A 103,752-nucleotide genomic window follows, 5' to 3' on the forward strand; every position below is an offset into this window, starting at 1 on the left:
TACATTAAGAAGAGAAGAGGGAGAAGGGAGATAGAGGTGACCAGGAGTAGGAGAGGGGGAATCAAAAGGGGCGAGAGAAAGCTAGCCAGTAATCAATTCCCTATGTGCTCTCCACACTCTGGACCCCTTGGAGAGGTACACGGAGTTACAAAGAGAAGAGAAGAGGGAGGAAGGAGACAGAGGTGACCAGGAGGAGAAAAGGGTGAATGAAAAGGAGAGAGACAGATCCAGGCACTAACCAAGTCCCTAAGTATTCTCCACAGTCCGGAACACATAAAGAGATTCACAGAGTTGGGTTGAGAAAAGAAGGGGGAGGGAGGAGATAGAGATGACCTGGTGGAGACAAAGCAGAGTCAAAAAGGGGAGAGAGCAATCAAGCCAGTAATCACACTCCCAAGTAAAAATGGGTACTGAAGATTGGGTTCTTAAAGGTCCAAAATTGATAACAAATACCAAAAAGCAAAGAAAAAATCTAGAGTAGAGGTTACAGTCTGAAAAATACAATATTAGAAAAACAAACCACAGTCACAAAAATTATGAAATATATGTATGAAGTTTGCTTTAAAATAGGGTGTGTTTTTTTTGGCAAAGTAATAGTAGCTTATAAAAATGAAAATTAAAGGAGTAATGTCAGGGGACATTTGGCTTTAAAGAATTCAATATGTTATTCTTTTCTTTTGTGTGCCATTTCTCAAGAATTCTCTATTCCTCATCAGTTGCTGCAGGAACGAGCAGAGCTGCACGCAGTTCCCAGGACTGAGATCCTGAGAAAGGGCACCAGCTTGGTCCCTTCAGTGACTCCCTCTAGTGACCTCACTGAAACGTGATCTGCTCAGTTATGCAGACATACAGTGCTTTCTAACCCTTTGAAGATTGTTGTTTGCTTGGCTTTGTTTTAGCTCAGTTTTGTTTGTTTTTTTTTTTTTTACTGCCTAAATCTGCCTTGTATGAAGATATATAAACATGATTTTCTGCAAGCAAAGCACCCTTGTTTCCCTCGAGACTTGGGTCCCCTGTGTCCCTCTTCTCGTTGACTCTAGTCTCTAAGTCCCAGTCTACAAAGACCATGACAGTAATAGAGAACTTAAAAATAAAAATAAAAAATTAAATAATGATAATTATTTATCTAGTAAAAATATATCTAGGAATTTCTCTGGAGCTTTTGTGAGCAGTGTGGGGTCAGTTCAGTTTCAGATAGTTCCTTAATCCAGCTTATACTTCTCAAGATCTATAGGCCCCTTCCAATGTAGTCGCTGCTAACTACAGGGTTTTAATCTGTTGCACCTGTCACTTGCAAAGCAGTTCCCTCTGTTTATTTTAGCTTCTTCCATTTCGCTGTTCTCTTCAGTGTCTAATTTCTGTCCTGACACAAGGGAGTGAAGGTGGTCACTTATTTAGGCTCACTTGTTCAGTACTGCTGTGGGGACAGAGGGACACTGCAAACAAATATCACTGGCATGTGTGGGGAATGCTTGCAGTGTCCCAGCCACACTGGGTTTGCCCCTGCTCATGGCACATGCACTTTCCCACTCTACACTTCTCAAGCTCTAGGTTGCTCTGCTGGGGAACCATCTGAGCTGGGCCCTGGGTTGCATGCACTTCTGAGGTCTAAGCCACTCAAGTTCAGGTTCTCAGGTAGTCCATAAAGGGGCAGACTCGATGGGCCTGCATTTTTTGCCCTTCCCAGGTCCGAGCAGCTCAGGCGACCAGGTGCTTGGCGAGAGCTGTCTCCCCAGATGGGGAGTGCGTCTTATCACCTCCCTGGTCCCAGCCACTCGGTTTCCTTAGTGGCAGCAGGTGCGCCCATCTCCAGTGTGCCGTATGTTTCTTCTGGGGAGCTGATCTCTGGCTGCGACCCTCCCAGCAGAAGTCAACCATACAGAATCCCAAGGGGTTTTGGTTAGCGACTGGGTGCCTGCTTGCAGCTTGGTAGAGGATGCCTCTCGGGGGCCGAGTTTGCCTCTTTCCAGCTCTGGCTGCCCCGCTCCTGCCTCCCTGTCTCCAGTGGGGGAATGGGCTGACGCGCAGCAATCTAGCTCTCCTCTGGTATTCGCTAAAGTCCTTTGTTTTTTGAGTGGGCCTGGAAGTGCCTTAGGTTAGGGCTTTTTGCAGGATAGTTCTCTCTCTCTCTCTCTCTCTCTCTGGCTATCCCACAGTTTGGGTTGCTATCTCATGTTAGTTCCCTCAGATTGCCCCCTCAGGGCATTCAGACCCAGTCCTTACTCTAAGCAGTGCTGCCCGCACCTCCCTGTTCAGCCCCCACTTGCTGGTGTTGGATGCAAGTGCAGGGAGTTCTGGTTAAGCACGTGATCTTTGGGTTTATTTATTTATTTTTCCTCCTGGTTATGTTGACCTCTGAGATTCCAAAACTCCCCACAGACCCCAGGTGAGAGTGTTTCCTGGTGTTTGGAAACTTCTCCCCTTTTAAGACTTCCTCCCTGGGATGGATCTCCATCCCTACCTCTTTTGTCTCTCTTTTTATCTTTTATATTTTGTCCTACCTCCTTTCGAAGACAATAGGCTGCCTTTCTCGGTGCCTAATGTCCTCTGCCAGCATTCAGAAGTTGTTCTTAGAATTTTCTCAGCATTCAAATGTTCTTTCAATGAACTCGTGGGGGAGAAATTGGTCTGCCTGTCCTATTCCTCTGCCATCTTAGGACCATGCCCCCCCCCATATTATTTTTAAGAAACTTTATTAATTTCAGTGTTTATAGATGTTAAATTACCATGTCAATTCTTTGTTATGTGAAACTAATGTTAAATTCTTCCATAAAGAAAAGTTAGTCATTGTGGTTACTTGATTTTTTTAGTTGTTTTTTTTCTTTCCTGATGTGACTATTGTGTCCTTGTTGATCATCATAAATGTATTTGAAGACTTTTAAACCTTCAACTTGGATAATCATAGTTTTACTCCTTTTTTTATATCTAGGTCATTCCTTTAATCTTTACCTGCCATTCCAGAAGACATAGATAAGAAGTTACAGTCGTTAGTGTGCTGTTTACAGGGAAAGAGGCAGTAAACCATCTGAATGTTCAAATAGGGTTGTAAAAAATTAATTTATTCTTAAATTAAGGATAATTGCTTTCCAGAATTTTGTTGTTTTCTGTCAGACATCAAGAAGAATCAGTCTTAGGTACACCCATGTCCCCTCCCTCCCAAACCCCCCTCCAATCTCTCTTTCCATCCCACCCTTCTAAATTGTTGAAAAGCCCCTCTTTGAGTTCCCTGAGTGATAGAGCAAATTCCCATTGGCTATCTATTTTGCATATGGAATTGTAAGTTTCCATGTTACTCTTATCATCCATCTCACCCTCTCCCCTCTTCCCCTTCACCCGTGTCTCTAAGTCTGTTCTCTCTCTCTGTTTCTCCATTGTTGCCCTGCAGATAATTTCATCAGTACCATCTTTCTAGACTCCATACATATGTGTTAGTATCAGATATTTATATTTCTCTTTCTGACTTACTTCACTATGTATAATAGGCTCTAGATTCATCCAACTCAATGAACTGACTCAAATGCATTCCTTTTTACAGCTGAGTAATGTTCTTTTGTATATACGTACCCCCACATCTTCATCCATTCATCTGTTGATGGCCATCTAAGTTACTTCCATGTTCTAGCTATCATAAACAGCACTGCAATGAACATCGGAGTGCATGTATCTCTTTCCATTTTGGTTTTCTCAGGGTATACTCCTAGGAGTGGGATTGCTGGGGCATAAGGTAGTTTTATTCCTAGTTTCTTAAGGAACCTGCATACCATCTGTAGTGGTTGTATCAATTTACATTGCCACCAGCAGTGCAAGAGGGTTCCCTTTACCCCCACACCTTCTCTGGAATTCATTGTTTGTAGACCTTTTATTGATGGCCATTCTGACTGGTGTGAAGTGGTATCTCATTGTGGCTGAGCTTAAGGAGCTAAATTATTAGTTCTTAGACTTACTTCACAGTCCAATGTTTAAGACTTTGTCCAGTTAAGACTCTCCAATGCAGGTGGTGCAGTTTCGATCCCTGCTCAGGGAATTAAGATTCCATGTGACACATGACCAAAAACAAATTATTAGTTGTTTCAAGATACTCTATGACCTAAGGAAAGTCAAGAAATAAGAGGCAAGAGGGAATGAAGGGTGAGAGAGGCAGAGTGTACAGGGAGGAAATGAAGAAAAGGAAGCACAGATCTGTGGGGGAAGGGGGCAATAAGTAATGAAGGTCTTTAGATAAAGGGAGAGTATTTGACATGGACGGTGAATTTGAAGTGAGCTTCTGGCACCAAAACTTGTCAGAGAAGAAGAGCAAAGTTCTTGCCTCTTCCTGTTTACTCGTTATTAGGAAGACGTTCAGAACTGCGGTCCCTGGGCGTGCAGAGTGGTGTGTCATCCTCTGGGGGAGCGTGGGCATAGGTGCTCAGCTCTAATGTGTGCAAATTGGTATCATACGAAATGTTTATGCTTTCCAGCATGGTGTCACATGGGACAAAACAAGAGAGCTGAAAAGTAGGAGAGAGCAGGGGGCATGATGGGGAGACCAAGGAACCCACAGTCCACTGGAAGGTTTCCAACTTCTAATGCCATTTCAGCTTGTGGGGACGTGTTTGCATGAAGAAACGGAGGCTGAGATTTCTGGAGAATGAATTAAGTTGAAGTCATGTAGAAGCAGACTCCGTGTAGACCAGAGTTTCTCAAATTTTAATTAGTCTCTTTGGGACCATGTGTGAAGTGCACATGCTGAGCAGGAGGTCTGAGATTCTGTGTTTCTAACAAGCTCTCAGAGTAGCAAGGGTGTAGCCTTGCATATAGAGAAATCTGAAAGAAGAGCATTGGATAGTGCAGGACGTAACAGGACCAAGGAAAAGCATTATTTTGTGTTTCTTTCTGAGCGTGTTTATAGCCAGAGGGAAGCAAAGAGTTGAAGTAGCAGTTATAGGTGTAAGATACCATTGCTAAGCAAAGAGGGAGAAAGAAATGGTAGGTGTCAAGGAATGTTCAACTTTAGGACTCCAGTATGTTGTTTTCTGTTTCTCATGAACCCTCTGTTCCTTATCAGTTCCTGGTATACAGGAACAAGTGGAGTGGCACGCTGTTCCCAGGACTGAAGTCATGGGATGGAACGCATACATGGATTTCCTTCAGTAACTTTTACCCTACAGTAAAACTGCTTAGTCACGACCCTCTTACTCAAGATATGGATTGTCTTCTGGCCTTGTGGCGATTGCTATTCCTTGCTATTTCCTTGGTGACCATTGTTATACATCTGGCTTTTTTCTTTTCTTAACTTTATTTTTTTGCCTAAAGCTTCCTTGTATAACGATATATAAACTCACACAAACATGAATAATGCACCCTTGTTCCACTAGAGACTTGGTTCTCCCATGTCTTTCTTTGTCTCTCTGGCTAGTTCTTTGTAACATGGAGGCCTGCCAAGCTCACTTTCCTGCCCGGGCTTCCAAGACCTCCTTGAGAGGACGCCCTCTGCCTTAGTGAGAGGTACAAGCCCTATTCAAGGGCTTTATTGGTTTTCCACGTAACCCAGGGAATATTAGTCTCTCTCTTTTGCTTTCTTTTCATCGACTCCAGTCCACCAGGCCCCAGTCTGTAAATAAGACCACAGGTAGGGATGATCCATAGAAAGGACGAGAAAGGATATCAAGGGGGAAGATTTAAGTCCACAGATCCAGAGATTACTACCCTTTGGATAGGAGAAAATCTAGTGAAAGGACAAAGGGAGGAAAGGAAAGCCTTAGGGAGGTGAGTTTGGAGTTGATGAGGACACTTGAGAGAACTTCTAGATGACTTCAGTGTATTTGCCCTGAAGAGAGATAAGATCACTTTTGCCCCAGATAATCCTGGAGGTGGGAGGGGTGCTAGAAGTAGGGAAAACCACAGCCCCTCCGAGTACTCTTAGGCATCAAAGATATATGTTGTGCTGGTATTTGTTATTCAAAATAGATTAATTTGAAAAAGGAGGCATTGACTTTTTTTAAAAATACAGCTGATTCTTTTAAAGTGGTTTCATAGAAATACTTTGAAGCATTAGCATGATGTACCAAACCAAACTAAATTTGAAGCCAAACAGATTAATAGGGTTCATTCCCTAAATGCTAGAAATACTTTTAATAAATACTACACTGATTTTGAAACATGCAAGATTTTTAGTTTCTAATAATTCTGTGGCAATTAAATGTAATATTTCCTTTTCACTATCTTTAGTGGATTCCTATGTCTGTCTTACCAGTGTCCTAAGATTCCCCTAAAAACAAGACACTAAAATTGAATGTATTCAATGCCAAGGCTGAGTGCGAGGATTCTGCTCAGTACTGACTCTGCATGAATGTACAGCTGGCTTTCATATTTACATGTAATTAACTTTGTGTCACTTTTTTCCTTTTAGATTCTCCTGGCAAATATCCTAACGTGAAGGTAAAAACGTTTATGATTTTATCTTTAATTCTGAACTGTGGATCGTCTCCTATGTACATTATTTAGTAATCAACTTGTTTCCAAACCCCATTCACCCAGCAGTCAGAATGAGAGACTGTTGCTAATAAAACAATCAGAATGAAGGATATACAAACATCCAGTTCAGGTAAATTTTGCAGTACACAGTTAATTCTGGAAAGAGGGACATTGAACTATTTGAAATGCTCAGTCTTCATACTTCTAATATTTTCTTTGCAAATTTAATTGAAGAATTGTACATACATAAAGCAAATGTTATTGTTGATACCTGTGTTTTGAAATAAAAGATATTTACAAGGATAAGAACAAAAAATTTTAAATTGTAAGCTTCATCTCAACATGTTTCTGTATATGCTTCGACACTCTGAAGTTCTCAGTTTGGAATCTCTATACTTCTCAGGAACTCTCCGAGATTAAATTTTAGACTCTAAGGTTTTTCCAATGTCCAAAAATGCTTGTTTGAATTCTAACCTCTCCCTAGAGTAAAACTTCACCTGTCAGTTGTATTTCAGCTTATAATTGTTTCATTACAGTGTCGTTACACAGATGAATGTAGGCCAGTCAGATGTTTTGATGAGCAGGCTGTGTGTGTTTGTATGTGCATGTGTTTGTGGGTGTGTGTGTGTGTGAGTTTGTGGTGTCTTTGATTATTAGAAGTAGGGGAAGTAATCATACTTTAATGACTATTGGATAGACATAATCTTTTGAAACAGTGATTCTGAAAGTTGTTTGCTTTAGGATCCTATTATACTTCTAAAAAGTATTGAGAATTCCAAGGAACTTTTGTTTATGTCTATTGATGTTTACTATATGGGAGTTCAGTTGAGTTCAGTCGCTCAGTCGTGTCCGACTCTTTGTGACCCCATGGACTGCAGCACACCAGGCTTCACTGTCCATCAGAACTCCTGGAGTTTACTCAGACTCAAGTCCATCGAGTTGGTGATGCCATCCAACCATATCATCCTCTGTCTTCCCCTTCTCCTCCCACCTTCAGTCTTTGCCAGCATCAGGGTCTTTTCCAGTGAGTCAGTTCTTCACATCAGGTGCCCAAAGGATTGAAGTTTCAGCTTCAGCATCAGTCCTTTCAATGAATATTCAGGACTGAATTCCCTTCGGATGGAGTGGTTGGATATCTTTGCAGTCCAAGGGACTCTCAAGAGTCTTCTCCACCACTACAATTCAAAACCATCAATTCTTTGGTTTGCAGCTTTCTGTACAGTCCAACTATCACATCCATACATGACTACTGGAAAAACCATAGCTTGGACGAGACAGACTGATGTTGGCAAAGTAATGTATCTGCTTTTTAATAGGCTGTCAAGGTCGGTCATAGCTTTTCTTCCAAGCAGCAAACGTCTTTTAATTTCATGGGTGCAGTCACCATCTGCAGTGATTTTGGAGCCCCCCCCCCCCCCCCCCCGCCACACACACACATAAAGTCTGTCACTGTTTCCATTCTTTCCCCATCTATTTGCATGAAGGGATGGGACCAGATGCCATGATCTGAATTTTTTGAATGTTGAGTTTTAAACCAACCTTTTCACTCTCCTCTTTCACGTTCATCCAAAGGCTCTTTAGTTCTTCTTCGATTTCTGCTATAAGGGTGGTGTCATCTGTATATCTGTGGTTATTGATATTTCTTCCAGCTTCTTGATTTCAGCTTGTGCTTCATACAGCCCAGAATTTTGCATGATGTACTCTGCGTATAAGTTAAATAAGCAGGGTGACAATATACAGCCTTGACATACTCCTTTCCCTATTTGGAATCAGTCTGTTGTTCCATGTCCATTTCTAAGTGTTGCTCCTTGACCTTTATACAGATTTCTCAGGAGGTAGGTCAGGTGGTCTGGTATTCCCATTTCTTTAAGTATTCTCCAGTTTGTTGTGATCCACACAGTTAAAAGCTTTGGGGTGGCCAATAAAGCAGAAGTAGATGTTTTTCTGGAACTCTCTTGCTTTTTCCATGATCCAGTGGATGTTGTCAGTTTGATCTCTGGTTCCTCTGCCTTTTCTAAATCCAACTTGAATGTCTGGAAGTTCACGTTTCATGTTCTTTTGAGGCCTGGCCTGGAGAATTTTGAGTATTACTTTGCTAGCGTATGAGATGAGTACAATTGTGTGGTAGTTTGAGCATTCTTCGGCATTGCCTTTCGTTGGGATTGGAATGAAAACTGACCATTTCCAGTCTTGTAGCCACTGCTGAGATTTCCAGATTTGCTGGCATATTGAGTGCAGCACTTTCATAGCATCATCTGTTAGGATCTGAAATAGCTCAACTGCAATTCCATCACCTCCACTAGCTTTGTTCGTAGTGATGCTTCCTAAGGCCCACTTGACTTCGCATTCCAGGATGTCTGGCTCTAAGTAAAGGATCACACCATCTGCTTATCTGGATCATGAAGATCTTTTCTTTTTTTTTTTTAATTTTATTTTATTTTTAAACTTTACAATATTGTATTGGTTTTGCCAAATATCGAAATGAATCCGCCACAGGTATACCCGCGTTCCCCATCCTGAACCCTCCTCCCTCCTCCCTCCCCTACCCTCCCTCTGGGTCGTCCCAGTGCACCAGCCCCAACCATCCAGTACCGTGCATCGAACCTGGAGGTTTTATGTGTGTGTTCTTACCACCTCTTCTTAATATATTCTGCATCTGTTGCTGCTGCTGTTGCCGCTAAGTCGCTTCAGTCGTGTCCAACTCTGTGCAACCCCACAGCCAGCAGCCCATCAGGATCCCCCGTCCCTGGGATTCTCCAGGCAAGAACACTGGAGTGGGTTGCCATTTCATTCTCGTCCATACTATTTCTCTCCTTTATTGTGCCCATTTTGGCATGAAATGGTCCCTTGGTATCTCTTACTCTCTTGAGGAGATCTCTAGTCTTTCCCATTCTGTTATTTTCCTCTATTTCTTTGCATTGACCACTGAGAAAGGCTTTCTTATCTCTCCTTGCTATTCTTTGGAACTCTTCATTCAAGTGGGTATATCTTTCCTGTTCTCCCTTGCCTTTAGCTTCTCTTCTTTTCTCAGCTATTTGTAAGGCCTCGTCAGACAATCATTTTGCCTCTTTGCACTTCTTTTTCTCTGGAATGTACTTGATCAATGCCTCCTGTACAATCTCATGAATCTCTGTCCATAGTTCTTCAGGCACTATGTCTATCAAAACTAATCCCTTGAATCTATTTGTCACGTCCACTGTATAACCCTAAGGGATTTGATTTAGGTCATACCTGGATGGTCTAGTGGTTTTCCCTACTTTCTTCAATTTAAGTCTGAATTTGACAATAAGGAGTTCATAATCTGAGCCACAGTCAGCTCCCAGTCTTATTTTTGCTGACTGTATAGAGTATCTCCATTTTTGACTGCAAAGAACAGAATCAGTCTGATTTCATCATTGACCATCTGGTGATGTCCATGTGTAGAGTCATCTCTTGTGTTGTTGGAAGAGGGTGTTTGCTATGACCAGTACGTTCTCTTGGCAAAGCTCTGTTCACCTTTGTCCTGCTTCATTTTGTACTCCAAGGCCAAATTTACCTGTTATTCCAGGTATCTTGTGAATTCCTTCTCGTACATTCCAGTCCCCTATATTGAAAAGAACATCTTTTTTTGGTGTTCTAGAAGGTCTTGTAGGTCATCATAGAACCGTTCAGCTTCAGCTTGTTCAGCATTACTGGTCAGAGCATAGACTTGCATTATTGTGATATTGAATGGTTTGCCTTGGAAACAAACAGAGATCATTCTGTCATTTATGAGATTGCATCCAAGTACTGCATTTGGGACTCTTATTGACTGTGATGGCTACACCATTTGCTCTAAGGGACTTTTGCCCACAGTAGTAGACATAATGGTCATCTGAGTTAAATTCACCCATTCCAGTCCATTTGGTGGCTTCCCTGGTAGCTCAGTCGGTAAAGAATCTACCTGCCATGCAGGAGACCCGAGTTCCATGCCTAGGTCAGGAAGATCTCCTGAAGAAGGAAATGGCAACCACTCCAGCATTCTTGCTTGGAAAATCCTATCACCAGAAGAGTCTGGCGAGCTACAAATAGCCCATGGGGTCAGAAGCATAGGACACGACTTATGGCCTAAACCACAAACCAGTCCATTTTAGTTCACTGATTCCTAAAATGTCGATGTTCACTCTCGCCATCTCCTGCTTGAACACTTCAAATTTGCCTTGATTCATGGACCTATGCTGTATTGCTCTTTACAGCCTTGGACTTGACTCCCATCACCAGTCACATCCACAGCTAGGTGTTGTTTTTGCTTTGGCTCCATCTCTTCATTCTTTCTGGATTTATTTTTCCACCGACCTCTAGTAGCATATTGGACACCTACTGACCTGCTGATGGGAAGTTCATCTTTCAGTGTCCTATCTTTTTGCCTTTTCATACTGTTCATGGGGTTCTCCAGGCAAGAATACTGAAGTGGTTTGCCATTCCCTTCTCTAGTGGACCATGTTTTGTCAGAACATTCCAGCATAACCCGTCTGTCTTGGATGGCCCTTCATGGCATGGTTCGCTCATAATTTCATTGAGTTAGACAACTCTGTGGTCCATGTGACCAGTTTGGTTTGTTTTCTGTGATTGAAGTTTTCAGTCTACTTTCCCCCTGATGGATAAGGATAAGAGGCTTATGGAAACTTCCTGATGGGAAAGACTGACTGAGGGGGAAACTGGATCCTGGTCTGATGGGCGGGGCCATGCTCAGTAAATCTTTAATCCAGTTTTCTTTTGATGGGTGGGGCTGTGTTCCCTCCCTGTTGTTTGACCTGAGGCCAGACCATGGTGGAGGTAATGGCACCTCCTTCAACAGGTCCCATGCATGCACTGCTCCACTTAGTGACCCTGACCAGGCAGCAGGCCACCTCCAACCCTCGCCTCAGCCAGAGACTCCTGGAAAATAAAACTAAAAAAGGTAAAAATACAGGCACACACAATCATAATGGCTAATTCCATTCGTCATTAGAGTTCTGATATCACATATCCTGTCTCTGGAGAACTCCTGTGTGCACTCAGAACATAATTGAGCATGGAAGTAACGTTTAGAGTTGTTGTGAAACGAGTTTTGACCTCTTGGATCCCCTGGCCCAGTGGGTCTCTGGACTTCAGGAATTCTCAGGGCACACTACAGAACCACCATTTTAAACCAATGGCATGGTTGGATGTGAAATGATAAAGGGACCCTTGTGTTGACACGGGGTTTAAAGTTTCACTTTTACATTTCTTGCTTGTTTCTTTGATTTCTCTTAAGAAATTTAGAGCTGAGAGTTCCTTTTTTTTTTTTTAAGCAAATATTTCTGTGTTGCGTTCATTCTTCCCTCATGGTGCTCTGTGCTCTTTGGATCCAGTGTGGTCCTAGACTTATCCTATTTTCACGTGGAAACAATTGGTCACCCACAAGACTATCATGTCTCATATAAGTTTATGATGTCTATCCAGGGCTTAGAAAATCAGTTCTGAAGATATTGATAATCTGAGGAAAGATCATCTCATTGTAATTAAAGAAGTTGTCATTGGTGGTGGTGTTCAGTTGCTGTGTCGGGTCCAACTCTTTGTGAGCCCATGGGCTATAGCACTCTAGGCCTCCCTGTGCCTCACCATCTCCTGGAGTTTGCCCGAGTTCATATCCATTGCATCAGTCATGCTATCCCACCATCTCATCCTCTGCTGTCTCCTTCTCCTCCTGCCCTCCATCTTTCCTAGCATCAGGGTCTTTTCCAGTGATTCAGCTATTCACATCAGGTGCCCAAAGTATTGGGGCTTTAGTTTCAGCATCAGTCCTTCCAGTGTATATTCATCATTGACTTCTCTTAGGATTGACTGGTTTGATCTCTTTGCTGTCCAAGGGACTCTCAGATGTCTTCTCTAGCACCACTCTTTGAAAGACTCAATTCTTCGGTGCTCAGCCTTCTTTATGGCCCAACTCTTACATCTGTACATGACTAATGAAGAAACCATGTCTTTTACTGTACGGACCTTTGTCAGCAAAGTGATGTCTTTGCTTTTTAATGTTGTCTAGGTTTGTAACATTAATTAAAGTAGTAGCATTCATTTAAAGTGTTTTTTAAACCATGGTCTCTATAGCACACAGTATTATAAGGCATGATTAAGTGTAAAATAAGGTAGATATACATTTTCTTAATAATATATTTGTATGTTGAAAAATAGTCATGTATGGATGTGAGAGTTGGACTATAAAGAAAGCTGAATGCAGAAGAATTGATGCTTTTGAACTGTAGTGTTGGAGAAGACTCTTGAGAGTCCCTTGGACTGCAATGAGATCCATCCAATCCATCCTAAGGGAAATCACTCCTGGGTGTTCATTGGAAGGACTGATGTTGAAGCTGAAACTCCAATATTTTGGCCACCTGATGCAAAGAGCTAACTCATTTGAAAAGACCCTGATATTGGGAAAGATTGAGGGCAGGAGGAGAAGGGGACGACAGAGGATGAGATGGTTGGATGGCATCACTGACACAATGGACATGAGTTTGGGTAGACTCCAGGAGTTGGTGATGTACGGGAAGGCCTGGCATGCTGCAGTTCATGAGGTCGCAATGAGTCAGACACAACTGAGCAACTGAACTGAACTGATGTTGAAAAAATAATTATTGGTAAAGTTCTTATGGAATACAGAATATGTAATAGAAGTTGAGTGAATCAAAATCAGTAATACTAGGCAATTAAACAGGAGAAGAAATGAGGCACACTAGTTTACATCTCTTCATGAATGACGGTGACGTGTGAGATACTGTAAGCTGTGAAGGACTAGTGAGTTTCAGGGGAAAGGAGGGCATGGAACTGATTCTCTGAAGAAAGGCTTTGTACAAGTTAGTCAGAGTTGTATTCTCACATTCTAATAAATGGAGACTTTGTTTTCACATTTTTCAAATTGGGCTTCTGCTGCTTTGAGCCTCAATAATGAGACTTGTCAAAGCGTTGGTATCCCACTCAATGACCAAAAATCAGTCAGCATCCACAGAATTTGGACAGAAGACCGTAATAGATAAAATAAAGATGAAGACTGTAGTGGTGTTCCCCGTAGGGAATTACTCGCTCTGTGAGCTATGCAAGTCGGAGCTGCCAGGAAACAGAGGAAGCAAAGAAGGTAATGCAGAAGCCCAGAGCACTCAGCTGTGGATCACCTGGGCATGGCCTTACCATCCTTCTGATGGTTCCAAATTAGATTCTATGGCAAAGTCTACCTTGTGCTGACACCTTTTATTATTTATCCTTTGGCCACTCCTTCGAATCCGGTGGCCAAAGTACTGGAGCTTCAGCGCCAGCATCAGTCTTTCCAATGAATGTTCAGAACTGATTTTGTTTAGGATTGACTGGTTGGATCTCCTTGCAGTCCAGGGGACTGTCATGAGTCTTTCCGAACACCACAGTTGAAAAGCATCAGTTCTTTGGTGCTCAATCTTCTTTTTGGTCCAACTCTCATATCTATAGATGACTACTGGAAAAGCCTTTGCTTTGACTAGACGGACCTTTGTCAGCAAAGTAACGTCTCTGCTTTTTAATATGCTAAGTTTGTCATATCTTTTCTTCCAAGGAGCAGGTGTCCTTTAATTTCATGACTGCAGTCACCATCTGCATTGCTTTTGGAGCCCAAGAAAATAAAGTCTGTTTCTGTTCTCTTTGTTTCCCCATATCTTTGCCACAAAGTGATGGGACTGGATGCCAAGACCTTTGTCAGTCCCATCCCTTCACTTTGGACATATATCTACCCTGTGGTGTGTGTGCTTCTCTCCCCATCTTGCTACAGCCTGAAATGCTCTCCCTCTCCTGCCCTCTGTTCTCTTGAACTGTGTAAGTCTGCACTCAGGTATTATCTCTAGAAAAGCCATGCCTGACACCTTTTTCTACATTTTTTTGTGAAACTCCCATGTCTAGTACTGAGCGGAAACCGGAGAAATAATTATTGAATAAAAGACACTGGGGCTCTGTATCAACCTAGAGGAGTGGGATGGGGAGGGAGATGAGAAGGAGGTTCAAAAGGGGCAAAATATGTGTACCTATGGCTGATTCATTTTGAGGTATGACAGAAAACAACAAAATTCTGTAAAGCAGTTATCTTCCAATAATAATAATAATAAACGCTATATATACTGAGGTGACTTTTAAGAGCTGTCCTCTGCAGTCTAGGAACCAAGGGGCTAGACATGTAAAGAAATAATTTACAGTTCAGATCTATATCTATCACTAGGAAAATCTAGAAAGATACACTAGAAAAATCTTTAAAGTACTAAGGGAGCTACAAGGAAAGGCGTAACTCTTTATCAGGGGAAAGATGGCAGTAATCAAAGACAACTTCACGAAGCAGGTTGAACTTTAAAAGATGAAAAGTAATTTGTCGTGGTGGACTCATTTTGATATTTGGCAAAACTAATACAATTATATAAAGTTTAAAAATAAAATTAATTAAATAAAAAAAGAAAAAAAAAAAAAAAGAAAAGTAATTTGTCAGAAGAGTAGAGGGAAGCATCTCAGATGAAGGAACTGATAAAAGCCAAAAAATAAGAAGAATTTTGTAAACCATGAATAATGTTGCAGTTGATGCTTGGCATGTTGTTAAAAAGGTCCTGTTATGAAGTAGAGAAGAGAATGTATGGTGACTTTATATGTCTGTCCTGTATTTTGCTTGGTTTCTGATTGTTTTGTTCACTGTTGTTTGGATCAATCTGACTGAATCTTTGAGCTGTTTGTGTGCCTGTAACCTGGTGACATCTGGTATTTCCCAAATGGTTTGTTGAAGTTTTCAGATCATTGGAAGTAGTTCTTAAAGAAGTAAATATTCAGCCGAGGATTAAGATTGATTTAATCTGTCAATTCATACAATGTTTTAGATCTCTGTTTTAAATTAGGATTATGTCTTTTATCTAAACTTTCTAAGTAATATTAACTAAACATGCAGATCTGTCAAAAGAACTAGACTTGGAAATGATAACAGAGGAAGAACAAGAAAAACTTGATGAAGATGAGAATAACCATGCACAGGTATGTAAAACTGTAAATTTCAATATCTGGTGTAGTACTGTATGAGAAAATGTGTATCAAACAAGGCAAATTAGAATGCAAAGATAAGTTAACACCCATCACAAATGAGTTAAAGCGGAAGTTCAGTGTAATTTTGTGAGGAATACCAAATTACCGTTTCTCCTGAGGAAGATCCACTATGTGATAACCCTAAAGAAGGAGCAAACCAAAAGGAAATATCTCCTAATCTCACAAATAATACACCTGATGTAAGGGAAAAGATGCATTTGGAGTATTTGTCTCTCTAGTATTCCAAGCATTTCCTGAACAAAAAGAACCCAGTCTCAAAAATGTTTTTCCGTGGTCTGTAAACTCTGGGTCCCTTGGATAGACTTGTCAGTCATCTTCAAAGCTTTATTTCCCTGAAAATAAAGTAGACTTTGAAAATGATCAACTAGACATTGAACATGTGTTTATGAAAATTGAGGACCGTTTTTACAATGATACAGAAAGTAAAAAAAGTAGGGGAGCCGGTAGCTATATTTGAAGTGAAAGACCAAGAGATTGATATGCAAATGTCACAAAATATGAGGCAAGATCAAACTAATTGGAAATTAGACATGGGACAAGCATGTCATTCTAGTCTGTGGCTTGTCTACTCTGGTAAGATGAAATATAGAATTCAAATAAAAATTCACTTTCCCCTTGCTGTTGTTAAAATACTGATCTGAAAAATAAAGCAATACAGGACTGGTTCCAGAAGCCACTGCATGCAGATAATTGCAGTGCTAGTGACATTAAAAGCATGGAACCTGAATTAGAAAATGGGAATTCTTCTCCACCTAATAGTCACAGCGCATCTGAAATGTATGTAAATGAAGAATTAGAGAAGGATATGCAGAGGTTTAAGAATGAAATAGACATGTTTCAAGTAGAGTTGCTGGCTCTGGAAAAAGAGAAAATTTAACTTCCAAAAGAGTTTCTCATTTTCTCTTGCTTTGGTTTTTCTCTTTCTTGATGATGTGGTCCATTTTGATTTTCCATTTATGAATAAAGCAGGGTCATCCAAAGAGGTAATTGTGTAGAAATCAATTATTATCTCAATAACAGGGATTCAGGAAACTATTTTCATGGCTTTTGTCCTTCAATCAATTCTCATATCTAATTCTTCTCCATCAGTCTTCATATGGACTGGGAAACTCATTTAGCTATTTACCATGTGAGCGTCTGAGCCAGAATAAGCACCAAGGAAATTGCTTAAGAAGAATAATCAGCTTGGGTTTTGCATCTTTTTTTTTTTCCCCTTTTAACTCTGTTGGGTTAAATATAAGTTATATTTCCATAGAATGGGAAGAAAGCACTGACTGAGAGATAGGATTTGAACATGTGTTCCCTCTAATCTCTTCATTGTGGCTGAATATGTGTCATCTTCCCTGCTTTCCGCAATCGCTGGGCACTTAGATTTCCAGCATGGCCACTTCAGGATCTTATTAATAACAAATACATGTGCTGCCATGTATGCTTTAATCAGCACTCTCAGATGTTTCTTTTGAGACAGACCTTTCCATTATGTTGTTTACTAAAATGTAGAAAGTTTTGACATGTGTGATTTTGTTACATAGATTGTGTGTGTGTGTGTGTGTGAAAGTTGCTCAGTCATGTCCAACTCTTTGTGAACCCTTGGACTGTAGCGTGCCAGGCTCCTCTGCCCATGGAATTCCCCAGGCCAGAAAGAATACCAGAGTGGCTAGCTGTTCCCTTCTCCAGAGGATCTTCCTAAACCAGGGATTGAACCCAGGTCTCCCGCATTGAAGGTGGATTCTTTAATATTTCAGCGACCAGGGAAGCCCATAGGTAGTATAAACCCTGAGCAAAAAAGAAAAAAAAAAAAAAAAAATAAGTGTTTATGTACAAAGGAGAAGACTGAGTTCTGAGATGCTGTGAGGTTGTTCTTTCTTCAGTAATAGGTTTTGAAAATTGTTTGTTTGCTCTTTTGTATAAGAGGTGCTTTGAGTTTGAACAACAGACAAAAAGACAAAAAAAAAAAAAAAAAAAACCTCTATGTATTCTCCTGTTAAAAAAAAAAAGGAGATGAGCCCTACCCCCAACTAAGGCATTGAGTTACTGTGCCAAACTCACGCTTTTAACTTACCTGATTAATCTGATGAATTCATTTGGTAATATATAACATTCAACGTTCCAGAATTGTATCGTCTCTTTTGGTGCCATAAAATGCTAGGCAGTGCCAGTCTACGGGCCTTAAACAAAACCTTGAACATATTTTTAATTTCATTGGTGTTTTTGGTAAATAGTGGGGCAATATTAGGTAACTATTTCTATATCCTCTAGCTATAAGGTTTGATGGTTATTGAATGTGGAATTGGGAAGCATTACTTATATTCCAGAATTCCACACTAACAACTCCTCAGTTTCATTCTGCTCCTTGTGTTTTGGTAAACTCTGGTTCATTTAATTTAGTGAACACCGTCACTTTTTTGCTATCTCCTGGATCCAAGTGAAAAAAGAATTGTAAAAGGCAGAGGGGAAAGAATAGCTTTAGTGCAGAGAGAAGAATGTTTTCTTTCTGAGGCGTGAAGGTGTCACATCCTCTACATCCGACTATTTAATGGAAAATCCAGGTAGTAAAGACCAAAGAGGACAGATTTTGTGTCTTTGTCTTTTTATTTCTCTGTCTCTGCCAGTCATATGGGGAAGACTGAATATGAATAATAAAATTAAAATAAACACAAACATATTTTTATCACTTAAATTCATGGTGAGCACTGAGTCAAATAATAAAATTGAAAACAAAGATATTTATCATCAATACATAGCAATTATTCTTAGTGTCAAACTTCCATCAAAGGTTGAAGAAGAAAAGAAGCACAAAAGTAGTGAAGTGGAAGTATTAGAGAACATATGTGATGCTGCTGATGAGAGTGGATTGTTTCAGCAGAAAAAGAGTGGAGGAAACAGCAACCAGGAGTTTCCTGCTATGCAGAATGAGGGTTCTGATAGGTAATCCTATATCAGTATTTAACTTGTTATGTTCCTATAAAATAATTTCTAACTTAAGCTAATGTTTGTGATGTACAGATTTTATATTTTACTAGAGATATAGTTATTTTTAATACTCTTGTCCTTTAGCCTTATTACTAGAGTTCCTTTGTTAACATACCAGCATGTTACATATTGAAGTATTCTGGATTTGATTGCATATTTGCCTTAATCAATGTGTTGTATATTTAAATTTGTTTTGTCACTGATGAACATCCTTTCATTTCAGTTTGAGGACTCCTTTCAGCATTTCCCATGAGGCAGAACTAGTGGTGATGAACTCATCAGGTTTGCTTTGTTTGGGACAGTTTTTATTTCTCTTTCATTTCTGAAAGACAACTTTTCTGGAAAGAGTACTCTTGGCTGGCAGGTTTTTCTCTCCTAGTACTTTGAGTATGTCCATGAAGGAAGGCCAAATTGCTGATGGTGGCAGGAGAACCTATGAGGCATCGGTCTTTGAGCTGTGATGCTGCTGTTGCCGCATCATGCAGGTGGTTTAAAAGTGAGCTCTCCTCCCCTGGCCAAATATTTCCTTGGTTTCTTCTTTCATGGTATATGTGCCTCATGTCATTTCAAATACCGCCTAAATTAAGTGTGGTTTTTATCTGTGAATTCTCTTTTTATTTTTGGCTGCGTTGGGTCTTTGCCGCCGCAGTGCTTGTGCTTCTCAGTGCGGTGGCTTCTCTTGATGCTGAGAGTAGGCTCTAGGGTGCTGGCTTCAGTAGCTGTGGAGCACGGTTTAGTTGCACCATGGCATGTGGGATCTTCCCTGACCGGGAATGGAATGCCTTCCCCTTTTATTGGTAGGTGGACTCCTAAGCACTGGACCACCAGGGAAGTCCCTAAATTCACCATTATTGTATTTAGAAGCAAAAAAATATATAGTGTAAATCTACTTATGACTCCCATGTCTAAGAGTCAAGACACTTAGCCAGTGGACTTCAGGTTTTCAGGGTAGCCCTTGAGTTTCTTCTCAGGGTCTTTCCAGATGCATCTCTGTATTTTCTTCCATGTATTTTGTGCTCTTCCTTCCAGGTTCCTTGGAAACAACCCAGATGCCCTGTGCCTGATGTTTGTGCTCACATTCGAATCTCCAAGTAGAATGATTTTCTCCCTTTTCTGTTTCTCATGACCTTCCCTCTTCACTTCTTCTGCAAATCCTTCCTTATTTCACTTATCACTTTCATTTGTCAAGTTGTATATATCATATTGTATCATAATCATATCTGTGTTTGAAGGGAGAATTTGTTTTCTTGCATATGGTTGGTACTCTATAACTGTCTTGTGAATTAATCAATGACTTAAGATGGGTAAGAGTGGGAATTTTATAAGAATTGGTTTTTATTCTTTATCAGCTGAATTATTGGAAAACATTGGCTTTTTTGTGGACTTTTTAAAGTAGCGATCCTGGTGTGCACAGGAAGGAAGTAAAGAAAAAGAACGATGACAAATGGACACCGGAAGAACGTGTGATTGCACCAATATTTGAAAAGACCGACTCATTGACTGGTGGTCTGCTGCACATGAATGATGACACCATTTTAAGGGAAGTGGATTAGGGTGACAACAGGTACATTCTCCAGATTCCTTGTTTGTAGGGGAAGAAATATTAGCACTGAATACTTCTTCTGGAAATAGAGAAGTATTATACAGTGCTCAGGCCAAGTCAAGAGGTTGGTCAACTCTAGTGGACGAACACTGCTGAAAGGTTTAGGTGAGGACCAGTGCCTTTGACCGGAAGTCATTTCAGTAAATAGTCCCCTTGGAAGCTGGACTGTAATGAATACACATAAACATTCAGTAGGGAATGGTACTGGGACAGGCAATGAAGAATTGGATGGTAACTGAAGAGGAGTGTGGAGTTCACAGGTGTTACTTGTTTTATGTTAAGGGAGCTTTTAGAGTATGTATGATATTGGAGGGAGAAGGCAATGGCACCCCACCCCAGTACTCTTGCCTGGAAAATCCCATGGGCAGAGCCCGGTAGGCTGCAGTCCATGGGGTCGCTAGGAGTCAGACACTACTGAGCAACTTCACTTTCACTTTTCACTTTCATGCATTGGAGAAGGAAATGGCAACCAACTCCAGTGTTCTTGCCTGGAGAATCCCAGGGACGGGGAACCTTCGTGGGCTGCCGTCTGTGGGGTCACACAAAGTCAGACATGACTGAAGTAACTTAGCAGTAGCAGCAGCATGCTATTGGAAATGAGCTAGCAGACAGCGTGTTCATTTAGTTTAGTCTTGTTTGCATTTCCAGTACTAGAAAGCTTATTGATTGTATGACATTATCTTTAAACTATTTCAGTGAACTAATTGTACATACTACTTCTGTTCATGTATAATTTTATGGTAAGGGCTTGTTCATTGGTTCTGAAGTGTAATATTTCTATGTAATGGAATATGCAGATGATTGCTTAAGTTAATTCTATCATATATAGATTTTCAAAAAATTACGTAATTGTGAATTTACAAACACTTAGGTTATACTGAATAGGATATGATGATGGCCATTCCTTGGTGATTCTAGTTGATAGTAACATGATGAGTAGCTATGATTTTGTAAGGTGCTCTGAAACATCACATCATATTAACTTCATAGTTGTTTATAGATTCCAGGGAAAAGGGGCAGATTGTGTTTATATTCAATAGAAAACCATTATTAGCAGTCTTTCACAAATTATTCCTTTTGCATGATAAAGATATAAATGACAAAACCCATGCTTCCTTTACTAAGCATGTCATTAACACATATTGTGTGCTCAATACATGTATGTCACATGCATGAAAAAACAGCAGAATGGGTTAATGAATGCCTATTGATGAATTTCTTTACAAAAAACAAAACTTTATTGACAGTAGATTTTCAGGCTTGCCTACCTCTGAAGTCTTTTTAATTTTTGAGAAATATGTTTTAAGACTCAGAAATCATTATTTATAGCCATAGCTAGACCTGAAATAATACTAAAGATTCATTTGCTGTCATATTACTTAAAAAGACTTTTCAATATTACTTTCTCAGCATATTTTGGAAGAGCAGTGTTGAAGCCAGACTTCCTGGGTTTGAATTCTGGGTCTGTTGGTGACATGCTGAATGGGCTTGGGCAAGTTCCTCAGCCTTTGTGTGCTCCATTTCTTCCTATACCTATCTCCCAGAATGACTGTGGGGATGAAAATGCCTTTAGGACATGTCAGGTGCTTCTAATAATGCATGGCTGATGCATAAGACATCCTCAAAAAGCTAATATCTTGGTTATTCAAATGGATTTCTTTCTCAGAAGGACTGAAGGAATACCTCCCAGATAGGTCGTACTGCCATAAAAGTTAGTTCTTATGGAAAAGAACAGGTGCAAAAAACACTGGTATACTGTTTCCTATCACACAACGCAATAACTTTATGTTTTTCCTTTTCCTTGGATCTAACTTTAATACTTTATTAATATTACTGATATATTTTCTGTCTTTTAATGCGGCTCTTATTTATTTCTACATGCTTTATAGATAATTACTTGCCAATGCAAAGAGTTTATATAAAAAAGAAAAGTTTAGGTACTGCTTGTATTTTTGAATATTTAATATTAGCCTGAAAAAATAATTTGTTCTTTTAAGCCTGCAAGGAAAACACCGTATGAAAAGAAGGTATAGTAAAAAAGAAAGAAAGAAAGAAAGAAAAAAACCTTTCAAAAATATATTTTTTTTTTCCTTTCAAAAATATTATCCTTGTCGAAAATACTTTGTCAAAGGAATAGTGGTAAAAAAGAAAATCTTCCTTTGTTGTAGAGAAGCTTACTTTGAACACATCATTTAGAAACACTGTTGATAAAGTTATCCTTTTGATAAAAATCTCTTAAGAAATGTCTGTTTTTGTTTTGATACAGAGACTTATCACCTCTGTACACTTGGTGTATTTATACATATTTTAAGGACATTGTGAAACAGTATTGTTTACATGTAGGTCAAAGAACAAATTAATTACGTGAACGAACTGGATGACTTAACTCAGTCGTCTGAGACTGTTTCTGATGATGGTGACGTGCTTTACTCTACGAATTCCACGTTGCATAGAACCTCTCAACGTGGGGTGTAAAGGTAGGACGGCAGTGTAAATGTTAACGGAAAGCCTGTCTGTGTATAGAGGAGTGATATATGCACACCTTGTCAGTACTGCTCTAGAGCCAGGGATATGCTACACTGCTGTGCATCTCAGAAGTTTGTTTTGCATTAAAAGGACATGAAAGTGAGTGTATACTCTGAGCCACAGGCCTATGATACTCTCACTCTCTGTACCTTCTGTTGACTCTTCTTCTTTCCTGTGCCTTCACCCACGATCAGGTCAGCATCATTTTCCTCCTAGAGTAACTGAAATAATCTCAGGACTTCTTTCCCTGCCACTCCACCTGGCAGCACCTCGGTCTGTGCAGCAACTGTAATTATTGCCTATTTTTAAACATTCAGGTCTCATCATGCTACCCCCTTGCTTCAAGCCTAACTGTTGCCTCTCTTTGCTGGGTGGTTAAAGGTCACAATTGTTTGGTTCCATCTGGTTTTAGTTTTCACCCTTCTTTCTACATGAATTCTAGAATCAGCTTGCTAGTTCCCTAAAATATCTGCTGGTCTTAACGTTTTCATTTTCCTTCAGTTCAAGATACTTTGTACTTTCTCTTTTCATTACCTCTTTGATCCAAGGGTTATTTAGACCCGTATGATTTAGTTTCCAAATATTGAGAGTTTTCCAGAGATCCTTCTGTGCTCTTGCTTCTCATGATTGTTAGGTGCATCCAGAGGGGCTCTGGGGATAGGGCTGATTATTTCCTGCCTTGGAGGCAAGACCTTGCTGACTACCCTGTTCATTCTGCTGGTACCTAGGAATTTTCCAGCCTGGCTCATGAGAATAAATAGAATTCCTGGGACTGAGTGAGCACCAGTCACAGGTCCCTATAGTCTTTTCAGATGGTTTCTCCCAGATGGGCTCTATTCATTCCTCTGCTGAATTCCCAAGGGGCTCCTCCTCAGATCTCCAGGGTCCTTTTTCTCTCTGTTCCACTCTCTCCTCTCCACGGTTCTGATCTGTGATCTCTGCCCACTTTGGTTCACCAGACTGCCAGCTTCATCATCTTCTGGGAGTCTGGCTAACTCAGCTTCCATTCCTTCTCCTCGTGTTTAGGCCTGGAAATTCTCTCAAGGCAGTGAGCTGGGGCATTCCTTAGGGTAACCTCATGTGTTTCCAGGATCATTGTCTTTAATTCCCTGAAATCCTTTGTCATGAAAATCATTGTTTAATGTATTGTGTTGGTGTTGTTTTTGCTCGCTGCACTCAGGAAGGTAGATCAGTAGCTGTTCACTCTCTTGGTTAAAAACACAATGGCAGCTGGAGACTGTCCACAGGGTTGTTCTTCCTACTTTACTTACTACTTCCTGCTCATCCTTCATTTCTCAGTGTGACATCTCTTCCCCAGGGAAATCTTTCCTGGACCCAGTCTATGTCAAGTTCTGTTATGTGATCATAGAACTCTCTTTTCTTAGAGTATCTATCTGAGTTCATAATTACTTTATTTGTCCTTGTCTCCTACTAGACTTCAAGCTAAACAAGACCCAGGGGCATCTGTTTTATTTGCAGAGCTTAGAATAATGTCTTCCACATTATAGACCCTTAATACTTGTTCAGTGCGTGGATGAGTGAATGTGAAAGGCACAGTCCTTTATACTCAAAAATTCCTCAAATTTTTTTTTTGTTTCTATCTTTGTTTTCTTCATCATGCAGATTCTGTTAGCTTGTTGAAAATTCAGGATACAGTTCTTTTGCATGAAAGATTAGTAGATTTTCAATGAAGCCAAACAAACCACTGTAAACTACTTAGAGGAGAATTTTATAGAATTAAAAGTAAGGTTTGTGGGCTACAAAAAGAGCTGTCAGAAACCAAAGAAGTGAAATCACAGTTAAAGCATCAGAAAGTGGATTGGGAACGAGAGCTCAGCAGCTGAGGTCCTGTACACCTTGCTTTTAAAGAAATATTGAACTATTATTTCCTTTAATATTGCAGAGACATAGATGTGTTATAAGGACTAACTTATCCTCTAGGATTTTACAGAGGAGAAAGTGTTACTAGTATTGTGGAGTGTGAAATTCTTGGAAATAATATAGCAGGTTCTAATAACTTAATGTATAGTTTTCCAAATCATCATTTTCATGAGCATACAGAAGTCCACCATAATGGAAACCCCATTAAATATTTACCAAAGCAACAGTTAGAACTGGACATGGAACAACAGACTGGTTCCAAATAGGAAAAGGAGTATGTTAAGGTTGTATATTGTCACCCTGCTTATTTAACTTATATGCAGAGTACATCATGAGAAACGCTGGGCTGGAAGAAACACAAGCTGGAATCAAGACTGCCAGGAGAAATATCAATAACCTCAGATATGCAGATGACACCATCCTTATGGCAGAAAGTGAAGAGGAACTAAAATGCCTCTTGATGAAGGTGAAAGAGGAGAATGAAAAAGTTGGCTTAAAACTCAATATTCAGAAAACGAAGATCATGGCATCTGGTCCCATCACTTCATGGAAAATAGATGGGAAACAGTGGAAACAGTGTCAGACTTCATTTTTGGGCTCCAAAATCACTGCAGATGGTGACTGCAGCCATGAAATTAAAAGATGCTTACTCCTTGGAAGAAAAGTTATGACCAGCCTAGATAGCATATTGAAAAGCAGAAACATTACTTTGCCAACAAAGGTCCATCTAGTCAAGGCTATGGTTTTTCCTGTGGTCATGTATTGATGTGAGAGTTGGACTATGAAGAAAGCTAAGTGCCGAAGAACTGATGATAAATAGATGGCAACCCACTCCAGTGTTCTTGCCTGGAGAATCCCAGGGATGGGGGAGCCTGGTGGGCTGCCATCTATGGGGTCGCACAGAGTCGGACATGACTGAAGTGCCTTAGCAGCAGCAGCAGCAGATGCACATGAAGAGTTAAGAGGCTTAAAGAATAAATGATTCAAGGCTAAAATGTTTCCCATATTAACTCAAAGTGACATGAATAAAAATAAAATTGTACCAACAAATATAACAAAAAGATATGACAAGCTACTGAAGCCAAAGTACGATATATAAAATACAGCCTCTGGGAAACCTGGAATTGACTATCAAGATAATCCAAGTAACTTAAGCTTCATTTTTAAATATTCACTTCAGATTTGAGCATTTCATTTATCTGTTTCATCATGATACTGAAATGTGGTAACATAAAGATTAAAATTATTACCTTAATAAAGAATAAATTACTAGTACCTGTCTATGTTGACAATTTAGATTTACATCTCTTAACATTTCATAAATGACACGATGTCCCTACTCAAAGTAAAGGATTTCTTCGGTTTAATTTTTATTTGGTGGATACAAGGTATGCTTTTAGGTTGGTTTAGAGACCGTAGATTCACAGCCTGTGTATTTTTTATATTCAACTAGATTCAACATTTAGCCAGAATCAAGAATCACTTTGAACTTTCTTTCAGGAAATCTGAGAATTATTTCTCCTTCTGGATGCTCACTTCTTCTGCTTTCTCATTTTCATACCAATACATTCTTTCTTTTAAATAATTCCATTCCTTGATTAACTCCTTGTTTCTTTTCTCCAGCATCAGACCTTGTTTCTCATATTTGGCCTGAAGTTTTCTCACTATCTGCTGAAACTGGTCTTGGATGCTAATGACTGTCTTCTCTTTACTTTCGGCTCTGTTTTGTGCATTACCCAGTTGCTGTCGGAGCAACATGTTTTCACTCTGGAGTTGAGATAATCTCTCCTCTAAGCATTCCTGCTTTCCAAGGTATGTATTCACTTTGCCTTGTTCATTCTGATACATGTGTTCAATTTCCTGCTTTTGACACTCTGATTGGCTTAGATCTCTCTGGACACGTTCTAACATCAAAGTCTTTTCTCTAAGATCATCTCTCATGTGATGCAGCTTGATTTTCAGCTTATTGAAGACACTTTCCACTGTAGATAGTTGCTGGGAAAGCATCTCATTGTTATCTTTTAGATTAGCCACATCGTACTTCATTTTGTCCCACAAGCATAACCACTCGTCTCTTGCTCTCTGGAAGGCAAGTTCCAGATCACTTTTTGATGTCTGACCTTGATCATGATCATGTAAGGCAGTAGCCAGTCTAGAACGGTAGGATTTCACTTCGGTTTCCAGTCTTTGTTTACTTTCTTTTTCGTTCTCCAGCTTAGAGTTTAGCATTGTATTCTCAGCTGTCAGAGCATTAAGCTGGCCTGTATAGTGGGATATAGTCTTTGTTAATGATTCCTCATTCAGTTTTATTGCTTTTTGAAGATCATCATTCTTTACTTTGAGAATTTCAACGTCCTCAAAATAGTTCTCTTCCTTTTCCCGGTGCTGATTTTTCAGTGCATCTATCTCCAGTCTTAGCATGGCAGTTTCATCCTGCAGCATGTGCTTTTTGTGCAACAGGTCTTTTGTTTCTTCACAACTATCACAAACCTAAGTGAAACAAAGGAGATGTTTAGCTAGTACTCAGTAAAGTGACATTCCATGATTTCTTCTGAAATGAAAGACTAACTTGTATGTTTATACGATGAAAAGACTGCACCAAGTGTGTCTCCAACAGGAACAAATAAGGTTCAATTCAGTCTTCAGACTTTATACAAGCAGAAATTCCCAAAGGTTCAAAAATTTAATGGAGGACAACGAATCCACGAAAGTCAAAAAGAAATCCCAAGAGACTTTTCAAGAAACTCAGAACTGGAAAGGCTTCTCTCTGAACTACAACAAACTCAGAAGGCTTAGAAGATTCATAGATCTGACTACACTTAAAAATTGCATCTGATGTGGAATATTTATATAGTGGAAAACTAGTAAGCCATAAAAAAGAATGAAATAATGTTATTTGCAGCAACAGGGACGGACCTAGACATTATCACCTAAGTGATATAAGTCAGACAAAGACAAGTATTATATCATACTGCTTATATGTAGAATCTAAAATGAACTTATTCACACAACAGAAAGAGACTCATAGACACATAAAACAAACTTCTGGTGACCACAGGGGAAAGCAGGGTAGGGGAAGGGATAAATTAGGATGTTGGGATTAACATACACACTAGTAGATATAAAATAACCAACAGAGATCTACTGTACAACATAGGAACTACACTTAATATTCTGCAAGAAGAATCTGAAACGGAATGTGTGTGTACATGGGAGCATGTGTGTGAGTGAGTGTGTATGTGTATTAGTCACTCAGTCACGTCCAACTCTTTGGGACCCCATAGACTATAGCCTGCCAGGCTCCTCTGTCCATGGAATTTCCCAGGTAAGAATACTGGAATGGGTAGCCATTTCCTTCTCCAGGCTGCTGTTGCTACTGCTGCTAAGTTGCTTCAGTTGTGTCCGACTCTCTGCGACCCCATAGACTGCAGCCCTCCAGGCTCCCCTGTCCCTGGGGTTCTCCAGGCAAGAACACTGGAGTGGGTTGCCATTTCCTTCTCCAATGCATGAAAATGAAAAGTGAAAGTGAAGTCGCTCAGTCGTGTCTGACTCTTAGCGACCCCATGGACTGCAGCCTACCAGGCTCCTCCGCCCATGGGATTTTCCAGGCAAGAGTACTGGAGTGGGGTGCCATTGCCTTCTCCAACTTCTCCATGGGATCTTCCCAACCCAAGGACTGAACTCAGGTCTCCTGCACTGCAGGCAGATTCTTTACAGTCTGAGCCAGTTGGGAAGCCCCATTTATATAACAGACACACACATATACATATATATCGGAATCACTGTGCTGTATACCTGAAACTAACAGAATATTGTTAATCAACTATAATTCAATAAACAACACCACTTGCTAGGTTTATAAACACTGCATTTGATACCTCCTATTCATCTACTTCACACTAAGAGCCTTAATTCTGTATAAACAGACTAAATTTTGTACAAAAAAGTTTTTCCTTGAGAATATGCTACCTTTTAACATTTTAATAGGCCATTATAAGAATTACACCTATTGACAACTGTACTAGGCATTTCTACAAACATTAATTAACTCATTAGCTGTAATGATTCTGTAAAGGAAAAAGTTAAAAATATGAGTAAGCTGCAGCCTTTTCGCCAGGTCTTTGGACTCTACTAGTCTTCTTACATCAAACCACATGTCTCTACTACAAACATATCAATACAAAATAAGCTTCCTATTTCATTCATGGTACATACACCAATGGTAATTAAGCTAAAATTTAGAAAGCTCTTAGAAAACAATGAGATTATTATTGCTGCTGCAATAATTTTCATTATCTCTCCATAATGCTTAAAATAGTAAGATGGGGAAAATACAATGAAAAACACTAAATAACTATCACTAAATATATATTATGCCATATCTAGCACTGTTTTCAAAAGTTCCTTGTACTGAAATAGGACACTCACAAAGCAGAGTGCTTATTTTCTCACAAGTAGAAGAATCACATCCAAAACGTGGTCTCTGAACTGCCTATAGTTTTCTCCTTACCATTAGGGGAAGTGATAAACTAACCTAATGTTCAATTGAGGAAGTGAAATCATTACCAAAACCCAGAATATCTTTAATTGGTAGCAAGAGTCCCGCCCCCCTTGGTGTGGGGGAGGCACTTTTATAAGTTTATTCTAAAGAAACAACTTTTTAAAGTGTTCAAAAGTGTTTTTACAACTGATGTCACAGTTTTTACAAAATGAAAAACAGTAAATGATGTGAAAAGGTCGTTGACAGGGTATTGGTTAAAGAAATGACAGTGGAGCCAAGAATGGACTCTGATTCAGACACTGACGGTGACGACGTGCATGGAGTGACTGACACATTCACTCCAAAGCAGAGGGACTTGGTTGGGTAGCACAGTCGATGGTGGACCACACACAGTCTTCCTTGCCTAAACCACAATCAGGGTGCCGGCCTCTCCGAGATAGTCACAAAAGATTTGAGATTGATTCCTATGGAAAATATTAAAGGCCTCTCCTTGGATGAGGCCATCGTATGTCACTACCTGATTGCTCTAGACAAATGGATTTGAATTACAAATACTACTTTCTCGAGCTCTTCCCGAGAGCTATTCATTGTGGGAGATCTGCTGCTAGGACCTCGGGGATGGGACCCAGTCCATGTTTGAAAGGGACATCAGGTTTGGAAGCAAATTCCTCTGCTGTGAGATGCCACTCGAGAACTCTGCAGAAGGAAGGACAACCAACTTCAAGAGTGTCTGGTTTCTACCAACTGCTGGAAAAAAATTCCTGCACCTCTTGAGGACACCAGTTAACACCTGTCCTTGAGGACTCTGCTGTGAGGGAGAAGGCAGCTGGGAAAGCTGGAGCCAGCTCTGAGCTGTTTATGGGGCAGGTGGACTGGAGGGCTGATGGGCACAGAGGGAGGGGGGTCCACGACCCTCAGCCACCTGCTAGATTGAAAGCCGGAGGCAACTTGATGTAAAATTAGGCACGATGGTCCCTCCCAGCGCCCCTTCTCTTCTAGACCTATTCACTCATGAATGGTCTGTCAAGGCTGAAGGATTGGTTGCCTGAGGTGGGCTGAGAGCTTAACCTCCAGTTTCTACACCATTCTCAACCCTGTGGTTTCTCAGGATCTATTGTGTGAACTACTGACATGACCTCTTCCTCCCTCTGCTCGAAAAAGTGCACCCAGCATGTCTGGATCATACAATTCTTATTTCCGGCCTTGTTACTTTGGGAACTTTGGATTTCTTTTCTTTTGTTTTTAACAATTAACCTAAAATTTCCTATAACACTAAACAAAATGACACTAAATAAATGGTATTTTTTTAAAAAGGGGATATTATAAATAATATTCATAAAATCATGTTAGAAATTTGAAATTTTCACCAAAGATTACTCTACCTGATTCAGATTATTTCTCTGTCTTCACTATCACTTCTACTGCTTGGAAAGTGAGTTCTAGGTGCTGTTTCACTTCAACTTCTTTACTATATTGGTCTTTTCTTCTTAAATGCTGCCTCATTTTTTCATATAACATCTTGGCATTCCTTCTATGCTCTTCTTCTTGCTTTAAGGTGAATCTGCAAAATTTAAAACTCTTCTTAGAAAACAATGAGATTATTCACTGCTGCAATAACTTTCGTTCCCTCTTCACGATGTTTAAAATAGTAAACGTGGGGGGAATACAATGAAAAACACTTAATAATGGTCACTGTTTTCAGACAGAGGGTTGAGAATAAAACTACATAAATTTTGTTTTCATTTTCTCTTGAGAAAAATGGCTACTTCATAAATCTGTGGGTGGGAATGTCAAGTAATATAAACTTTCTTAAGAATACTTTAGAAATATAGATCACAGACCATTTTTAAGTTCTCATACTCTGACCAAATTATATGATATTATTAAAGAAAATGTATTTAAAATAATTAGAAAGGTAGAAATGAATTTATAGAAAAGGTGTTCCATGCAGTATTAAATAGAATACAGAAAAGTGAAAAACAACTGAAAGTCAATTTGGTAAATATGTAATGGGGTTTCCATTATGGTGGACTTCTGTATGCTCATGAAAATGATGATTTGGAAAAAATATACATTAAGTTATTAGAATCATTCACTGTTAAGAACCTGCTATATTATTTCCAAGAATTTCACACTCCACAATACAAGTAACACTTTCTCCTCTGTAAAATCCTAGAGGATAATTTAGCCTTATAACACGTCTACGTCTCTGCAGTATTAAAGGAAACAATAGTTCAAATATTTCTTTAAAAGCGAGGTGTACAGTACCTCAAGCTGCTGAGCTCTTGTTCCCAGTCCACTTTCTGATGCTCTGTGATTTCACTTCTTTGGTTTCTGACAGCTCTTTTTGTAGCTCACGAACCTTACTTTTCATTCTGTAAAATTCTCCTCTAAGTAGCTCACAGTGGCTTCTTTGGCTGCTTTGAAAATATACCAATCTTTCATGCAAAAGAATTGTATCCTGAATTTTCAACAAGCTAACAGAATCTGCATGATGAAGAAAACAAATATAGAAACAAACAAACAAATATGTGAGTAATTTTTGAGTAAAAAGGTCTGTGCCTTTCACATTCACTCATCCATACACTGAACAAGTATTAAGTGTCTATAATGTGGAAGACATTATTCTAAAGCTCTGAAAATAAAACAGATGCCCCTGGGTCTTGTTTAGCTTGAAGTCTAGTAGGAGACAAGGACAAATAAAGTAATTATGAACTCAGATAGATACTCTAAGAAAAGAGAGTTCTATGATCACATAACAGAACTTGACATAGACTGGGTCCAGGAAAGATTTCCCTGGGGAAGAGACGTCACACTGAGAAATGAAGGATGAGCAGGAAGTAGTAAGTAAAGTAGGAAGAACAACCCTGTGGACAGTCTCCAGTTGCCATTATGTTTTTAACCAAGACAGAGTGAACAGCTACTGATTTACCTTCCTGAGTGGACCGAGCAAAAACAACGCCGACAAAATACATTAAACAATGACTTTCATGACAAAGGATTTCAGGGAATGAAAGACAATGATCCTGGAAACATATGGGGTTAGCCTAAGGAATGCCCCAGCTCACTGCCTTGAAAGAATTTCCAGGCCCCAACATGGGGAGAAGGAATGGAAGCTGAGTTAGCCAGAATCCCTGACAGGAGGTGATGAAGCTGACAGTCTGGTGAAACCAAAGTGCGCAGAGTTCACAGATCAGAACCGTGGAGAGGAGAGAGTGGAACAGAGAGAAAAAGGACCTTGGAGATCTGAGGAGGAGCCCCTCAGGAATTCAGCAGAGGAACGAACAGAGCCCATCTGGGAGAAACCACCTGAGACCAGGGAGAAACCATCTGAAAAGACTATAGGAACCTGTGACTGGTGCCCACTCAGTTCCAGGAATTCTATCTATTCTCATGACCAGGCTGGAAAATTCCCAGGTACCAGCAGAATGAACAGGATAGTCAGCAAGTTCTTGCTTCCAAGGCAGGAAATAATCAGCCCTAGTACCAGAGCCCCTCTGGATGCACCTAATGAATCATGAGAAGCAAGAACACAGAAGGATCTCTGGAAAACTCTCAATATTTGGAAACTAGATCACAAGGATCTAAATAACCCTTGGATCAAAAAGGTAATGAAAAGAGAAAGTACAAAGTATTTTGAACTGAAGGAAAATGAAAACATTAAGACCAGCAGACAAGCTGATTCTAGAATTCATGTAGAAAGAAGGGTGAAAACTAAAACCAGATGGAACCACACAATTGTGACCTTTAACCACCCAGCAAAGAGAGGCAACAGTTGGGCTTGAAGCAAGGGGGTAGCATGATGAGACCCGAATGTTTAAAAATAGGCAATAATTGCAATTGCTGTGCAGACCAAGGTTGTGCCAGGTGGAGTGGCAGGGAAAGAAGTCCTGAGATTATTTCAGTTACTCCAGTAGGAAAATGATGCTGACCTGACTGTGGGTGAAGGCACAGGAAAGAAGAGTCAACAGAAGGTACAGGGAGTGAGAGTATCATAGGCCTGTGGCTCAGAGTATACACTCACTTTCATGTCCTTTTAATGCAAAACAAACTTCTGAGATGCACAGCACTGTAGCATATCCCTGGCTCGAGAAGCAGTACTGACAAGGTGTGCATATATCACTCCTCTATACACAGACAGGCTTTCCGTTAACATTTACACTGCCGTCCTACCTTTACACCCCACGTTGAGAGGTTCTACTTGCAATGTGGAATTTGTAGAGGAAAGCACGTCACCATCCTCAGAAACAGTCTCGGATGACTAAGTTCAGTCATCCAGTTTGTTCACATAATTAATTTGTTCTTTTACCTACATGTAAACAATACTGTTTCACAATGTCCTTAAAATATGTATAAATACACCAAGTGTACAGAGGTGATAAATCTCTATCAAAACAAAAAAAGACATTTCTTAAAAGAAGAGATTTTTATCAAAAGGATAATTTTATCAACAGTGTTTCTAAATGATGTGTTCAAAGTAAACTTCTCTACAACAAAGGAAGATTTTCGATTTTACCACGATTCCTTTGACAAAGTATTTTTGACAAGGATAACATTTTTGAAAGTTCTTTTTTTTTTTTTTTTTTTACTATACCTTCTTCTTTTCATACGGTGTTTTCCTTGCAGGCTTAAAAGAACAAATGATTCTTTTCAGGCTAATATTAAATATTCAAAAATACAAACAATACCTAAACTTTTCTTTTTTATATAAACTCTTTGCATTGGCAAGTAATTATCTATAAAGCATGCAGAAATAAATAAGAGCAACATTAAAGGACACAGAAAATATATCAGTAATATTAATAAAGTATTAAAGTTAGATCCAAGGAAAAGGAAAAACATAAAGTTATTGCATTGTGTGATAGGAAACAGTATACCAGTGTTTTTTGCACCTGTTCTTTTCCATAAGAACTAACTTTTATGGCAGTACGACCTATCTGGGAGGTATTCCTTCAGTCCTTCTGAGAAAGAAATCCATTTGAATAACCAAGATATTAGCTTTTTGAGGACGTCTTATGCATCAGCCATGCATTATTAGAAGCACCTGACATGTCCTAAAGGCATTTTCATCCCCACAGTCATTCTGGGAGATAGGTATAGGAAGAAATGGAGCACACAAAGGCTGAGGAACTTGCCCAAGCCCATTCAGCATGTCACCAACAGACCCAGAATTCAAACCCAGGAAGTCTGGCTTCAACACTGCTCTTCCAAAATATGCTGAGAAAGTAATATTGAAAAGTCTTTTTAAGTAATATGACAGCAAATGAATCTTTAGTATTATTTCAGGTCTAGCTATGGCTATAAATAATGATTTCTGAATCTTAAAACATATTTCTCAAAAATTAAAAAGACTTCAGAGGTAGGCAAGCCTGAAAATCTACTGTCAATAAAGTTTTGTTTTTTGTAAAGAAATTCATCAATAGGCATTCATTCACCCATTCTGCTGTTTCACATACATCTGACATACATGTATTGAGCACACAATATGTGTTAATGACACACTTAGTAAAGGAAGCACGGGTTTTGTCATTTATATCTTTATCATGCAAAAGGAATAATTTGTGAAAGACTGCTAATAATGGTTTTCTATTGAATATAAACACAATCTGCCCCTTTTCCCTGGAATCTATAAACAACTATGAAGTTAATATGATGTGATGTTTCAGAGCACCTTACAAAATCATAGCTACTCATCATGTTACTATCAACTAGAATCACCAAGGAATGGCCATCATCATATCCTATTCAGTATAACCTAAGTGTTTGTAAATTCACAATTACGTAATTTTTTGAAAATCTATATATGATAGAATTAACTTAAGCAATCATCTGCATATTCCATTACATAGAAATATTACACTTCAGAACCAATGAACAAGCCCTTACCATAAACTATACATGAACAGAAGTAGTATGTACAATTAGTTCACGGTAATAGTTTAAAGATAATGTCATACAATCAATAAGCTTTCTAGTACTGGAAATGCAAACAAGACTAAACTAAATAAACAGGCCCCCTGCTGGCTCATTTCCAATAGCATGCTGCTGCTACTGCTAAGTCACTTCAGTCATGTCTGACTCTGGGTGACCTCATAGATGGCAGCTCACCAGGCTCCCCCGTCCCTGGGATTCTCCAGGCAAGAAAACTGGAGTGGGTTGCCATTTCCTTCTCCAATGCGTGAAAGTGAAAAGTGAAAGTGAAGTTGCTCAGTAGTGTCTGACTCCTAGCGACCCCATGGACTACAGACTACCAGGCTCCTCCGTCCATGGGATTTGCCAGGCAAGAGTACTGGAGTGATTGCCATTGCCTTCTCCCTCCAATAGCATACATACTCTAAAAGCTCCCTTAACATAAAACAAGTAACACCTGTGAACTCCACACTCCTCTTCAGTTACCATCCAGTTCTTCACTGCCTGTCCCAATAACATTCCCTACTGAATGTTACGTGTATTCATTACAGTCCAGCTTCCAAGGAGACTATTTACTGAAATGACTTCCAGCCAAAGGCACCGGTCCTCACCTAAACCTTCCAGCAGTGTTCATCCACTAGAGTTGAGCAATCTCTTGTCTTGGCCTGAGCACTGTATAATGCTGCTCTATTTCCAGAAGAAGTATTCAGTGCTAATATTTCTTCCCTTACAAACAAGGAATCTAGAGAATGTACCTGTCGTCACCCTGATCCACTTCCCTTAAAATGCTGTCATCATTCACGTGCAGCAGACCACCAGTCAGTGAATCGGTCTTCTCAAATATTGGTGCAGTCACACATTCTTCCGGTGTCCATTTGTCATCGTTCTTTTTCTTTACTTCCTTCCTGTGCACACCAGGATCGCTACTTTAAAAAGTCCACAAAAAGCCAATGTTTTCTAATAATTCAACTGATAAAAAATAAAAAAAACAACCAATTCTTATAAAATTCCAACTCTTACCCATCTTAAGTCATTGATTAATTCACAAGACAGTTATAGAGTACCAACCATATGCAAGAAAAAAAATTCTTCCTTCAAACACAGATATGATTATGACACAATATGATATATACAACTTGACATATGAAAGTGATAAGTGAAATAAGGAAGGATTTGCAGAAGAAGTGAAGAAAGGAGGTCATGAGAAACAGAAAAGGGAGAAAAATCATTCTACTTGGAGATTTGAATGTGAGCACAAACATCAGGCACAGGGCATCTGAGTTGTTTCCGAGGAACCTGGAAGGAAGAGCACAAAATACATGGAAGAATGTAGAGAGATGCATATGGAAAGACACTGAGAAGAACCTCAAGGGTGAGAGGTGATTCACGTGATTCAACAGCAACAACCTTTCATCTTGGGGGCTCGTCCGGGATCCTTCAGGACAAGGTAAGGATGCTTGGAGCTTTAGTTCTTTGTTCTCTTAGCAAACACGTTTTCTGCTGTGCTTTACTAACTCTACCGTGTGCTTGTGTGAATGAATGGCATGCCCTGCGTGAAGCAAGTAAGAAGCCCTGCTCTGCAGTTCCACGGTGATCTCATATGGCTTACGGCAGAAACCTGTCGGGGCATTATACCGACCTGCCAATGCCAAGAGGCACCCAATGTCTCCTTCGGGAACCGACCAGAAATGGGCAAAGCATGTGGACTGAACTCTCCTTTCTCGGTCAAACTTTTCGGTCTCTTTGACCATTTCATAACTCCTTGGGAATTAGAAGTACTAACCTAATCTATTGGATCATAGACTTTCAAGGGACTTGTGATCTATACTGTTACTGTGTACTGTGGCTTAGGTCCCAAACTTGGATTAGTAGCCAATAAAGCCTAGCCTCGCTAGGAATCGAAAGTTCGGAAGTTAGATGGAGCTCTAGCTCCCAGAACATCTCTGAGGTTAAAGGTTACTCAGATTGGGACTGCGATGGTTTTTTTTTTTTTTTTTTTCTTTGGTAACACCGGCTCTTAGTGGATCAGAGGAGGCTGTTATACTGGTGTGGTGATGCTTGGAAAGAACATCTCAGTTTTATGTTCGTGTCGGTCTTATCGTAGTCAGGAAATACTCAGGGTCGTGCACAGGCACTCAAGTGATGAATGTTTCCCACAGCGGTCTTAGCTTGGGAGGCATTCCAGAAGGTCACTCTGATTCACCCCGGGTGACATCAGAGGCAAGCAAGGTTAAAGGTGAAGAGCTGGACGTCAAGTAGGGATGCTATCACGTCTACCCCTGGTACATCCCCACCCCATGTCGGTGGTAGAACCGGGAGGGACGAGTACGGCACCTGCGTTGGTAAGGGACAGACTAAGTCTGACCAGGAAGGAAAAGCCTTTGGTGTAACGTCTGTCTACACCCCCATCTAGAGCAGGGAGGGACGCCTCCAGTAGAAAAAATGGCGCTGGTCGCTTTTTTCCTCTCTTACAGATGGGAGCTAACAATTCCAGCCTCACTCCTTTGAACTGTATCCTGAAAAACTGGGATAGATTTGATCCCCAGGGCTTAAAGAAGACACACCTGGTCTTCCGATGTAATACTGCATGGCCACGGTATCCATTGGAGGATGGCGAATGGTGGCCAGTTGGAGGGTCTCTTAAGTATAATACTGTTCTACAATTAGACCGGTTCTGTAAGGAACAAGGGAAATGGGTAGAAGTAGCATATGTGTTGCCCTTTTTCTCTCTGCGAAATATGCCAGACTTATGTCCTAAGGGTATAGATTTGGGCGTGAAACCTTCAGCTCCCTCCTGTCCTCTTACTCTGCCCCTGTACTGGGGACTCCAAACTGGGATTCAAACTGCCCACATGGAGGTCCAAACAACTACTGTCTCAGTACCACCTCAGACTACTCTGATTTCAGTAGAAACTCAGACCATCGAAGTAAGAGATGAGATGGAGGACAGGAGATAAAGAGAAGAGGAAAAACAGGTCTCTCCAATCTATCCCTGGGATCATATGCACAGAGCAGCCAGAGAGACTGAGGAACAGCCACACAAGCTGTTGCCTCTTTATGAAACACCCACAGGGAGAAATAATCAGTCTGTGAGAGTTAATAAGCCTTTTTCTTATCAAGAAATACAAAGAATCAAGGAGGATCTGGGAGACTATTTAGAGGACCCAGAAAAATATATTAGAGCTTTTAAAGGTGTTACTCTGCTTTATGACCTCCCTTGGAAGGATGTGATGTATATCTTGGGACAAACGCTGACTCCCAAGTCAAAGACTCAAGTTTTGGGAAAAGCGGTTGCTTATGGAGATGAATGGCTTGGTAATGAATCAGTAGGGAAGAGGGAGAACGAGATAGCGGCCCTCCCCACTGGGAATCAGGTGGTCCCAACTATAGAACCAGACTGGGACTACAACACAGCTAAAGGAAGATGGGATCAGAGTCATTTTGTTAGATGTATTCTTGAAGGACTTAGGCAGGCGCATTCTAAGCCTTTAAACTATGACAAATTGGCAGACATAGAACAGGAGAAGGAATCTCCTGGTAAATTCCTAGACAGACTGAGAGAAGGCCTTCGCAGATTCACTGAGATTGATCCCGAAAGTGAAGAGGGAAAAGTGATCTTAAAGGATAGATTTCTCACTCAGTCAGCTCCAGATATCTGCCCTAAGCTATTAAAACAGGCGTATGGACCAAATCAGTCTTTAGATACTCTGTTACAACTGGCTCAGACAGTCTATTATGGTAGGGAATATGAGGAAAAGAAAGGCAAAAAAAGACAAAGGAAAAGGCGGAAGCCTTCACCATGGCTATGAAAAACGTTCTTAAACAGCCTGAGAAAAATGCCCAAAGGGGCCCAGGTGAAAAGGGATGGGCTTGCTATTACTGTGGTAAGGAGGGGCACCCCAAGCGGGCCCTCAGGCATCTAAGCCGCCCCCGGCTCCATGTCCGATCTGCAAAGGACCACACTGGAAGAGAGACTGCCCCCAGAGGTGTAGGTCTCCGGGGTCAGACTCTCAAGACAATCACGACTGAAGGTGCCCGGGGGTCCCCACACAGGCTCCCGTCCTAATTACACCTGAGGAAGCCCGGGTATTAATAATTGTGGGGAGCCAATCCGTCGATTTCCTTTTAGATACTGGGGCAACTTATTCTGTGCTTACTGAAGCCCCTGGCCCACTTTCTTCCCCATCCACTTCCGTAATGGGACTGTCTGGACGAGCCAAAAGGTATTATTTCAGTTATTCTTTATCCTGCAACTGGGATTCTGTGCTGTTTTCACATGAGTTTCTGATCGTGCCAGAATCTTCCTCACCTGTTTTGGGAAGGGATATACTGAGCAAGGTCCATGCCTCTGTTTTCATGAATATGGAGCCCTCCCTTTCTCTCCCTAATTTAGTTGAACAAAATGTAAATCCTAGAGTATGGGCTGATGGAAAATCTGTGGGTCGAGCACAAAATGCTATTCCTGTAGTTGTTAAGCTCAAAGACCCACACGTACTTCCACATAAGAAGCAGTATCCACTGAAACCTAAAGTTAAGGAAGGGTTAAAATTCCCTCTAACAGTCCTTGCAACACTCCTATTTTGGGTATAAAGAAATTGAATGGTAAATGGAGACTAGTTTAAGATTTACGAATAATAAATGAGGCTGTAGTTCCTTTACACCCTGTGGTGCCTAATCCTTATACTCTATTGTCTGAAATTCCTGAACGGGCCAAATATTTCTCAGTAATTGATTTAAAGGATGCCTTCTATTCAGTGCCTTTGGTGGAAGAAAGCCAATTTCTATTTGCCTTTGAAGACCCTACACAGCCAGCTTCTCAGTTAACCTGGACAGTTTTGCCCCAGGGATTTCGTGACAGTCCTCACTTATTCGGACAAAGTTTGTCACGGGATCTACAAAACTTTAATAGATCTGAAGCAGTGGTGTTACAATATGTAGATGATATTTTGCTCTGTGCTGAGACAGAGGAAGCTTGTTCGCGAGCCTCAGAAGATTTCTTAAACTTTCTGGCAGACTGTGGTTACAAGGCATCAAGAGAAAAGGCTCAGCTTTGTCAACAATCGGTTAGATATCTGGGCCTAATCATATCATAAGGGACAAGGGCCATAGGTCTTGAGAGAATTAAGCCTATACTAAATCACCCCCTACCTATGACTTTAAGACAATTGAGAGGATTTGGGGGAATCACAGGTTACTGTGGCATTTGGATTCCGGGTTACGGGGAACTTGCCCGGCCTTTATATAAACTTATAGCTGAAACTCAGCAGGCCCAAACCGACAAACTGGTTTGGTCTCCAGAAACTCAAAAGGCTTTTAAGGTTCTTCAGACTGCTCTCCTGCAAGCTCCAGCTCTGAGCTTGCCCACAGGGCCAGAATTTAATTTGTTTGTCACTGAAAGAAAAGGTGTGGCATTGGGAGTTTTGACACAACCCCGAGGGCCTCACCAGCAACCTATTGCTTATCTAAGCAGAGAATTAGATGTAGTTTCACGTGGGTGGCCCCACTGCCTAAAAGTAATTGGGGCAGCAGCTTTATTAGCACCTGAAGCTTTAAAAATAATTAATGGACAAAATCTTACTGTACTGACTTCTCATGATGTGAGTGGAATCTTAAATTCTAAGGTTAATATTTGGACGACAGACAGTAGGCTTCTTAAGTATCAGTCATTGTTGTTAGAAGGACCAGTAAATAAGCTTAAAGTTTGTGGAAATTTAAATCCTGCCACTTTCCTTCCTGAGAAGGAAAATGAAACACCTGATCACGATTGTTCTCAATTCCTGACTTTGAACTATGCAGCTCGGGAGGATCTAAAGGATACCCGATTAGACAATCCTGACATGGAAATATTTACAGATGGCAGTTCTTTTGTTCGGGATGGAAAGCGTAAAGCGGGTTACGCAGTGGTGACTGCTGAACAGGTCTTGGAAGCAAAATCTCTCCCCCAGGAAACCAGTGCTCAGTTAGCGGAGCTTGTGGCCCTGACCTGAGCTCTAGAGTTAAGCAAAGGGCAGTGGATGGGCCTGATAATCTATGTGAGCTTACCTCTGCTGACTCCAAATATCCTGAGTCTGCCATTGGATCCTCAAGACAATGTCTTCCTGTCCTGGGCTCACTCCTATGCTACATTCCACAATCGGTCTAACTGCTGGGTCTGCGGAGCACTCCCCTCTTTGTCAGTGAAAGGCTTCCCGTGGTGGACATCCCCACTTCAAGGAAAAGACTTTCTCCAAGTCTGTAAGTACCTTCGACAACAATCACATGCGATGCCTCTTCTTCATCTGATGACATCTACCAACCCTAAAATGGACTGGTGCAACATTTTGCCCTTTAACTATGGACATAATATGACTTTTAATTATGATTCTGAATGTTGTGTTTTTGCCGTTTGCTCTCTGCATCTGTAATTGTATAACTGGATTTGTTTCTAGCCGCATGAAAGCTTTTAAGTTACAAATAGTTGCTCAAACTCCTGCTACTGCTGTAGCTTCCTCCAGCTACTATTTGGGGTCCCTGGATCAGATATCCTCAATATGAGGATTAGGAGAATATGTTGCCTCACCAATTTAGGGACAACGCCCCTTGTCAGCTCGGAAGTAGTTATGGAATGAGAATGATGCCCCTTTTCCCTAGGCAACATAATTCTCCTAAAAGAAAAGCGGGGAATGAGAGAGTCATTTCCTAGGCAGGTTGATAGGCAGTCTAGGGGTCCCCAAGGAGAGAGGGGTCTGGAATTCTGAAGGAGGAAGAAAGGACAAACTTTTTTTTCTTTCTCCACATTCCTTAGGATTATATAACAATAATGTATCCTGCCTAAGGACAGTCTTGGATTCAACTTTCTGTTATCTTAAAATGTTAATTATGGGAGTAGACCTGGTCTTTACAAGGATGTATCTTGCCTGAGGACAGTGTTATCTTAAAATGTAAATTACGGGAGTAGGTCTGATGAGGTCTTTACAACCTCCAGATATTCTTTGGTTATATAACTTCATTGTTAACACTAGCAAGTGGGTACTCTTTCTGCCCCCTTCTGATGCCTATGTCAGAAGCTTTCTCTATCTCCTTTATATTTTAATAAAACTTTATTACACAAAAGCTCTGAGCAATCAAGCCTTGTCTCTGGCCCCGGATTGAATTCTTCTCCTCCGGGGGCCAAGAATCCCGGTGTATTTGCGTGATTCAACAACAGCCTTTCAAGGGCTACCCTGAAAACCTGGAGTCCACTGGCTAAGCACCTTGACTCTTAGACATGGGAGTCATAAATAGATTTACACTATATTTTTTGTTTTCTTTCTAAATACAATAATGGTGAATTTAGGGACTTCCCTGGTGGTCCAGTGCTTAGGAGTCCACCTACCAATAAAGGGGGAAGGCGTTCCATTCCTGGTCAGGGAAGATCCCGCATGCCAGGGTGCAACTAAACCGTGCTCCACAGCTACTGAAGCCAGCACCCTAGCGCCCACTCTCAGCATCAAGAGAAGCCACCACACTGAGAAGCACAAGCACTGCGGCGGCAAAGACCCAACGCAGCCAAAAATAAATGAAAAAGAGAATTCACAGAAAAAAGCCACACTTAATTTAGGAGGTATTTTAAATGACATGAGGCACATATACCATGAAAGAAGAAACCAAGGAAATATTTGGCCAGGAGAGGAGAGCTCACTTTTAAACCACCCACATGATGCGGCGACAGCAGCATCACAGCTCAAAGACCGATGCCTCATCAGTTCTCCCACCGCCATCAGCAATTTGGTCTCCCTTCATGGACATACTCAAAGTGCTAAGAGAGAAAAACCTGCCAGCCAAGAGTACTCTTCCCAGAAAAGTTGTCTTTCAGAAATGAAAGAGAAATAAAAACTGTCCCAAAGCAAACCTGATGGAGTTCATCACCACTAGTCCTGCCTCATGAGAAATGCTGAAAGAAGTCTCAAACTGAAATGAAAGGACGTTCATCAGTGACAAAACAAATTTAAATATACAACCCACTGATTAAGGCAAATATGCAGTCAAATCCAGAATACTCTAATATGTAACATGGTGGTATGTTAACAAAGGAACTCTATAATAAGGCTAAAGAACAAGAGTATTAAAAATAACTATATCTCTAGTAAAATATAAGATTTGTACATCACAAACATTAGCTCAAGTTAGAAATTATTTTACAGGAACATAACAAGGGACATGCTGTTAAATATTGATATAGGATTACTTATCAGAACCCTCATTCTGCATAGCAGGAAACTCCTGGTTGCTGTTTCCTCCACTCTTTCTCTGCTGAAACAATCCACTCTCATCAGCAGCATAGCACATGTTCTCTGATACTTCCACTTCACTACCTTTGTGCTTCTTTTCTTCTTCAACCTTTAATGGAAGTTTGACACTAAGAATAATTGCTATGTATTGATTATAAAGATCTTTGCTTTCAATTTTATTATTTGACTCAGTGCTCACCCTGAATTTAAGTGATAAAAATATTTTTGTGTTTATTTTAATTTTATCACTTACAAGTCACTGAAATTTTTTTAAAATCCGCTCCTTTCTGTTTGAGGAAAAGAAACAAAATTCCCCAAAATTTCAAAAATGGCTTTCTTAATAAGATGCAATTATTCATATTCAGTCTTCTCCATCTGACTGGCAGAAACAGAGAAATAAAAAGACAAAGACACAAAATCTGTCCTCTTTGGTCTTTACTACCTGGATTTTCCATTAAACAGCCGGATGTAGATGATGTGACACCTTTGCGCCTCAGAAAGGAAACATTCTTCTCTCTGCACTAAAGCTATTCTTTCCCCTCTGCCCTTTACAATTCTTTTTTCACTTGGATCCGGGAGATAGCAAAAAAGTGATGGTGTTTACTAAATTAAATGAACTAGAGTTTACTAAAACACAAGGAGCAGAATGAAACTGAGGAGTTGTTAGTGTGGAATTCTGGAATATAAGTAATGCTTCCCAAGTCCACATTCAATAACCATCAAACCTTACAGCTAGAGGGTATAGAAATAATTACCTAGTAGTTCCCCAATATTTACCAAAAACAGCAATAAAATTTAAAAAAAAAAATGTTCAAGGTTTTGTTTAAGGCCCCTAAACTGGCACTCCCTAGCATTTTATGGCACCAAAAGAGATGATACAATTCTGGAACGTTGAATGTTATATATTATCAAATGAATTCATCAGATTAATCAGATAAGTTAAAAGCGTGAGTTTGGCACAGAAACTCAATGCCTTAGTTGGGGGTAGGGCTCATCTCCTTTTTTTTTTTTTTTTTTTAATATAGGAGAATACATAGAGTTTTTTGTTTATTTATTTTTTTCTCTTTTTGTCTGTTGTTCAAACTCAGTCAAAGCACCTCTTACACAAAAGAGCAAACAAACAATTTTAAAAACCTATTACTGAAGAAAGAACAATCTCACAGCATCTCAGAACTCAGTCTTCTCCTTTGTACATAAACACTTTTTTTTTTTCCTTTTTTTTCCTCAGGGTTTATACTACCTATGGGCTTCCCTGGTGGCTGAAATATTAAAGAATCCACCTTCAATGGGGGAGACCTGGGTTCGATCCCTGGGTTAGTAAGATCCTCTGGAGAAGGGAACAGCTAGCCACTCTGGTATTCTTTCTGGCCTGGGGAATTCCATGGGCAGAGGAGCCTGGCAGGCTATAGTCCAGGGGTTCACAACGAGTTGGACATGACTGAGCAACTTTCACACACACACACACACAATCTATGTAACAAAATCACACATGTCAAAACTTTCTACATTTTAGTAAACAACATAATGGAAAGGTCTGTCTCAAAAGAAACATCTGAGAGTGCTGATTAAAGCATACGTGGGAGCACACGTATTTGTTATTAAAAAGATCCTGAAGCAGCCATGCTGGAAATCTAAGTGCCCAGCGATTGCAGAAAGCAGAGAAGATCACACATATTCAACCACAATGAAGAGATTAGAGGGAACCCATGTTCATGTCCCATCTCTCAGTCAGTGCTTTCTTCCCATTCTATGGAAATATAACTTATATTTAACCCAACAGAGTTAAAGGGGGAAAAAAAAGACACAAAAACCTAGCTGATTATTCTTCTTAAGCAATTTCCTTGGTGCTTATTCTGGCTCAGACACCCACATGGTAAATAGCTAAATGAGTTTCCCAGTCCATATGAAGACTGACGGAGAAGAATTAGATATGAGAATTGATTGAAGGACAAAAGCCATGGAAATAGTTTCCTGAATCCCTGTTATTGAGATAATAATAGATTTCTACACAATTACCTTTTTGGATGATCCCGCTTTATTCATAAATGGAAAATCAAAATGGACCACATCATCAAGAAAGAGAAAAACCAAAGCAAGAGAAAATGAGAAACTCTTTTGGAAGTTAAATTTTCTTTTTCCAGAGCCAGCAACTCTACTTGAAACATGTCTATTTCATTCTTAAACCTCTGCATATCCTTCTCTAATTCTTCATTTACATACACTTCAGATGCGCTGTGACTATTAGGTGGAGAAGAATTCCCATTTTCTAACTCAGGTTCCATGCTTTTAATGTCACTAGCGCTGCAATTATCTGCATGCAGTGGCTTCTGGAACCAGTCCTGTATTGCTTTATTTTTCAGATCAGTATTTTAACAACAGCAAGGGGAAAGTGAATTTTTATTTGAATTCTATATTTCATCTTACCAGAGTAGACAAACCACAGACTAGAATGACATGCCTGTCCAATGTCTAATTTCTGATTAGTTTGATCTTGCCTTATATTTTGTGACATTTGCATATCAATCTCTTGGTCTTTCACTTCGAATATAGCTACCGGCTCCCCTACCTTTTTATTTTCTGTATCATTATAAAAACTCTCTTAAATTTTCATAAACACATGTGCAATGTCTAGTTAATAATTTTCAAAGTCTACTTTATTTTCAGGGAAAACAAAGCTTTGAAGATGACAGACAAGTCTATCCAAGGGATCCAGAGTTACAGACCACGGAAAAACATTTTTGAGACTGGGTTCTTTTTGTTCAGGAAATGCTTGGAATACTAGAGAGACAGATACTCCAAATGCATCTTTTTCTTCATAATCAGGTATATTATTTGTGAGATTAGGAGATATTTCCTTTAGGTTTGCTCCTTCTTTAGGGTTATCACATAGTGGATCTTCCTGAGGAGAAACGGTAATTTGGTATTCCTCACAAAATTTCACTGAACTTTCACTTTAACTCATTTGTGATGGGTGTTAACTTATGTTTCCATTCTAATTTGCCTTGGTTGATACACATTTTCTCATACAGTACTACACCAGATAACATACCTGTGCATAGTTATTCTCATCTTCATCAGGTTTTTCTTGTTCTTCCTCTGTTATCATTTCCAAGTATTGTTCTCTTGACAGATCTGCATGTTTAGTTAAAATTACTTAGAATGTTTAGATAAAAGACATAATCCTCATTTAACAGAGATCTAAAACATTGTATGAAACGACAGATTAAGTCAATCTTAATCCTCGGCTGAATATTTACTTCTTTAAGAACTACTTCCAATGACCTGAAAACTTCAACAAACCATTTGGGAAATACCAGATGTCACCAGGTTCAGTTCAGTTCAGTTCAGTTGCTCAGTCGTGTCCGACTCTGTGTGACCCCATGAATCACAGCACGCCAGGCCTGCCTGTCCATCTCCAACCCCCGGAGTTCACTCAGACTCACGTCCATAGAGTCAGTGATGCCATCCAGCCATCTCATCCTCTGTTGTCCCTTTCTCCTCCTGCCCCCAATCCCTCCCAGCATCAGAGTCTTTTCCAATGAGTTAACTCTTCGCATGAGGTGGCCCAAGTACTGGAGTTTCAGCTTTAGCATCATTCCTTCCAAAGAAATCCCAGGGCTGATCTCTTTCAGAATGGACTGGTTGGGTCTCCTTGCAGTCCAAGGGATTCTCAAGTGTCTTCTCCAACACCACAGTTCAAAAGCATCAATTCTTCAGCGCTCAGCTTTCTTCACAGTCCAACTCTCATGTCCACACGTGACCAATGGAAAAACCATAGCCTTGACTAGATGGACCTCTGTCAGCAAAGTAATGTCTGCTTTTCTTACAGGCACACAAACAGCTCAAAGATTCAGTCACAGATTGATCCAAACAGCAGTGAACAAAACAATCAGAAACCAAGCAAAATACAAGACAGACATATAAAGTCACCATACATTCTCTTCTCTACTTCCTAACAGGACCTTTTTAACAACATGCCAAGCATCAACTGCAACATTATTCATGGTTTACAAAATTCCCCTTACTTTTTAAGCTTTTATCAGTTCCTTCATCTGAAATGCTTCCCTCTACTCTTCCGACAAATTACTTTTCATCTTTTAAGGCTCAACCTGCTTTGTGAAGTTTTCTTTTATTACTGCCATCTTTCCCCTGATAAAGAGCTACGCTTTTCCTTGTAGCTCCCTTAGTACTTTAAAGATTTTACTAGTGTATCTTTCTAGATTTTCCTAGTGATAGATATAGATCTGAACTGTAAATTATTTCTTTACATGTCTATCCTTTTGGCTCCTAGACTGCAGAGGACAAGCTCTTAAAAGTCACCTTGGTATATACAGTGTGTTTTTTTTTTTTTTTTTTTTTAATTGAAGGATAACTGCTTTACAGAATTTTGTTGTTTTCTGTCAAACCTCAACATGAATCAGCCATAGGTACACATATATTGCTCCTTTTGAACCTCCTTCTCATCTCCCTCCCCATCCCACTCCTCTAGGTTGATACAGAGCCCCAGTGTCTCTTATTCAATAATTATTTCTTGGGTTTCTACTTAGTACTAGACACTGGAGTTTCACGAAAAATGTAGAAAAGGGTGTCAGGGATGGCTTTTCTACAGATAATGCCTGAATGCAGACTTACACAGTTCAAGGGAACAGAGGGCAGGAGAGGGAGAGCATTTCAGGCTGTAGCAAGATGGGGAGAGAAGCACACACACCACAGGGTAGATATATGTCCAAAGTGAAGGGATGGGACTGACGAAGGTCATGGTATCCAGTCCCATCACTTCTTGGCAAAGAGATGGGGAAACAATGAGAACAGAAACAGACTGTATTTTCTTGGGCTCCAAAATCAATGCAGATGGTGACTGTAGTCATGAAACTTAAGGACGCCTGCTCCTTGGAAGAAAAGATATGACAAACAGCGTATTAAAAAGCAGAGACGTTACTTGGCCAACAAAGGTCCATCTAGTCAAAGCAAAGCCTTTTCCAGTAGTCATGTATGGATATGAGAGTTGGACCAAAAAGAAGATTGAGCACCAAAAAACTGATGCTTTTCAACTGTGGTGTTCAGAAAGACTCATGACAGTCCTTTGGACTGCAAGGAGATCCAACCAGTGAATCCTAAACAAAATCAGTTCTGAACATTCACTGGAAAAACTGACGCTGGCGCTGAAGCTTCAGTACTTTAGCCACCAGCTTCGAAGAGCTGACTCATTAGAAAAGACCCTGATGCCGGGAAAGGTTTAAGTAGGGAGGAGAAGGGAATGACAGAGGATGAGATGGTTGGATGGCATCACCGACTCCATGAACGTGAGTTGAGCAAGCACCAGGAGATGGTGAAGGACAGGGAAGCATGGTGTGCTGTGGTCCATGGGGCCACATAGAATCAGACACGACTGAGCGACTGAACAACAACAGGGACAAGTGATGAGGGCACCAGCAGTAGTTCAGAATTCTAGAGCAAAGGATTGAAAGGGCTAGAGACAGTCAGGCAGAAGTCAGATTATGAGAGCATCAATGGTGCTTTAAGAGATCTAGACATTAATGTGACTCAGAGTGCCTCATGGTCACGTGTGCTTTTGAGATTGGGGACTCTAAACACCACGGGAGGGAGGAATCTGAAGGGCATACGAATAACCGGAGGAAGGCAAATCTGAGGGCATTAATACTGAGCATAACAAGGTGATGCAGGCCTGAACTGAGGGAGTGTTTACAGAAATATTTAGGATATAAAACTTTCAGGGTACAGTACAGAATAAATCTTTAAGGATTTATTTATAAATATATAATAAATTTATTTATTTATAAATCTGAAGGATAAAATAACTGCTCGTTATTTTATAAAATGTATTGACTGAGAAGAAAATGATCAACATTAACTGACCAAAGTGGCTTCTATCTATTTTGTAGTTTTCCTATCTCACATCGTCCAGTGTGGAAGGGACTCGTGTAGGCATTTTTTTGATTTTGTTTTTCCTGGACCTACCAAGCTCATGGAGAGACAAGAGCAAAAGATCCAGTTGTATATATTAAAAGAAAAAAAGACAAACACATTGATTTTAGAGCCTGTAGTCACTACTCTAGGAGATAACTGAGAATATTCTGTAAATGCAAGGTGAGGATAAAAAAGAAAAAAGTACAGGAGTGAAAAAAGACAGAGTGGATGATTTTTTACTATAGTCCTGACCGTATGACTGATTAAGGGCACTAAATTAATTAGTATTTATGGACAACACATTCTTAGATGTGGTTACTCAATAGACTGGGCATCCTAGCAGAATCAGAATTGACTTTCTATATACTGCTTTTAAGTGATACACCACTCCTTTATGCCAACCTCCCTTGTGAACTCTTAATTCATTACAAATACTAAAACAAGTTGATATACTATGTGGACACAGCTGAGAAGAAGGTACTATGTAGCAAATTTCCCATGACTCCCATTCCCATTGGGAAAGCCAATTCTAAAAAATATGAAGTCACAGAAAACACAAGAAATATTTTAGTATTTGGTATCAGAGTGGCTTTTGCAGTTATACTAAATATAATCATGACTAACACTTATGAATTGACAGCCATATAAAAACATTGCTACGGTCATCCCAGTGCACTAAAAAAAAAAAAAAAAAATTGCACGAAGTCCCGTTTTGAGAAGGCAGTCTCTAGATGGCTACCTAGTCTCCCAACTAGTCCCAGAGTTCTAAACATAATCCTGCTACCCACTCTCAGGTGTATGCTAAACACCAGCCTGAACGAACTTACGTTTTCCTAACTCTCTTTGTTATTTATTGTATTACTATGGTCAGAGGGGCTTCCTTGGTGGTTCAGAGACTAAAGCGTCCGCCTGAATGCCAGAGACCTGGGTTCGATCCCAGGGTCAGGAAGACTCCCTGGAGAAGGAAATGGCAACCCACTCCATTATTCTTGCCTGGAGAATCCCATGGTTGGAGGAGCCTGGTAGACTATAGTCCATGGGGTCACAAAGAGTCAGATATGACTAAGCGACTTCACAACTTCACAAATGGTCAGAGGGAGAATACACACACCTTGCTAAGAGCTACTGATTGGCTGTAGGTTGCATAAAAGGAGTCAGCACAAGGTAGACTTTGCCACAGAATCTAATTTGGAACCTTCAGAAGGATGGTAAGGCCATGCCCAGGCTGAGACAGCTGAGTGCTCTGGGCTTCTGCATTACCTTCTTTGCTTCCTCTGTTTCCTGGAAGCTCCCACTTGCATAGCTGGCAGAGCAAGTAATTCCCTACCGGGAACACCGCTACAGTCTTTATCTTCATTTTATCAATTATGGTCTTCTGTCGAAATTCTGTGGATGCTGACTGATTTTTGGTCAGTGAATGGGACACCAACGCACACTGACCATCAACTTTCAAATGCCTGGCTCTTTGACAAGCCTCATTATTGAGGCTCAAAGCAGCAGAAGCCCAATTTGAAAAATGTGAAAACCAAGTCTCCATTTATTAGAATGTGAGAATACAACTCTGACTAACTTGTACAAAGTCTTTCTTCAGAGAATCAGTTCCATGCCCTCCTCTCCCATGAAACTCACTAGTCCTTCACAGCTTACGGTATCTCACATGTCACCGTCATTCATGAAGAGATGTAAACTACTGTGTCTTATTTCTTCTACTTTTTAATTGCCTAGTATTACTGATTTTGATTCACTCAACTTCTATTACATATTCTGTATTCCATAAGAACTTTACCAATAATTTTTTTCAACATCAGTTCAGTTCAGTTCAGTTCAGTGGCTCAGTCGTGTCTGACTCATTGCGATCTCATGAACTGCAGCACGCCAGGCCTCCCTATACATCACCAACTCCTGGAGTCTACCCAAACTCATGTCCATTGTGTCAGTGATGCCATCCAACCATCTCATCCTGTGTTGTCCCCTTCTCCTCCTGCCCTCAATCTTTCCCAATACATGGGTCTTTTCAAATGAGTCAGCTCTTTGCATCAGGTGGCCAAAATATTGGAGTTTCAGCTTCAACATCAGTCCTTTCAAAGAACACCCAAGACTGGTTTCCTTTAGGGTGGACTGGATGGATCTTGTTGCAGTCCAAGGGACTCTCAAGAGTCTTCTCTAAAACTACAGTTCGAGAGCATCAATTCTTCTGCGTTCAGCTTTCTTTACAATCCAACTCTCACATCCATACATGACTATTTTTCAACATACAAATATATTAAGAAAAATGTATATCTACCTTATTTTACACTTAATTATGCCTTATAATACTGTGTGCTCTAGAGACCATGGTTTTAAAAACACTTTAAATGAATGCTACTACTTTAATTAATGTTACAAACCTAGACAACATTAAAAAGCAAAGACATCACTTTGCTGACAAAGGTCCGTACAGCAAAAGACATGGTTTCTTCAGTAGTCATGTACAGATGTGAGAGTTGGACCATAAAGAAGGCTGAGCACCGAAGAACTGATGCTTTCAAAGAATGATGCTAGAGAAGACATCTGAGAGTCCCTTGGACAGCAAAGAGATCAAACCAGTCAATCCTAAGAGAAATCAATGATGAATATTCACTGGAAGGACTGATGCTGAAACTAAAGCTCCAATACTTTGGGCACCTGATGTGAAGAGCTGAATCACTGGAAAATACCCTAATGCTGGGAAAGATTGAGGGCAGGAGGAGAAGGAGACAGTAGAGGATGAGATGGTGGGATAGCATCACTGATGCAATGGATAGGAACGTGGGCAAACTCCGGGAGATGGTGAGGCACAGGTAGGCCTAGCGTGCTGCAGCCCATGGGCTCACAAAGAGTTGGACCCAACTTGGCAACTGAACACTACCACCAATGACAACTTTTTTAATTATAATGAGATGGTCTTTCCCCAGATTATCAATATCTTCAGAACTGATTTTTTAAGCCGTGGATAGACATAAACTTATATGAGACATGATAGTCTTGTGGGTGACCAATTGTTTCCACGTGAAAATAGGATAAGTCTAGAACCACACTGGATCCAAAGAGCACAGAGCACCATGAGGGAAGAATGAACACAACACAGAAATATTTGCTTAAAAAAAAAAGGAACTCTCAGCTCTAAATTTCTTAAGAGAAATCAAAGAAACAAGCAAGAAATGTAAAAGTGAAACTTTAAACCCCGTGTCAACACAAGGGTCCCTTTATCATTTCACATCCAACCATGCCAATGGTTTAAAATGGTGGTTCTGTAGTGTGCCCTGAGAATTCCTGAAGTCCAGAGACCCACTGGGCCAGGGGATCCAAGAGGTCAAAACTCTTTTCACAACAACTCTAAACGTTACTTCCATGCTCAATTATGTTCTGAGTGCACACAGGAGTTCTCCAGAGACAGGATATGTGATATCAGAACTCTAATGACGAATGGAATTAGCCATTATGATTGTGTGTGCCTGTATTTTTACCTTTTTTAGTTTTATTTTCCAGGAGTCTCTGGCTGAGGCAAGGGTTGGAGGTGGCCTGCTGCCTGGTCAGGGTCACTGAGTGTAGCAGTGCATGCATGGGACCTGTTGAAGGAGGTGCCATTATCTTCATTACCTCCTCCATAGTTTGGCCTCATCAAACAACAGGGAGGGAACACATCCCCACCCATCAACAGACAACTGGATTAAAGATTTACTGAGTATGACTCTGCCCATCAGAATAGGATCCAGTTTCCCCTTCAGTCAGTCTTTCCCATCAGGAAGTTTCCATAAGCCTCTTATCCTTATCCATCAGAGGGCAAGCAGACTGAAAACTCCAGTCACAGAAAACAAACCAAACTGATCACATGGACCACAGACTTGTCTAACTCTATGAAATTATGAGCGAGCCATGCCGTGAAGGGCCATCCAAGACAGACGGGTTATGCTGGAATGTTCTGACAAAATATGGTTCACTAGAGAAGGGAATGGCAAACCACTTCAGTATTCTTGGCTGGAGAACCCTATGAACAGTATGAAAAGGCAAAAAGATAGGACACTGAAAGATGAACTTCCCATCAGCAGGTCAGTAGGTGTCCAATATGCTACTAGAGGTCGGTGGAGAAATAAATCCAGAAAGAACGATGAGATGGAGCCAAAGCAAAAACAACACCTAGCTGTGGATGTGACTGGTGATGGGAGTCAAGTCCAAGGCTATAAAGAGCAATACTGTGTAGGAACCTGGAATGTTAGGTCCATTAATTAAGGCAAATTGGAAGCAGTCAATCAGGTGATGGCAAGAGTGAACATCGACATTTTAGGATCAGTGAACTAAAATGCACTGGTTTGTGGTTTAGGCCGTAAGTCCTGTCCGATACTTCTGACCCCATGGGCTATTTGTAGCTCGCCAGACTCCTCTGGTGATAGGATTTTCCAAGCAAGAATGCTGGAGTGGATTGCCATTTCCTTCCTCAGGAGATCTTTCTGACCCAGGCATCAAACTCGGGTTTCCTGCATGGTAGGTAGATTCTTTACCGACTGAACTACCAGGGAAGCCCCGAAATGGACTAGAATGGGTGAATTTAACTCAGATGACCATTATGTCTACTACTGTGGGCAAGAGTCCCTTAGAGCAAATGGTGTAGCCATCACAGTCAACAAGAGTCCCAAATGCAGTACTTGGATGCAATCTCAAAAATGACAGAATGATCTCTGTTCATTTCCAAAGCAAACCATTCAATATCACAATAATGCAAGTCTATGCTCTGACCAGTAATGCTGAACAAGCTGAAGTTAAACAGTTCTATGATGACATAGAAGACCTTCTAGAACTAACACCAAAAAAAGATGTTCTTTTCAATATAGGGGACTGGAATGTACAAGAAGGAATTCATGAGATACCTGGAATAACAGGTAAATTTGGCCTTGGAGTACAAAATGAAGCAGGACAAAGGTGAACAGAGCTTTGCCAAGAGAACGTACTGGTCATAACAAACACCCTCTTCCAAGAACACAAGAGAAGACTCTACACACAAACATCACCAGATGGGCAATGAAGAGATCAGACTGATTCTATTCTTTGTAGCCAAAGATGGAGATGCTCTATACAGTTAGCAAAAACAAGACTGGGAGCTGACTATGGCTCAGATCATGAACTCCTTATTGTCAAATTCATACTTAAATTGAAGAAAGTAGGGAAAACCACTAGACCATCCAGGTATGACCTAATCAAATCCTTTAGGGTTATACAGTGGATGTGACAAATAGATTCGAGGGATTAGTTTTGATAGACAGAGTGCCTGAAGAACTATGGATGGAGATTCGTGTCATTGTACAGGAGGCATCGATCAAGAACATCCCAGAGAAAAAGAAATGCAAAGAGGCAAAATGGTTGTCTGACGAGGCCTTACAAATAGCTAAGAAAAGAAGAGAAGCTAAAGGCAAGGGAGAACAGGAAAGATATACCCTTTTGAATGCAGAGTTCCAAAGAATAGCAAGGAGAGATAAGAAAGCCTTTCTCCGTGGTCAATGCAAAGAAATAGAGGAAAATAACAGAATGGGAAAGACTAGAGATCTCCTCAAGAGAGTAAGAGATACCAAGGGACCATTTCATGCTAAAATGGTCACAATAAATAGAGAAATAGTATTGACCTAACAGATGCAGAAGATATTAAGAAGAGGTGGTAAGAACACACACATAAAAACTATATAGAAAAGAGCTTCATGATCCAGATAAGCACGATGGTGTGATCCTTTACTTAGAGGCAGACATCCTGGAATGTGAAGTCCAGTGGGCCTTAGGAAGCATCACTACAAACAAAGCTAGTGGAGGTGATGGAATTGCAGTTGAGCTATTTCAAATCCTAACACATGACGCTATGAAAATGTTGCACTCAATATGCCAGCAAATCTGGAAATCTCAGCAGTGGCTACAAGACTGGAAATGGTCCGTTTTCATTCCAATCCCAACGAAAGGCAATGTCAAAGAATGCTCAAACTACCGCACAATTGTACTCATCTCACACACTAGCAAAGTAATACTCAAAATTCTCCAGGCCAGGCCTCAAAAGAACATGAAACGTGAACTTCCAGACATTCAAGCTGGATTTAGAAAAGGCAGAGGAACCAGAGATCAAACTGACAACATCCACTGGATCATGGAAAAAGCAAGAGAGTTCCAGAAGAACATCTACTTCTGCTTTATTGACCACCCCAAAGCTTTTAACTGTGTGGATCACAACAAACTGGAAAACACTTAAAGAGATGGGAATACCAGACCACTTGACTCAAGAAATCTGTATGCAGGTCAAGAAGCAACACTTAGAAATGGACATGGAACAACAGACTGATTCCAAATAGGGAAAGGAGTATGTCAAGGCTGTATATTGTCACCCTGCTTATTTAACTTATATGCAGAGTACATCATGCAAAATTCCAGGCTGGATGAAGCACAAGCTGAAATCAAGATAGCCGGAAGAAATATCAATAACCAAAGATATGCAGATGACACCACTCTTATAGCAGAAACCGAAGAAGAACTAAAGAGCCTTTGGATGAAAGTGAAAGAGGAGAGTGGAAAGATTGGTTTAAAAATTCAACATTCAAAAAACTCAGATCATGGCATCTGGTCCCATCCCTTCATGCAAATATATGGTGAAAGAATGGAAACAGTGACAGACTTTACATTTGGGGAGGCTCCAAAATCACTGCAAATGGTGACTGCACCCCTGAAATTAAAAGACGTTTGCTGCTTGGAAGAAAAGCTATGACTGACCTTGACAGCATATTAAAAAGCAGAGACATTACTTTGCCAACATCAGTCTGTCTCGTCCAAGCTATGGTTTTTCCAGTAGTCATGTATGGATGTAAGAGTTGGACTATACAGAAACTGCACAGCAAAGAATTGATGGTTTTGAATTGTAGCATTGGAGAGGACTCTTTAGAGTCCCTTGGAATGCAAGGATAGCCAACCACTCCATCCGAAGGGAATTCAGTCCTGAGTATTCATTGAAAGGACTGATGCTGAAGCTGAAACTCCAATACTTTGGGCACCTGATGTGAAGAACTGACTCACTGGAAAAGACCCTGATGCTGGCAAAGACTGAAGGTGGGAGGAGAAGCGGAAGACAGAGGATGATATGGTTGGATGGCATCACCAACTCGATGGACTTGAGTCTGAGTAAACTCCGGGAGTTCTGATGGACAGTGAAGCCTGGTGTGCTGCAGTCCATGGGGTCACAAAGAGTCGGGCACCACTGAACAACTGAACTCAACTGAACTCCCATATAGTAAACATCAATAGACATAAAAGTTCCTTGGAATTCTCAATAATTTTTAGAAGTATAATAGGATCCTAAAGCAAACAACTTTCAGAATCACTGTTTCAAAAGATTATGTCTATCCAATAGTCATTAAAGTATGATTACTTCCCCTACTTCTAATAATCAAAGACACCACAAACTCATACACACACACAAACACATGCACATACAAATACACACACACACACACACACACACAGCCTGCTCATCAAAACATCTGACTGGCCTACATTCATCTGTGTAACGATACTATAATAAAACAATTATAAGCTGAAATATAACTGACATATTAGCAGGTGAAGTTTTACTCTAGGGGAAGGTTAGAATTCAAACAAGCATTTTTGGACATTGGAAAAAACTTAGAGTCTAAAATTTAATCTCGGAGAGTTCCTGAGAAGTATAGAGATTCCAAACTGAGAACTTCAGAGTGTCGAAACATATACAGAAACATGTTGAGTTGAAGCTTACAATTTAAAAACTTGTTCTTATCCTTGTAAATATCTTTTGTTTCAAAACACAGGTATCAACAATAACATTTGCTTTATGTATGTCCAATTCTTCAATTAAATTTTCAAAGAAAATATTAGAAGTATGAAGACTGAGCATTTCAAATAGTTCAATGTCCCTCTTTCCAGAGTTAACTGTGCACTGCAAAATTAACCTGAACTGGATGTTTGTAAATCCTTCATTCTGTTTTATTAGGAACAGACTCCTTCGTTCTGACTGCTGGCTGAATGGGGTTTGGAAACAAGATGATTACTAAACAATGTACATAGGAGACGATCCACAGTTCAGAATTCAAGGTAAAATCATAAACGTTTTTACCTTCACATTAGAATATTTCCCAGGAGAATCTAAAAAGAAAAAGGGACACAAAGTTAATTACATGTTAATATGAAAGCCAGCTGTACATTCATGCAGAGTTAGTACCGAGCAGAATCGTCACACTCTGCTTTGGCATTGAATACATTCAGTTTTAGTGTCTTGTTTTTAGGGGGATCTTAGGACACTGGTAATACAGACATAGGAATTCACTAAAGACAGTGAAAAGGAAATACTACATTTAATTGCCATGGAATTATTATAAATTAAAAATCTTGCATATTTCAAAATTAATGTTCAGTTCAGTTCAGTTCAGTCACTCAGTTGTGTCCGACTCTGTGTGACCCCATGAATCGCAGCACGCCAGGCCTCCCTGTCCATCACCAACTCCCAGAGTTCACTGAGACTCATGTCCATTGAGTCAGTGATGCCATCCAGCCATCTCATCCTCTGTCGTCCCATTCTCCTCCTGCCCTCAATCCCTCGCAGCATCAGAGTCTTTTCCAATGAGTCAACTCTTTGCATGAGGTGGCCCAAGTACTGGAGTTTCAGCTTTAGCATCATTCCTTCCAAAGAACTCCCAGGGCTGATCTCCTTCAGAATGGATTGGTTGGATCTCCTTGCAGTCCAAGGGACTCTCAAGAGTCTTCTCCAACACCACAGTTCAAAAGCATGAATTCTTCCCGCTCAGCCTTCTTCACAGTCCAACTCTCACATCCATACATGACCACAGGAAAAACCATAGCCTTGACTAGACAGACCTTTGTTGGCAAAGTAATGTCTCTGCTTTTCAATATGCTATCTAGGTTGGTTATAACTTTCCTTCCAAGGAGTAAGCGTCTTTTAATTTCATGGCTGCAGTCACCATCTGTAGTGATTTTGGAGCCCAAAAAGATAAAGTCTGACACTGTTTCCACTGTTTCCCCATCTATTTCCCATGAAGTGATGGGACCAGATGCCATGATCTTAGTTTTCTGAATGTTGAAATTTAAGCCAACTTTTTCACTCTTCACTTTCACTTTCATCAAGAGGCTTTTTAGTTCCTCTTCACTTTCTGCCATAAGGGTGGTGTCATCTGCATATCTGAAGTTATTGATACTTCTCCCAGCAATCTTGATTCCAGCTTGTGTTTCTTCCAGTCCAGCGTTTCTCATGATGTACTCTGCACATAAGTTAAATAAGCAGGGTGACAATATACAGCCTTGACGTACTCCTTTTCCTATTTGGAACCAGTCTGTTGTTCCATGTCCAGTTCTAACTGTTGCTTCCTGACCTGCAAACAGATTTCTCAAGAGGCAGGTCAAGTGATCTGGTATTCCCATCTCTTTCAGAATTTTCCACAGTTTATTGTGATCCACACTGACTATTGGCATAGTCAGTAAAGCAGAAATAGATGTTTTTCTGCAACTCTCTTGTTTTTTCCATGATCTAGCGGATGTTGACAATTTGATCTCTGGTTCCTCTGCCTTTTCTAAAACCAGCTTGAACACCAGGAAGTTCACGGTTCACATATTGCTGAAACCTGGCTTGGAGAATTTTGAGCATTACTTTACTAGCATGTGAGATGAGTGCAATTGTGTGGTAGTTTGAGCATTCATTGGCATTGCCTTTCTTTGGGATTGGAAAGTGTAGTATTAATTAAATATTAAAATCAGTGTGCTGCTGCTGCTGCTAAGTCGCTTCAGTCGTGTCCAACTCTGTGCTACCCCATAGACGGCAGCCCACCAGGCTCCCCTGTCCCTGGGATTCTCCACGCAAGAACACTGGAGTGGGTTGCCATTTCCTTCTCCAATGCAGGAAAGTGAAAAGTGAAAGTGAAGTCACTCAGTCGTATCAGACTCTTAGCGACCCCATGGACTGCAGCCTACCAGGCTCCTCTGTCCATGGGATTTTCCAGGCAAGAGTACTGGAGTGGAGTGCCATTGCCTTCTCCAAAAATCAGTGTAGTATTTATTAAAAGTATTTTTAGCACTTAGGGAATGAACCCTATTATCCGTTTGGCTTCAAAATTTAGTTTGGCTTGGTACATCATGCTAATTCTTCAAAGGATTTCTATGAAACAACTTTCAAAGAATCAGCTATATTAAAAAAAAAAAACTCAATGCCTCCTTTTTCAAATTAATCTATTTTGAATAACAAATACCAGCACAACATATATCTTTGATGCCTAAGAATTACTCAGAGGGGCTGTGGTTTCCCCACTTCTAGCACCCCCTCCCACCTCCAGGATTCTCTGGAACAATAATGATCTTATCTATTTTCAGGGCAAATACACTGAAGTCATCTAGAAGGAGTTCTCTCAAGTGTCCTCATCAACTCCAAACTCACATCCCTAAGGCCTTCCTTTCTTCCCTTTGTCCTTTCACTAGATTCTCTCATATCCAAAGGGTAGTAATCTCTGGATCTGTGGACTTATATCTTTCCCTTGACATCCTTCTATGGATCATCCCTACCTGTGGTTTTCTTTACAGACTGGGGCCTGGTGGACCAGAGTCAATGAAAAGAAAGCAAAAGACAGAGACTAATATTCCCTGGGTTACATGGAAAACCAATAAAGCCCTAGAATAGGGCTTGTACCTCTCACTAAGGCACAAGGCGTCCTCTCAACAAGGTCTTGGAAGCCCGGGCAGGGAAGTGAGCTTGGCAGGCCTCCATGCTCCAAAGAACTAGCCAGAGAGACAAAGAAGGACACAGGAGACCCAAGTCTCTAGTGGAACAAGGGTGCATTATTCATGTTTGTGTGAGTTTTTATATTTTTATACAAGGAAGCTTTAGGCAAAAAAATAAGAAAAGAACAAAAGCCAGATGTATAACAATGGTTACCAAGGGAATAACAAGGAATAACAATTGCCACAAGGCCAGAAGACAATCCATATCTTGAGTAAGAGGGTCATGACTAAACACTTTTACTGTAGGGTAAAAGTTACTGAAGGAAATCCATGTATGCGTACCGTCCCATGACCTCACTCCTGGGAACAGCGTGCTGGTCCTCTTGTTCCTGTATACCAGGAACTGATAAGGAACAGAGGGTTCATGAGAAACAGAAAACAACATACAGGAGTCCTAAAGCTAAACATTCTGTGACACCTACCGTTTCTTTCTCCCTCTTTGCTTAGCAATGATATCTTACACCTGTAACTGCTACTTCAACTCTTTGCTTCCCTCTGGCTATAAACACGCTCAGAAAGAAATACAAAATAATGCTTTTCCTTAATCCTGTTATGTCCTGCACTATCCAATGCTCTTCTTTCAGATTTCTCTATATTCAAGGCTACACCCTTGCTACTCTGAGAGCTTGTTAGAAACAGAACCGAAGACCGCCTGCTCAGCAAGTGCACTTCACACATGGTCCCCAAGTGACTAATTAAAATCTGAGAAATTCTGGTCTACACAGAGTCTGCTTCTACATGACTTCAACTTATTTCATTGTCCGGAAATCTCAGCCTCCGTTTCCTCACGCAAACACGTCCCTTCAAACTGAAATGGCATTAGAAGTTGGAAACCTTCCAGTGGACTTTCTATGAGGCTGTGGGTTCCTTGGTTTCCCCATCACACCCCCTGCTCTCTCCTTCTTTCCAGATCTCTTGTTTTGTCCCATGTGACACCATGCTGGAAAGCATAAACATTTCGTATGACACCAATTTGCACACATTACAGCTGAGCACCTATGCCCACGCTCCCCCAGAGGATGACACACCGCTCTGCATGCCCAGGGACCGCAGTTCTGAACGTCTTCCTAATAACGAGTAAACAGAAAGAGGCAAGATCTTTGCTGTTCTTCTCTGACAAGTTTTGGTGCCAGAAGCTCACTTCAAATACACCGTCCATGTCAAATACTCTCCCTTTATCTAAAGACCTTCATTACTTATTGCCCCCTTCCCCCACAGATCTGTGCTTCCTTTTCTTCATTTCCTCCCTGTACACTCTGCCTCTCTCACCCTTCATTCCCTCTTGCCTCTTATTTCTTGACTTTCCTTAGGTCATAGAGTATCTTGAAACAACTAATAATTTGTTTTTGGTCATGTGTCACATGGAATCTTAATTCCCTGAGCAGGGATCGAAACTGCACCACCTGCATTGGAGAGTCTTAACTGGACAAAGTCTTAAACATTGGACTGTGAAGTAAGTCTAAGAACTAATAATTTAGCTCCTTAAACTGGATTTTTAATGTAATCTGGGGTAGACACCTGATAAGATACTTAATTGCCCTCCTTTTCTCATCTTTTTTCTCACTACCCATCTGACAGGTGATTTTCTTTGCCCATTAGAATGTATCAGCATTCCCATTTTCAATCAACATTCTGTCAAATGATTTTTCTGTAAAATACAGTTCTTACCTTCTACTTGTCCATTTAATGTCTTTTTTCCTCTTTGACCAGCAGTTCCAGGTAAATGATCCACATACTTCTGTGGAAGGCTCTCAGAGATACTCTGCTGGAATAGATGATAACAATGAGTTGCATGAAGTTTTCCTAATCACTTTTGAAGAAATACCCTACTTTTAACCTGGTTAAGATAGGTTTTGCCAAGATCCCACAGTTGCTCTAGGACAGAACCAGGATGCTGAATTCAAACACGGTGCTGCATCACCAAGCAGTGGCTGCCACATTTAAGAGATCAGGCCCTTCTTATCTCCTTCCATAGCTGCCACCTTCAAACAGGGCACCATTACTTTATGTTACTTCAAGTATGGCTGCCATAAAGGTACTCTTCATGTGCTACTTAAACTATGCAAAATGGTTTGCACTTACTAAAACATCACTAAAGCTAACTGCTGTTATTATAGCTCCACATATTTATTACTATTTCCCATGCTTTTGCTTCTCTTGAAATGTTCCTTGCAGATTAACTTGACAATCCAAATGTAGCAATACTTTCAAGCCTCAAGCACTATCTTGTCAACGTTGAGTTGGTTAAAAAAAAAAAACACAGTAGAGATAAAAACCAAAACTACCAGGAGATACCACCTCACACCAGGCAGAATGGCCATCAACCAAAAGTCTGTTACCTCTGCTGTTGCTTAGTCGCTTCAGTCATGTCTGACTCTGTGCCACCCTAGGACTGAAGCCTTCCAGGCTCCCCTGTCCATTGGATTCTCCAGGCAAGAATACTGGAGTGGGTTGTCATGCCCTCCTTCCTGACTCAGGGATCAAACCCAGGTCTCCCACTGAAGGCAGATTCTTTACTGCTTAGCCACAATGAGATACCACTTCACACAGTCACAATGGCCATCATCAAAACGTCTACAGCAGTGAATGCTGGAGAGGGTGTGGGGTAAAGGGAACCCTCCTTCACTGCTGGTGCAAGGTAAATTGATACGACCACTATGGAAGACGGTATGCAGGTTCCTTAAGAAACTAGGAATAAAACCACCATATGCCCCAGAAATCCCAATCCTAGGAGTATACCCTGAGGAAACCAAAATGGAAAGAGACACATGCACCCTGATGTTCACTGCAGTGCTGTTTATGATAGCTAGAACATGGAAGTAACTTAGATGGCCATCGACAGATGAATGGATAAAGATGTGGTGGTACATATATACAAATGAACATTACTCAGCTGTAAAAAGGAATGCATTTGAGTCAGTTCATTGAAGTGGATGAATTTAGAGCCTATTATAGTCAAGTAAGTCAGAAAGAGAAATATAAATATCTGATACTAACCTATGTATGGCGTCTAGAAAGATGGTACTGACGAATTTATTTGCAGGGCAGCAATGGAGAAACAGACAGAACAGACTTAGAGACACGGGTGAAGGGGAAGAGGGGAGAGGGTGAGATGGATGGAAAGAGTAACATGGAAACTTACAATTCCATATGTAAAATAGATAGCCAATGGGAATTTGCCCTATCACTCAGGGAAATCAAAGAGGGGCTCTCAACAATTTAGAAGGGTGGGATGCAGAGGGAGATTGGAGCGGGGTTTGGGAGGGAGGGGACATGATTCTTCTTTATGTCTGACAGAAAACAACAAAATCCTGGAAAGCAACTATCCTTCATTTAAGAATAAATGAATTTTTTACAACCCTATTTGAACATTCAGATGGTTTACTGCCTCTTTCCCTGTAAACAGCACACTAACGACTGTAACTTCTTATCTATGTCTTCTGGAATGTCAGGTAAAGATTAAAGGAATGACGTAGATATTTAAAAAAGGAGTAAAACTATGATTATCCAAGTTGAAGGTTTAAAAGTCTTCAAATACATTTATGATGATCAACAAGGACTCAATATTCACATCGGGAAAGAAAAAACCAACAAAAAAAAAATCAAGTAACCACAATGACTCTCTTTTCTATATGGAAGAATTTACACGTTAGTTTCACATAACAAAGAATTGACATGGTAATTTAACATCTATACACACTGAAATTAATAAAGTTTCTTAAAAATAATATGGGGGGGGGGGGCGCGGTCCTAAGATGGCAGAGGAATAGGACAGGCAGACCACTTTCTCCCTCACAAGTTCATTGAAAGAACATTTGAACGCTGAGCAAATTCCCAAAACAACTTCTGAATGCTGGCAGAGGACATGAGGCACCCAGAAAGGCAGCCCAATGTCTTTGAAAGGAGGTAGGACAAAATATAAAAGATAAAAAGAGAGACAAAAGAGGTAGGGATGGAGATCCATCCCAGGGAGGGAGTCTTAAAAGGGGAGAAGTTTCCAAACACCAGGAAACACTCTCACCTGGGGTCTGTGGGGAGTTTTGGAATCTCAGAAGGCAACATAACTGGGAGGAAAAATAAATAAATCAATAAAACCCAGAGGTCATGTGCCTAACCAGAACTCCCTGTGCTTGCATCCACCACCAGCAAGTGGGGGCTGAACAGGGAGGCGTGGGCTGCACTGCTTAGGGTAAGGACTGGGCCTGAATGCCCTGAGGGGGCATATCTCTGAGGGAACTAACATGAGATAGCAACCCAAACTGCGGGATAGCCAGGGAAAGAGAGAGAGGAAAAAGAGAGAGAGAGAGAACTATCCTGTGAAAAGCCCTAACCTAAGGAACTGCCAGGCCCGCTCAAAAAACAAAGGACTGAGCGAATATGAGAGAAGAGCTAGATGGCTACAGATCAGCCCATCCCCCACTGGAGACAGGGATGCAGGAGGTGGGCAGCCAGAGCTGGAAAGAGGCAAACTCGGCCCCTGAGAGGCATCCTCTACCAAGCTGCAAGCAGGCACCCATTGGCTAACAAAAACCGCTTGAGATTCTGTATGGTTGACTTCTGCCAGGAGGGTCACAGCCAGAGATCAGCTCCCCAGAAGACACATATGGCACACTGGAGATGGGCACACCCGTGCCCACCCAGGAAACCGAGCAGCTGTGACTGGGGAGGTGATGAGACACACTCCCCACCAGGGGAGACAGCGCTCACCCATCACCTGGTCGCCTGAGCTGCTCAGACCTGGGAAGGGCAAGAAACGCAGGCCCAACCGAGTCTGCCCATTTGTGGACTACCTGAGAACCTGAACCTGAGCAGCTTAGACCTCAGAACTGCACATAACCCAGGGCCCGCCTCAGATAGTTCCCTGACAGAGCAACCTAGAGCCTGAGAAGTGTAGAGTCGGAAAGTGCATGGACCATGAGCAGGGGCAAACCCAGTGTGGCCGAGACACTGCAAGCACTCCCCACACATGCCAGTGGTATTTGTTTGCAGTGTCCCTCTGTCCCCACAGCAGTACTGAACAAGTGAGCCTAAATAAGTGACCACCTTCGCCCCCTTGTGTCAAGACAGAAATTAGACACTGAAGAGAACAGCGAAATGGAAGAAGCTAAAATAAACAGAGGGAACTGCTTTGCAAGTGACAGATGCAACAGATTAAAACCCTGTAGTTAGCAGCAACTACACTGGAGGGGGCCTATAGATCTTGAGAAGTATAAGCTGGATTAAGGAACTGAAACTGAACTGACCCCACACAGCCCACAACAGCTCCAGAGAAATTCCTAGATATATTTTACTATTATCATTATTTAAATATTTAATTTTTTTTTTTTTAAGTTCTCTATTATTCTGTCATGGTCTTTGTAGACCGGGACCTGGGGACTGAAGTCGACTAGAAGAGGGACGCAGGGGACCCAAGTCTCGAGTGAAACAATGGTGCTTTGTTTGCAGAAACGCATATTTATATATCTTCATACAAGGCAGCTTTAGGAAGTAGGAAAAAAAAAAAACGGAGCAAAAACAAAGCCAAGCAAATAACAGTCTTCGAAGGGCCAGAAAGCATTGCATGTCCGCATAACTGAGCAGATCACGTTTCAGTGAGGTCACTAGAGGGAGTCACTGAACGGACCAAGCAGGTGCCCTTTCTCAGGATCTCAGTCCCGGCAACTGCGTGCAGCTCTGCTCACACCTGCAGCAACTGATGAGGAATAGAGAATCCTTGAGAAATGGCACACAAAAGAAAAGAATAACATATTGGATTCCTTAAAGCTGAATGTCTCCTGATATTACTCCTTTAATTTTCATTTTTATAAGCTACTATTACCTTGCAAAAAAAAAAAAAAAAAAAGACCCTATTTTTAAAGCAAACTTCATGTATATATTTCATAATTTTTGTGACTGTGTTTTGTTTTTCTAATATTGTATTTTTCAGAGTCTAACCTCTACTCTAGATTTTTAATCTTTGCTTTTTGGTATTTGTTATCAATTTTGGACCTTTAAGAACCCAATCTTCAGTACCCATTTTTACTTGGGAGTGTGATTACTTGCTTGATTGCTCTCTCCCCTTTTTGACTCTGCTTTGTCTCCATCAGGTCGCCTCTATCTCCTCCTTCCCCCTTCTTTTCTCTACCCAACTCTGTGAATCTCTTTGTGTGTTCCGGACTGTGGAGAATACTTAGGGACTTGATTAGTGCCTGGATCTGTCTCTCTCCTTTTCATTCACCCTTTTCTCCTCCTGGTCACCTCTGTCTCCTTCTTCCCTCTTCTCTTCTCTTTGTAATTCCGTGAACCTCTCCAAGGGGTCCAGAGTGTGGAGAGCACATAGAGAATTGATTACTGGCTAGCTTGCTCTCACCCCTTTTGATTGCCCCTCTCCTACTCCTGGTCACCTCTATCTCCCTTCTCCCTCTTCTCTTCTTAATGTAACTCTGTGAACCTCTCCAGGTGTTCCTCACTGTGTAGGAGCTTTTCATCATTAACCTAGATGTTTTATCATTGGTGCTGTATAAATGTAGAAGTCTTGAGGCTACTGTAAGAATAAGACTGAAAACCAGAGGCAGGAGGCCTAAGTCCAAAACCTGAGAACACCAGAGAACTCCTGACTCCTGGGAACATTAATCAATTAGAGCTCATCCAAAAGCCTCCATACCTACACGGAAACCGAGCGCCACCCACGAGCCAACAAATTCCAGAGCAAGACAAGCCACACAAATTCTCCAGCAACACAGGAACATAGCCCTGAACTTAAGTGTACAGGCTGCCCAAAGTCACACCAAATCCATAGACATCCCAAAACTCACTACTGGACACTTAATTGCACTCCAGACAGAAGAAATCCAGCTCCACCCACCAGAACACCGACACAAGCTTCCCTAACCAGGAAATCTTGACAAGACAACCATCTAACCCCACCCACAGCAAGGAACCTCCAAAATAAAGAGGAACCACAAACTGCCAGAATACTGAAGGGCAACCCCAAACATAGCAATCTAAACAAGATGAAAAAGCAGAGAAATACTCAGCAGGTAAAGGAACATGATAAATGCCCACCAAACCAAACAAAAGAGGAGGAGATAGGGAGTCTACCTGAAAAAGAATTCAGAATAATGACAGTAAAAATGATCCAAAATCTTGAAAACAAAATGCAGTTACAGATAAATACATGTTTAACAAGGACCTAGAAGAAATAAAAAAGAGTCAATCAATAATGAATAATGCAATAAATGAGATCAGAAACACTCTGGAGGGAACCAACAGTCGAATAGCAGAGGCAGAAGATAGGATAAGTGAGGTAGAAGATAGAATGGTAGAAATAAATGAAGCAGAGAGGAAAAAAGAGAAAGAATTAAAAGAAATGAGGACAACCTCAGAGACCTCTGGGACAATGCTAAATGCCCCCACATTCTAGTCAGAGGAGTCCCAGAAGAAGAAGAGAAAAAGAAAGGCCATGAGAAAATACTTGAGGTGATAATAGTTGAAAACTTCCCTAAAATGGGGAAAGAATTAGGAATCCAAGTCCAAGAAACCCAGAGAGTCCCAAACAGGATAAACCCAAGGTGAAACACCCCAAGACACATATTAATCAAATTAAAAAAGATCAAACACAAAGAACAAATATTAAAAGCAGCAAGGGAAAAACAACAAATAACACAAGAGGATTCCCATAAGGATAACAGCTGATCTTTTGATAGAAACTCTTCTATCCTTGATAGAAGACAATGGCAGGACATACTTAAAGTGATGAAAGAGAAAAACCTACAACTCAGATTACTGTACCCAGCAAGGAGCTAATTCAAATATGAAGGAGAAATCAAAAGCTTTACAGACAAGAAAAAGCTGAGAGAATTCAGCACCAGCAAACCAGCTCTTCAACAAATGCTAAAGGGTCTTCTCTAGACCCCTAGAGAAACACAGGAAACACAGAAAGGGTGTATAAACTCAAAACCCAAAACAACAAAGTAAATGGCAACAGGATCATACTTATCAATAATTAACTTAAATATAAGTGGGTTGAATGCCCCAACCAAAAGACAAAAACTGGACGAATGGATACAAAAACTAGACCCCTATATGTGTTGTCTACAAAAGACCCACTTCAAAACAGGCAACACATACAGACGGAAAGTGAAGTGCTGGAAAAAGTTATTTGACACAAATAGAGACCAAAACAAAGCAGGAGTAGCAATACTCATATCAGATAAAATAGACTTTAAAATAAAGGCTGTGAAAAGAGACAAAGAAGGAAACTATATAATGACCAATGGATCAACCCAAGAAGAAGATATAACAATTATAAATATATATGCACCAACATAGGAGCACCACAATATGTAAGGCAAATGCTAATAAGTATGAAAGTGGAAATTAACAATAACACAATAATAGTGGGAGACTCTAATAGCCCACTCACACCTATGGCTAGATCAACCAAGCAGAAAATTAACAAGGAAACACAAACTTTAAATGATACAATGGACCAGTTAGACCTAAATGATATCTATAGGACATTTCACCCCACAACAATGAATTTCACCTTTTTCTCAAGTGCACATGGAACCTTCTCCAGGATAGATCACATCCTGGGTCATAAATCTAGCCTTGGTAAATTCAAAAAAAGTGAAATCATTCCAAACATCTTTTCTGACCACAATGCAGTTAAGATTAGATGTCAATTATAGGAGAAAAACTATTAAAAATTCCAACATATGGAAGCTGAACAACACACTTCTGAATAACCAACAAATCACAGAATAAATCAAAAAAGAAATCAAAATATGCATAGAAATGAAGGAAAATGAAAACAAAACAACCCCAAACCTATGGGACACTGTAAAAGCAGTGCTAAGGGAAGGCTCATAGCAATACAGGCTTACCTCAAGAAACAAGAAAAAAGTCAAATAAATCTACATCTAAATAAATCTACATCTAAAGGAAGAAATGAAGAACCCTAGGGTTAGTAGAAGGAAAGAAATCTTAAAAATTAGGGCAGAAAGAAATGAAAAGAAACAAAAGAGACCATAATAAACAAAGCTAAAAGCTGTTTCTTTGAGAGATAAATAAAATTGACAAACCATTAGCCAGATTCATCAAGAAACAAAGGGAGAAAAATCAAATCAACAAAATTAGAAATGAAAATGGAGAAATCACAACAGACAACACAGAAATACAAAGGATCATAAGAGACTCCTATCAGGAACTATATGCCAATAAAATGGACAACGTGGAAGAAATGGACAAATTCTTAGAAAAGTATAACTTTTCAAAACTGAACCAGGAAGAAATAGAAAATCTTAACAGACTCATCACAAGCACAAAAATCGAAACTGTAATCAGAAATCTTCCAGCAAACAAAAGCCCAGGACCAGACGGCTTCACAGATGAATTCTACCAACAATTTAGAGAAGAGCTAACACCTATCCTACTGAAACTCTTCCAGAAAAATGAAGAGGGAAGTAAACTTCCAAACTCATTCTATGAGGCCACCATCACCCTATTACCAAAACCAGTTAGATATGCCACAAAAAAGAAAACTACAGGTCAATATCACTGATGAACATAGATGCAAGGATCCTTAACAAAATTCTAGCAAACAGAATCCTACAACATATTAAAAAGATCATACATCATGACCAAGAGGGCTTTATCCCAGGAATACAATATCCACAAATCAATCAATGTAATACACCACATTATCAAATTGAAAGATAAAAACCATATGATTATCTCAATAGATGCAGAGAAAGCCTTTGACAAAATTCAACATCCATTTATGATAAAAACTTTCCAGAAAGCAGGAACAGAAGGAACATACCTCAACATAATAAAAGCTATATATGACAAACTCACAGCAAACATAATCCTCAGTGCTGAAAAATTGAAAGCATTTCCCCTAAAGTCAGGAACAAGACAAGGGTGGCCACTCTCACCACTACTATTCAACATAGTTTTAAAAGTCCTGGCCACAGCAATCAGAGCAGAAAAAGAAATAAAAGGAATCCAGATTGGAAAAGCAGGAGTAAAACTTTCACTGTTTGCAGATGACATGATCTTCTACATAGAAAACCCTACAGGCTTCACCAGAAAATTACTAGAGCCAATCAATGAATATAGTAAAGTTGCAGGATATAAAATTAACACACAGAAATATCTTGTGTTCCTATACACGAACAATGAGAAAACAGAAAGAGAAATTAAGGAAACAATTTCATTCACCATTGCAATGAAAAGAATAAAATACTTAGAATATACCTACCTAAAGAAACAAAAGACCTATATATAGAAAATAAAACACTGTTGAAAGAAATCAAAGAGGACACAAATAGATGGAGAAATAGACCATGTTCATGGATTGGAAGAATCAATATAGTGAAAATGAGTATACTACCCAAAGCAATCTATAGATTCACTGCAATCACTATCAAGCTACCGACGGTATTTTTCACAGAACTAGAAGAAATAATATCACAATTTGTATGGAAATACAAAAAAACTTCGAATAGCCAAAGCAATCTTGTGAAAGAAGAATGGAATTGGAGGAATCAACCTGCCTGACTTCAGGCTATACTACAAAACTACAGTCATCAAGACAGTATGGTATAGGCACAAAGACAGAAATATAGATCAATGGAACAAATTAGAAAGCCCAGAGATAAATCCATGCACCTATGGACACCTTATCGATGACAAAGGAGGCAAAAATATACAATGGACCAAAGATATCTCTTTTACAAGTGGTGCTGGGAAAACTGGTAAACCACTTGTAAAAGAATGAAACTAGAGCACTTTCTAACACCATACACAAAAATAAACTCAAAATGGATTAAAGATCCAAACAGAAGACCAGAAACTATAAAACTCCTAGAGGAAAACATAGGTAAAACACTCTCCAACATAAATCACAGCAGGGTCCTCTATGACCCACCTCCCAGAGTAATGGAAATAAAAGCAAAAATAAACAAATGGGACCTAATTAAACTTAAAGGCTTTTGCACAACGAAGGAAACTATAAGGATGGTGAAGAGAGAGCCTTCAGAATGGGAGAAAATAATAGCAAATGAAGCAACTGACAAAGAATTAATCTCAAAAGGATACAAGCAGCTCCTGCACCTCATTCCAGAAAAATAAACAACCCAATCAAAAAAAAGGGCCAAAGAACTAAACAGACATTTCTCCAAAGATGACGTACAGATGGCTAACAGACACATGAAAAGATGCTCAATATCACTCATTATCAGAAAAATACAAATCAAAACCACCATGAGGTACCATCTCACACCAGTTAGAATGGCTGGTATCCAAAAGTCTACTAGCAATAAATGCTGGAGAGAGTGTGGAGAAAAGGGAACCCTCTTACATTGTTGGTGGGAATGAAAACTAGTACAGCCACTATGGAGAACAGTGTGGAGATTCCTTAAAAAACTGGAAATAGAACTGCCATACAACCCAGCAATCCCACTGCTGGGCATACACACTGAGGAAACCAGAAGTGAAAGAGACACGTGTACCCCAGTGTTCATTGCAGCACTGTTTATAATAGCCAGGACATGGAAGCAACCTAGATGTCCATCAGCAGACGAATGAAGAAGAAAGCTGTGGTACATATACACAATGGAATATCACACAGCCATTAAAAAGAATACATTTAAATCAGTTCTAATGAGGTGGATGAAACTTGAGCCTATTATACAGAGTGAAGTAAGCCAGAAAGAAAAACATCAATACAGTATTCTAATGCATATATATGGAATTTAGAAAGATGGTAATGAAAACCCTACATGTGAGACAGCACAAGAGACACAGATGTAAAGAACAGTTGTTTGGACTCTATTGGAGAAGGAAAGGGTGGGATGACTTAAGAGAATAGCATTGAAATATTTATGTTATCATATGTGAAACAGATCACCAGTCCAGGTTCAATGCATGAGACAGGCTGCTCAGGGCTGGTACACTGGGATGACCCAGAGGGATGGGATGGGGAGGGAGGCAGGAGGGGAATTCAGGATAGGGAACACATTACATCCATGGCTGATTCATGTCAGTGTATGGCAAAACCACTACAATACTGTAAAGTAAGTAGCCTCCAATTAAAATTAAAAATAAATAAATAAAAATAACGTGGAATGTACATGTTGCTGGAGATATTTTTAAAAGAAAAAATATCTTCCACAGATAATTTTATAAACTCTGGTGGTAATTTTTCTTTCCTATGATTTAATAATAACAAGTAGTCTATATAAGAAAACAGCATAAATCGTGATTTCATTCATTTAATGTAATTACCCATTATTTTCTGACATTCAGAAAAAAGAAATCCGAATCTGTCCAAAGGAAAAAATATACTTCTACATTTCTTCTTTCAGACTGTTGCAGCTGAAAATTTTCTCATTTAATGAAGAGAGATTAAGAATCTCATTTATAAAATTATAAATTATAATTTTAGTAAAAATAATAGATAAAATGCTTATGTATTTCCTCTTTATTTTCAGAAAGATCTAAAACACCTACCAAGGTTATAGCAAACAGTAAGATAAATTAGATAAGTACATTAAGTATTTAGCATCGGACACGACTGAGCGACTGAACTGAACTGAAGTTAGAAACCACAAGAAACAGAAGGGCCAGAAATTCTTAATTCATAATACATCTCCGAAGGCCTAAAACAGGGCTCATCTTGAATTATCTCTAAACGAAAGTTTTGCTAGGTTAAATAGCAGACATCACTTCATTAATTTCAAAGTGAGAATTTTTTAAAAAAGAGAAATTACTTCAAATTTAAATGAACTTCCAGAGGAAACAATATTCAAAATATATATATACATACACAAGTATAAACAAATCACATTGCTGTACACCTGAAACTTACACAGTATTTTAAACTGACTACACTTCAATTCAATGAAAAAACAAGAACCACCACCAACCTCAGAAACAGCCACCAAAAACAATAAGGAATACATTTTTTTTAGTTCTTCATAAAAATCAGCTATATGTCATTCAAAAGAGTATGAGCATTGTTTTCTTACAACCTCACTTTCTCTTCTTAAGTTGAATCTGAAATAATTTTCTCACATATTTATAATATAGAGTTCCTGGTCTGACTGACCCCCACTATTTCTGTTGCGTTTGTATAATATCTGTCTCATCTTCACCTTCATTCCATCTTATATTTATCTTGTCTTTCTTAAAGGAATTCTTCCCCTTCATCCTCCTCCCCATCTTCATATTCATCTAGTTGTTTCTCCTCAGTGCTTTGTAATTCCCTTTCATAATGGCATACTTAGTATACCAATATTTATAAATCTGAATCATGCACATGTATGGCTCTTATTATCACACCATTTCATCTCATGACTTTGAGGGCTTCTATTTCTGTGGTGGGATCTTTTTTGTCACCATAAGGATCAGGGGACTGCTATGTGAACAAATGCAGGGAAAGAAGAGTTACAAACAGAACAACTTACCTTTGTACGACCAAGGCCTGCTACAGACTTGAGAAGTTTTGAAACAGGCTCAGGCAATGGGAAGGCAGGATGATAGATGCCCTCAAACCAGGATGATGGTTTGGGAAATGTTTCAACCACATCTTCAACATTACTATCAGAATTATTGTTCTGAGAGAAAGTTGTACTTTCTGGTCTCAAAATGCCACATTTTGCTTCTACTACAGTGAAAACAGGAGAGAGTACATGAGAACATGTGTCATTTCAAATCAAGGAATAATACCAGGAGGACAGTCTTCAGATAACTTACTGTTTCTCTTGGATTGCTGAGAAGCCTTCATTAGCTTCGTTAACTTTGATTTCAGGACATGCTGGAGAAGAAAATAAGAGCTTGAAGAATATAACAAGTATCAACCTGAATAAAAGAATTATAACATCCCCCATTCCTCTATGATCTAACACAAAGAGCACAGGCTCTGGAGTCATTCAGATGTGGATTCAAATCCCAGTTCTGTCACTGACTGACCTTCTCATGGGGAAAGGACTATGACAGATCACATTAGAAGCCCCAGATGTTCCTCTCCTTACCCCTAATTGACTGCTATACAAATACTAGGACACCCACTAGATTACTTTCTCTACCAAAATGTTCTAGAGTAATAAGTTATCCCCGGTAGTTTAGAGCACTATTGAAAAACTAAGACATTTAAATTAATTGCTATATTTTGAAATTTGCTCCCATGATTAATATATACATGGATTACCACTTGTGAAGGGAAATACGAAAGTTTAGGTTTTAACAGAACCTTATTTAGATGGGCTAGAACTGCAAACAGGATAAGCTACTTCTATTCTGTTTGTCAAATAGCTAGAGACCAATGAAACGGGGAAAAAAATTCAGCTGCTTCCATGAAACAGGGAAAAAACAAGGTTAAACCCATAGGGCAATGATCATGAATGAAAGCCACACTCTAAATAGAAAGCCATAAGCAAACATGTTCACAATAGAGGCAGAGAGAAATGGACTGAAAGAACAGACACTGAAGAAATGTGTTCTACAAGGGAAAATTAGGTTAACAGTAAATATTTTAAAAAATTAAAAATAGAAGAAGGTAGAGGAGGAAGAAGAAAGGAAAAAGTGAGACATTTCTAGTCAAGAACAAACTTTATGTGGAAAAAAACAAACAAACAAACAAGTTTAATAAGGCCTGTGGAGAAACACATATATTTAGAATTTATATACAATAGATCTGTAACATATGAGTATTCTTAAGGATATACTATGAGCAAAGCCTCTGTTTCATATGATTTTATTAATATATTTTTATGCATCTACACTGCTCATCAAATTTTATGAAAATATCAACATCAGTTCAGCTCAGTTCAGTTACTCAGTTGTGATCCCATGGACTGCAGCACACCAGGCTTCCCTGTTCATCACCAACTCTCAGAGGTTTTACAAACTCTTGTCCACTGAGTCAGTGATGCCATCCAACGATCTCATCCTTTGTCATCCCCTTCTCCTCCTTCCTTCAAACTTTCCTAGAACCCATATTTTCCAATGAGTTGGTTCTTCGCATCAGATGACCAAACTATTGGAGTTTCAGCTTCAGCATCAGTCCTTTCAATAAATATGCAGGACTGATTTCCTTTAGAATGGACTGACTGGATCTCCTTGCAGTCCAACGGACTCTGAAGAGTCTTCTCCAACACCACGGTTCAAAAGCAGCAATTATTCGGCACTCAGCCTGCTTTACAGTCCAACTCTCACAACCATACATGACTACTAGAAAAACTATAGCTTAGACTAGACATAACTTTGCTGGCAAAGTAATGTCCCTGCTTTTCAATCTGCTGTCTAGGTTGGGCATAGCTTTTCATCCAAGGAGCAAGTGTCTTTTAATTTCATGGCTGCAGTCACCATCTGCAGTGATTTTGAGCCCAAAAAAAGAAGTCTGTCACTCTTTCCATTGTTTCCCCATCTATTTGCCATGAAGTGATGGGACCAGATGCCATGATCTTAGTTTTCTGAATGTTTTGTTGTAAGTCAACTTTTTTACTCTCCTCTTTCACTTTCATCAAGAGGCTCTTCAGTTCTTCTTCAATTTCTGCCATCATGGTGGTGTCATCTGCATATCTGAGGTTATTTATATTTATTCTAGCTATCTTGATTCCAGCTTGTGCTTCATCCAGCCCAGCATTTCTCATGATGTACTCTGCATGTAAGTAAAATAAGCAGGGTGACAATTTATGTCCCTGATGTACTCCTTTCCTGATTTGGAACCAGTCTATTGTTCCATATCCAGTTCTAACTGTTGCTTCTTGTCCTGTATACAGACTTCTCCGGAGGCAGGTCAGATGGTCTGGTATTCCCATCTCTGGTTCCTCTGCCTTTTCTAAATCCAGCTTGAATAGCTGAAGTTCATGGTTCACATACTCTTGAAGCCTGGCTTGGAAATTTTTGAGCATTACTTTGCTAGCATGTGAGATGTGTGCCATTATGTGGTAGTTTGTACATTCTTTGACATTGCCTTTCTTTGGGATTGGAAGGAAAACTGACCTTTTCCAGTCCTGTGGCCACTGGTGAGTTTTCCAGATTTGCTGGCATATTGAGAACAGCACTTTCACAGTATCATCTTTGAGGATTTGAAATAGCTGAACTACAATTCCATCACCTCCACTAGTTTTGGTCATAGTGATGCTTCTTAAGGCCTACTTGACTTCTCAGTCCAGGATGTTTGGCTCTAGGTGAATGATCACACCATCTTGGTTATCTGGGTCATAAAGATCTTTTTTTGCCACCTTATCTTAATATCTTCTGCTTCTCTTAGGTCGATACCATTTCATCCTTTATGGTGGCCCTCTTTTCATGAAATGTTCCCATGGTATCTCTAATTTTCTTGAAGAGATCTCTAGCCTTTCCCATTCTATTGTTTCCTCTATTTCTTTGTATTCACCACTGAGAAAAGCTTTCTTATCTCTCTTTGCTATTCTTTGGAACTCTCCATTCAAATGGGTATATCTTTCCATTTCTCCTTTGCCTTTTGCTTCTCTTCTTTACTCAGCTATTTGGAAGGCCTCTTCAGACAACCATTTTGCCTTTTTGCTTTTCTTTTTCTTGGGGATGGTCTTGATAACTGCCTCTTGTACAATGTCACGAATCTCCATCCATAGTTCTTCAGGCACTCTGTTTATCAGATCTAATCCCTTAATCTATTTGTCACTTCCACTGTCTAATCATAAGAGTAAATACTACATGAAACTAATTTCAGAGCAGGAAAACTAATTTCACAACAGAGCACTTTACCTTGGTTTTAAAATCTAAGACTTCATCATTTGATGTAGGCCCTAAATCAATGCCAGGTTTGTTGGGAAACCTTTAAAGCAAAAACATACAATAAAAATGAGTGAACTCATGTCCTTGAACAAAAGAAAAAAAAAGTGAAAGTTTGTCTATATATTACATGAACTTTCTTGACATGAATACAATTTGGCCTGTTTTAAAACAGCTTTTTTTTTTTTTTTTTAAAGATTTGTTGATGTGGACCACTTTTAAAGTTTTACTGAATTAGTTCCAGTGGTGCTTCTATTTTATGTTTTGGCTGTCTGACCCTGGGTCATGTGAGATCTTAGCTTCTCTGACCGAGTATCAAACCCACACTGCCTACATTGGAAGATGTCTTACGAACCATCTTAACCACTGCATCCCCATGGAAGTCTCCAAAAAAGTTTTTTGTTACCTATTTCTGCGTCCATCTGTCCCAACCTATGAAATATCTAGCTAACACTCATTCTTAGTTTCCATAACAGAGAGTGACAGCCAAGGTATCGGCAGAGCCTAAAAATAATTTGTTTTCAATAAAGTTCTAATAGCTGAACTGACAATCCAATTGATGGATTGAAATAATTCTTGTTTGTCCAAACTGGAATAAACCTGATGACTTAAAACAAAGTGGAAGAATAGGCTTTTCCTTCTCCATTGTCTGTTCAAGGTTCAGAGACGAATCTGAGTCCATCCAAAATGGGAGTCTTGGTCCATCAGCAGGGATACCACTTACTGAGGTGGCACTACTTCTCTCCTTTACTCTCAGGGAGTACAGGGAGTTTACCCACATTGTCGAAACTTAAAATGTACACAAGTCAAAAATTTATATCTTTAACTTATATGCTACATGGGTACTTCTCAGTCTGCTGAGGGCCATGGGAGTGGATGTGGGAGCCAGGAAGGCCAACTGTCAAATCACAGGTCAGCTCATTTTAACCAGGGTCAACTCATTAACCTCCTGAAACCACAGTTGCCTAATTAAGTAAAACTAGGACATAGCTACTTTACAAAGCTGCTGTGATGACTCTATGAGGTCATAAATGTTAAGCACGTAATTCAGTGTCTAACCCAGAGTTAGACATTAGTTTCAACAAACATTAGTTTCTCTTCTCCATGTTGCCTCAGTTAAACATATAATTTAAAACATCCATAAAATCCTACCTCCTTGAAGAGTCCTCTTCAGAACTCTCATCCACTATTAAAGAAAAAAGCAAGATACATTTTAAATCAACAGAAGAAAAATATAGACTATTAAAACCTCAACACTGAGACTTTGTTTAAAAGTATTCCTTTCAAACCACACCTGGAGACCACACTAGAGGAAGGGAACAGTGGTTGTACTATACTCGTAGGCCACTAACACCTAAGAACCACTCTTCCCCTTTATAGTTATCAAATGCAAAACGAAATAACAAAGAAAAGAACTGCTGTTTACAATGACCATAATCCTAACCAAACTCCAGGAGACTGACAGAAAATGATAGTATACCATTAATACAATCAGTACTATAAGCTGACAATAGCACGCTTAAACAGCACAGTATTTCTGGATTTCTATTGCCTGGAGCACTGAACAGAGACTATAGGTGTCTTGCTGGGACTGACCACTTCTCTGGCTCTTCAGTTCACAATGAAAACGCCCTATCACAGGGAAGCTTGGTCAAAGGCACTGAACCTCAGAGCAAGGTAAAACATTGGAAACAAAAGTCTTCTGTTCCTGGCCCTCTTTCCAAAGGCAAGAGAAGTATGAAAGATGTAGTGATTCCAGGTTTAGAAAGGACAATCACTTGAAAGGCAGGTAGGGGAGGGCAAACGGGTAAAGGGGCTCAACTCAGTGATGAGAATGGGGACTAGACTTGTAGTGGTGAGCATGAAGTAGGGCACACAGAAGCTGAACTTTTTTAAAAAGTCCCATACATATGTATATGGAACTTTTTAAAAAAGTTCAGCTTCTGTGTGTGTGTGTGTGTGCGTGTGTGTGTGTGTGTGTGTATATATATATATACACACACATATACTGCTGCTGCTAAGTCACTTCAGTTCGTGTCCGACCCTGTGTGACCCCACGGCAGCCCACCAGGCTCCCCTGTCCCTGGGATTCTCCAGGCAAGAACACTGGAGTGGGTTGCCATTTCCTTCTCCAATGCATGAAAATGAAAAGTGAAAGTGAAGTCGCTCAGTCGTGTCCGACTGTTCGCGACCCCATGGACTGCATCCTACCAGGCTCCTCCATACATGGGATTTTCCAAGCAAGAGTAATGGAGTGGGGTGTCATCGCCTTCTCCAATATATATATACTAACATGTTTAAAAAGAATCTCTTGAGACTATCTCCTTCCATTGCTCAAGAGTATCTGGACCACACAGAGCAGGATGGTCCAAAGAGTGCTGTGTACTAGTGAGGGATATCACTGTATCAGTCCTTCCCATTATATGGCAAATGTTTATAGAAATCATACTTTTTCAGCTTGGAAGGCATACATCGTCACATCCTAAGCTGATGAAGGAGGGAAGGATGGAGGGAGCCACGGACTCTGGTGCTGTTGGACAACATTTCGCAAGGGTCGTCATGATCTGATGCTGGAGGGATGACTCACATGCAGTGACTCCACGCGGAAAGGAGCACTGCAAGCTTGAGCAAGGAGAGCAGGGGCAGTGATTTTTAAATGTTTTCACCCTGTGACATCAGAACAATGCTTAGTACATAAAAGACACTTGAAAGTTATCTGTTTAGTGAACAAATGAACAAATAAATAAGCATGTTTTCTTTGAAATTTTTCTTTAGAAAAATATAGAAATTAACCAGAGAAAAACTCTATTTTGAGCACATTGAAGACCACGACACTGTCATCTCTGTATCTCCCCTGACCAGTGTAATAAACCAACCTACAGTTCTTTGATAGATGTTTTTTGTGGTTCAGTCACCAAATCGTGTCTGACTCTTGTGATCCCATGGACTACAGCTCACCAGGCCCTTCTGTCCATGGGATTTCCCAGGCAAGACTACTGGAGTGGGTTGCCATTTTCTTCTCCAGGGCATCTTCCCGACACAGGGATCAAGCCGTATCTCCTACGTTGGGGGTAGATTCTTTACTACTGAGCCACCTGGGAAGCCCCCTTTGATTAGATAGAGGTCTACTCAGTTAAAGGTATCCTTGGATACCCTGTACAATGTGCTAGATGCCACATCCAGTGGACCTAATGCTGTTTTTGTTAATGCAAAGTATTTTTGTGCTTTTATTAGAACCTGCAGAGTCCAAAGTTGTTCTATTTGAATATCTATTATGATAATCTTTTAACTGAGGGCAAGAGAAAATCTTGTTCTTACAAAACTGTACTCTCATGACAACTGTCCAACACACAAAAGAAAATATCTGATCCTAATGAAGTCAACCTATCTCACTCTCTCTGGATCTGTAAGAAATGAAGTTGGTAATCTAGACCTGCTTGGTACAATAGGCAAAATAACTGGTTGTCAACCAGGCATTGCTCTTCTGCCTTCTGTACATTTGGTAGGTATCTTTCAGAAATAATCTCTCACTACTATGCTGCATACTGCCTCAGCTTTGCAGTTATTGTTTATCATTTCTTATCCTACCAGGAAGGGATTATTCAAGTTCCCAGTTTTAATGATGGTAACTATTTTAGTGAGACTAATCACTACACAGTAACTACTAACTATTCTTTCACTAAATGCAAACCATTTCTAAAAATGAAAGTTCACTTTCATAAGATGTCCAATCTGCTGTACTATGACTATAGATGAAATATACATCATACTCACTTAAAATTTGTTTTCTGATTTACACAAAGATCTAATATAGGACTTTAGCAGCCATATTAAAGAGATGGATTTCTTTTTAGACAATATCGTCTTTGATGTTAAATCACCTACAATTCACTTCTTAAAGAATTCTGAATACTAAAGTATAAAGAAATTAATTTAAAAAATAAAATACACATGCAATTTACACTAATTTTTTCATACTTCTTTCATTATTTGAAACTTCTTCATTCCTACTTTATCTATGGTAGAATGACTGAGAGTAATTCAGTATCATATGATGTACCTGGGTTGCTATTTTCAGCAGAAGATTTAGATCTTTTTTCTTTATATTCAGAAATCAGTTGGCAAAAGCTATGTATTAAAAATGCGATACATAATATTTTAACATTGATATGAAAAACAACTACCAAATTCTTAGATTATTTCAGACAATGTCAGAAATAATATCAAAATTTCAATTGTCACATACATATCAAATTTCTAAGTTATATAAACTTTTATGTAGCATGTAGTACAGGAAAAAGTAAAGGTATATTTTCACCCTGCTTATTTAACTTATATGCAGAGTACATTATGAGAAACACTGGGCTGGATGAAGCACAAGCTGGAATCAAGATTGATGGGAGAAATATCAATAACCTCAGATATGCAGATGACACCACCCTTATGGCAGAAAGTGAAGAAGAACTAAAAAGCCTCTTGATGAAAGTGAAAGAAGAGTGAAAAAGTTGGCTTAAAGCTCAACATTCAGAAAACTAAGATCATGGCATCCAGTCCCATCACTTCATGGCAAATAGATGGGGAAACAGTGACTGACTTTGTTTTTTGGGGCTCCAAAATCAATGCAGATGGTGACTGCAGCCAAGAAATTAAAAGACGCTTACTCCTTGGAAAGAAAGTTAGACCAACTTAGCATATTAAAAAGCAGAGACATTACTTTCTCAACATAGGTCCGTCTAGTCAAGGTTATGGTTTTTCCGATAGTCTCACATCTGTATGGATGTGAGAGTTGTACTATAAAGAAAGCTGAGTGCAGAAGAATGGATGCTTCTGAACTGCGGTCTTGGAAAAGACTCTTGAGAGTCCCTTGGACTGCAAGGAGATCCAACCAGTCCATCCTAAAGGAAATCAGTCCTGGGTGTTCATTGGAAGGACGGATGTTGAAGCTGAAACTCCAATATTTTGGCCACCTGATGCAAAGAGCAGACTCATTTGAAAAGACCCTGATGCTGGGAAAGATTGAAGGCAGGAGGATAAGGGAACAACAGAGGATGAGATGGTTGGATGGCATCACCGACTCAATGGACATGCTTTTGGGTAAATTCTGGGAGTTGGTGATAGACAGGGAGGCCTGGCGTGCTGTGTTCATGGGGTCCCAAAGAGTCGAACACGACTGAGCAACTGAACTGAAAGGAGAAAGAAAAGGAAGATGAACTAGTAATGAACTCAGGGCAGTACAGCTCCAATAATTAACTAGATTTAGCTTGGCATCAGAGAAGGCAATGGCACCCCACTCCAGTACTCTTGCCTGGAAAATCCCATAGACAGAGGAGCCTGGTAGGCTGCAGTCCATGGGGTCACTAAGAGTCAGACACGACTGAGCGACTTCACTTTCACTTTTCACTTTCATGCATTGGAGAAGGAAATGGCAACCCACTCCAGTGTTCTTGCCTGGAGAATCCCAGGGACGGGGGAGCCTAGTGGGCTGCCCTCTATGGGGTCGCATAGAGTCGGACACGACTGAAGCGACTTAGCAGCAGCAGCAGCAGCTTGGCATATGAAAAATTTCTTGAGCTTGCAAATCCTACCTCTATAACCAACTGCTCTTTGTTCCTGGAGGAGTTGTTTGTCTTCAGTTCAAAGTCTTCCTCTACACAACTGGGATATTACTACCTTATTTCACAAGAGGATTAATAGGATGTAATGAGATAATATACGCACAAAATGCTTGCAGAAACAGTCAAAGAGTAGAATAATTTCATCTTCAACTTTATTGCTGTAACTACTTTGGAATTCAAAGTAAATCCCAATGTGTGCTTTTTCATACGTTTAACATTAAAGTGTTGCATGAAACTGTTATTAATTCTGGTGATTAGCTGTTCTTTGTGGTTTGTAAATTAGGGAATCTCAGCTTTTAGATAACGTGTACCTGAATTTATTTATAACATGAATTCACTACATTAGAGAACATAATGATCCCCCATTATTGCAGCTAATTACATCAAGAGCAGAAAACTAATCACAATCAAGACCTGGCCTGGACCACTATTCTTCCTTCTCTACCTACTCAAACTCTGAACCAGCAGATCTTTCTAACAATGAAAGATCTGCTTAATCTCCATGTTTAGTATCTCTTTAATCTCCATGTTCCTCTCCAATTCACTTGGAAGACATATCTCTACTCTTACAGTGGGTACTGGCAAGTTCTAGACAGGGCTTACCTCTCTGAATTCCAACTATCTTACTTGAGATTTAGGGATTTCTGCTGAATGGGTTCCTATGGGGCAGATTCTGAAACATTTAAGGTGGAAGCAGACAGAAATCCGTTGGAAGATTTTCATTATTACAGGAAAGATCCCATGAGGGGCCAAGCATAATTAGGGAATCTCAGGCAAGCTGGCATCCAGTACTCTGGGAAGGATGACAGGGAACCTGTGACCTAAGTAAAGGTGCCCCCACAGGACAGAAAGCCGCCTTGAGGTTCAAGTCTAGATACAAAGGAGAAAGGGAAGTCTGCTCAATTCCTGCAAGAGCACTTGACCCTCTCTGACAGCCTAAAATGGTCCCCACTGACATCTGCTAGCAGAAAAGATAAATAAGAGCCTCAAGGGCACCTCATCGTGAAGATCTAGGCTTCCACATGGGCTCCACATAAGGTCTCTGAGTGAGGGGGGAAGCTAGGCGGCCCAGCTGCCTGAACTGGGTGCTGGAGTTTTGTTTGCAACAGTGACTGAGCGACAAGCATACATATGAGAACAAAGGAGCTCTCACTCTGAAGTCGACATGTGCATCACCCTGGGAACCTGGACCCAGAGGGGCGGCCTGGGAGCAAAGGTAAATCGTGAGCCCACTGCAGGATGAGTTGTTGTTGTTGTTGTTTTTTCCTTTTAAAATGATTTTATTAAAGGTCTTTATAGAGCCCTATCCAGACTCCAGATCCAGCTGCCAAGCAGATCCTGTCAAGACCAGCTGTAGCAGCAGTGCTGCAGCAGTAGAATCAATGCAAGGAACAGAATGATGAGAAGGAACTATTTTCTCCCCTCCAAATGACCTGTAGGAATCCTCCGGGTTCTTGGAAAATTCAAATGGGAGCGTATAGAGAGGCAAGCCCTCAAGGGAAAACAGGATTTGCTGCTGAACTAAATATTTCAAGACCCAAAGAACTAGTTAGAAATATCACAACTGTGACACTGTTCACACTTGTAATGAAATGGCTAATGTCAAGCTTTCTAAGGATCAAGGTCTACATGTCCTGAGATAAAGCACCCCAAGCCTACAGCCAAGAGTAACTAATCGGCCTTTGTTTGGCTTTTAGCTCTTGAGGGTGAACATCTCACCATCATTCTCCAAACAGCCTGCACCAAATTAGAACTCTCACTGGTGACGTAGCAAGTAACAGTTAAAATTATTTTTGGCTGCAGTTTAGTGAGAACTGGCATTTTAATGTGAACACTTACATATTAAAACCACTAATAACAGCATATTCTTCCACAGGCCATCCAAAAACATCTTGAGAAAAGATGTCAGCACCTTGTTGAAGAAGAAGTCTGATGACATTTGCTGATTCATACTTGACAGCAAGCATGAGGGCTGTTCTAAAACAACAGAGAGATGACTTCAGTCTCAGGAAGTTGAGTTGACTTACTTCAACAGTTAATTTGATATGCTTTACCAAGTGAATGCCTTGCCATTCCATGAAGAACTGACCATTTACAGGCTCAATTGTTCATCTTTATAAATTACCTCCAAGGTTAAAATGAAGGGATGGAAAAGAAGCCTCCTGTCCCACTGGGATGCCAGGTAGCAGCACTTAGTATTTCAAAAGTCCCTGATGGGGACTTCCCTGGTGGGCCAGTGGATAAGACTCCAGGCTCCCAGTGCAGGCGGCCTAGGTTCCATCCCTGGTCAGGGAACTTGATCCCATATGCTGCAACTAAGAGTTCCCACAAGTAGGACCCCACATAGCCAAATAAATAAATGTTTTTTAAAAATAATAACAAAGTCCTTGATGGACAAGAAATGATGCTGAGGTCACTTACCTGAGGCAGATGACTATTTAAGGGATAAATTCCCCATTTCCTCCTTAGTCTCATATATTAGACTTCAAAGTCAGCTAGAGGTTGGGTTAAGGAAAGGCTACTTGCAGGTTTAAATCAAAAATATTGATAATAATGGGAATAAAAATAGTCATGGTGGCAGTTAATGATGCAGACAAGCATGTGCTAGGCGCTAAAAATGAAATACTATATATCCAATCTTTCTTACACACAGGCACCTTTGAAAGATACATTACTATTTGCCTTTTGTATCAGGAAACGTATTTGCTGATGATAACCCTAATTGGTAGGAAACCTAGGAATTGAACCTAGCCTGAATCTAAAGCCCATCATTTTCATCTGTATCATTCACCTCTGACTTGTCTTTGTTAAAGCAACTGTTTATCCGACCAAAGCTATCTTTCTTGCTTCTACCTGTATTAAAAATGAAAATAGCAAAATGTACTAAAATGAGGAAGGATAAAAACTGATGAGCCCACAGGATCTGGTGACAGTAAGTAATAATCACCTTTTTGTGGCTGTTGTTATTTAGTTGCTATGTTGTATCTGACTCTTTTGCAACCTAATAACATCAGCATACTTCAAACAAAGTAATTTAAAACAAGGAGTTATCCAAAAGACAAAGTCAAGTTTTTTAGGTTTACTATGCATCTTATAAAAATATATACATACAAAGTAGAGGTTAAAGAATTCTTTTAAAAGAATTAAGCAACTCGATACTGTCATGAGGTAAACTCAAAAGCAGAATCCATAGTTCACAAAGCTAATAAAACTAATTTGAAATCCCTCACCTATTACAAGATCAACCAACCAAACAAAAAGAGGTTGCATATGACATCAGCCAATATTATTAAGGAATATGAATCCTGCTATACATTCCTGCTATATATTGTTCATGATTCCCAGTCAGAATTGATTTTCTACCTAAGTCATGATGTGTTGATCATAAATGAATCCTCTTATTCATTTAATCTTGATATTAGCATCCTAGAACAGCACTAAGGGTTTTAAAAAGAAAAAGAACAACGGCACATTTTCACCTTATCAACTGCATGTATATTTGCTTTTTTCTTTATTTAAAACTCCACCATTTGCCCTCTCCTTTCACATATCACAAGTAAGAGTGGTGTCAGGTCATCCTGTAAAACAGGGAGAACCATTTCTAATGTACACAGTTAACCTATTTCTAAACTGAAATTAAAATCGTGCAATAGATTCTCTGAACTTAAAAATATAAGTCAGAAAGTAAATGAAAGACAGCCCCCTCCTCATTACCCTGTTCATCTTCTCTCTCTTTAATATGCTCCTCCTCTGGGCCTTCCCTAATGGTCCAGTGGCTAAGTGTCAAGCTCCCAATGCAGGGGGTGCGGGTATCATGTAGCTACTATATCAACTGCATATTTTAGGGACAATGCTGAGGCAGAAATATAGAATACTATCTGTAGCTTGCATAACCTATCTAAGGATGACCATGAGTAAACTCAAAAGGTTTACAGACATTCCAGTGGGAATATTATTCTCTACATCTCTACATGAACATGCAAAAGAGAAACTTCTTTCTTTTTCAAAAAGTCAACTCTGGGAACCCTGTTTTACTGCTTTCTCAGGAATGTCTCCTGGAATTTAATCTTACTCATTTTCTCTCCCTTGCTTGCTCTTTCCACCACCCTCCCTTAAGTTAAGACATTCTGGCTGAGAGGTCAGCATTAGATAGATGCTAACTGCATGCAGAATGAGCACCCTCCCCACCTTATCTTCAAAGACCCTTCTTGATGACTTTCACATTCTGGCTGAGAGGTCAGCATTTCAGTTCAGTTCAGTTCAGTCGCTCAGTCATGTCCGACTCTTTGCAACCCCATGAATCACAGCACGCCACACCTCCCTGTCCATCACCAACTCCCTGAGTTCACTCAGATTCACGTCCATCGAGTCAGTGATGCCATCCAGCCATCTCATCTTCTGTCATCCCATTCTCCTCCTGCCCCCAATCCCTCCCAGCATCAACTAGATGCTAACTGCAAGCAGAATGAGCACCCTCCCCACCTTATCTTCAAAGACCCTTCTTGATGACTCTCATGTGATTACCTCCAGACCACCAGAAGGAAGCTTCTAAAATCCTAGAGTTCTGGTGTCTGTCTTGCTTTACTGCTCTTAGTTAAAGATTGCAACATAAAATTACCAATAAATATATGCTCAACATTTTCTGGGGGAGTTGTTCTTCCACCAGCTCTCCCTGCACTGTCTCTTATAATCTTGTGTGTTTGTGAGAGTTATTCAATGTGAAACCATCACAACCAACTTAAAAATTCTAATTTGAAAAATTCAATCCCATTCTCAAGAGATTTTTTAAAATATGAAATCAATTATAAATTAATTAGACTGTCTTTAAAAACCTTCAAATATTTATCAAAATAAACTATCAATCAAAAATTGGAAACTCAAATGCTTATGGTTGGAAAGCTGATGACCTGAGTAAGTGAAAAAGCGAGGTGAGAATGGTAACCCCCCAAACACATGTCTCACACAGAAGGGGTGGCCTCTGCACGTAGACCAAACAGTAGAATGGGCTCAAGGGGGTCCATTTTTGGTCCTTGGAGAAGCCTGAACTTCTGCATGAGCCTCCTAAATTTGAAATGTTGACTCAATGTATGGAGGTAAACTAAACACATCCAAGGGCCATGTTTAGTTTATGGCCCACTTTGGGTTTTATGCTTGCTGTTTCCAAACAGGTGGGTATAAAGCAAATATTTGTATGTGAAACCTTTCCTTTCTTTAGTATCATATGTTTCACAAAAAAAGTGGGTCCCAATATGTAATAAATATGGCTATTAAGACTCATAATTCAATTAAACATAAATTCTTTTAAAAAGACTCATAATTCACAGTCAAGAATGTTTCCACTGCCTGTTGAAACTACAATCTATCTCTAGAATTCTTCTAGATTGTTAATAAAATAGATCATGAGTTTCCAAGCCTGCTTAAAATAAATGCTTAAAACAATTGCCCTCTATACTGTTACTAACTTCACAGGTTTTAAAGCTCTCATCTGCTTATGCCAGGGATCAGCAATTCTAACAGACACACTGCAAGAGTCTGTCCTGCCGCTGACACCAAAAAAGGCTCATGGGTTACTATTACTGCAGTCAGGAAAACCCTGTTGGTAACAAACATCTGTTGACCTAATGACCTGGATGATAAGTGAAGGTGCAAGATCCTTAAAGGGTCAGACTCTACAGACGAAGTGACTTCGCCATGAGCAAATCGCTAAAAACTCTTGGAGTGTCACTGAATGATGAGTGGTTGGAAGGAAAAGGAGTTATCGTTCAAGCCCATAGATATTGCCAAAGATACTCCTTTTAATGTCTCAAACACAGGGGCAGAGAAAAAGTCAGGCTAATATTGTTGGAAAGGAGGGAGCTAATGGAAGTAGCTAGCACTGATCAAACTCCAACGCTTCAGGACACTACTTTCTTTTGGGAAGGGTGAATTTAGAAATTACATGTATTCACTCCATAGTTATTCATCAAGGATTGGATCAGAATCTCAAGGGAATAGTTCTAAATACATACGTCCAAGCGTTCCTCGATTTACTCAGTCAAAATCTACAGCGAACAGCCTAGGCTTATACATTTTTAAAATAAGTTTTCCCAAATAATTGTGGTTCACCAGCAGAATATAGCTGAGAATTAGTGCAGCAACCACTCCACTCTCATCTCTTACTCACATGGCCAATTCCTTCTCTTTACATGAAGGTTTGAATAAAAAAGAAAAGTGTAAGAGGCAAGAGTTATCAAAACTGCAATTTTTAAAATTTTCCTGGGTAAACAGTGGTAGAACAGGGACTAGTAAACCCAAAAGGCAACCTGATCTCATTATTTATAAACCCCTTACTTCCTTCCCATCAAGACATTCTAGATGGGAGAGCAGAGTCTAGACTCTTATCTAAGTGGATGGTTCTGCCAGAAAAGGATAATATCAGGTAGTTATTTGCTCTTGTCTCTTAATTCCCACTTAATCACCACCTGTTCACTGTCAGTCTGTTTTGATCAGAGTCTTCTTAAAACTGGCACCTAGGCAAGTCTACAATTCACTCACATACTTTTTCAAAATAACAACTATTATCCCTGAAAACTGAAAAGCATATCAGAAATATATAAACTGAAGGGAATAAAAAGCCCAAGCCAAAATCTTGGGACTTCCATGGTGGTCCCGTGGCTGGGTCTCAGTGCTCCCAGGAAAGAGGGCCTGGGTTCGACCCCAGGTCAGGAAACTAGATCCTACATGCTGAAACAAAGCCCAGCTCAGCCAAATAAATAAATATTAAAATAAATAAATCCTCTTCTTGGCATTTCCCAACTTCCAAAATTCCAGCTTGACTTGCACTTTTCACTTGCTTGCTCCTTTTCCTTTCCTTTTACCCTCTTAAGACTTGGGCGATGAGAGAGAAACTGTGTTTATATAAACCATTTTTCATAAAATGGGAATTTGTGAACAGCAGCAAGATTTCTAATATGTTATAAAATGCTTTCGTTATGTTTGAATTTTAAGACAAAGTCTACTGAGGCAAATTTTTCTTTACTGTGTTATTTTAGACTGATTACAAAAAAAAAAAAAAAAAAAACCCTTAAGTGGGGGAAAAATATTTGGAAAATGTTTTACCTTTAACAAGTGCAGTGTTATCATGAATACCAGCCATAAATGCATAAAGGAATGCTTTACTCTCTAATGCTTGAGAAATATCATGATTTAAAGCAAAATCTTAGACAATTTGGTTCCTTCAAAATACTTTCACTCAGGGAAGGCTGGAGCTTCTAAAGAAGGAAAACTGAGCCCACCTGTGAGAGTGGAGGGAGTTCCTGGCGGGGCTGCAGCTGCAGGACGTCACGTGTGTAAACAGCAGGAAGGGCGGCTTCGCCATCACCAGCTCCACATGCACAGCTGCAACCCCACCGACCAGCTCCCCAGGGCTGAGCGCGGGAGACCCCCAGATGTACATCGCAGAACAAGCGGTCACCAGCACAAGTGAACACCCTTGCTGGGAGTCAAACATGACCTGACCCTCTTGGCTGGATCTCAGAACTGGGGTCCTGGAGGGCTCAGGGCTCCAGGCCTGCTACCTTCCAGGCCCACTTGCACTCACACAGCTCCCCCTCATGGGCACTGGGTCTCCCTCCTCCTCCCACCTACCCCCAGGGGCACCTATTCCCTGAGCCCCTGGACGCAGCCACTCCTCACATCACTTCACTGCCCCCAGGCCTTCATCATTTGTGGGCTCTGAGCCTACCACACACTCCTGGGCACGTTCTGATGGGAAATCTTCCTTCTGGGGTAGATGGCTGGCTGGGAGACAGAGCTTTGCCCTCTCTATGGGCGAAAACATTTTTACCCACCCCCTGCAGTGGCTTTCGGAGAAGGCAATGGCACCCCACTCCAGTACTCTTGCCTGGAAAATCCCATGGATGGAGGAGCCTGGAAGGCTGCAGTCCATGGGGGCGCTGAGGGTCGGACACAACTGAGCGACTTCCCTTTCACTTTTCACTTTCATGCATTGGAGAAGGAAATGGCACCCCACTCCAGTACTCTTGCCTGGAGAATCCCAGGGACGGTGGAGCCTGGTGGGCTGCCATCTATGGGGTCGCACAGAGTCGGACACGACTGAAGTGACTTAGCAGTAGCAGTAGCAGCAGTGGCTTTGGAGTTGTTTCCATGGTAACAGGGCTTGATGGACACTATTCAGTTTACCTATTTACATAGTTAGAAATAAAACACTTCTAGTTTAAAAAAATGGTTTGCAAATATTTTGTAAATAAAGTTAGTTGAGATATACCTTGTTCCTGGCTTCTATATTGGTGTCGCAGGAAAGCAGCTTTGCTGTGAGTGATACATTCTGGCAAAAGACAGCCTAGTGGAGAGCGGTGTTCCCACAGATGTCCATGACATTTGGGTCAGCACCATGCTCCAGCAGAAGAGTTGCACACTCCTCTTCTTGGCATTCTATGGCCTGTCAGTGTTGTGCCAAGAAACAGAGTGTAAATTCTAGGAATTCAAGGTAAACAGTCCACAAGCTTCACCCGTTTGCTATATCTAAATGATATGAATTCACTTTTAGTCTTAGTAGTTAAATCACATCCACCTCGTGTGGACACAGTTTGCTGCCCCATACCCTCATCAGTGCTGTCCTGTTTTCATTGTCACAGAGGTTAAGCAGGCATTTTCTCTCCAGGAGCAGAGTGATCGCTGAATGGCCATTGGCACAGGCCAAGTGGAGGGCAGTCCTATGAAAGCAAGAGGAGTTTTCAGGAAACTGTAGTGTTACTGTTTCAAAACAATTGTTCCTGTGATTGAAAACATTCACCACTGAATGGCCATTGGCACAGGCCAAGTGGAGGGTAGTCCTATGAAAGCAAGAGGAGTTTTCAGGAAACTGTAGTGTTACTGTTTCAAAACAATTGTTCCTGTGATTGAAAACATTCAATAGCATGCTATTCCTATGGCTCTAAAACAAATATTTTGTTTCCTTCTGGAGAAAGAACATTATATATTAGCATTAGCTCTTAACACAGTAATGAAAGGACAATTTACTTGAATAGAATGACCATGACCTTGAGATTCAGCTCAACTTGGGTTTGAATTTTACTTTCACTCTGTCACTTAGCTGTCGCTCAGCCTGTGCCTCAATTTCCTCATCAGCAAAATGGAGAAAGAGAAGTAGTTCTCTCACAAGACAGCTCTGTGATGCTTAAATGAGATCCATGCAGAGTTTAGAACCATTCTTGGCACAAGTAACAGCTCAGTAACTGTTAGGTAATATAATCATACTTATTACTATTACTACTATTTTACAAGGACAACATCTCAATGAAGTCAAAGGATATCATACCTCCTTTGCAGATACATTTTGAGGATTACAGACAACACCGTACTTCAATGATTCTAGTACGCTCATTTTCTGACATTTTAACATCTCTGACATCGGAATGAAATTTATAATTCACAATGTCTGTACAACTATAATTGGTAGCATTTTTGTTTGCTCATTTCTCATTTTTCCTATTGATCTAATTAGCATAAGGTCTTTTTGTCTAAAGTTGCTTCTTTTTAATTAAAATATAGATGATGCATATTACATATTATTACATATTACAGGCACACAGCATAGTGATTCAAAATTTTTACAGGTCATACTCCATTTAAAGTTATTATACGATATTTGCTATATTCCCCATGTTGTACAATACATCCCAGTAGCTGGCAGGATTTTAGTTCCCCCACCAGGTATTGAACCCTGGGCCCACAGCAGTGAGTCTTAACCACTGGACGACCAAGGAACTCCCTAGATTCCCTTGACTTCTAAAAAGGCTCAAAGTTGTCAGAAAATATCAATTCTCAAAGAAAATTCTAAAAAAAAAATTGGAAGTGAGAAATCATTTTTATCTGTGCCACATTCCTATTAGTGCCAAAAAGACAAGCCCTGTCTGATAATCTGACTTGACTATTGACAGCTTGATCTACAGAGAGTTTTAAATTTTTTGTGTTGTTAAAATGTTAAATCCACATCCAGATTTCTTTTCTTTTTTTCTTTTTTGTGTGTGTGTCTAAATCCAGGAAACTCCAGAATTCTTACTTTTGAAATCATTCTTAGAAAGGTCTTTGGGGTGGGAGGGAGGCTCACAAGGAAGGCGATATATGTATACTTACAACTGATTTATGATGTTATACAGCAGAAAACAACACAACATTGTTTTTTAAAGCAATTAATCTTCAATTAAAACAAAATTAAGGTTAAGAAACAGTAGAAATAGAAAAAACAGAAGGTCTCTGTCAGCAGATAAAAAATGTATAAATAGGAATCTGAGTTTTATTCTGGTACTTTTCTCACTGTGCCTATTTGAAATGTTTGATCCATACTCTATCTGAGACTTTTTGGTGAGATAAAAATTGAGTTACTTTTCTCTTTTACCAGGTTATTTCTCCACCATCTACACACAGTTTATCATTTCTAACAGAAAAGGTCATCATTTTCAAGTTCTAAAGTTTTATATACATTTGGGTGTTTGGGCATTCTGTTCCATTCATTTCTCTATCTTTTGTTAGTAAATAAACACTTTGTGGGCACATATAGCACATTTTGATATCAAGAAGGGCAAATCTTCCTCTACGATACAAAACTTTTAATTTCATCACAACAATTAAAGACAGCGTATGTAACCCAAAATCTTTAAAACCATGAAATGTTGATTTGGTTTAAATATACATACCATACATCCTAGGAAAATGTCTTCCTATTCAAGAACACAGCCAACTTCCTACTTCAAAGCTGTCTTCTAAGGTCCTTCAGCAAAGAACACATATACCTAAGTGTACACTGATATAAAATGGATATTGAATTGTAGCTGAAGAATTTTTAATCCAGAAGTTGATTTGGCATGGGAATTATTTTGCTCACTATGCAGTTTTCTGTAATATATAACCTTATGGTATAAAAAATGTATACATTAAAAATAAGATATTGACAACATCAGAAATCTGTCCACTGCCATGATCCACAATTGGTGATCCATGAAGAAATGCTTTCATAAATCACATGAGAAAATTTTTGAAAGCCAGAAGGTTCAGAAGATTTCTTGAAGGCTATATAACTTGAGAGCTTTTACTAATGAGTACATCATACTAAACCATGCAAATAAAAAGTAGGAGGAAGAAAGGAAAAACAGATGCTATTCATGTTTCATTTCATTTTTGTGATTACTGACATTCAGTTAAATGACTTCAAAACTATCAGTAAAGCTCTGTAAGGGGAATTATAAGTGGGTCCAAAACCAACTAAGGCTTTTTGCTGCCTATAAAGTCTGTGGGGTGCTGGATCCCAGGAAGGTATCCAGGAGCCTTGGAGGGGAAACTCACAGGAGGGATTTCTGCCAGGCCCTTCCACCCAGCTTACCTGTTCATCTTGTCCCTGTCGTTCAGGCCATTTTTTCCAAACAACAGAACAAGCTGCACTTTGGCTACATTGCCCACAATGGCAGCTTTGTGAATCTTTCTGAGGTCTTTGTCTCGGATGCGGTACCCGGGCTGGAATTGATTCCATGACCACTGTCTCTCACTGAGTTGATGGAGGAGCCAAAGGGTGACACACCCTTCTTACTCCCGAAGCCAAAAATCTTTTTCATCGCAGAACCTACGGACTCCAAACACACCTCACCTCTCGCTCGGCTCTTCACAGTCCCCTAAACCCAACAAGAGCACTACAGGTAAGCCAGAGCTGTCCGGTCACAACCTCCCAGCTGGGAAGCTCAACGGTTTGGAATCTTTCATCCCAGAATGATCATTGCTAAGCAACACCTCTAAACACATTGCCCATGCGCACAGAGGCCTGGCGTGCCAGCCCAGTGCTCATATGCAAGAACTGTAAGTTCATTTCCTGAAAGAAACAAACCATATCAATAAACCCTTACCTAAACTAAGAAGGAAAGAGAGGAAACTGAAATACAGAAATGAAAGTGACATTAAAACTTTGTAACTGTCAAAATAACTATAGTATCCAAAGCAATCTAGAGATTCAGTGCAATTTCTATCAAATTACCAATGGCATTTTTCACACAACTAGAACAAAAATTTTTACAGTGTGTATGGAAACAAAAGACCCCAAATAGACAAAGCAATCTTGAGAAAGAAAAGTAAGAGCCGACAGAATTAGGTACCCTGACTGCAGACTACTCTGCAAGCTTCAGTAATCAAAACACAGTACTAGCACAAAAACAGAAATATATTGAATGATCACTGGAACAAGACAGAAAGTCCAGAGAAAAACCTACGTACTTGTGGTCAATTAATCTAGGATAAAGGAGGCAAGACTATACAAAGGAAAAAAGACAGCCCCTTCAATAAGTGGTGCTGAGAAAACTCAACAGCTACATGTATAAGAAGGAAATTAGAACTCAAAATGGATTAAGCACCTAAATATAAGACAGGTCCTGTAAAACTCAGAGGACAATATGGGCAGAACACACTCTGACATAAATTACAGCAGGATCTTTTTTCATCCACCTCTTAGAGTAATGAAAATAAAAACAGAAATCAGCAAATGGGATATAATTAAACTTAAAAGCTTTTGCACAGTGCAGGAAATCGTAAACAAGACAGATGACAACCCACAGAATATTTGCAAATGATGCAATTGACAAGGGATTAATCTCCAACATATTCAAATAGCTCAAAGAGCTCAATATCAAAAAACAAACAACCTGATCAAAAAATGAGTATAAGATCTAAATACACATTTCTGTAAGGAACACCTACAGATAACCAAAAAGAACATGAAGGATGCTCAGAAAGGATGCTTTGCATCACTAATTATTATAGAAATGCACAAATACTACAATAAGGTATCATTTCACTCCAATCAGAATAGCCACCATCGAAAAATATACAAACAATAAATGCTGGAGAGAGTGTGGAGAAAAGGAATCCTTCTACACTGATTATGGAATGCAACTAGGTACACCCACTGTAGAAAACTCTATAAAGGTTGCTATAAAAACTAAATATAGAGTTGCCATATGATTCAGCAATCTCAGTCCTGGGCATATATCTGGAGAAAACCATGATTCAAAAAGGTACATGCACCCAATGTTCACTGCAGAACTATTTACAATAGCCAAGACATTGAAGCAACCTAAGTGTCCATCAACAGAAGAATGGATAAAGATGTGGTACACACACACACACACACACACAAGGAAAATGGAATATTACTTGGCCATAAAAAGAAATAATAATGCCATTTGCAAAAACGCAGATGGATCTTGAAATTACAATACTAAGTGAAGTAACTCAGACAGAGAAAAACAAGTATCACATCACTTACATGTGGAATTTAATAAAAAATAAACTTATTACACAACAGAAACCAACTCAAAAGATCTCAAAATCAAATTATGGTTATGAAAGGGGAAGCATGAGTGGAAGGACAAATTAGGAGACTGGGGTTAACATATATACACTATTTTCTAGTAGTCATGTATGGATATGAGATTTGTACAATAAAGAAGGCTGACTGCCAAAGAATTAAGGCTTTTGAACTGTGGTGTTGGGAGTAGACTCTCAAGAGTCCTTGGACTGGAAGGAGATTAAACCATTTAATCCTAAAAGAAATCAATCCTGAATATTCATTGGAAGGACTAATGTTGAGGCTGAAGCTTCAATACTTCAGCCACTTGATGTGAAGAGCTGACTCATCAGAAAAGACCCTTATGCTGGGAAAGATGGAAGGCAGGAGGAGAAAGGGGACCACAGAGGACGAGAGGGTTGGATAGCATCACCAACTCAATGGGCATGAATTTGAGCTAACACCACAAGATAGTGGAGGACGGAGGAAGCTGGCAGGCTGCAGTCCATTGGTCACAGAGTCGGACACCACTGAGTGACTAACACTTTCACTTTGAATATGGAAAACTTAACAGCGCTGGTTTTTAAATCGCTTAAGTTAGCTGCAGAGAAAATACTTAGTATCAAAAGTACTTAGATACTACTGTTTAAAAGTAGTATTACTACTACTTAAAAGCAGTACTTTCAAAATACCATATAAATTTTCATCATACACACAAAAATATTTCCCTTTAATAAAGATTTTCTCATCATGTTTAATGAGAAACAACTAAAATGTCATGAAAACAGTCCAGAAGGGAAATTTTTACTATTTATCTTTCAGGTCATATATTTTTTCTTCAAAATCTGTACATATTCTTGTGATGTTTTCAAAAGCAGGTCCTGAGACAGATTTGACCCATCTGTAGCTCCTAGAGGAGACAATCCACAGGACTCAGATTCAAATTCAGCAGCAGCTGGAAAGAAAAAGGATTACATTCTTTATCTAAAATACTTAAACAAACAAACAAAAAAAAACCTTGAGATATTTCTAAGTGCTCTGAAAAATGAAACATATCTATAAATGACAGAAAACAAAATACAAGATTAAAATTACAAAATCAGCCCACAGTCCCACATGTGGCTGAGTATCAGAGCTTCTGGCTTTCTCATTCTTCATTCATTTACTCAATAACTATCTGCTAAGGTGCTGTGACAAACACTGGAATTACAAGATGAAGGTGACCCCAGTCACCCTGAGAAATGATAATGCCACAAACTGTAAAAATAGATCAACAGACAATTTCCATATGGAGTCATAAATACTAAGACAGGTATACAAGATGGCACAAGGAACACTCAGAAGGGACAGCTGGCTTTGTGTCAATACTGCCAGCTTTTTGGTGGAGGTGCTATGGAAGTAGCTACCTGAAGGACAGGAAAAAGTACAAGAGTCAGAGGGGAGAAGCATGTACAAAGACCAGAGGTGAGGAAACGAATCTGTGGGATCCTACACAGTCTGGCTGGTTAGATGCACAGCTAAGGGGCAGAGTAAGGTGGTGAAGAGATAAGGCCAACTACTTTGGAAGGTTGATGCAGGTGTTTGGAGCTTTTCCTGAGGGAAAGAAATAAACTAGTGATAAAGTCAATGACACAGAAATTATAAAGCACCCACCAAGTGACAGCTACGCAAACATGACTGCTTGAGTCTGGGTGTTCTAGCCTTAACGACTACCAGACACTTGAGACGTTGATGAACTCCATGCTTTCTGAGAATGGTGTCAGGGTGCAGATGGACAGTTCCACAGCGATGGCAGTAGTACAGAAAGGATACTGCCAGAAATAAATAGAAATACATAGACCTTTTGAGATTTTTTTTAAACTATGGAACATGATGAATAAATGAGGAAGAATAACATTTTTCACTATAACTGCTCAGGCTTTCACATTTTTCATTAGCTATATATAAGAAAAAAATTTTTAACAGAGCATCTGTTATCCAAACAATGGAAATAGATACCATTTATTGTTTATAGTGTATTTCAGAAATCAATATCTAAATTTAATTCATACATTTTGGCAACATACCTTCTCTTAGTTCTCTAGTTATACTCCCGTCCAACTACTGCCGCATCTGAAATAAGTCAAATATTATTTATCTTTAAGTTAAGCAAGAGATATTATCATAGGAATGTTATACAGCTTACTAAATGTGACATTTAAATAATACTTTTAGAGACTAGACCTAACTTGAAGATTACTTAAGTAGAAAAATAATCACATAAATAAAAGAAAATGCATTCCTACTTATTCCGCTTATAAATAACAGAGAACATGTATATGGAACATTAATCTGATAAAAAGTACAATAAATATCAGTCTATCAAGTACACATAATTTCAAACAATTAGAGAATGACCCACGATCCTAGGAATGACCCACATGATTACTATCTTCTCCCCCTAACAGCTCCTGCCCTAAATACATACTTCTGAGACCTTTGATTTCTAGGTGTGGATCCTGTTCAAATGGAGGAAGTAGTTTGAGTTGAATGTTATTAAGGAGAACACATCAGCAATTTTCTTTAAACTTTTCTATTTAACAAAAACATAGAAAGGTGAGAAAATTATACACAATAAAACAATGTACCAGCAAGTTTTTATTCTAAAGGTGTTTAGTGAGAAGGATTAACACGTAACTGTTAGTTTCCAAACTATGTCCCATAGAAGGGGAAGGTCCCACAGGGGTCATTGCAGGGTTGAGGAACTGAGAAGTCAGAAGTGCAGGACCTCTGGCCACTCCTTTGGCTTAAAAGGCTTTATACTTGTCTCTGTTTTATATAATACGGTTCCACACAAAAGTTTTTTTTTGTTTTTTTTTTTTTTAAGAAAGGTTGTTTTCTTTGGGAAAAAAAAACAAAACTTTTTTTAAGGTATGAGAGTCATGATTTAGGCAAAGTTCATAATTCTACAAAAGAAGTAAGAAAGCCAATGACTTTCTCACTGAGTCCAGAGTCCTATGCCAGCTACTTCCTCAGATTAAGAAAAAACACACAGATTTTGAACTACAACACAGAGACAATGAATATGTAAAACCTTCTTACATAGTTCAATAATGCTTGTGGCATGACATGACATAGTAGCTTTCTAACTAAATCATGTTTTAAAGGCAAGAACAAGAATAAATTATTGTCAAACTCCTATATGTAGCAGTCATTTGATATAGTTAATTTATAAAGCATACATTTTTTAAAAAACACACGACAGGGAACTTAAAGGAGAAAAGTTTCAAGGTGAGGACTTACACTCCTACCCTCCTTATGAGAGGTGAGGAGATTTACCTAACCGGTGAGTTTGGGAGAAGGAACTTCTCCCAAAGTGCTTGCTTGGTTCCAAATCTCTACTTTGAAAAGATGCATGTGCCCACAGCACCGTGAACTTGGGTGTGCAGTAGGCAGCCTATGTCTGGGACGGGGGTCAAGCATTTGCTTCCTCCTCTTTGGCCTGCATGGGGAAGTGTCTGACTTGGGATGAAGTGTTCAGAGGCCCGCTGTGACTGCACAGCTAAAGCACGTCCTCCAGTTTCACAGCTCTCAAGTACTAAGACCCAATGTAGATGCAGTGCTGTCAAAGAAACCTTAATTGCTCTCCTACGATGGCAAGAAGCCAAATGAGAAAACAGGTTGAGACTGCACTTAACAAGGGCTACTTTCCATTATCACAAACATCAGGAAAACACCATTAAAACTATAAACCTGTGTGCACTGACTGAAATGGATATTTTAATCACAATGATTGAACAGTGAAAACTGGTTGCAATTTAAAGACTCCCCATCATTGCTATCTTAAATACCCTTCATCCACGTGATGTCAAGATAAAGTGAGCTTCAATTATAATGTTTAAATGTTTGAATTAACTACAAATCTAGAAATATTCTACAAATGCTCAGTAAGATCGTTCTTTTAAATTTTAAATAAAAATGCTATAGGTAAAATAGCAATTAAAGAAAATGACAAAAAATGTCATTTTTGTAAGAAACGACAAAATGTAAGAAAATGACAAAAAATGTTAAGCTAAAACTATAAATTAATGTTTTGGTTTAGTATTGTAAGTTTATTTAATTCATAAAAAGGATTTATCTAGGATTCCTTTAAACAAAAAGCATCCATATGTGGTTAGTGTTTAGATGCCAGTGATTCACTTATGCTTAGAGGCAGAAAAACTTCGTTGGGTACAGCAGAGCTTGGAAATGATCATGAACCATTGCCAACTGAAATCAATTAGGAAGTGAAACATCTGAAAGAATACTTTGGATATTAGGCAATAATATTTCATTTCTAAAGTAGAATTTAAACTCAGCTTTTCAAGAAATTTAATAATTTAGCAAGTATCTCTTAAAATCAAGAATTCTGGGACCAAAAAATAATCAAATTTCTGTCTCCTTTATTAGCACGGCTAATTATGACTTTTACTTAGTGTGCATTAAGTCAAATAAACAACTCAGAAATTCACCAAATTAAAAACAAGGATCATTCATATTAGAAATCTGAAACCCAGTGAAAAAAAGATAATAGAACTAATCTCGGTCAAGTAAGTCTCCATGCTGTTATTCGAAGGGCATGGAATTGAGGTAGAGAAACCTACGTTTGCTCTTGGAGTAAGATTTCCATTGAGCACTAAAGGATTATTGAAAGTTCCAACACAAGGGGGCTCCAGGACTGGCCTTGTGCTAAGAGTGCTGAGTAAAGATTTGTTCTGCTCTTTCTCCACCTCAAGTTTGGTGCTGATCACTGCCAGCCTCTCATGAGTGCTGGGGAAGATAGAAAACACCACCTTAATGATTTGCATTTTTAAAGTTGCCATATAATAAGTGGAATTCCCAATAAATTCTTTGAACACAGAAAACACAGAGCAGACCTCCTGTAAACAGTGATAGCTGTAACCTTGTTCTGAAGAAGTACACGTGTCTAGGGCTTTTCAAGTAACAAGTCACGGTTGGGACAGGAAAGAAAGGGCATCAGAGAGAAAGGAAGGTGGCCTCACAGTGACACCTACTGCCCTCTGGGACACACCTGCCTCCATGAAACAGTTCAGGGATGAAGAAACACCCCATCCCACAAAGCCACTTTCAAGCAATTGCTTTCACCACTCTTGTATACACGTTTCACTTATGACCTCGGACAAATTAAGCTTTTGGCTCTGAGGAATCATCTAGAGTCACAATCTAAAGGGGAGGAAAAGAAAGTCAATGGGTGATTGAAAAGAGCTAAAACAGCCCCAGGAACAATTACAAGTATCCTCTGCTTTTTCAAGGTTCACTTTATGTTACTTCACTTCTAGGAAAGGCCTACGTCAGCATGTTTTTGATAATAAAAAAAAAAAAAATTTTTTTGGAAGACTTTTTGATTTCATATAAAAAGGTTCAGCGTACGTTTTACAGTGAGAGGCATTGTGCTCCCCAAACAGGGAGACTGGCCCCACTGAGCTCCTTCCCTGGAAGCCACACCCCATAGATCTCAATGTCAAGTCACCACAACCCTGAACCCTATATGGAAGCACCTGTACTTCACTTGTGCATATTCATTTCAGGCTTCAAGTAGCAGAACGTGCCCTCAGGTACCTGCTTCTTTGCTGTATGCTGTTTTGGCTTATGAAAGGCTTCCCAGGAATGCTCTGCTTTCAGACAGTGGGAAAACCTGGACTAGGCACTGGAGGTGCCATCTGCCTTTTCCATTCTCCACACCCCCACCCTCAGTCAGGTCACTATACTATTTCTAGCCACTCTGTGAATTATCCTCTTTCTCCCCTGTGTTAATTGCCCCCAATTTCACAAGCATGCCTTTATGCAGTGTGCTGCTGCTGCTAAGTCACCTCAGTCGTTTCCAACTCTGTGTGGTAAAACTTAAAAGGACACAGTATTAATAGTTTGTCTTAGGGCCGCCCTCTAACAGTGACCATCTAGTTAGCTTTCACTTCCTACTAATCTCATAAACTGCGCTCTATAAAAATTGGGCTTTAGAGACAAATTAACGAACTAAATTTACTTTCTGTGATTCTGTGTTTTGACATACTTGTCTAGTTTACCTTCCAGTGACTTTCTAACTTCTAGTTCTACTAGGTAGAGTTGCTTGTATTTTTCCAACTCTGCTTTATGAGAATCTTCTTGCAAAGTTTTCACCTTGGAGAGTTCAGATTCCAGGTCTTTAATTCTGAGTTCCATCTGACTTGTTATGGAAGCATTATTCTTCTCTTGTAACTGCTCTAAGTCCTCCTGAGAGCTGCTTGTATCTAAGGCAAATTTAAAAAGATAACATTTTAAAAATAATCATTAACCTGGAAAATGATATTTGCTCCCTTTAGTTTTGAGTCAGTGATTCAGAAAGCAATTTTAAAGGTAAAAAAAAAAAAAAAAAAAAGAGCAGAAGTTTAGAACAATTATCATCAATGTGAAGTGAATTAAATGTGAATTATAAAATTAAAGTGGAATTATTGTTATAGTGGTGCTTATATAATCTGATAATTCAAAGAACAAGAGTATCAACTTAAAATTTTAAAAATTGAACAAGACAACTTAAAAATAATTCAAGAGGATGGTACCAGTTCTGCTGCTGCTGCTGCTAGGTCACTTCAGTCATGTCCGACTCTGTGCAACCCCACAGACAGCAGCCCACCAGGCTCCCTCGTCCCTGGGATTCTCCAGGCAAGAACACTGGAGTGGGTTTCCATTTCCTTATCCAATGCATGAAAGTGAAAAGTGAAAGCGAAGTCGCTCAGTCATGTCTGACTCTTAGCAACCCCATGGACTGCAGCCCACTAGGCTCCTCCATCCATGGGAGTTTCCAGGCAAGAGTACTGGAGTGGGGTGCCATTGCCTTCTCCAGTACCAGTTCTAAACCACAATATTTTCTTTTCCTCCTAGTAATCTTGTTTTATACCAATTGGTCTTATAAATGAAAGGATTCTCTAGTGAGAATCATTCTGATAGGTCAATTTGGTGATAACTGTGATGGAAACAGAAATATTTAAAGGGAGAAACAAGTGTCCCCTTCCTTCCAGAAAACTACCAAACCAACTGTTCTAAGGGAAGTAGAGGAAACACATAAGCTGTATAGATCCAAAAAGTAATTTACAATGAGGTCAATTCAAGCACATGACAGATGAACAAATTAACCTGCAAACATAGGTTGACTTCCTTTAATTTCTCTACAAGATCCTGTCTCGCCCTTTCTTCGATCTCCTGTTTATACTGCTCTACTTGACTGTGTTCTATCATATTCATTTCTATATGACTTCTGAGGTTCACTACTTCTTGCTCCAACTTCTTTTTATTCTTCTCCAGTTTTTCACATTTCTTTTGCATTCCTTTCATAGATAATAACTCCTCTTGAAGAACTTGATTTTTTGCATCCAGGTGCAGACATTTAGAAGATGCAGTTTCCAGCTCTGCTGTAAGATCATCAGTCTGCAAGAATAAAACAATACTGTTTGGTAATGAGGCAAGTGGACTGAGCACAGCCTAACTCAAACCCAGGATCAAACAGATACGATAGTATCTGTATTGTAGAATGTAGGACCAGGGATTACTCAGAGAATCAAGAGAGAAGTTCAAACCACCAAGAGTCACAAAATATATTCTTCACTGTCATCATCTTTGTCACACAACATTTGCACTTGATTTTACACTCATTTCTATTTTTTCTCCATAAAATGACTACAAGTCACCTCTTAGTAGAATGTCTCTTTCTCCTCACCCCCCATCTTAATGCCACATATTTTAAAGAAGTTTGAGGGATAATGTATTGAGTTATCTAGGATTGAGTTAATAAACGCTTCCCAAAAGAAGATTGTGAAAATAAGACTCTCATTAATAAATCTTATGAATATGGATTCTAATCCCCTAAGTCTTTTACTGAACCCTATAAATAGTTTTTTCTAATTTGAACTGCATTCCAAACAAAAATAATTCAAAAGGTTAAAGAAATCCCATCTCCTAATAGCTTAGTGAGATGATCCATACATTTTTCTGAACAACAACAACCAAAAATGCCTCACTCTTGTAACCATTTGTTACTTTTCACAGAACAGAACATACCAAACAAAACAACAAATAAAATTTGCGGGAATTTCAGTGACACTGAGTTGCAAAGAACTTTCCTTTAGATAGAATGATTACTC

At 39.8% G+C, this 103,752-nt stretch overlaps 1 protein-coding gene across 9 annotated transcripts; it reads right to left on the minus strand.

Annotated features, from left to right (window-relative positions):
• Positions 1-25,854: 25,854 nt before the first annotated feature.
• LOC109558299 (ankyrin repeat domain-containing protein 26-like) lies at positions 25,855-102,947 on the minus strand. 9 transcript variants are annotated; one of them, XM_070788812.1, is made up of 17 exons: positions 102,749-102,947; positions 101,662-101,865; positions 97,666-97,711; positions 97,253-97,410; positions 90,875-96,554; positions 84,112-90,712; positions 77,810-77,843; positions 76,631-76,700; positions 73,634-73,694; positions 73,345-73,544; positions 61,559-61,655; positions 57,225-57,253; positions 46,218-46,300; positions 35,675-35,845; positions 31,278-31,496; positions 30,392-30,570; positions 25,855-26,998 (listed from the first exon to the last, which is right to left on the minus strand). In XM_070788812.1, exons 6-13 carry the CDS (start codon positions 84,221-84,223, stop codon positions 46,271-46,273), a joined length of 633 nt encoding a protein of 210 aa, XP_070644913.1. In that variant the 5' UTR covers positions 84,224-90,712; positions 90,875-96,554; positions 97,253-97,410; positions 97,666-97,711; positions 101,662-101,865; positions 102,749-102,947; the 3' UTR covers positions 25,855-26,998; positions 30,392-30,570; positions 31,278-31,496; positions 35,675-35,845; positions 46,218-46,270. The 9 variants fall into 9 exon arrangements, with proteins under 9 accessions (XP_070644913.1, XP_070644912.1, XP_070644910.1 ...); XM_070788811.1 differs by having other exon boundaries at positions 35,675-43,277; XM_070788809.1 differs by having other exon boundaries at positions 35,675-57,129; positions 61,559-61,652.
• Between the last annotated feature and the right edge of the window lie 805 nt (positions 102,948-103,752).

The sequence above is a fragment of the Bos indicus genome, chromosome 5 (genome assembly GCF_029378745.1).
Source record: "Bos indicus isolate NIAB-ARS_2022 breed Sahiwal x Tharparkar chromosome 5, NIAB-ARS_B.indTharparkar_mat_pri_1.0, whole genome shotgun sequence".
Classification (NCBI taxonomy): domain Eukaryota; kingdom Metazoa; phylum Chordata; class Mammalia; order Artiodactyla; family Bovidae; genus Bos; species Bos indicus.

What these genes read in the sequence shown, in the direction of transcription:
- LOC109558299 (XM_070788807.1), bottom strand. Translation starts at nt 26,950, where the DNA reads ATGCTGCAGGATGAAACTGCCATGCTAAGACTGGAGATAGATGCACTG.